The sequence below is a fragment of the Macrotis lagotis genome, chromosome 1 (assembly GCF_037893015.1).
Source record: "Macrotis lagotis isolate mMagLag1 chromosome 1, bilby.v1.9.chrom.fasta, whole genome shotgun sequence".
In the NCBI taxonomy this organism is placed as follows: Eukaryota; Metazoa; Chordata; class Mammalia; order Peramelemorphia; family Peramelidae; genus Macrotis; species Macrotis lagotis.
In genome coordinates, this window is record NC_133658.1 from 60382901 (window position 1) to 60503143 (window position 120243).

Consider the following 120243-nt stretch of genomic DNA (forward strand, 5'->3'; position numbering starts at 1 on the left):
ATAGAATTTGGAATTAGAAACTTAAATAACATGTTAAAAATTGTTTTTTACATGTCATGAGAGGTATAAAATATTACTTAAAATTTAAAAAATGATTACCCCTTATTTAAGGCTCTGTATGAGCTACAGCACATACATGACTTTATTCAATTGAGGCCACTTCTCTTGAAATTTTATACAAGGTCGCCAGTTTGAATTATCAAGCCAAACTAGGCAACTAAAGTCAGATTGGAATTTTTCTCTCTCTTCCCTTGCTTTCTGAGCCACCACTGGCTCCTGGTTTTCTTCTTAGCTTTCTATAACTGTTCCTTCTCTTTCTCCTTCATCCTTTTCCCATCCTATAATGTGTTTGTCCTGCAATAGTACTTCATCAGCTCTTTTGTCTTCCCTCCCTAGGAAGGTACCTAGGGCAACTAGGTAGCTCAGTGTATAACCAACCCTGGAGTCAGAAGGACCTGAGTTCAAATCCCACTTCTGACACTTGATACTTACTAGCTGTGTGACCCTGGGCAAGTCACTTAACCCTGATTGCCTCATATCTCCGGTTGTCCTATTTCATATCTGGGCATTTTACCCAGATGGCTCCAGAGGAGAAAGTGAGACAGGTGACTTAACATAGCACCCCCCTCTCAAATTCAATTCACATGCATGTCCTGGCTTCATCTCTTGATGGAGGGCAAATAACAACAATAGCATCTTCCCTCTCTACACTCACTCTTTGAATAATCTCAACTCCCATGGTTTCAGTGATCTTTTCTATACAGATGACTCCCAGATGTCCCTATCTCCATGTCCCACTTTTCACTGGGTATTCTCGCTGGCACCTCAAAACCTACATGTACCAAACTAAGTTTATATTCCCACAAATCATTTCTCCTCTTATTTCCCATTTTGATTATTCTATTTGTGACACCTCTATTCACCTATTGAGTCAAACAATCTCAATTACCTTTGATTCTTTCTTCTTCCTCTCTTCCTACATCTTGCTGATTAATAAATCCTATTCAATCTACCTTCACAATATTCTTTCATTCAGTTCCTTCTCTTCATTTTATTGAAATTCTACCATCTTAGTAGAAGGTCCTCATTACCAGTCAATTAGCTAGTTATTGAGTGCCTACTATGTGCTGAGACTATGTTAATTGCTAGATTCTGTAGAATCTCCCCTAATCCCCCAGTTATGACTCTTTCTTTTCTTGACCTTTATATAACAATGGGATGGTTTATTCCCACTCTAATGCACTTAACATGTTGTGGTGATTTCTGAGAGGTGCCAAAGCAGACAAAAGGTTCCACCTTGAGCACCCCCTCCCCACTCCATTCAACTTAAAGTCTTGCATTTGGGACATACTAGCTATGGGGCAGTCACTTCAGAGGCCAATAGCTCACACGAATCACTTGGACAAATCATTTAAGTTTTCACTGCCTCCCTGTAACTTTCTAAAACAGGTGTTCTTAATCTGGTAGATTTCAGGGGTCTGGGAACTTGGATGGGGGAAAATAATACATTTTAATTTTTATTAACCTCTTAATTAAAATTTTGCATTTCCTTAAATTATTTTAAAACATCATGCTGAGAAGTTCATAGGCTTCACAAGACTGCCAAAGGGGTCTCTGTATAACTTGCATACAGTTGCTATAAAAGAACAGAATTCTGTGTCAGAAATTATTTTGTACTTTTGAAATCACAGATCCAAACCCCTCCAAAATTTTTTTCTGTATTTTTACATTTTTCTGCTAGACTAAGTTCCACAAAGGCAGGATCTGTGTTCTTTAGCTTTGATAACATTCTTAGCACCCAGGACTGGGCTTTAAGTCTAGTAGGCAAGCATATAATAGGTTGAAGGTGAAAGAAATTTAAAATTGTGCTTTTCTCAAGTTAACTTAAGAATACCAATTACTTTCTTTCTACATTATAGATTCAAGGACATGCTAGTTCTGGAAAGGACCTTAAAACCACTCAGGAAGAACTAAACGCCCAAGGGGTTAGTGGGCAGGTCTACTGATTGTTGCCTATCTGCTGCTCTCTTCTTTTTAAATAATTTTTTTTTCAATCAAACCTATCTTCTCTCTTTCCTACTAACTTAAACATAGAAACAAAATCCCTATTACTAACATATAGTGGTCAAGCAAAACAAATTCCCATATTGGTCATATCCAAATTTTTAAATTATTCTACACTCTAGTCTTTCACCTCTATAACTGGGGGTGGGAAGTATGTTTCATCACAAGTTCTCTGAAATTATAGGGGGTACTACATTGATCAGAGTTCCGAAGTCTTTCAAAGTTGTTTGCATTTACAATATTTACAATATCGTATAAGTTGCATTTACAATATTTACAATATCATATAAGTTATTCTTCTGGTTTTTCTCACTTTACTCTGCATCAGTTCATTCAAATCTCCCTAGATTTCACTGAATCCATTCCTTTTATCATTTCTTACAACCTAGTGCCCTTTCCACTATGTGACCTCATGACTTCATGGTAAAAGGCAGTCATCGTGCGGTTGAAAAAGAACTACTGGTCTTTATTAGTCAGAAGATTCAGGTTCTTGGTCTTGCTACTTACTATGTGTCAATCCTTCAGCCTCAGTTTCCTTCACTGTAAGATTGAGATACAAATCCTTGCTTTGCCTCAGGGCTGTTGCGGGGGAAACCTTCATAAACTCTACATAGTCCCTTTAGAAATTTGAGCTATTGACTGCTCATGAAGGCACTGCCAACTAAACATAGCATTTGAGAAGTCCTGAAGAAGTTCTATAAAAAGACAAAATGTGTGTGGGGGGGCGGGGGGGAGGGTTGCTTCAAGTGCCAAGAAAAAGTAGAAGGAAATGGCTGGCTACCACATGGCTGAAGAGATCAAAAGCTTTGCACCCTAATGCAGTCTCAGCTTGTCATAAGCCTTGTTAAATTGTCTATGCAGCAACTCAGTTTAGATGAGAAGCTGAGACACGGATTGTAAATTGCTCACTGACAATTGTGATAGTTTCTTTGTTCTGGGTCTTTCACAGAAGCAAAGCTGAGTGGGACATTTCATTCCTGTATAATTCAATTTGGTGATGAATTCGGTGCTTTGAGTTATATTTAGCTGATATTACTGCTGTCTAAGGTTCCTGCTTTAAATCATTCACTAATAAGTTTTAATTAAAACCTCCTTGAGGATGCTTGGCATTCTCTAAAACATAACTTTATTTACAGGGTTGTTTCTCTCCCCCCCCACCCACACCCCAATTTCCCAAGAGATATATTAAATGCCATTAAGAAATTAGTTTTTGTATTTTCTATACAGGGAGCAAAAATTATCTCACTCAAACATCTTTGTCAATCTCAATTTATCAGTGGGGAAATTTATGAGTATAAAGGGATCAGATTTCAAAAATAACTATGTAGGGAAAGGAGGAGGAAGAGAGCAAGAGGGAAAGAAAGTAGATGAAAGGAAGAGAAATGAGAAGAAAGGATGGGGAGAGGAAGAAAGAAGGAAGTAAGAGAAGTTAGAGGAAAAAGAAGAAAGGGGTGATGAGAGAGGAAGAAAAGAAAGGAAGAAAGAAAAGAGAAGCAAGATTAGAAGAAAGGGGAGAGAGAGGGCATTGGAAAGAAAATGGGAGGGGGCAAGAGAGGGGAGAAGGAGGGGAAAGAATGAGAAAAGGGGGTCGAACAGAGAGAGAAATAATGGTAGAGGAGAGAGAAAAGTCAAAATGGGAGAGTACATGACCTCCTACTTTCTTTGGGACTTGAGCACTTGGCAACTTTTCACATTCAATTTCCATTTCAAAATCTGTGTGTGGGTGTGGAAACTTCACCTTTTGGTCATGGTCCCAAGCCTTCAGTTATGGCAGCTAACATTAGATGTAGCCCCCTGCTTATAGAACATGACTTCAGTTTTGTTTGCAGATTTTTTTGTTTTGTTTCGAAAACAGTACTTGGAACATGAAATGGGTGCTTATTCCAAAAGGAAGGCACAGAAATTGTCCTAAACATGCCTTATTTGTATTTCATTTTTGTCCTACGTTCAGGGAGTAATCAGATACAACTAAATCAAACATAAAAACTACTCCAGAAGGTAGAGGGCATCTGGTATCCAACAGACTAATGGATAAATCATCTTCAAAAATACACAGGGAATCTATAGTATCTTGGTGTTCAGGAAAGGATTAAGGGGGTAGTGTACAGTAAGAGCTTTCTCCCCTTGAGCTCCTTTTCCTGGGAAGATGTGATTAAAAGGAGTAGAGATGAGGCAGAGGCAAACCCAGGATCATAGATTTCAAGCTAGAAGGATACTTGGAGAGCATTTAGTCTAATTTTCCCCCTGACTTTGTGAGGGAGTAACTGAGCTCCAAAAGCTTTGATGACTTGCCCAGGGTCACAAAGGTAGTAAATAACTGGGATTTGAACCTAGCTTACCCAACATCCATTCCAATATTCTTTTCCACTGTGTTCTGTTACCTCTGATGAAATCTTGGAGTCACAGCAGTTTTCAGGAACAGAGAGATAAAGAGTAAGTGCCCATGATCAGAAAGGCAAGAAGGCAGCAACTATGAATAACAGCCCTCTAATGGAGATGCCAGCCTATAAGCAGTCTATGAAAAGTCCTTCCTAAACCTTAATGCCCCAAATACAAAACACATTGCTTTATATGTGGTCTGACAAAGAGTCAGAAGTCAGTAAATGCTACTAATCAGAACTTGAGTTATTGTTTTGTGGATTGTCTAGACCTAATAAAATGATAGAGAAAATGTTAGTCATGCACATTGATCTCAAAAGTGTGCCACACTTTTCTCAGAGATGCGGTTATTAAACATTTACCAGCATGTCCCTGGTATATGAGACTAAATAGCTGATTCTTATCAAGAGGGAAATGAGGACACAGAGATCCAGATATGACCTCTGTGTAGTAGATCAAAATGTTTTATAAACTTTAACGTACTAGATATGAATGCTGGGTTATTATTCTGAATTGAACCACCTTGAAGGCTGCTGGAAGACTTAAAATATAAAATAGATGAAAGAAAGACCTTATGTTGTGAGGTCACTGACATCTTCATCTTTGCCAACATTTTCTAAACCCCTCCCTTGGATGACCCTGTGCCAGAGATTACAAGATTCTGATAAGTAACACTAATGTACTATGGACATGAAGGCCCTATATTCCTCTAGAGTCTGATGGAGAAATAGTGGGGACATAAGCTGCCTGAGGAAGTCCTTTGGGGGCAAGGGGAAAGGGTGGCTAAGGTCCTAAGAACCTGGATAGAAAACAAAAGTAATTTTTTTTATAACTGGAGGCATCCTAGTCCTGAGTAGAGAAGAATTATATCAATTTCAGTCAGTATTCCAATGCAACCCTCCATGATCCAGCTGCTCCAGAACTGGCCCTTTATCCTAAAGAACAAGGATGCCTTCTGGGAATGACAGATAGCAACAAGGTCACAGGACACCTATGTGATGACAACCAGTCATTCAACAAGCATTTGTTAAAAACTAGCTGCATTCTAGTGTCTGTGTAAAAATCTAGGATTGCAAAGAAAATAAAGAGGAATTTCTGTGCTCTGTTCTCCCTCAAGAAGCTTATATTCTAAAAGTTCCCAAGTCATAAGTACAAAGTACTCACAGGGTGGAGGAAAGACAACCTTAGAGAGGAAGCCTCTAGCATTGAAAATAACTAGGAAAGGCTTCTACAGAAAGCAGGGTTTGACTCAGAAGGTCCACAGACATTAAGCTCCAGGGATATCAGTTAAGAAACAAGGAGATGCCAATCCCACTTCACTCAAGAGCTGGGAAATCAAGCTGTTAGGACCTGCTCCCATGGAATCAGCCCTCTCCTGAATGTCCCTAGAGAGTTGTTAGAGGTGGGCAATTTTATCTGGAGGTTAAGATAGGTGAAGTGAGGGCTGCAAGATGGCACAATAGTGGAAAGAGCGGTGGACCTGGAGTCAGGAAGACTTATCCTCCCAAGTTCAAATCTGGCCTGAAATACTTCCTAGCTGTGTGACCCTGGGCAAGTCACTTCACCCTCAGCTTTTGCCTCAATTTCATCATCTGTCTAATGAGCTAGAGAAAGGTATGACAAACCACTCAGTTTTCTTTGCCAAGAAAACCCCAATTGGGGTCATTATGAGTTGAATATTAGAGAAGTTTACTAATTAAACTAAAGTAAATAGATCCTAAGTACCTGTAGATACATCAAACAGGAGTAGGTCAGTTAAGATTAAACAGAAGGGGTCCTTTGGTGACAAGGACTGGATGCATGGATTTCATCACCCTTTTGGTGTTCCTGTTTACATGTATTCCTTTCTACCTTTAGAAGGGGCCTGCTCTAACTTGTGGATGTCAATCATTTTTGACAATTAATAGGCTCTATCACCTAGAGAGAACAGGCATATAAATTCAAACAACTCTAGATTCTAAATGCAACCAAGAACCATAGAAAAGCAGTTCAGTAACCACAAGAATGAATAAATTGAATAAATCTGTCCATCAATCACTGAATTTGTGAATCAATGAAAAAATGCTTATTAAATAATTAAGAATTTAATATCAATAATTGAATAATATGGTAATCACTAATAAAAAAAATCAAGACTCCCCCACTCTCAAGGAAACAACATACAAAAATAGTTTATAAAAAGGTCCAGAAATTCTATGAGTAAAGTGGTGAGATTGATAACTAGCCTCAGTCCAACATAAGTTGGACAAATGACTATGTGGGAGAATTTCAAGGCTTAAAGGCAGGGCAAATGTTAAGGCCTTGAGGACTGGTGGAACAGTAGACAGAGCTCTGGGCCTGGAGTATATCAGACCCAAGTTCAATTCTAGCCTCAATCTGACTGTGACCCTGGACAAGTCCCTTATCTCTATTTGCCTCAGTTTATTTGTAAAATAGAAGTAATAACAGCATCTACCTCAAAGACCTGTGCTGAGGATCCAATGAGTAATAATTGTAAAGTGCTTAGGACAATGCCTAGTGCATATTAAGACTATACAAATGCTTATTCCCTTTCATTCCATTTAAGAATTGGTGGCAAATTATGTAAATCAAAAATATGCATATGCATGTGAATGAAAGTCAAAAAACTTTCCTAACATGTAATTGGAAAAATAAAATAAAAAAAGAATTGGTGGCAAGACAGATAATTCTGCTGCCAAGAGTCCCCTAACCCTTCCAAGATTTGGACAACCTTAGATAATGAGATTGTGATCTGTATCAATATTAGTGTTCCTACATCAGTGAAATACCATTCCTTGGTACACTAGCATATTCACCTGAGTACCCAGAAACATCATTTAATTTGTCCCCCAGTTACTGAGAAACCTAAAAAAGCCAGTCAGCATTTAGCCTTTGCTAAATTGTCCAAAGGTTCCCTGAGCAATGATTCCCACTGCCTTTTGGTGTCAGAAGGAACAAGCATTATTTACAAAAGAGGTAGAAGAAGAATAATAGGTAAATTTTTTCTCTGTCAAGAATATAGAACTATTAAGCTAGGTTTTTTTTAGGGGTTTTTTGGGGGTTTTTTGCGAGGCAAATGGGGTTAAAGTGGTTTCCCCAAGGCCACACAGCTAGGTAATTATTAAGTGTTTGAGACCAGATTTGAACCCAGGTACTCCTGACTCCAGGGCCGGTGCTTTATCCACTGCGCCACCTAGCCGCACCATTAAGCTAGTTTTAAAAAAAAAAAACTTTTTCCATGGATAAGTCAGAACTTAAATTCAGTCTCTAGAGATCAGATATGGATTGCTCAGGTGAATGGCCAATCTGTCTGATGTAGTAGCAGGAGGTTTATAGGAGACCCAAACAGATCTATGAGAAATACAAAATAGGAAATCAAAAGGATCATTTACATAATGGTTCCTAGACTCTCTGCTCCTATTTTTAGGTCCAGTGAAGTCTAGTTCCTGCCTCCAGGTACACATACAAGAGCACTGAACCCCACCTACACCCTCAATTTAATCCATACATCTTATTTGTATATAGTTTTTTCATGCTGCCTCCCTAGAGCACCTAGTGAATGACAAGTGGTTATTTGCCTTTCTTTGTATCCCAAGGGGCTTAGCACAGTTCTTACACCCACATGGTTGGTGGATTTGACCTGTCCTAGAGTGTATCAAACATGAGAGGAGGAAAACTCTAGTCTATTCTGCTTTGCTCAAAGTAGACCTTTATTGCCTCATCCCGTCTTTAAATAGTTGTGCCTAAGCTCTGAAAACAAGGTCTGCTGCACAGGGATTGCCATGCAAGACCAGGACAGAGGAGGCAGATTGATGTGAAGTGGGAACAAATCTTACTTATTTGGCAGAATACAGTTGGCTAATGTCACTGAGTAACTTGTTTACCCAACAACTATGTGATTAATGGGTACCAAAAGGTTTGGTGGGTACAGGGCAGTGTACAATGGAAGAACTATAGGCTTCAGCTTGATGTCACTAGCCCAGCACAAAAAAAGTAAATCAATTTAAATGACCTCCTAAGAGAACAATCCGTAGTAAATGGGCTAATTAATAGACTTCTAAGTCTTTAATCATTCCTCCTTTTTTTCTGCAACCATGACAATTATTCAGTAACTGAATATTAATTTGAGAAAACACAGACAGATACAGCTAAATCATTTAATATTTTGGAAAAAATCAGCCAAAAAAAATCTTGTGCTCCTGACTTTCACCCCAGCCTACCCCAGCCACTTCATCTCCCACTATCCCAAATATATATCCTTCATTCCAGTGAGGCAAAACTCCATATCTCCCTCTGCCCCAACTTTTATCCTTTCATAATCTCATGTTTATTCAGAGGATATAGAATAGAAGTGTAGGGATTATCCAAGCAAAAGTCCCTCATTTTACAGATGAGAAAACTGAGGTCCAGAAGTTACCTATCCCCAACAAAATGACACAGGTAGCAAAATGAGGATTCTTTTTGAATCCCCTTTCAGAGCTCTCTGCATTTAAATCATGCTGACTATACTTTTCAAGGATCATTGAACTTCAGAATTGATAGGGACCTTATGGACCCTGGTTGAATCCCTGTCCAAGTTCTACACAATTCTCTACAAAAGGGTCATCCTGCCTTCATCTGAAGACCCCAACTGAAGTCCCACTGCTTCTGAAGGCAGCACAATACACTTCTGGATAGCATTGATCATTGAGATGGGTCTCCTCCCATTAAGTCCAAATGGGTCTAACTTTCCTTTCATTTCTCCTGGTTCTGTGCACTAGGGTGAGGAACAAACCTGATCCTCATTCTATGGAACAGTCCTTTAAATGCCTGAAGGTAGCTTTCCTGTTCCCCCAAATCCCTTGGTTTCTTCAGCCAAACAATTAACTCCCCTACATGTTACTTGTGAATCTGAATTTTTCTTTTTTAACCCAAGACTTTCCACTCATCCCTTCATTCCTCTCTGGTTAAGCTTCTGACTCTGTAACTTCTTTCTTCACTAGGATCCTCTGGTCTTCTCCCCTCAGGCCACAGCCCTCTTCCTCTGCCTGTCATCTGAACTTCCATTTTAACAAAGCTCCCAAGTCAACCATGTTTACCTCTCTGGCCTCCATTCCTGACTCTTCAGACATCTTTCCAGCCTACCCCCTCCAATTTTCAGCTTCCTTCTGGTGTCTTCTCCCATTAGAACAGAAACTCCTGAAGGACAGGACCTGTCTTTCTTTTTGTATTTGTATCATAAAGCCAGACACTTAGTAAATGCTTAAGAACTACTTATTGGCTTATAGGCTTTCAGTACCACCTTATTAGAGCCTGTCCAATGTTCTATCTTATCAACCAAGGTCTTTTTTTGATTCCTGACTCTTTCATACACATTATTATACATACACATTAACTATCCTTCCTAGCTTTGGGTCATCTACAGCTTTGATAAGCAGGTCATCTATGTCTTCTTCCAAGTCATTAATATGTCAAATCAAAGAGAAGTTCCTTGAGGAATTCTATTAAAAACCATCCAAAGTTGACATTCAGTTTAAAAAACTGAGTTAAAAAGAGTCTTGTTATTCAACTACTTCACTTGCCTGGTCATTCTTGGTCACTACTAGCACTAGATAAGTCATTCATTCAATCTACTTAACCCTGTTATTTACTACACATCTTCCCCGACCCCACCATCACCTTTCAGCTTATATATCATAAGAGGATTTGCAGAATACTTTGATGAAATGTTGGTAAATTCTATCTACACCATAGGTTCTTAACTTTTTTCATATTGTGGACTCATTTGGCAGCCTGGTGAAGCCTATTAACCCCTTATTAAAATAATACTTTTAATATTTGAAGGAAAGTTAGAAATTATTGAAAACAAAGATATAATTTTTTCCACCCCCCCCATGAATTTTGTCCTTGAATCACTTAGGGGTCCTGAGACCCAGCTTAAGAACTTGCATTAACCTGATCTGCCAATCTAAGAACTTTTTAAAAAGGAAATGAAGCTCTGATTGGCTCCTTTTCTGCACCATCACTTTAAAGGTGAATTTGTTATTATAGATCAGCACTTAACTTTTTTTTTTAGGGTTTGTTTGTTTGTTTTTTTGCAAGGCAATTGGGTTAAGTGGCTTGCCCAAGGCTACACTACTAGGTAATTATTAAGTGGATTGAACTCAGGTACTCCTGACTCCAGGGCTGGTGTTCTATCCACTGCGCCACCTAGCCACCCCTTGCACTTACTTTTTCAACAATTTCAATTTCAATTATATATTAGCTTTTTCTTCTCTTACTTGATTACAAACTCCATAAGGACAGGAACCACGCTAATTCTATACCCTACAAGGTTAGGCATATAGGACAAATTATACAATGTTAGCAATAAAAAGGGTTTTAAAAATCAGAAGATCATAAGGTTTTTAGTTTGAAAGTTTTTAGAGCAATAAAGGAAAGGTAAGAAAGGTTGGGTTTTTGGTTTTAATGTGGTGAAACCAATGGCTAGTCAAGTGAATTGGCTTGTTGGGAGATTCAACTTGCTTCTTTGTCTATATCTTTTTAAATACTAATCCCCTCAACACCAGTATTATCACCTAGAACATTCTGCTTTGCCTGATAGCAGAAGAAATACGAACTGTCCTACCTCCAACTTTTTCTCAAAATTAGAATTTTGGAAAATGAAGTAATTCTAAGCTATCATCAAAAAAAAAATGAGAAGGGGAATAGGAAGGGAAAAACAAAAGAGGACAATTAATAGTCCCCAGTGTTTCCTTCTTACTGATCTCTAATTGAAATCTATTCTGTTTCACAACTAAATGGAGTCTTATCCTGAGATCCCATAGAGTCTGCCCTCAGGATAAAATGAGGGCAAGAGCAGAATGAAATAATTCAGTTATTTGTTTTTAAGCCTCAAACTAAAAAATATCCTGGACACCTGTCTTATTTGTGAGATTCTCTTTAGAGTGTTAAGAGTTTTGTCTGTCTGTGTCCTTTCACGATGAAATGCAGTTAAGTCACTGAATGTATGGAAAACATTCTTTAGCAAACCTAAAACCCAAAACTTGACCACGGCAATGGCAGGGTAAAATAGGGAGAAAGGACACTAGATTGGTAGGTAGAAAACCTGTTTTCATTCCTGCCACATCAAGAAATCTTAAGAGATTCAATCTCCTCATTTTGTAGAGGAGAAACTGGGCCAGAACAGAAATGCAACTTACTCAAGGTCAAAAAGCTAAACAGCAGACAGCAGGAACTAGAATCCTGGCCTTTGGTCTCCAGATACATTATTGTTCCCATCTGAGCCTACTGTCATCTTTTGAGTACAGAAACTAGTTAGTTACTGAATAAAGCCTGACTATGATAGCTGCTAGCTATCTTAACTGAGCTTCAAGTTACTGAGTTTTTTGGCAAAATGGAGATGGTAATTACTGTAGTACGCACCTCACAACATTGAGTTCCAAATGAGACATATATCAAGGGTTTTGCAAACTCTAAAGTGCTACATGAATGTCATTTAGTGTGTATATATATTTGGAGGGAGAGAGGACAGGACAGATTTTAAATTTCCCAAAGGTTAGAATCTCCTCTAATTTCCATTTATGGCCCCCCACTTTCTAAATCTGAATTAAACATCAGACAAACCACATGATTTACTACACCCAAATGCTAGATTGTCTTAATACTTTTCTTCAGCTCTGATAAGTCATCAATCAACAAATGTTTAACATAGAATGTCTCAAGGATTGTGAGAGTACTTGGGATGGGGATGGAACTTTGTGATTCCATTGGTCTGGGGAACTTTCAGGTCAGGAAAACAACCCTTTCCAAGGCAGGTTAACACCTAAAACTGCCTAAATTATGAAGGGGCTAAATGACTCAATCCAAAAGCCAGTGCAGAAACAAGAGCTTGGACTTGGGTCTCCCTGGTTTTAGGCATAGGTCTCTATTTGCAATATATTATACTATCTAAGTGCTGGAAATACAATACAAAAATGAAATAGTCCCTGTCCTTGTGGAGTTTATACTCTACCTTTTTTCTTTGGTTTTGGTTTTTGCAAGGCAATGGGGTTAAGTGACTTGCCCAAGATCATACAGCTAAGTAATTATTAAGTGTCTGAGTCTGCATTTGAACTCAGGTCCTCCTGACTTCAGGGCCAGTGTTCTATCCACTGCCCGAGTTTATATTCTAGAGAGAGAAATAGATATACATACACACACACATGCACCTGAATTTAAATTCAAGGTCAACTGAAAGGCACAAGCAGCTGAGGCAAATAGGAAAGGGAGGTTATACTTAAGCTGAATTTTGTTGAACTGAATCATGGGGATTTAAGGCACCTGCTACTCACATCCTATGGGATGGGGTCATTTTTTTTTCCATCGTGGGTCCCTTTGGCAGCCTGAGGAGGCTTACAGACCCTTTCTTTGAATAATGCTTTCTAAATAAATAAAAGTAAAATTTATATTAAAAAAATAGTTCATATTTTTCTGAACCAAGTTCAGGAACCCCTTAGGGGATGGTATGGAATCAAGTGAAGAACCCCTGCTTAGGATAGTATAAAGAGGACAATAGAATCCTAAAGTTGGAAGAGGCCTCCATTTGTTGCTTAGTGGTGTCTGGCTCTTTAACACATGGACCACATCACACCAATACTGTCCATGTGGTTTTCTTGGCAAAGATTAAGGCAGACAGAGACAAAGTGCCTTGCCCAGGGTCACACAGCTAATGTCTGGATCTTCTGACTCCAGGTCCAGTGCTCTTCCCACCAAGTCATCTAGCTGCCCATAAGAGAGACCCTTAGAGGCTTTCAAATCCAAATCTCCTTTGTCCCCACAGATGAAATTGAGGTCTAGAGAAGAGTGACTTACCTAGGGTCACACATCTAGCCAATGTTTGATTCAGAATTTGAACTCAAGAGTTTTCATCCACAACATTTTTTAAAAGTGCTTACTAAGTGTCAAGTGCTTTGTTAGGGTCTGAAGATACAAAGAAAAAAGTAAAAATTAATTCTTGGTCTCCTGGAGTTTAAATTCTAAAGGGAAAGGCAATCTATACACAAATTCCCTAAGCAAAAAGAGAGTAATAGTCAATAAAAATTAAGTTTCTACTATGCGCCAGCACCAGGGGCAACATCAAGACTGTGCCCACCCTTAAGAAACTCAGTCTGAATAAAGGTCCTGGGAAGATGCAAGATATTAGAGAAGCTTCCTGCAGTGCCTGGGCATCCTTGGAGCCCCTTCAGGACAATGACTTTCTTTGGGGGCTGTGTGAGGAAGGGGTTGCTTGTGATACAGGCATCTGAATGGGTAGGTTGAGGGAGGTGAGCACATCTGAAGTAACAAAATGTGGTGGAGAAAAGGGTCTCAAGCAAAGAAGATATCTTCCTGAGTTCAAATCCAGTCTAATTCACATAGCTGTATGATCCTGAGCAAGTTATTTAGCCCTGCCTGCCTCAATTTCCTCATCTCTCAAATGAGTTGGAGAAGGAAATAACAAGCCATTCCAGTATGTTAGCCAAGGAAACCCCAAATTGGGTCATGGAGAGTCAGATACTGTTGAAATGACTCCACAACAAGGTCTGAAGTCTTAAGTCCAAAGCTTACAAGAGAGAAATGTCCAGACACCAAATGTAGACGGTTTTTACAAAGTTAGTTGTGGACACCAACTTGGCAGGACATAGTGAGGGTTTTTCCAAGGATGGGATGACAAGCAAGGTTTGGAGGCAGCTGTGAGGTTCCTTCCGTGGTGTCCACAATCCATAACCCCTTACCTCATTGATCTAACCTCGGTGGTTGGCAGCCCAGGAGGCCTCTTGAGCTAAATGCCTGAAGGCTACTAGCTGGGAGCTGTCCAGAGTTCTGGACAGACAACTCTCAGCCCCCCACCCTGTGGAAATGTGACCCAACTTTTCAGAGCACTCACTATTCTCCAAACCAGGGACTTTCTCATGGGATCAAAGAGTGAAGGAGGGAGAAGGACAGAGGCAGGATTCAACTGGTTAGAGAATCACTGTCCAGGGAAAATGGCAGACGCCAGGCCAAGGCCTGGAAAGGAGGGGACTGGGGCTTATTCCAGAGGTCTATAAAATGCAGAGGATTGCAATTGGGGCCAGAAGACCTGACTTTGAATCCCTGTCTTCTGTCACTCCCTAGTCACATAAGAGGGTTAGAAAATAATACAAGGTTTACAGAAACACTTAATGAAAAGCCAGATAGAACCACATACTTCTCTAAAGAGAACAATAATATTGCAGTTTTTTATGCTGTATGATTAAACAAATGTTAAGCCCTGAATTTGTGATCCTGGTCCCTGCACAGAATCACTGTCATCATCTGACAGTTGTAAACAGGTCCTGGAGATAACACTGCACAAAGTCATTCCCTTAGTCTGACATTCTTGAGAGTTACTTGGACTTTCATCCAAGACATTTTCCATCTCAAGGTTCTCCAGCTCTGCCTTGGGGTTGGCTAGTATTTTCCAACTAAAATTTGGGAATTCAAAGTTTCCCTCTGACACTGGCTTTCTGAACTTTTTTTCAAGGCTGGTGAATCATCCTCAGGAGGATAGATATTTCAGCAAGAAGCCAAGACAAGGCATTTCACTTCTGAACTTCCACTCCCTCATCTGTAAAATAGGGATAATGTGGCTACATGACCTTCTCGGTCTCACAAGGGTATTATGAGAGTCAACCAGGATTGCAGAGAGAACAAACAATTTATTCAAAACAAATCAAAAACCACAGAGCCTATGACTCAAACATTCCTACCTCCCTCTTCCCTAGACCATGTCCACAACCTGGGCCCTTTCTAATCCCAGCCCCAACACACCCACACCATGGCTTCCCTGTGTGAAGGAGGCCCCAGGGCACAGCCCAGAGGCCTGTGGTCAGTGACAGAACCCACCCACCAGAGGCTTGGAAGGCCAAGAGCCCAAGTCCTGCTGTTCCAGGTAAGAGGTCAACTCCTGACGTGCAGCACGGTAAGTCCCCGCCTGGAAAGAGGAGACAGACAGACATCACAACAGTCCTTGGTCTTCAGGCAGGGCAAGGGTGATGAGGAACAAACAATGGTGTGAGAAAAAACAACATGAACCAGCTAAATCACTGACCTTGGCCACCTCATATGTGTCCAGTGCCAAGAGATCAAATCTTCCTAGGGCTTGGGCCGCTTGGCGGAAAGCATGAAGGAGAGCAGCCTTGCAGAGGCGGGAGGGAGGACCAAGGGAGCCTCTAGGAGGGAAAAAAGAGGCGGTGACCTCCAAGTTGCCCTAAGTTCCACTATAGGGCCCCATTAAATATGCCAACTCCGCTATTGATCTTGATCTACCTTGGTCTCCTCCCAGTCTCCAGCCCCCCATCCACCCTTTTTTCTATCCATGAATCTTCCTCCTCTCCAACACTTGGTCTTACTCTGACCACACACGTCCTGTGTTTGTGTCCACAACTTCCAGACTGGTGTCTCCTAGGCTCCAGTTGAGGCTGAGGCCCTGGCAACTGGAAGGTATAGAGTCCTGGGGAGCCACAGGGGGCCCCAGAAACAGGTGCAGGGGATTGCGAGCATAGGGAGGTGGTAAACCTGGCCTTCCCTCTAGGCAGGGCCGGTCATGGATGACCCGACTCAAAGTTGAGGGGTCATGGCAGGAGTCAGCTGTGGGAAAAAACAAAAGTCTGAGGGGATTGGGGTCATCTCTCTTGCACAAAACATAACCCACCCACCTCTCCAGACTGCCCTCATAAGGTTTAGCTGGGAGGGCCTTTATCAAGATAATCTAGTTCAGTCCCCTCATTGTTAAGATGAGAATACTGAGGCTTCGAGAGGGACAGTGAACTACCTACTCTCACAGAGGTATGTCTTTCCATAACAAATCTAGTGCTGCTTTCTAAGATCTTCCCCCTCTACTACCAACCCCCACAGCTGCACTTCCTCTTCCCTCTACCCCATCCTGGTTCTCTCACCAAGGACGAGACTGGTTGCATACAGTGGGGGCAGAAAATGGGCCAGCAGGCCCCCTCCCAGCCCAAGCACTGCCCATCGAGCCACCTTGTCACTGGCCGACAGTGAGCAAACCCGGGCTGCCCGGAATCCTGGGGCAAGGTAACAGACAGGGCGCAGCTCTCCGTGGGCATGGGCTTGAAGGCGAAGGGAGGGACTGTGGAGAGCGCCCCCTGGGGAAGGGAGGCTAGATTGGGGAGAGAAAGAGGTGAGATCAGGGAGATGACCTGGACCCAAAATAGCTGGTTGTCTTTCTCTTCTCCCCCACCCGCCTTGACCACTACCCCCCCCTCCGTTCAGACCCCCAAAACCAAATGTCCTGCATACTAGATATCATGTGCAGCGCCGGCAGGTGTGTCACTGAGGTACAAATGTAAGAAGATTTTGGGCTTCAAGGCAAGGGGGGGACCAGGGCCTGTTCGAGGGGTCAGCACTGACCGTTCTGCCCCCTCTGGGCCCCCACTAGACACCAGTAGGAGCTGCCGGAACAGGAACCTGGCAAAGATGGAGAAACAACAGATGGGAGGCAGTTGGTGACTAGAGGTCCTCCCCAAGGGCTCAGGACCCAACTGTCCTCTCTCTGTCTCTTACCTGACCAAGGCTCGGCGAGCAATGACCAAGCTGTGAGTGTCATGGAGTCTTCGGCCCATGAACTCAATCCAGCCCCTGTAACCACCTGAACCTGTACCCAGAGCAACCAGCTCATAGGTCTCTCTACAGTTGCCCCTGTCATCTGGGACCTCTGGGGGAAGAAAAGGGGGAGAAGGAGTTAGTGGAAGGAGGTCTGGAAAAGAATCCTGAAGGAAGAAGAGAGGATGTTGGGAGAAAAATGGGAAAGGAGGACTTGAGGGAGATCATGAGATGAGTCCTAAGAGAGAGGAAGGAAAGGAAAACTCAGAGGGCAAGAGATTCTAGGGGTTCCTTGCCCCTCCCTCAGGATGTGGAGGGTCATGGAAGATGGGGGTGGTCAGGGCTGAGGAGAAAAATCTTAGGCTTCCCTACCCCTTTCCAGGATGACAGCTGCTATGCTCCGTTTGCAGCCCCGGTAAGGGGAGTTCTCACCAATCAGGCGGTCAAAGCCAGAGCTCACCACAGCAGCACATCGCTGCTCATGGGTCAGAATGTTCTCTAAAGGAAGGAAAGGAAGAAGAAAGGACCCCGATATTTCTATCCCATCCCCAGTGCTGACTCTATTCCTCTTTCTTCATCCAGGATACTTTAGGTAGAAGAGCCAGGAGAACCTGGGCTGGCTCCTGGGACCAAGCAGAACTAAAAGAACAGCCCAAGACAGGATGGGCTGTCTGGGAAAGGAAGATACCCACCTCACTAGAGCTCTCATTTAGCAAACCATGGGTAATGATGTCACAGAGAAGCCTCCCATTCAGATATAATTACTCTGACTCAAAGCCTGTAATTTGGGGTAAGGAAGAAGGGAGAGGTACCAGGGAAGGCTCACCTGCAGTTAAAGAACAGAGCGGGAAATTGATGGGAGCTTTGGGGGCTGCAAAAGAAAAAAAGAGAATGGTAGAATCTTTCTTTTGGGCTCTGCTCGTCTCCCCACAAAAGAAAGGGAGGCAACTGAGGGGGGTGAGGTTTGAGTTGCCCCTCCCCAACCATAACTGGGAAGGGCAGATGGTCAGCTCTCTTCCCGCAGGCCTTGGCCTCACCTCTCTAGCACCTTGATCAAGAGATACTCTGCTGGCAACCTAACTCCACAGATGTGAAAAGCGACCTCAAACAACAAACTAGAAGACTTAGTCAGAGGAATCCCAAGAGCAGTAAGCAACAGAACACTTCTGATCTCCTGGTATAGTTGTCAGTCTCTCCTTTCCCCACAAAGATGGGAAACAGTTTCCCCTCCCCCCCCAGGGGGATCACCTGGGTTCTCCAGCTGGGTCCTGACCCAGTTGAGAGCAAGGATGGCTGCCTGCCCCTTTGCCTCCTTCTTGCTGCTCCCAGTACCCTCAGGACAGGACACTTCATCCAGCATGGCACAGACAGAGAAGTGGCGGAAGGGGACTAAAGAAAGGAACAGGATTTTAGAATCAGGAAGTCAAGTCTTCACAACCCCATCTGCCCAGAAGACCAGCCCCCTAACTCCCTCCCTAGGGCCCTCAGTCATTTCTGGAAAGAGTTTCTACATGAAAAATCAAAATCACATTTTATTATTTATAGGTTATATGAAAGGACATTAAAGGATCCCCACCCCTTTGGACCAAAAGGAAACAAAAAGGTGGTTACCCCTTTACTTTTCAATTCCTTGCCACCACTATAAATATATTTATACATATTATATATATAATTTTATGCATATGGAGTCTTTGATTTCTTTTGGAGATAATCTAGTAACATCAATGCTTTAAGAGAGAATGCCCCCTTTATAACTTTGGGGGGCATAGTTCCAATCATACTTCCAGAATAGCTGCAGAAATGATGGAATATGAAAATAATATTATTGTGCCATAAAAAATTAAAAAATTTCAGAAAAACCTGTGACAACTTGTATGAGCTGATATTCAAGGAAAGGAAGCAGAATCAGGGGAACAATTCATACAATGACTCCACCACCACCATAAAAATGATTAGCTTTGAAGATTATAAGAACTCTCATTAATCCAAGGACCAAGCGTAACTTCAGAGGGCTTCAGATGATGGAAAAAAGAATCATGGAGGCAGAGAAAGGATGAACTCCATGGAGAATGGACAAACATTTCTGGACAAGGATCAGGTGGCAATGTTTTGCCTGTCTGTGCATATCTGTTATAAGAAGTTGGATTTCCCCCTTTTATCAAGGTAGGGGGAAGGAAGAAAAATTAATTGTTAATAGAAAAAAAGTAAATTTTAACTTTAAAAAAGAGGAAACTAGGGGGCGGCTAGGTGGCACAGAGCACCAGCCCTGGAGTCAGGAGTACCTGAGTTCAAATCCATGCTCAGACACTTAATAATTATCTAGTTGTGTGGCCCTGGGCAAGTCACTTAACCCCATTACCTAGCCAAAAACCTTAAAAAAAAAGAGGAAACGAATATTAAAGAAAATTGGAATAACTTGTTTAATTTCACACATGTGGCAGAGCTGATATTTTACAGAAGAGAATCTCCAAAAGTAGTGAGGAGAGTGATATGCATCTTAGTTCCCATCACATCAACCAGATCACAGCATCCCCAAGGGTCAGAGACTTGTCCTCCTCCAAGCCATCCCAATGCTTAGCATACCCCACCCTACAACTTTACTTACTCTGGACCTCACTCTCCACAAAGTGCAGAGTAATTCCCATGCCCCTTGCATAGCGAGTAAGGAGGCTCAGGGCCTGGCCTGGAGGGGGATTTTTGTGTCCTAGAATCAGCTCCCTCACCACACCAGGAGGATCTGGAAGTGGCCCTAAGAAAAGTAAGAGCAAAGTAAATCATAGACAGTTAAAACTGAAACCTTAAGTGCCCTGAGAGATCATTTAGTCCAGTTTCCTGCTTGATCAGACTAGGAAACAGGTCATGGAAAGCCAAGTGACAGCAAGGGTGTCTGAGTTGGGACCAGAAGTCAGGACTTTTGACTCCAACCTCTATGTTCATTTCGCTACTCATTACCTTCTCTTATACCTAGGGTCTTCACTGACCCTAATAATCTCCTCTCCTCAACTCTCACCTGCCTCCAATGAGGAACAAAAGATGAAAGGACCTCAAAAGTCATCAGGGGACTAGACCTTTTCTTTACAACAAGTAGTCATCATCTACCCTCTTTTTTAAATACTCTCAGTGAGAGAAAACCCACCAGCTTCCAAGGCAGCCTGTTCCATCTTTGAACAGCGCTGGCAAGTCATTCACCTTACATCAAGTCAACGTTTCCCTCTCTACAATTACTCCTAGAATGCCAGTCTACGTCCCTGTGACTCTATTCACCCTGTAACTTTCCAAATTAAACAAGAACATGCTGTTTGGACAATCACAAACACCCAACAAAGGAAGCAAAGAAAGATAAAATGATAAACAAATGGGAAATATAATCAAACAGAAACTAAGATTCAATTTGAAAAAATATTAACTATTATGTATGGGGGAGTGGGAAACTAAACTGGACATTCATCACAGTGACTATAATAGTAACAATACAGGAGAACTATGTGTACAGTATTGCCTCCTTCTTTTAGAAGATAAGCTCCATGAAGAGGACTGTCTTTCCTTTGGTCTTTGGAACTACTTACAAGAATGGTCACAATACAGAGGGTCTATGTTCATGTGTGTTGCCGCCTATTAGGCTATAAGCTCCATGAAAATGAGGACTGTCTTTCCTTTGGACTCTGGAGCCCTAGTCTTGGTATGTAATAAGAGCTTTAAAATGCTTTCTCCCTTATTCAGTGAGCCAAGAAGTCCAATCCTTCTCCCATTCAACTACCTTTATAATAATAATAATAATAATAATAATAATACAATAGCTTGCCTTTACAAAGCATCATTTGGTTTGCAAAGCTCTTTACAAATACTATCTCATTTGAGCCTCCCAATAACTCTGGGAAAGGGGTGCTATTGTCATTTCCCTTCTTACAGATGAGGAAAGTGAGGCAAGCACTTAGCCCAGTGTTCACAGTAAGTGCTTTGGGCAAGTCACTTAACCCCACTGCCTTGCGAAAGAAAGAAAGAAAGAAAGAAAGAAAAGAAAGAAGTCCTGACTATTCCTTCTTCTGAATGCCCCTTGGGACAGTGGGAGGAAACTGAGTCAAGGCTAGATCTCAGCTTCTGTCTGAAGCTCAGGATTTTTTCAATTAAACCTTGCCTGCCCGGCACTATTTCAACAAATATTTAATCTAGTACTCTCAATTTATACTTGATGGAGGAGGGGATAAAGAGGAAGGATATCATAATGGAGGGGAAATCTGGCATCTAATCCCCACCCAGACACCGATAAAACCTATCTAAATGTGAACTTCTTTCAGTATGTCCCAAGTCACATTTGAACTCCGGTCTCCGCTTCTTCGGGGTGCACAGGCCCCCTTCTCTCCCCAAGGCCCCAGCCCCTCGTGGCCCATGGCCCCTACCATCCCCGGCGGCCTCGGGCTCTGCCTCAGGCTGCTGCTGCTCCTCTTCTCTGGGAAGGGCCTCGGCTTGGGAAGGCTGCGTGTCTGCGGGAACCCGGGCCGACGCTTCCAGGGGCCTCCAAGGAATGGGGCCCAGGCTGGGGCCCGGGGCTATCTGCAGCGAGGCGGCCAGGCGGGGCTTCCTGCGGGCGGCCTCGTCCATGATGGGAAGGCGGCTGGGGGGGAGGGGGGGAGGGGAGGGGTGGGGGAGGGGAGAGAGGGGCGGTGGGGGAGGGGAGGGGAGACAAGCGCAGGCCCCGCACTGACGGCGAGGGGCTTTCACAGACGGCCCCCGGCCCAGGCCTCTCTTGCAGCCAGCACCGGGGCCCCGGCCTGGTCCTTATCACTGCTTGTGCTCGAGGACGCCGAGGCGTCGGCCAGGCCCCGCGGCACAAGGCCCGGCCGGGACCCCGAGGGCCCGCCTCCAGCTCGCACGCTTCCCCGCTCCCGGCCTGGGGGTCGGGGTGCGGAGAGGCCTCGGGGGTCGGGGTGCGGGGAGGTCTCGGGGTGCGGGGAGGCCTCGGGGGTCGGCGAGCGTCTCCTCACCTCCTCGGGGCGCGGCTGCTGCACGTGGCGCCCGTTACCCACGTGGGACGCCCGTTACCCACGTGACTTCTCCCCATCCCAGCCCCGCCTTCTTCCGCCGAGTTTAGACCAATAAGAACCTAGATGGCGGTGCCAGCCAATCGGAGAGCCGATCGGTGAGCCAATCAAAGAGCCGATCAGAGATAGCGGGGGTGAGGGGGGCTGATTGGGGCCCTAGAGCCCTCGGGAAGGTGGGGGAGGGGGTCTCCCCACCTGCATGGAATAAAAGGGATCAGTTTTCGTTGTCTAACTCTCCTGGTAGCTCCCTGGTTAAGAACTCTTGGCAGACAGGGCGGCTAGCTGGCACAGCGGATAGAGCATCGGCCCTGGAGTCAGGAGGACCTGAGTTCAAATCCTACCTCAGGCACTTAATAATGACCTAGCTGTGTGGCCTTGGGCAAGCCACTTCACCCCATTTGCCTTGCAAAAAAAAAAACAACCTCTTGGTAGAATGTCCTGCATTTGGCATCCTAAACTGGTATGCAGGCAAGTTTTATTGTTCTCTCTCCCCTCCCCCTCCCCAACCCCCAACCCAGAAGAGGGAAGTAGGCTTAATCCAGAAAGGCTTCTTTGGAAGTGGGCTTGGAAGGATGGAGTTCTCACAGCCCGACCCTCAGTATTGTGATGCAGGCAGGGAAATGAGGTGTATTTGGAAGCAGGACCTAGAATCGGATCTTAGCTTAACATGCATTTATTAAGCTCCTACTGTGTGCCAGCTCCATGGTGAAGTGGATAAAGATCCAGCCATTGAGTCAGGAGGACCTGAGTTGGAATCTGGGCTCAGACAAGGGACAGGTACAAGCTGTGTGACCTTGGGCAAATCACTTAACCCTGATTTTCTCTCCTCTGGGGCCATCTCCAGCCCTCCTGATTCATATCTGCTCATTGGATCTGACTCCAGAGGAGAATATGAGACTGATGACTTAGCACAGCACCCCCTCACTCAAATCCAATTCATGGGCTTGGGACAGCTCCCAGATGATGACATGGTCTTTTTTTGACAACATTTGACAAAGGTCATCATCATTGCAGGATGAGTGGCATTACTCAACACTGGGATGCAAGTACAAAGCACTAAACAATCCCTGTTCCCCAAGATCTTGTATGTTCAATACATTTTATAGCGTGACTGATATGAGCAAAGTCACTTCACCTCCTAGAATATTTCCTAATCCATAATAAAAATAAAATCAATAAGCATTTTTAAGCACTTACATTAGAGCAGGCACTGGGCTAAACTCTGGAGGCACAAAAAGAAAAGGCAAAAAACATTCCCTAATGGAAGTAACAACATTTAAAAATCTGTATGTACGTGATAAAAAGAGGTGGTAGGACTAGATCATTTCCAATGTCCTTTCTGTTCCTAAAACTAGAATGGCAGAGACTCCATCTTCACCTGCCCAATTAAGCCCATTTTGAATATTTTTTACTTCAAGAAACTTCTCCTGATTGATCCCCATTGCAATTGGAATATCACTAAAACTTTTCACCTTTCTAATTCACTTATCATCCAAGGTACAGTCTTATACTATAATTCTCTGTTGGGGTCTTATCCTTAGCCTCGGCCCCAAAGTTACCTGACTGTGACTCTAATCCTATCACCCTGCTAGTGTGCAGAACAAAGGAAATGAGGTTTTGCTGTTTTCTGCCCTCACAGACTACATGGAGAATATTGCCTGAGCCCTACATTTTAGGAAACACATTTAACACACTGAAGAGTGTTCATCATGAGTTAGGGTATATGGAAATATGCCATATGATAAATGAATCATACTTCAATGAAAATCTGCCAGGTCTACCCAGATAGAAATGATTCCTCCATCCACAAGTATTTCTCTCCATTGAAACATTTTTATGCACTTTTCACATTTTAAGCTGTTGGTTATTTTTATTCAAGTTTTACCTTCCCTACAGGATTGTAAACTCCTTAAGAGATAGAAACTAATTATTTCCCATAGCTGACTCCTTAGTCCCTAGTACACTGACATACATAGTAAATACTTAATAAGTGTTTAATTATAATCATTAGGTAGTTGGCAAAACTAGGGATGACAAGAGAGCCAAATGCTTTTTGTTCTGTCCTTTCTAACTCATGATCCCATTGGGATTTTCTTAGCAAAGATTCTGGAGTGGTTTGCCATTTCCTTCACCACCTGAGGAAACTGGGACAAACGGTAAAGTGACTTGCCCAGGATCAAACAGCTAGTAAGTGTCAGAGACCAGATTTTAACTCAGGAAAATGAGTCTTCATGACTCCAGGCTCAGCATGCTACCCATTGGACAACCTTGCTATCTGAGATGAAGTAATGTTATTCTAAGTAACACTGAAAGGAAGAACTAAGAACAATAGAACCTACAGAACCCGCAATATAAGGAAACACTTTCTAAGAGAACTGACTAAAAATGGAATTAGCTGCATAGTTAGATTTCAGGGTCCCCATTATTGAAAATATTCAGGTAGAGGAATGGCAATCATCTGGAACAGGTAGTTCTCAAGGGAGAAAGCCAAGTTACTTAGATAGTCATATGAAATAATGCACAAAATCACTACTAATTAGAGAAATAAAAATCAATGCAATTCCGAGTTTCCACTTTGCATCAGAGTGACTAAAAAAAAGAAAAAGGTAAATGTTAGAGAAGCTCTGGGCAAACAGGTACATTCATGCCGGTGTGATAGCATCACATCACAGTAGGGTCCATTTGAAAAGTTATCATATGACAGGTGGCATAAGAGAAGCCAGATATTTATTATTTGGTAATTCCAAAACTATGCCCACCCACACCTAATTCATTTCCCCTGCTTTCTAAATTCTAGAAAGCACCAAGAGCAGTAAAAAGTTTAACTATCAAGTAGTGTTATCCCCATTCCACCTACCCAGTAGCCAGTGGATAGGTAGAATTTGTACCCTCAATAGGGAGAGGAGGGGCAACTTTTCCTTAGGTTGCAGTCTCCCCCTCTCTGCTAGATAGAGATCCATTAATCAACCCACAGAATTTATTAAGCCTCTATTACATTCTGGGCACTATGCCAGGGTGCTGGAGATACAATATCAATAAATATTTATTAAATATCTACTAGGTGCCAGGCATCATGCTATGCACTGGTAATACAAAAAGAAGCAAAAGAGCTCACAATCTAATGAGGAATTTCCCCTTCTCATTCATGACCAAGCTCCTTCATAGTTGACAATTTCCTTTTTGAAAATGTATTATTAGGGGCAGCTAGGTGGCGTAGTGGATAAAGCACCAGCCCTGGAGTCAGGAGTACCTGGGTTCAAATCCGATCTCAGACACTTACTAATGACCTAGCCATGTGGCCGTGGGCAAGCCACTTAACCCCATTTGCCTTGCAAAAACCTTAAAAAAGATGTATTATTAGTAATTGAAATTCACAGTGAGGTAAACTATAAAGGGTAACCTAGTAAAAATAGTAGAAAAAAACTGCCATAAGATTAATGCTCCTTCTCTCTTCCCCCCCACAACACCACCACTTCTTGAGGACCACTAAAAGTAGCAAGGGGAAAATAAAGGAAGAATCTGCTAAGATCTGGCAAATCCTCTTGAGGAAACAAGGGTGGGACAGAAATTCTAGAATTGGCACTGCCTTATTTCCTTGTAGGTTTTGGTTCTCAGCAAGGTCTCTCTTCTTAGTGCTGAGTCTGATTCCAATGTTGGTTCTGCCTCCATATGGTAGTGTGTGTCTCCATGCTCATCCATCCCTTTGGTTTTCTACAATAGTTCAAGGTCTTTGTGCTTTGCTCTGACCCATCTAGTTGCAATGACAAGGCCAACCAGTCACTTTATTCATGCTTCATGATGAAAATAGAGCTTAATTGTTCCAGAAAATGTATAATTTCATACTTTTCCTATCCTCGATGATCCTTTATTCCATTCACTGCTGGGAAACCTTGAAGATGCCTGTTAAACATATATGTATATAGGTATATGTATTTATAAATGTGGGTGCAGGTATATCTATATCTACATCTCTATATATTGCTTATTCAGTTTACAGAAAGTATTGCTTACAGAAAGTTGATTATTTATTATACTAAATTACGTATTTAACTGAAGGAGCAGCCTGGTATAGTAGTTAGAGTGCTAATTTATAGAGACAGGAAGACTTGGTTGCAAATTCTGCTTCCAACTCTAAGTAACTATGGGAAAGTAATTTAAACTCTCTGATCCCTCACTTTCTTAATCTGTAAAATGGGGTTTCAACAACACTTGAAAAGCATTTATTTAATCAGATAACACATGCCAGACACTGGGTACACAAAAATGAAATAATCTCTACTCTCAAGGGGTTTTATATTCTAATTGGGGTAAAATAATATGTACATAGAAAGCTATATATATAAAGTAATTTGGTGTGGGGAGGAGGTTAGCACAATCTAAGTTAAAGAAGTTTGTTAATAATAGAACTAGTATTCCAGAAGGCACAATAAAAGGGTAGGATAGAAGGGACCCAGACCCTGTAAAGATGGGGCTGCATGGATGGGTACCAACAGACAGAATCAAGGATAATCAGGGAAGGGAGATTCTGCCTGGGCATGGCCACAGCTCAGAATCACAGGGTTTGATGCTACCACATCCTCTGTGAAGGACTAACCAATCTGTTTCTCATAGTAATGGTCATATTGATTCCAGAACAAAGAAAGGAGGGGCTATGAGCTATGCCTGATACTTGTTGATGGATTGAATGATTGAATATTCATTTAGTTTTGAGGATACAGACATAGAAAAGTGAGATAGTCCCTCTTCTCAATGAGCTCCAATTCTTATGGAGGAAGAGCAGATAAAAAGGTTCAGGGATGCTTAGGGTACAGTGACCAGGAAGATGGCAATGCATCTTTTTAAGTATCATTTCCACTGTTTAAGATATCTATGTTTTTGACAATTCCAGAGAGAAAGTAGAGACCAAAGTGCCAGCAGAGACAGCAGATTATTCTTTGAACTCCTTGATATCAAGGACTGTTTTCTGATTTTCTTTATATCCCCAGCACAGTGCCTTGTATTTGGTAGGTGCTTAATAAATGCTGATGCTTGACTTTTTGACAAAGGGGTTTCTACAGGGGCTGTAATTCTGGACTGCTGCTACCCAGTGGGGTTAGAAGCAAGCTTGGTGGGGTGGGGTGCTGTTATTACAAAGGTTCTTGAGCTGAGGGGAGGGAGTGGTGGTCATGGTTTGACCTTCCAGGCAAGTGTGATCTGTTTCTCTCTCAGTGTTGTCACAAGAGAAATTAAGGGAAACTGAGGCAAAGTTCTAAGCACATTCAATTTGATGGTATGGATAGCTATTATCAATAAAAGAGATCTTTAGCTCCTCAGCAAGCCCCAAAACCCTGAATGAGGACTAATAGATTTTTTTTAGGTTTTTTTTTTTGCAGGACAAACGAGATTAAGTGGCTTGCCCAAGGCCACACAGCTAGTTAATTATTAAGTGTCTGAGACCGGATTTGAACCTAGGTACTCCTGACTCCAGGTCAGGTGCTTTATCTACTACACCACCTAGCCACCCCTAATAGATTATTTTTATACACAAAAGGAGGCATATCCATAAACTAGAAGACAGTATCATAGATGAGAAAAACAATACCATGGGTTACAAACTCAGAAGCATCATAGATGTGCAGGATAATATGACTGGTTGCAAATGTGGAATTGCAGGGCTAGCAAAAACCTCTCCTTCCATCTTGTCACTATGGAAAACTCTGTGGTGGTGTCCACCTGCATTGCTAGCTAGTGACAAATGACAACAGATCACACTTTCCTGAAGGATAGTCAGTGTTGTAGAGATAACAAACCAGACTCATTGATAATCCACTTGGATCCTTCAAGAAAGACAGATTTCTTTGACAAAAGAAAAGAACTGTGATTAGCAGGAAAACTGAATTTCTCAACTGAAGTCAGAGACAATGTGTGATTTACAAGAAAGCTGAATTTCCAAACTTAACCATGAGACAATGAAATGGTACTAAGGTGGTTATACAATATGATGCAGAATGAAATAGATTACAGAAATGGAGCCCATATCAATTTGATTTACTCAGGATATAGTACCAAGAGGTGGATGGGTGGGGTGTATTGAAATATCCCCCCTCTTATCCTCAGTCAGCTGTGCTCGAAAGCTCACTCCAAGATGAAGTACAGATTATTTCCTGGCAGTGGATTGAGGAAGTATCTTTGGTTCATGGCCAGTGTGGTTAGGGTAGGAAAGGCTGGGAAGACAAATTACAAGTCCTTGGTTCTACCTGGCGGTCAAAGTAGGAGTATGTACCCCACAGAGGTAGAGGGTTATAACACTCAGATGACATTTTGGAAAGTGTTTTGCAAATTATAAAGTTTTATATAAATGTAAGTTGTTATTGAACCGATAAGAGCAATAAGCAATGTTTTAAGCATTATGACAAGGCAGCTGTGATCCTGCTGGGAAATTCGGAAAGAATTTCCATTCTATGGGGAAAAGACAATATTTACATATATAATAAAATGGGTTTTACCAGCGGCCCTTGTTTCTATTGGGGCCCCTCTCAAATCTGAAAGCATGCATTAGTGCAGATGGGGTTCAGTACCAGGGTTGATGAACCTTCAAAGGGCGGGGGGGTCAGAATCTTCTTGCTTCATTATCACTAGTTTTTTTCCACTGGAGCCCCAGGAAAAAGACTTAAAGATTTAACTCACCTCAAAGAGGTCCAGCAGAAAAGATACTCGGTGTATATGATCCTTAAATAGCAGTAATCATGAAAGCTATAATCACCTAGGGAAGTTGAGAATTCAAATGATGAAACAGTCTTTAAGGACCACTGAAATGACATTGGATGGCAGCTCTACATGTGCATGTCTAAGTGTTCTCTTCTAGTTTCATGTCTTCTGGTAAACCAGGTCAGGGAGGGGTTCTACTGGGGGGGGAATCTTCCCTTGCAATGAAGAAATTCTTCCTGCTGATTTATACATCTAGCCTCAATCTCTCCCTTGAGGTTACAGTCCTAAATCAGTTACCTATTGACTATATCAGACTGGATGTCCCAGATATATCTCAAATATAACTCAAATTCACAACATCCCAAGCTGAACTCATTATTTCCCCACCCTATTCCAAACTTTCCTATTTCTATTGAAGGTACCACTATTCTTTTCTCTTACCCAGGTTCATAACTTCTTCATAATCTTGGACTTCTCACTCCACATATCCAATCTTTTACCAAATTTTATTGTTACTACCCTCCTCACCCCGCATCTCTCAGATTAAATTCTATCACTCTATACATAGTTACTACCCTAAGACAAGTCCTCATCAGCTCTCAGCTAAATGAAATGCAGCAGACTCCCAAGTCGTCTCCCTGATTCTAGCCTCTCTGTGTGAAAAGATCAAAGATAATGTTACTTTGCATTTCCTCTGTATTGATTCTACAATGTTGCCAACTTTTTGCTATATTGAATTTATAATTGTATCTGCATCCATCTTGCTTGAATTAAGCTCAGGAATCTAGGTGAATCTGCACCCACCTATATTAAGGTGAGCTCAGGAATCCAGCTGAGCATAAAGTTAGTTTAGTTTAATAGAAAGGTTGTTACCTCTTATGCTTCTATCCCCTAGGAAACTTAATAGATTTGCTGGTTTTGTCTAGCCCCATAAAATGGTCATCCCCAAAAGATATATCATCAGTCCCTTTTATGTGTAAAGGAAGTTTTTAACACTTCAAGGAGAAGGCAAATGTGCTAGTCAGATCCTTTAATAAAAATTGCAAGATTCAGATAAACCCCATAAAATAATTAACATACTTTAATTGTTAGAGAGAGGCAGGATCTGCCTTGCCTGAATGCTAGCCCACCTTGCTGTGTAACCAAATGAAATTTTTCTGACTTAGTCTTATAACCCTTCTCCTTTTTTCCATCCCCACTAAGACACCCTTTCTTTTGTTATTCATAAAAAGGTCCCTTCCTTCTCTGGGGATTGCTAACTTAGTTGAGGTTGCAGAGGGACCCACTTTGTTAATAGTTATGCAAGTCACTAGCTGTGTGACCCTGGGCAAGTCACATAACCCCAATGCCTTGCAAAAAATAACCCCCAAATAGTTATGCAATTCACTGTTAATAAACTGATCTAGCTCCGAATCAGTTTGTCTTTATTACATTTATGCACCACACCTGCAAATGGTATTATACTTTAGCACAGATTCAATCAGGTGATTCCATTTTTCAATAAACAACTCTACCTCTCCATTACTTCTAAGATAAAATATAAACTTATATATTCCCTTTTTTAGCTTTTAAAACCCTATATACATTTTTTACTTGTCAGAATCATTTCTTTCAGAAATATATAAATACATATACAGTCAATTCATGTGTAAAATTGCTGATGCCACTGGTGTTTTTTAGTACCCTAATAATTTTAAGTGGTTGCTCAAGTTATCCTGAATGATTTTGAAAATAATTTTCTGAATCTGACTCAGTCTTTGCTTAAAATATCAAAAGGGAAGCTTGCAAAAGCTTTTGATAACGTGCATGAAAACAGATCAAGAAATTACATTCAATATTTTTCCACTAAAAAAAACCCAATCCACAACCTATACAATTTGACCTCAACCAAATTTTGCAGTCTCAATAACCATGAATCCCCTTCCCATTTTCTGTGATGCAAATGAATTATCCCTCTCTGAGCTACTCCTCCATGACACTCCCATCTCTATACTTTAGGACTAGCTGTTCTCCAGACCTTCTCACCTCTGCCAAAAAGATACTAGCCAAGTACCACCTTCTATTGGAAGCCTTATCTGATCCCCAGACCCCAAATACAGGTTCTCCTTACCAAACTCATTGGAATACCTGAAAGGAACACAATTAGACAATACTTAGGAGTGGATCTTTTATGTATTGACTATCATAACAAAAAAATGGAAAGAGAAGGGGGAGAGGAATATACATGGAAGGGAGGGAAAAGAAAATTTGAGGAAATTATCATATAGCAAGGGTGCTTAAGTAGACATCTGTGCAAACAAAAAGGAGAGAATACAGAGAGTATTAATTTTATTATTATTAACTTAAATTTCTTTCTTTGAGCTTGTTGATGGAAAACTACATACACACAAAACTCTTCTTTCCATTTTTTCTTTCAGCATTCCCATTTATAAAATCATTTTGAAACTCTCATTCCATCTCTTCCAATAATTCTAAGACATACAAAAAGATATGAATTGATATAAAGCTCAGTAAAAGAAAAGCATTTAGAGAAAATGCAACTACATCTTAAAACCATTTAAAAATTTTAAAAAACAGGGTTTTTTTAATTCACAGATTTGGAGGATATAGAAATTTATTTTTCTTTGTTTTAAACATTGATCATATTATTTTAAAAATGATTTTATATTTGATGATGCTGGTTGTCCTTCATTCTGGAAGACCATTGTGAGGAATATGTGAGTGTATTTGGCTTCCACAAAGAATGTGAAAGGAGATTTTTCATTAACATTGCAAAGACTGGGGTTTGCCTGTATTGGTGCCTATGAGCAGGTATGTGCCTGTAAGACAAAAGACTTAGCCTCAACCTGCTCAAAACCTGAGATGGGATCAGGTCTATCCCACCTAGTTCTAAATTAACCTTCCTTCTCCTTTTCACATGCTCAAGGAGATTACTGTTCCCTCCCCTGTAGGGGGAAATGATATGAGGGTGAATGACTCAATTAGATTGTAACCCCAGCCAATGATTGGCATGAAGGGGGAGGAACAAGCCTTTCAAAATACATATAAGATCTAGCATTTCCAGGATTCAACACCCCTCTCCTCTTGAGAGAGGTGGTGCTTTTGTTAAGATATTTTAATAAAAGCCATTTTTAATCACTCTGGACTAAGTATTTAAGAGCTATTTATAACACCATGATATCAGGAAGTGAACTGGACTTCAGTGAGGAGGGGCTGTGCTAGGTCACTAGTCTCACTTTCTTTTCCAGAGCCATCTGGGTCCAGTGGCCAGATTATGAATCAGGATGGCTGGAGATGGCCTTGGCTACCCTGGATGTGAGATAATCAGGGTTAAGTGACTTTCCCAGAGTCACACAGCTAGGAAATATCTGAAACTAGAATTGGACTCAGGTCTTCCTGCTCCCCAGGTCCAGTGGCTCTATCTAGTGTTCCAGCTAGCTGCTCAGAACACTGAACTTGGAGTTTGGAAACCTTGGACTCAAATTCAGATTCTGACATTCTGTGAAACTATAAGTCAGTCACTTAACCTAAGTCTGTTTTCTCATCTGTAGAGTGGGAAAATCTTCAATATCTATTTCATTGTTTATTTAAAATAACTCTAGACACTACAAAATACCTGAAACTACACCTGTTAAAAAAACAAACCCAGGAACTATATGAACTAAGTTCTGTTGTTAATTTCAAGACTGTATATTGATATGTAAATATATAAAAATGTATATATGTGTATATGCAAAGTACTTTGAGAACTTTAAAGTACCATGCAAAAATAAGGGTGATTATAGTATCAATCACTCCCAGAGTGAGATAACATTTATGAACTGCTTTGCTAGTTGTAGTTATTAATTGGGTAATGGATGAACAAACCATGGTACCTGATTGTGATGAAATAATATTATGCTATCAGAGATGATGAGCAGGCAGACCTCAGAAAAACCTGGAAAGATTTATATGAACTAATACAAAGGGAAATGAACAGAACCAGAATATTGTACACAGTAACTATTAAAATACTGTACTATGGACAACTATGAATACTTCATTATTCTCAGCAATATGATTCAAGACAATCCTAGTGTTAAAAATCATAATAAAGGGGTGGCTAGGTGGCACAGTGGATAGAGCACCGGCCCTGGTGTCACGAGGACCTGAGTTCAAATGTGACCTCGGACACTTAATAATGACTTAGCTGTGTGTCCTTGGGCGAGCCACTTAACCCCATTGCCTTGCAAAAAACTAAAAAAAATATATCATAGTAAGAAAGTTGCTCATAATCACTTTTTTGGGTTTTTTTTTTTTTTGCAAGGCAATGGGGTTAAGTGGCTCGCCCAAGGACACACAGCTAAGTCATTATTAAGTGTCCGAGGTCACATTTGAACTCAGGTCCTCGTGACACCAGGGCCGGTGCTCTATCCACTGTGCCACCTAGCCACCCCTCATAATCACTTTAAAAAAAACAACCTGTGATATTATAACAATGCAGAGCTTTGTGATGTGGAAATTCTTGATACTTAGCTCACTTGCATATACTTGATATAAGGAAAGCAAAACAATAAAGGGGATGGACCTGCTCATTTCAAAGGGGAGGCATTTCCTGAGAGGTAAAAGAAAGGCCCAGGAACTGACAGCATGGTCACAGAATGTCAGAAATGGTTGGGATCTTAGCAATATCTAGCCCAATCTCCTCTTATTGTACAGATGCAGAACCTGGGGCCCAGAGGGGTTAAGCTATTGGTCCAAAGTCAATTTCCTAAGTAAGAAGCCAGGAATCTGTGGGGATATCGCCCTCTGCTGACACAGAGAAAATTCCTCCTCATCTTTCCTCCCTGATGAGCTAAAGGAACCCTTTTGGATCCATTTAGTTATTTGCAAGTTCTGCATCTTGTTTGCTCCATGGACCCCTTGGACAAACTGGTGAATCATGTTTTTAGTTGCATTAAATATGAAAGACATTATATACTGAAATATTATTCCTAATATAATTATATATCATTGCTGTTGTTTGTCTTTCCTTCTTGAAGACCATGATGGGGGCGGCTAGGTGGCACAATGGATAGAGCACCGGCCCTGGAGTCAGGAGTCCCTGAGTTCAAATCCGACCTCGGACACTTAATAATGACCTAGCTGTGTGGCCTTGGGCGAGTCACTCAACCCCATTGCCTTGCAAAAACTAAAATTAAAAAAAAAAAGAAGATGGGGGGGGTGATGCTATAACAAGCATATGGCTCCTCCAGAGCCATCTAGGTCCAGTGGTCAGGTATGGATCAGGATAACTGGAGATGCTCCTGGATGGGAGGCAATCAGGATTAGTTGACTTGTCCAAGATCACACAGCCAGTGAGTGTCTAGTATTCGAATTCAAGTTTGAACTCAGGTCCTCCTGACTGCAGAGTCAGTGCTCTACCCACTGAATAAATATCTACTGAAATAAACAAATAAATACATTTACCTGTGTAAGTTCATGAAACCCCTGAAACCTATCCACGGACCTTTTTCTTTTTAAGGTTTTTGCAAGGCAATGGGGTTAAGTGGCATGCCCAAGGCCACACAGCTAAGTAATTATTAAGTGTCCAAGGCCGGATTTGAACTCAGGTACTCCTGACTCCAGGGCTGGTGTTCTATCCACTGCATCACCTAGCCGCCCCTCCACAGACTTTTTCATCAGAATTGTTGATTGAGTGACTTTATTTTTTTTCAAACTGGAAAAAAAATCACAAATCAAATTTACATAGTGTTTCATGGTCAATAAAATCACTGAAAGTTTCACAAAGAAAACTCCTTAATGCCAGGTACATCTCAGAAATCCCTGAGAACTGTTCTTAGATACTCCCCCTTGACCATTGGGTAAGGATGTTCGGATACATTGGAGGGGATCATTATTGAACACAAGAGCATTTATTAAGTATCTGCTAAGAGCCAGGCACCATACAAGGTGCTGGGAGGGTACAAAGACAAAAATCAAACAGTATTAGTCTTCTTATACAGTTGGTTCAAATACATATATTCACAACTATTCAATCCAAAATACGTATGAATTAAAATGGCTTTGGAAAATTTGACTAGTTTAGGATGAGCTCCTCATTGAGTTGAGGGTGAGTTGTCCACCCATCAAAAGTCTTTTTTATTTCATTTCCAGCAGCTTTGATTTGAGCTCCTGAATGTCTGCTGTGACTAGGATTGAAATTTCAAGGAGCTGAGGCAGAACTGGAGAGGATGCTTACTGTACCATCTTGAGAAAACACCTCTCCACCAGGATTGTCCTCCAAGCAATCACCAAGAATATGGGAGGATGAATGAGTGTGTGTGAATATAAGTGTGTGATACATGACTGGTAAGCTTGAGCTGTGCTCAGAAGCCTGTACACATCAGTAAGTCTGTTTCCCTTAGTGTTGTGCTAGTGTCACATATCAGAATGATGCTCTCTGGACAAGGGGAAATCATAATCCAAATGGGACTCTAGAGAGAAAACTCTCCAAATGCAAGTCCTGTATTTGCAATTGCAAATCTCATTAGAGACAGACCTCACAAAGGAAGAAAATCAGCACAAGTAGAGTGCTAGAGTCTTTCAAAGTCTGCAAAGGTCTAAGGCTAATGGCAGAATGTCTTATGTTCTTTCCAGAAATAACTAATTTTTTGGAACAGCCAATGTGGGAATATATTTTGTCTTACAAATTCATCGCAAAGGTTGAGTTTTTTGGGAGGACACTTTTGGTTGGGGGGGGGGGGGGAGATTGAGTGACTTTAGAGAGGACATGAGCCTTAGGTTAAGAGCCCGGATCTAGCCCGACCCCCTTATTTGACAGAAGAGGAAACTGAGATCCAGAGAGATCAAGTGCTTTGTCCAGGATAGCAATGTGAAGGGAGGAAATCGTGAAGCCTCATCCCTGGTCAGTCAGGCGGCAACTATTAAGTTCCAGCCACTACAGGGCCAGTCATTGGGCTGAGCTGGGGATATGAGAAAGATTAAAGGAAATCCCTGCTTTCCCTGACGGACCGGCTCATTCCATCAGTGCAACAATCAGCGACAATTTGGGACTGTCTGCGATGGAGAATACCAGCTGTATCCAGAGAATTGTGGAGTTTGAACAAAGACCAAAACCTATTGCTGTCAAATTAGAAAAAAAAACCCCTTATAATTATAATGTAATTTTGCTATCTCTTATACTTTATTTTTCTTCCTTAAGGATGTGATTTCTTTCTCATCACATTCAACTTAGTTCAATGTATATCAGGGAAGCGAAGTAAATAAATACTAATAGAGTGCTTTTCTGTGGGGGTGGGGGAGGGAAGCAAGATGGGGGAAATTGCAAAATTCAAAATAAATAAAATCTTTCTTTAAAAAAAAAATCCGTATTTTCAAGAAGTTCACCAAGTGTTGGACGACCTATTTAGGGAGGGGGCGAGGGAGGGGTCGGATTTAATCAGTCAGTGGGTTAATCTCGTGGTCTAGCCCTCCGCCGGCTGCAGGGCCGGAAGCAGGCCTCGCTCTCCCGGAGTCACTTCCGGCCAAGCGGGCGGAGCGCCTGCAGAGTCCGCTGAGGACGCGACAGTGTTTTACGACAGCGTTTTGCGACGGCACCACGACGGGGAGCCGAAGGCGGGGCAACACGTGGGGCGTCTTCTCCAACGCGGCGGTTCCCCCGGGGCCTAGGCGTGAGCCCCGCGGGCCACCGTCGGGGCGGCTGGTCCAAAGGGGGCGGGGCCCCCGGGGCGCCGGGGATAATGGCGGCCCCCAGCTGCGGACGGCGGCCGAGGGGGCCGCCATGTTTGGTCCTGCGCATTGCGAGGACGCCTGCGCGTCAGCTAGGCCGCGTTCGCCCGCGCTGCCGGCGGTAGAGAGCGCGGGAAGAGCTTGCCGCGCCGATGGACTTCCCCGACTGCCTCCCGCCCGCCTTCTTCTTGTCCGGCTCCCCCGGCCTGGACGATGCCCCCGACGTCCACCAGGCCCCCGCGTGGAGTGCCTGCATGGAGCTGCTGAGGCCCCCCGCGCCGCGGGAGCCCACGGTACGGACGGCCCGGCCGGCGGCTCCGGGCCTGGCGCGTGGCCCGGCGCGTGGCCCGGGCTGCCGCCCTCGTGCCAGCCGCCCCGTGCTTTATCAGATGAGGAACCAGGGCCCCGGAGTCCGGAGGACCCGGCTTCAAATCCGGCCTCAGACACTTAACAACGACCTCTCCGCCTTGCAAAAACCTAAAAACTAAAAAAACAATAATAATGCGGCATCTGTGGCACCCACCCCGGGCTCACACCTTCCCCAGAGGGACAGAAAGGGTCTGGATTGTTCGGATTTGGCCCAGTGATGAGTTGGCAGGAGGTGAACAAGGGCCCTCCAACCCGGGCTCTCTCCTCCGTGCCACAGAAAGAAGATGAGACTGGCATGGACCGATGGGCTCTTTCCTTGTCTCCCAGGTTAACCCCCAGCAGGAGGAGGCGTACGTGACAAAGTGGGGGAGATGGAATTCCGACACTCCTGGGCCCTTGCCCTTCCTGCGCCCCGCAGCTGGTGAGGGGCCCCTTCTGCCACAACCTCCCTGCCCGCCGGCCCTTTTTAATGGGCATAGGTCTCGAAGCTCCCTCTCCGGAAGCTTCCTTTAGCAGCCAGCTGAACGGATCACAAGCTAGAATGATCCTCCCCTTCTGGGATTGCATTTTTAGACTTTTATCTACCTTCTTAGGACTTTCTCCTAAACTTCTTATTCTCAGACTCTCCCACACAACGCAGCTCCTTTTACCAAGAACCTTGGACCCCTTCTCCCTAGTCTCTAATCTTTCCTTCAGATTCCTGGGAACCTGAGCCGACCTCCCAAGATCCGTGCTTCCTGGGGAGACTGACGCGTTCAGCCAGGACCAAGGCAAGAGCTAATGTTATAGAACAGGTAAGTGGGCATTGGGGCTTTCAGGGATTACTCTGGGCTCCGATCTTGGTCCTTGCAGTCTGTGGTCACTGTCTTTGTCTCTGTCCCCCTTAGCTCAACCAGTTCCTGTGCCATCATGGGGACATTGCCTTCGGGCCCCTAGGAATGCTGCTGCAGGAGAATTTTAACCTGGGAGAACCAAAGGTAAATTTGGCCACTGGATAACTGATAAAAGTGACCCACCGATGACACAGGAAGGTGATGGCAGTTTGACCAAAGGTAAGAAGTAAGTGATGCTTTCTCTCCAGAAATCCCGCAAGGCTCGGACAGTGATGAATGCAGAATGGTTGTTCCAGGACCTCGGTGGACACCAACCCATGGGGCAAGTGACCCAAGGAGGAAAAATGAGAGCAGGGGTTGTGGACAGAGTTAGTTGAGAAGTCAGACCTGGGTGATTTTCAGATTGCAAAGAAGGGAGAGTTGAGAGGTGAGACTAGAATTTCCTCCACCTGTCTACCAAATTTCTCCCTGATCACCCCCACCATGCTAAGTCAGTGGCTGCATTGGAAGCCCCAGTGGGTTTAAGTCCTAGCTCTGACATTTACAGGTTAGGTGACTAAGCTTTGTTTTCTCATCTGTAAAATGGGGATAATAATCCTTACCCAACTTATCTTAAAATGTTGCTATAAAAGAAAGTGCTTTGTGCTCCTTTCTGTGTTCTGAAAGCAGTGGTCTGGTCTGATTTTTAGTTGGCTCTTTAATCTCCAGGTGCCCCTGGGCCCACTGGAGTACCCGTCAGCGACGGTTCTCCATCCTGGGGGGAACTGTGCTGGGGAAGGAGGTGGAAGGTCTGCTCGGGGGGCTGCTGCATGAGGAGCTGGAGACCCGCTGGAAAAAGCTGCTGGATGAAGCTTCCACAGGCGGGAGTCTCACTTGGGTTCCAGGGACCAGAGCCCACATTGGGCAGCTGGTCTACCCAACTAGTCGAGCCCACGACCAGCTGAGTATCCTTTCCTGCCAGGGAGAAGGAGGGGGTGCGGGGGATTGGGAGAGACTGACCAAACGTGGAATGTTAAATCTATGCTCCAAGGATTTGGGCTGCATTGGGGCTCTATTAAAGTAGCTTACAAGAGATAGTGTCAAAGGTCCTTTCTAGGTCTTCAATTTTAAAACTGCCTTAGCTAGCTGCTCAGACTTCCAGAAGGTAAAACTGTCCTCCACTGGTGAGCCTCAGGTTCTTGGGGACCCAACCTGCATCTTGCTCCGGGGACCAGTCCGGCAGGTGGTGACTCGCACAATCCAGGGGGAAGGTGAGGCATGTAAAACTCTGGCTCTGAGGCCCCATTTTCCACCTTTCAGCCTGCACTCATTGCCAGGCTGCTTCCTGATTTGGCTCCTGTTGCCTTTTGTCCCCTAGTCTTTGGCTAACTCCTACCCTCTCCTCAGCTCTGCTGGCTGTTCGCTCTGATCATCACTGTGCTGTGTGGCAGGTCAGTCGTCAAGGGCATCCCAATCCCCTCCAGGTACTGGAAATGGAGAAAGGAGCCACAGGGATCAGCCTCAGGTAAGGTGGATACCTGAGATATAAAAGGCTCAGGTACCACAGAAAGGAAAGGGGATCCCCATGCTGACATCACTCCCTCCATCCTTGCAGCCCTCATCTTCCTGGAGAGCTGGCGGTGTGCACCCGCTCAGGAGCTGTCTGTCTGTGGAGCCCACAGGATGGGTATGTTGGCCTCTGGGTCAGTCATGACCAGCCTTCCAACCCCTTCACTAAAGGCTTTCCCAGGCCTGGCTGCCATTATCTTCAGACAGATCCATTCCTCCTGTCAGCCAAACAGAGACACATTTTTCTTCTTTCCCTAAGACTGCAGCAAATCCACAAAGACCCCAAGACTCTTGTCTTCAAGGACCCATCTTCATGGCGTTGGGCAGACTTCACTGCCCACCCCCGGATGCTGACGATTGCTGACCGCACTGGAGTCAAACTCACAGATGTTCGGGTATGGACTAAGCTTGGTAATTCTCACTGCCCACGTGAGAAGAAACTTTAGGGTATGTGGGATATCTGTATGGGCTGGCTCTATGGTCCAGAGGTGTGACCTCTCATCTGTTTCTCTAAACTCAGGCTCCCTCAGATTGTGGCAAGCTCCTTTTTCGTGTAGGAGCTGAAGCTTCATGTCAACGAGGGGAGCGAGTCTTATTGGCACAGTACTTGGGGACCTCCAGTCCTCTAAGTCCCACCCTTCATCTCATCTGTACACAGGTGAGTGAAATCTCCCTGCTTGGGGTCCCCATACCCCATTCTACCCACACACCCCATTCTACTACCCATACTCCCTACTCCCTCAGGCAGACACTACTGGGGTCTCAATGACCCTTTTCCCATTCCCCAAAGACCCCAGGCTCTGTACATGCAGAGTGGGTGTACTGCTCACCTGATCTAAGTCATACTACCCCCAGTTCTCTCTCTACCTGCTGGATGAGCGTTTACCTCTTGTGCCAATGCTGAAGTGGAATCACACTCTCATGTCCCTTCCGCTGCTGGGTCAGCTCCTGCCCCCACCCTGTCCTGGAGCACCGCTTCCCTTGATACTAGGAGGCCAGGGGGGCCATCTACGGCTGCTGAATCTCTCAGGTGAGGCCTGGGGCCAAGACCAGCAGGATTTAGGTGACAGTGCTTGGGTTGGGGTCTCCAACTGACTTCCACTTTCCCCAGGAGGGCCCAGTTGCGCTCTCCAGCTGGCAGCACCACCACAGTCACTCCCTTCACTTATGGACTCACTCCCTGGCTTTCCAGTCCTCGAACCACATGGACAGCAGCTGCTGCAGAACCGTCTCAAGGCTCCCCTCACAGGTGTGGTGCTGTTGGAGATGGGAGGGTGAGAGAATGGGGATAAAAATGTCCATGGGATGTTTAGCAGCTGGCAATCTACTGTCTAAAATAAACAACTCAGGACTTGGGTTTTTCTTCACTGGTCTTTCCCCAGGTTTGGCTGCTGTTGTACCACCAAGTTGCCCTAATCCCACCATGCTGCTATTCCAACTCTCAGCTGCCGGAGATGTTTTTTATCAGCGCCTCCGGCTCCAACCAGATGCCAGTGCCAAAAATGCCCACTCTCTCCGAAAGAGTAACTCTTCCACTGACCCGTCTGATGAGCCAAGCCTCGATTCTCATGACCAGACCTCTGCTGCCCCATCTTCGGACACAACTCTTGGTCCCAGTGCTGTTTCCTGGAATCCCCGGGCTGTTGCTTGCTGCCGCCGTTGGTTGAAGACTCTGATGCAGATTCCCCCAACCCCCCCTCTTTGGACACCCCCAACTTTCTCCCAACACCGTCACCATATCCAGTGGGTGAGGGAGGAAGACAAAGGGAAGGTCAGAGAGGGCCTGCAGGCTGCCATGACTGAAGGTCGGCTGCTGCAACAAGGGGACCTAGGCCCACTCCCTCCTTCTGATCCTCCTCCAGCACATGAGCCCTCTAACACATGTCCTGAGGACAAGTTGAATGAACGTTTGGAAGCCTTCTGGGAGGGCAAGGGAGCCAGTTGGTGGAATAACCAGCAAGGTGGGACCCAGAAGCCTAGAAAGCGACCATCGCGGGAGAAGAGGCGAACCCAGCTCTCCAGCTCTTTTTCCTCTGCCAGAACTGACTCTGACTTTGACATCAGCAGCAGTGCTGGGGAGACTCTTAGCCCCCTGTCCAGGATGTCTGAAACTTCTCAATCTCTGGAACTGACCCAGGAACCCTGGGCCCAGAATATACCACAGGAGCGGCGGCAGACAGTTAGAGACTATCTTGCAATCCTCCCTTCTCTAGATTCAGAAAGCTGCTCTACTTCCCAGTCCCAGAATCCTAGCAGCCAGACCCTCCCCAGTTCTCAGCCAGGGAGACGCTCAGGACTGCACTCCCAGAATCCAAGGACTCAGTCTCTCCTTTCCCCTTATCTAGGGGGCTCCCCTGCCTCCTCCTCTCAAAATCCAAACAGCCAGACCCTATTCTCCCCTGACCCTGGGTTAAGCTCTATATTCCAGTCCCAGAATTCAAGCATCCAGATCCCATCCTCTCGGCACACTCCTTCCCTTGCAGGCTCACAGCAACTCAAGAAGAAGCCCCGCATGGGCTTCTGAGGACCTTTGTGGATCATAGGATCCCCTAAAATCCCTGGACCTCAAGGAATTGCAGTTTTTGACTGAAAGGGGAACTAATCCAACATCTTCATTTAGACGAGGAATCTGAGACCCAGAAAGATGTACACAAGTATTAAAGATCAGCACTCAGTGCTACCTCCTTTCTTACCGTGCAGTATTTACAAAGCTCACTCTATATCTGGCTCCACTGTTGGAAAGCTGGAATAGTCTAGTTGTTCAGGAAAGTTTCCATTTCAGTTTGCCTAGAAAAGTCCAAATCTGGCCTATTTGCTTCAATATTAATCATTCTTTAATGGAAGATCACTGGAAGGAGCTCTTTATGCTCTAGGTCTGACACTTTTTTTTTGCTGATTACTGAAACTAGGGTCAGTAATTAAAGCATTTGACCTTGGGTATTTATTTTCAGTGGTCAGAGCCAAATGGGGAGACCTGTAGCCTTGAGCAAAGTCCTAACTTGAGGGAAAATATATGTATTTGAAGGAGAGACTTTGAAGGCTAGTCTAAGGAGTGGTATGAGGAACCATCTTGTAGCTGCTGCCTCTGATTTCTTCACTGGTGTCAATTCAAATTCCAAGCCTTTAAAATTTTAAATTTTCTATTAGCTAACAGCTTGCTAATCTCTTCCTCATTATCTCTAGGCAAATGAATATATCATAGAGACTCAAAACTCTTCACATTCCAACTTTCAGATTTGGGCAGCTAACCCAAGACCATCAATCTCCTTATGTGTCTAACTTGACCTTCTATACTCTTGGACATCACCAAAGGCTGATTAAACAGTTCAGAGTTTTATTGGAGAAAATAAAAGTCTTATATGAATTGTCCCTAAAAAAGAAACCAAAGGAATATAAATTAAAAACTAAATTGTTTTTGTTGTCATGTGGAATGATTTTGCAAAGAACTGGCTGAAAAATCGAAACATAGAAAAAGACACTGGGGGGGGTTGGGGAATGGAGTTTGAGTTTTGGCCTTATTACCCAGTGTCTTCTCCATAAATACCAAATAAATATTTGTTATTTAACATCAGGGCTGATCTTGGTAATATTTTTATATGACTAAATGAAACTACAAAATACATAAAATATCTGATAAATACAACTACATAACCCTATAACAGCATAGGACAAATAATTGGATAGTCCATCATTGGGCCATCCCAGTATAATAAGAGTGCTACTTAGATAATGCAATCCAATCACCTTGAAAAGCTCTTTAATGAAGTACAACAACCTGATGGACAAATTGTGCCATTATCTTGATCAAGAGGTTGGGGACTATGGGCTTTGAATGTTGCCTTTGTGCTACCATTTGGTTTTAAGTTTATCTGAGTGGTGGTGGTGTTCCCCTGTAATGGAGGGGGAGGGGAAAATCTAAGCAGAATGAAAGTATAGGAGAGAGCTAAAGAGCTGGAATCAAATCCAGACCTAGGTAACTGGAATGAATAGTAATCAGACAACCTACTCCAAGAAAAGGAGTAATGGTGGAGGGGGGATTTCTGGAAGAAGAATACTGGGAAATAATGTGTACAAAAAACCCCCCCCAAAATTGAACTGATATAACTTAAAAATGAAACTCAGCAACATACAATTACAACCATAATAATAAACTGAAATATTTTGGAAGGGAGAGGCTCCATCAAAGCTAATAGAAAACACTTGCTAGGAAAATGGCAAACCCATGTGGAAAACTACAGAAAGAATTGGAGATGCTCTGTATGTAAAGTGAGAACTAGTGAATGGGATTCAGTGCAAGCAAGATTAAGATAAGAGCTGGCTACCATTATCTTACTGTGTCTTGGAGCAAGTCAAAACATTTTATTTTACGTCATGTTTCTTTACCTGAACAATGGAGTCCTAGATATTCCAAACTTTTACTCAGCTGATGGGCTCCTCTCTTATTCAGAAATGAGCTTAATAGTAAGAAGAGCATTTATTATAATCAATCTGAGTCTCAGATTCACTTGCTGTGTGACCCTGAGCAAGTCACTTGATCCCATTTACCTTAGTTCCTCATCTGTAACCTAGGGACACCGGAGAATGACAATCCACTCCAGTATCTTTGCCAAGAAAACCCCTAAGGCCCATGCCCATGGGGTCACCTGGAGTGGGACATGACAACAACAAAAGCATTTATTTTACACTTTATGATTCACAATGTGCAATGCATGTATACATGGATGATCTCATTTAATTGTCACAACAACCCTGGGAGGTAGATGCTCTTACTGTTTCCACTATAGCAAGTACTTTGCTGAACCTACTCCCCTAAAGGATGGAAGTGAAAGAGGATGGAGGGAAATGTTTGATAACTTCTGTGATTAATACATCTTATCAGCAATTGGTGCCTTTATAAAAACTGAAAAAGGAAACAAAAACTTAAGTCAATCTCTTCATCAATAGAATGTAAACTCCTTAATATGTTTAACATGATTGTGTACATATAACCTATAACAGATGGCTTCTTGGCTTGGAGGGGGGGGAGGAAAAATTTACAAAAAAAATGAATATTGAAATCATCTACATGCAATTTGGTGGGAAAATGCTATTAAGAGAAAAACAAAAGACTAAGTTCCTTGAGGGCAGGGACTTTTTCACTTTTGTCTTTGAATCCCCCAGTGCCTAGCAGTGGGTTGGTACATGGCAGGTGTTTAATATGTGCTGTTGATAGAGTCAATAACTTCTGGCTTCTAATGATCAATACTCTGTCTTAGTTTTCTTTCTATAGTGATAATGGGGAATTTTGCAACCTAATCAGGTAACAGCTATTCAATCTTCTTTAAAGAAATAAAACTTCAAAAGGGAGAGGAATCATTGTAATAAAAATAATCAAGAAAATTGAATAGTAGTATAGCAAAAAATTAGTTCATAACCATACTTTGTCATATATTACAATAAATTCTAGTTGGATATATTCTATAATTTTATCAATCATAAAGTTGGAAGAAAAAATAAGGAAATAAAAAAGACATTGCCAGAGCTGAGTAGCATTGGCCATGAGGAAGTGGTATCTAAGCTTAACTCCATCCTGGATTTAGAGTTGGAGAAAATTGGGCAGGATAATCATAGTACCTCCATTCCTGGGTGGTTGTGAACCTCAAATGAGATTGTTCCTCCATTCCTCTCCTCTCATTGTGAGTGGTTCAACTAGAGAGGCAGTCAAAGAGATGGTAACAGTTTTGAGAGAAGCTCATGTAGTGCTGCCACCCAGTGAACTGGAACCAGTCAGGCACCAAGAATAGCCCTTACCGGACAGTTAATTTTCACTGCATAGACAAAATGTGTCGTTTTCAAAAATAAAATCATTTTATAATAGGAAAAGTCATGTTTAAAAAGAAGAGATTGGGGGAAAATCACTACATTAAATATATTACAGATTTTGAGCTGGTGGAGAACTGAGAAGTCATTTAGTCCAACCACTTCATGTTATAGATGAGCAAACTGAGACCCATGGAAGTTAAGTGGCTTGCCCAAGTTCACAGGGGGAATAAATGATGAGGGTAAAATCCAAATCCAGTGTTCATTCTACTGTGCTATTCTACATCTCCTGAATCTTGAAATCCAGAATCTAAAAAGTACCTAATTGAAAGTTATAGTAGCATCTATTCCCCCAATGGTAAAACAGTCAAGGAATGTGAAGAGACCATTACTGAATCATTATCCTTCATATTTTCCTGTTGAATTCTTATATATTCTTTTAAATCCAATTCCATGAAGCATAATTATGGAATCTATAAAGTAGAATCTCAGAGGCCATCTAGTACACATGAAAAAGAATCCAGTCTGCTAGATGTGGAGAGTGTTACTCCTAGCCTTTTTTATATTCTTATGGGAGACAATTGGGGTTAAGTAACTTGCCCAGGGTCATACAGCTAGTATTTTAGCAAATTGTTTTTCACTATGGATCTCCTTCATTTGGAGATCCATAGTGAAAAACAATTTGCTGTCTCCTAAGGTGTACTTTTGGATAACTTATTAGATTTTCTAACCCACATTGTTCCTAGTCCTGCTCCCTGAGACCAAGCAGAAAAGGTTTGATTGAATACAGACATGGTTATCCATTATCTTCTTCCTTCCCTCCCACCAAAATCTTCTTTTCCAAATTGAACATCTTCAGTTTCTCTAACCAAATACTCATATGGCATACCCTAAGGTTCTTCATCCATCTAATTGTCCTCCTCTGCATGATGAATAAAACCTATGGAATACAAGGACAAAAAGGGAAAAGTCCCTAAAGGGGACTTTTTATATTATTCTGGGAGACAATTGGGGTTAAGTAACTTGCCCAGGGTCATACAGCTAGTATTACAGATCCAACTGACTTCAGGTCTGGTACTCTGTTCACTGAACCACCCAACTGCCTCCCAAAATATATACAGCATAATTTTAAGAAGAAAGGACTATTAGCAAAGTGATCCTGAAGGGTCTGATGTAGGAGCTGAGCTGTTTGAAGGAAACTTGGGATTTTACTAGACTAGTAGACAGTAAAGAGCCATTGAAGTTTTTTTGAGTTGGAAAATGAGATGGTCAGATTTATGTTCTAGAAGTTTCAATATAGTGGTCATGTAGGTTAGTAGTATCAAACACAAATAGAAACTGCATATTGACTTAGAAAACTGTTGGATCCAGGCCAGTGGATCCAGGTTGGATCCACTCTTGCCCAGTACAGCCCCTTTGATTATCCTTTCCTGAGGATCCTAATCTCCATAGAAACTCCAAACAACTCCCAATCACACCTTGTTGACCCCGAAACAAAACATATTCACCATGGAGACCCAAACAGCTCCCAGGCCCTCTAGAAACCATTCCACCCTACCTCCTATAACCCATACTCTATAAAAAGACTTGCTGTTCCCACTATCCACTGCAGGAGTCTACTTGGAACCCACCCACTGTTCCTTTGCTCAATAAACAGTTTTCCACGTACTTTTATTTATAACACTATCTTCCTTTTTACTGGGGTTCACTTTTTGATCTTTCAAAAGCCTCATATTTATATATTCTCCCCCCCACCCCCCGCCAATACAGAGACTACATTTTAATCTGGTTCTAGCTGCACTCTGGAGTACATCTGGCTGCTCATTAGACACCTCTAGTGTAGGTGAATGCTGAGAGAGGAGAGGGGATTGAAGCTGAAAGGTCAATCTTTTTTTTTTAATAAAGCAGAGATATATTTATTATATGCCCTTGTTCCTCACAGAGGAGCATGGGGTGGAACAGAAGAGTTTATAAAAGCTTTTGAGCCTATAGGAATCTCTAAGCAGATCCAGAGAATGGGAGGCCCAAATCCAGTGGCCAGTGAATTTTTTCTTTCTCTAATTTTTTTAGTTGCTTGCTTAGTTCACTGATTTCCTCTTTCTCATTTTATATCCCCTAATAACTGCCTTGACTGTATCCCATAAGTTTTGGTATATTGTCTCATTATTGTCATTGTCTAGGGTGAAATCATTAATTCTATCTATAATTTGTTGTTTGATCCACTCATTCTTTAAAATGAGGTTATTTTGTTTCCAATTAGTTTTAGGTCTATCTCTCCATGACCCACTTTTGAATGTGATCTTTACTACATTATGGTCTGAGAAGGAAGTATTCACTATTTCTGCTTTTCTGCATTTGATTATGAGGTTTTTAGCCCTAGTACATGGTCAGTTTTTGTGTAGGTGGCCAAGTACTTTGCTTAAACTATCCACTTTCTACAGCATTCCCCTTGTCTACCAGTCTAGAAACCCTATCAAAAAGGAAGTTAATATAGTGACATGACTCAAAAAGTTCCTGCTGACTCTGTGATCCAAACACACTTATGTGGGCAAATATCTGACGATCCCTTTAATTATGTCTTCTAGATTCCAGAAGATTTAGAACTTTGCCAGGAAACTAAGCTGAGTTCACTGATCTTTAGTTAGCAGATTACACCTTTTTTTTGAAAACTGGGACATTTGGTCTTTTCTAGTTCTGTAGTGCCTTTTTCATTTGGCATAATCATTTTCTTTTTAAAATAAATTTATTTTTACATGCATTTATAATTTGTCCCTTCAACTACTCCTCCAACCCCCATTGAACAAGGAAAATAAAAAAGACCCCTCATCATAAATATGAATAATCCAGTAAAACAAATTCAATTGACCATTCCCTCACTTTTCTAGAGAGGTGAGTAGTATATTTCACTTTCAGTCCTCTGGACTCTTGGTATATCAAGATAAGAATTCTAGTCTTTCAAAGTTTCTTTCAAAGATCATTGGAAATGATTAGACTAGGCTTCTATCAGTTTTTCAGTACCCTGGAAATAAGTCATCTGAGTCTGGTACTTTGAACTGGAATCAGAAATTAAGTTCTCCATGTCTTTTATCCTAGGTACCAGCTCCCCATTCATTGGTTTTGTTTTGACTTTTCTGGTACAAAGTTCATTTTTCCTTGTTAGAGAAAACAAACAAAATGAAACTTTATCATTTTTTCTATTATATATACATCATCCCACTCATCCTAAGCAGTGATCATGATCTTTTTAAATTTCTTTTCCATAGCTTAAAAACAAACAAAAAAAAACCTTTTTGTTGTCTGCACCATCTTTCCTCAACAGCCAGCCTCCTCCCACTCTTAGCCTTACTATTCCTTTTAATTATTTTTTATAGAATCATGGACTGGAATTTAACAATTCCTTGAACCACCAACTGCATCACTTGACACAGTGCATTTTTTTTTAGTCTAAAAGGTAAAGAAAATAAAGGAATTTAAACAATTTTATTTCAAAGTGAAATTATAATTTGTATTTGTGTGTCAAGTGGCCTATCTGGTCCTTCTGATGTTAAATGTCCTTTTGGGAAAAGACTGGGTTTTTTTGTCATTGTGTCTGTAGCTTGCAGCACAGCTCCTGGAATGTCATATACTCTTACTAAATGCTTATTGAATAACTAAAGGAATCATATTAGGATTTTGTCATTTATTTGATTCATTCTTCTGGTTGATGTCTTTTATGTAATGGAAAGACAGGGCAATGAGGGCCCGGGTCAGAGAATATCCAGAGGGGCTTCTGGCTGTTGGCAATCCACATATGTGCTTGGGGAACCTGTTTCCGAAAGTATGGGGTGACATTCTAAGAACATGCAGGTATAACTGCCAATTATAGTCTGCTTACTTCATGTTGTAGGAAAAAGGGGAGAAATGCTTTTGATTGACTGAACTAGAACTGCCTTTTGATTTAATTAACTAGACGAATGGAATCTATCTCTTTCCTGGTGGTGATTAAGTGAAGATGTATTCTAAACCCCTGAGTGGAGAGAGACCATCCACCATTATTTCCCTTCCCAAGCTGATTGTGGCCATGAATGGATTGACTGTTGGTTTTTTTGGATGGAACAGACTAATCTTGTGAGTTTTGAAAGGTCAGAAATGAGTTCCATCTCATGGCCATCATCTTCAAATGTGGCAACCTTCAATCAGATCACAATGTTTGCCTTGAGAAGTGAACTTGGTGGGATGAAGGCTTTACAGCAACTACTTTAAATTTGAGTTCACTCTCCAAGTGGTAGGGAGAATGTGAACCAGCCTAGATGTTCTTTTTCCTCTGCATTAACTACAAATTTATGTTACATTATCTCAACTGGGCTGAAAATGCAATATTTTTACAACTCCCTAATTAACACACTATGCCATTCAGCACAGTGGCTTTTCCAAACCTTTTCACCCCTCCTTTAATCTTCCAAACCTCTCTCAACTGAGAACCTTGCCCCATATTTGCTGAAAAAATTGAGGCCATTTTCTGAAAGCTCTCTCTTCTCTTTCTACCATTATCTTCTCCATCTGTCTCACATGAAGATGGGGCTCTTTCTCCTTTTGCCAAGGTAAACCCCTCAACCCAAGTGCTTCCATTCCATCTCCTCTCCTCTGACATTCTCATTATCTTCAGTCTCCCCTGCTATCTGCTGGCTTCTTCCCTACTACTGCCTACTGCCTCTCAGTTCTACAAAAAATATCTCACTTGTCCCATCTGTCTCCACTTTCTATCATCCCATACCTCTCTTCCTTTCTGTGGCCAAACTAACATGAGAAAGCAGTCTACAATTGATAATTTCATTTCCTTTCCTCCTTTCTTAGCTAAGCAAGTCACTTAACCTGTTAACAGGGAGAGTTACTCCAGGCTCTGTCCTGGACCTTCTTCTCTTCTCCCTCTATATTACTTCACTTAGTGATCTCATAAACTCCCGTAGATTATATAATCTCTATGCTGATACTCAAATCTATTTATCCAGCCCTAACTACTCTATAGACACTCTCCAACTAGATGTCCAATAGATACCAACATATCCAAGACAACTTATCTTCCCTCACTCTCCCCCCAAAAAATCCTTCTCTAAAATTTCCCATTATTGTTGAGGGTTCACTATTCTCCCAATCATCCAGACTCACATCTTGAGTGTAATTCTCAACCTCAAGCCCCAAGCCCAATGTTGCCAAAACTTGATTTTACCTTCATACCTCATCTCATTTATGCAACCTCCTTTCTGACACTTCCAACATCTTAGTTCAGGCCCTCATCACCTCATTCCTGGGACTACTGCAATAATCCTTTTAGATTTTTTTCTTCCCCTTCTAGTCCATCCTACATTCATCAGACAAACTGACCTCCCTAAAGCAAAAATCTAGGGTCACTTCCCAACAAATTGGCTATCACTTCCAAGATCAAATAGAAAATTCTGTTTGGTGATCAAAGTCCTTCATAATCTATTTTCTAACTTCTCCAGTTTTCTTATACTTTACATACCCCCCACATACCCTGGTCCAGTGGCACTGGATTCCTCTTTTCTTCTTCTTTTTTTTTTTTTTGGATTCCTCTTTTCTTGCACAACATCCCATTTCTCAGGTCTGGGTCACTCCTCATGCCTGTAATTCTCTCCATGAACAGTTTTCTTCCTAATCACAGTGTTTGGTAAATAGCTTAATACTTATTTTACTGATTGACTTCTGTTCTTGTTATATCTTCTTGGTAAATATTCCTTTGTAAAATTTTATTGATGTTAATTGCCTCCTGGTGATATCAAGAGCTACTTGGCTAAATTGTTAGTGGGGCATTAATAAACTTGTTAAATGATATTGGAATAGCAATCACTGATGAATATTGGAGAGAATATGAGAATTAGAATCCAAAAGGATTAGAAAAACCACCAAACTTTCTGGGCAACCTTAGAACCCTCCTAGCTACAGCCTCCTAGCTACATTTAAAATCCAAGTATGTAGTTGTAGAACCCAGAAGGGGCCTTGGATATCAAGTCCAACCCCTTTGTTTTACAGATGAGACTGAAGCCAGAACTTTAAATGAATCACCCAAAGTGTCACAGGGAGTGGGAGATCCAGGACTATTGCATGGGACTGCCAAAAAGACCACAGTGACCAGAGTAGAAACAGATAGTAGAGTGAATCTTAACTTCAGAAGACATGGATTCAAATCTTGGGTGACTCTGGGCAGATTATATGATCTGTGATGCCTTGCCTAGGGTTTAGGCATTAGTGGAGGGGGGTGGGTGTGAAAATGTCAGAAAATAGAAATACTAGGTTTAGGGTAGGAGTGCAAGGGAGGGATGCCACTTGTATGACATATATCTGTGAATTTTACCTTCTGTAGAGCTCAGCCCCAACTGCCAAAACAGGATGTTGTTGCATCCACATGCTAGAGTGGGCGGAGACCTCAGGATCTCCCAAGTTGGCAGGTGCTGGTCTTCACCTTTATGGGCAGTTTTCACATGAGTCAATGAAGTGTGGGGATAGTTGGGAGGGTTGACCCTAATTAAGGGAGTTTGGTTTCTACTTAAAATCTTTAACTCCTTTCTAGGCTCAACTCAGTCCCCACCCCACAGAAAGCTTTTCCTACTTCCCTGCCCAGTTAGCACTTTCCTCCTCCTCAAATAGATCTTCTCCCAGTAAATATTCTACTTCATCCACTCCAGTAGAATATAAATTGAGGAAACTTTTGGTCTTTGTATTTCCAGTACTTGTATTTCCAGTACTTGTATACAATAATCACTTAATGAGTATTTTAAGGGAAGAAAGACATTGGTTGGTTCTTGAACTTCATTCTCAAAGAGGGCCAAAAATGACATCACTATGTCAGAGACCTACAGTGCATCTGACTGCCTGATCTGACTAATACAAGCTCATGTGAACACCTGGGGTGGATTCTCTAAACTTGGCCATCTCATGTTTTCTTTGAGCTGCCTTCCAATTCTGCCCTCCTCATTGCGTGATGCACCCTCTCCTATGAGGGCACACCATGCTGGGTGGTCCTGTGCCAGTGCCTCTTAGCTGCACAATCAATTCCGAAGTCGAGTTTCCTTGCATTGCTTTTTCTGACCACTTTGTAAGCTCTTTCCCTGTATGACTTCTCCATAAAACAGTCTTTTTGGCAAACATACGTCTGGCATTCTAATAATGTGTCCAGCCCATCTTAGTTGAACTCTCTGAAGTAATGTTGGAATGCCAGGCAGTTTAGCTTGAGAAAGGAATTCAGTGTCTGGAATCTTCTCCTGCCAGAATCTTTCTGAGACAATTGAAATGGAAGCAATTTAATTTCCTGACATGGTACTGGTAGACTGTCCAGGTGTCACAGGCATATAGCAATGAGGTTAGCACAATGACTCTGTGGATCTTGGTGTTCAGTCTGATACCTCTTCTCTCCCATTCTTTTTTTCAGAGGCTCCCAAATACTGAGCTAGCTCTGGCAATTTGAAGGTTAACCCCATTGTCCTTGTGTACCTCCTTGGAAAGGACACTGCCTAGGTAAGTAACTTCTCCATTTGCTGTAATTGATGGTTCCACATGTGGATGGTGTGGTGCTGGCTGATGGAGCACCTGGGTTTTCTTGGTGTTGTTAGACCAAAATTATCACAAGCAGCAGAGAATCAATCCATACTTTATTGTATCTCAGCTTCAGAGGCTACATTGAGGACACAGTCATCTGCAAACAGATCATGAACTAACACTCCCTCTATTTTGGTCTTGACTTGAAGCCTTTTCAAGTTGAAGAATTAGCCATCAGTGTAGTAGTTGACCTTGAGACCATGTTCATCCTCATTTAAGGTGTTTGATAACATGACTGAAAACCATGATGAAAAGAGCAGGCATACAGTCTTTTTTTCACTTCACTGTTGACTGGGAAATCTTGAGAGCATTGTCCACTACCCAGAACCTGGGCAAGCATGCCATCATGAGAATGACACATAATTCTGATGAATTTCTCCAGGTAACCAAATTTGGACAGGCCTGACAGTATCAAAGATCTTGGTCAGCTATACAAATGTATATAGATGTCTATTCTGCTCTTGGCATTTTTCCTGGAATTATTGGGCAGCAAACACTATATTGACTGTTCTTCGATCTTTTTCTGAAGCCATACTGGCTCTCAAGTAGGTGACCATCTTCCAAGTGAAGATCAACCTATCAAAGAGGACTCTGGCAAGAATTCTGATATTGATCTAACTTTATAATATCATTCATGGTTGCTTGGTAATAGCAAAAATATTAAAATTATTGGGTCCAATGATTAGTAAATAACTAAATTGTGACATCAGTCATATCATACTTTGCCATTTAAAAGGATAAATATGAAGAATGCAAATAAATATAGAAATTTTATAGAAAATGATAGCAGGATTGGAACATACCCATTTCTTCCAACTTTATATAAAACCCTAAAGCCAACAATATTTCATATATGATTAGGCACTGAAGATGTTATCTATATTTTGTTAAAATTTGCATTCTATTACCAATTTTCTTTTTTTCCCCCCTTTATTTTTATCAAAAAGATAAATAGTTAAGATTTTAATGTTTGGGAGATTTACTGATAGTTATCTTACACATGCTAGGGGTTTAATAATAGTTGTTGAATACAACTGAACATACTATTAAAGAAGTGTTAAGTTTATAATAAAATAATAAATTGCTTCCAAATTTATAAGCAAATATTAACAGGATAAATTTGCCTTTAATGTATATTTAAAGGGCAGAATTATATATGAAAATAAAGACAGATTCTCAAAATTGAAGTTGAAAATTTTTTATAAAGCTCAAAAGGAAAACATATAGTTATATCATATAGTAAATCAATGTTAACCAGAAAAGAAATCACACGCTATAAATTTGAAAAATACTGTTTTACATACTTTACAAAGGCTAAAAGAATAAGTCAACATTCTAAAAAAGATTAATTCAACTTCAGAAGTCTTGGTACTCTTCCTTATCTAAGACTGCCACATCATTTTTTCCCCTACCCTCATATTATTGATTGGAAATATGTCTCTCTGGATGGTGGAGCAATGTCAAATAATCAGCATATTTTTCACTGGGCAATAAAGACAATTCTTCAAGTAATAACCTCAGAATTCTACAGATTTACATTAACTGCCCTTAAAACTGGCTATACCTGTGGGGAAAATAAATGTTAACTGTCCCACACTGTCTTCTTTGATGTTCAATCTAGCCCAAATTCAATGTCTTCATTGCCTTCCTTGTTCCCATGCACAAGCAAATCTTCGGTGTCTATCAAAAACTGCACCTTATTTTTTGAAGTATCATTTCCTGTTGAAACACAATTCAAAATGCCAGCTTTATTCCTGAAAAATATGATGACATAATTACTGAAATCTGTTTATTCTGTTAAAAGACAAGTTTACATATACAGAGATGTTCAATAATCCGATGATATTCCTAGCTTCTTTAAATTGTTTAACAGTTCACTGTTTAGCAGAAAATTATTTAATATAATCCTGAACTTGATTAATTTATGAATAGCCACAGATTTATTCTTTGGAAAATGTCATGCTGGCTACTTAATTGGGGTTAGAGGGATTATCTTCTATACTTTAATACGCTAATGCTATATCCTATCCATAGGGTCTAGTAGCATTCAAGCTTTTGCCATATTCAACAGATACCATATTTATGTGCTAATAGTTTTTAATGAGCATGCCAATTTTAAAAAATAGTGTGGAAGTCAAACAGGAATCATCTACTCATTTAGCAGCTTTTATCACTCTGCATGGTTTGAATGAATTTTTGGTTCTTTGCTTTATCCGTTGCTGTCCTTCCCAATTCAAGACTGTTTCATGTGTTTATAGAGGATCATCACTAAGTCCAAGTTTAGAATGACAGTCCAAGGCATCGAAAGTGTAAAAAGTTCAAGTTATTTAAAGTTAGTGAAGCCAGGGAAATTTTTCCTTCTATGGTGAGACCAACATGTAGGGCAGATGACAACTCTACCAGAATTTCTGCTATTGGTCTATATTATGTTTTCATCTTCAATGTTTTAATTTATTATAAATGATTATTAAATTTTGAATTTTATTACTAATACTTCATATATTATTTCCTCATTAAATGTGTAATCTTAAAAAGGTTTCTTTTCATTCTTTCATTCTTCAATAGAATTTTATTATATCCAAGGAACCAAGGAGTAATATATTCTCTATAACTAGAGTTCTGTGGTGGACTTAGTCTTGCCCAGCTTCTCAAAGAAGCTTTTTCGATGCTGTGGCTACTTTAATTGGAGAAAGGAATACCAAATCACAGAGATACAACAAAGAGGAAAAGCAGAATTTGAGTAACATCATTCAACTGGTAGATATGATTTGTCTTGGTCAGAGAAAAGACTGTCACTTAGCATTGGGTCTGAGGCTTGTGGCATTAGCTGTGGCATTCTGGGCAAGTTATTCAATTGGAGTCTCAGTTACTTCATTTGTAAAATGGGGTAAGTAAATTCCTACCTCTTTTATTCAAGTTGCTAGGAAGAAGGCATGAGGGAATCCTTAAAGCATTGTTATATAAATTAAGTAACCCCTTGTTATTACTAGATATTAAAATATAAGAATTACTGTCTCCAGAGGGTTCATGACATAATCTCAATCCTAATCCATGTCAAAGCTGGATTAAAGTTACTTTCTATAATTAAATCGGGTTTCAATTTAGAAAAGATGTAAAATATGGCAAACAAAGTCATCTCTTGGATCTGGAGCATAGGGTTCCAAAATAAAACAAACTCTAGATTATATGAGAGCATCAATTTATACCTTAGAGCTGAGAATCTGCCACTTTAAATGGCAGATCACTGAATACTACAGGTCCCAGGACAGATGATAACCTGAGAGTCCCTGGACTCCATACCGGGAAACCTGGCCCAGCTCAAGGGAAAATGATTGGCTTTGAGACCTGCCTCTTCCAGTTTTCAGTCCTCTGAGAATGGCCAGATTTTTCCCTCAGAGACTGTTTACAAAGTTATACCAGTATATTTTCAGTGAAGAAATAGGCTTCTCATGTACCTGGGAAGTTCCACGTTACCTGACAAAGAGGGTGAAGCTGGAGCATCATTCTTATCTACATCAACACGAGTTTGCTGATTTTCCTCATTGCAGTTTGGGGACTCCACTGATTCCTCTGATGGGTTTATACTGATCTCTTGAATCAATGGTTCTGAAGGCTTTGTGTTGTCATTTTTGGTCTCCAAGTTTCTGGTTGATTCTGTTTCAAATATTTCTGTAAGGGGTGTGATGGTCTTCTTTGAGGTATCTTTAGAAATTTTAAATATTGTACTGTCTTTCTCCAGTTCAGGCTCACTGTCATCACTTGTTCCAGAAATTATTTCAATTTTTGGAAAAGAGGTTTTCTATTAAAAGAATAGGAGATACAATGAAAATCTGTCACTTCCCCCTAGGCAGGTGCTGAAATGGATGCCCCAATCCACACTGTCCAAACTCCCACCAGCAAGGAGCCTGGGCCTTCTCCAAGGCCTTCCTCAGCTCCTGCCTCTCCATACCTTGGCACCCCTGAGGCCACTCTCTTCATCCAAGCGTCCCTTCTACATGGAGTCTCTCCTATATCTCCCTGTCCTCCCCAAGAAGGAAAGGAACAGTGTTCTGTTTCTGACTGGCAGAAGCTCGACTTGGCTGTCCAAGACCCTGATGGAGAGACAGGGTCCAGGACTGACCCTAAAGCCTCAGGATCAGTCATGCTCCCAGGCCAGTGTCCACTGACAGGATCCCAGGAAGTGTGCCCCAAGAGAATGTGGGCCAGCCACAGCCACTGGAGGTTCACAAAGGCAAGCTGCCACCAGAGGCCTCAGCACAGGAGAAAATCAACTCCCATCATTGATGACACTTACATTTTCAACTGAATTGTTGAGGAAAGTCTCATCCTCCTCTATATCTTCTAGATCAGGCAGATCCTGAAAGATTAAATTACAAACTATGTCACCAGAGAAGGAGGGGTTAGCAAAAACGTCCTGAGAATTTTGTCAGAGAAACCAATCCCAGAGGAAGCCCACCATGCAAAATGGAGTGGAAAAGGAAGCATCTAATAGTGGCTTCCCTCCCTTCCACCCTCCACTATCTGGAAAGTTGCAGTAAAAATGTGGAATAGTCACAGGATATCAGAGATGGAAGGAGTCCTAGAGATCTAGTCCAGCCCTCCATGTTATATAGGTTAGAATGAGGGCTCAGAGAGGTGAAGCCACAAGCCCAGATCAACAGGACATGTAGTGGTCAAGTTGAGAAGAGAACCTCTCCTCTGATCCAATGCACCACCAGTGCCCTCCGATTATTATTAATATCAGGGAAAGACTGGCTTGGAGAGGAGTTATATTTAACTAGATACTGCAGATTATAAAATAAATATTAATCACCATGGACAACAATTACATACATCAATGAAGAGCTTGTTCTTTGTCTCCAGTTCTAATTCCTCAGTTCCATTTAGTTCTGCCTTCTCTGCAGTTGGGGCTTTTAATGTTGATTCTAAGGAACAGTAAATATTGTATATATATCCTGGAATTAATTTTGTAGGCTGTTTTCTAGTTGATAAACAGAGGAAAACAGGTCCAAGAATAAGATGGACAAAAGAATATAGGCCCCAAATCTAGGATGAAGTGACTGTGGAAAAGGAAATGACACTGAAGTTAGAAAGGGCCACCCACATCATAAGAAACATGGAAAAAGCTGTACAAAAGAGAAAAATTTCAGGCTAGAAGAATGAGACACAAATTTACTATGTGTGACCACCTAGAAGAAGCCGTGAACAAGGATGTACAAAATCTGGATGAGGGTCTGGAGAGATTGCTGCTTTGTGCAGGTCTGGAGAAATTGCTGCTTTGTGCAATGAATGAATTTAAATGTAAAAACTAAAAATGTTCAGTTGGTTGTATTGATGTTTAATATTAATCTCCTAATAAAAATCTTTAAAAAAGGAAAGAGTTCCTCCAAGGGCAGAAGCTACCAAGAATACACTTTCTTTGGATGTAATTAGTGTCCACAGAGTGATTTGGAAGTCTGGTCTTGAGATCATAGTTCTTCTTTGTCAGACCCTAAGAAACAACTTCAGGAACCTTGAAACCAGAGGGATAATGAAAAGCTACTCCCAAGATCAGAGGTAATACTGCAACAGCAGAAAGGTCAGCCTTCACTCTGGCCGGACTGAGCTGCCTCCCAACAGGGCCAGGTCAGGAAGGGCATGGACTGGTCCGGGTGGGGGGGGGGGGGCTGGGGGGAAGAGAGGAGAAGGTTCTTGTGCTTATAGAGGGTGGGGAGGGACAGGAAGTCTTAACAAGGCCAGGGAGTCAAGGAAGGAAAGGGTAGGCATTCTTGAGAGCTAGCTCAGTCCTCCCCAGGTTACTGTTAGCAAGTGGCTGCTCAAAGAAAAACTTTGGATTAGCCTGAGTTTAAGGCATTAAGAATACTTCCCAAGACCAGGTCTGATGACTTGTTGCAGACACCTCTCAGCAGATGTTTATTCTCTAAAGGACTCACAGAGAGTGAGGCATGGCTTGGCTCTCTGCTCATGGGCATCTCTAACTTGATATTATCTTCCTGTCCTGCTCTGGGGTCTGGGAGCTGTGTTTGTCATTTGAAAATCTGGGTCTCACCCCTCACCTTTAATGGTTGCCTTACTTTTCCCTTTTGAATCTTCAGGAAAGACTTCATCCCGAGCCTCAAAACTCTCTTGGACAAACTTCTCTATCTTCTGGTGCTTTTCTTCATTCTCAGAGGTCTGGGGAGGTTCTTCTGTGCCCTCATCTGTGTTCATACTGTCATTGGATGATGACATCTCTTCTACATGAAGTGAGAGAGTGAAGAAGAGGAGGACTTCAGACTTATGTCTATGGAAATGTTAGGAACCAATCAATGGGGACGCTGTCTCGACCATCACCTGGAAGACAGGGAAGCCCACCTAACTATGCCCTGACACCTATGTACTCTTCACTTCCCAACACACTGAGGACTGCCAAGAGGTGCAGTGTTGGGGGGCTAGTGTTGGACATAGAAGAGCTGAGCTGGAGTCGAGTCAGATACTGATCCTGTTTGGCTCAGTTTCCTCTTCTGTACAGTGCAGATCATAGTAGCACCTCCCTTCCGAGGTTGACATGAGACTCAAAGGAGATAATGTGTTTGTAAATCTTTAACTAGTATACACAGGCCAGCTGTGATGGTGAAGATGACCACTATTCTACCAGTCCACCCCAACAGGGTGCATAGTATCCACCAGGCAGGACGGAGCCCCAGCTTGGGGTCTGCCAGTCCTGAAGGTGTGCCCAGAACCCTAACACATAAATGGAAGCAGCATTAAGAAGGATATAAGAGAAGCAGATGAACATCCCTTGCCTTTAAGAGATTCTTGGGAGGTGACCCACACACCCTTGAAGGGGTTAATAGCATCAAATATTAGATAACACAGCAACTGCCAGCTCCTGATTCCCTATGTCCTGGGGAAAGGACTCCCAATACAGAGACCTGAGTGAAGCAGCCTTGGACAGTGGTAGAGTCTTGTTCAATGGGGACTCAGGAAGCCATGAACTCTATGCTTTTGGTTTGAATGGTTGGCGTGGGGACTTCTGAAGCCAACCACAAGCTGCTCTGATGCAGCCAGTGTCAAGACTACCTAGAGTCAAAAAATTCATCACCCTGATGCCAAGCTGATCCAGAATACCCCCCCCCACCATGAAGGAGACACTGCTTGTTATCAGGGCCATCTGGGGAAATCCCCCCAGGCTCCTTCACCTTACTGAGTAGGACCTGCCAGCTCACTCTCTCCTGACACAGCCTTCAAGAATCTAGGGTTATTTCTGTGTCATGAAAAAGTATCCAATAGAAGAGGATGTAAATGGAGAAAGCCAAAATTGTCATAATAATTAAACTTTTAAAAATTGATTTAAAAAATAGTTGAGAGCAATTAAATTAGTATAAAATTGTAAAGACCTAAAATTAATAAAATTTATTTAATTATATGTTGAGTTATTTTCTAGCTCAACATGGGTTATTTTGAAAAATTAATTTTTTTCATAGCCTGAGTCAAATTTTTCTCATTATTTGACCATGTCTTATCTGTCAATCTGAAGATGAACTGAGCTAAGCAGAGGCAACTGCAGAACCTTAGGATAGGGCATATTATGTGAAAGTTATCAGTCAGGGGAAGACAGTGGACTTCATTGGTCTAGGGAATTCCCAGTGTACAAATCTTTCTGCTGATGCATATCACAATTTATCCAAGTTGTACAAGGCAATGAATAATTAAGTGACATGCCCAGGATCACACACCCTTGTGAACTCAGGTCTTCTAGTGGCAGCTGCCAAGCCAAGCTGCCTCTCAAGTTAATATTGAGAAGGATTAATGTGTCCAAATGAGCTCTGTTGGGACTGTTCATCTTTTTTATCAAGATACCTTTTTCTTTCTGTTTCTTTTTCTCCAATGCTCTTTGCCTGATCGTGGCCAATGCTTCAATGCTATCTTCAATCTTCTTCCTTTCTTTGGTTTCCCATTTCCCTTTTTCTTCCCTCTCAGCTTCAGTCCCTCCTATAGCCCAGGCTTCTGCACATGCTCTGTTTAGAAGAGAAAAACACAGAATTCCTCAGAAACACTTAGAAGTGGGGTGTGTATGAGATTTAAAAATCTGCAATTCAAAAGAAAATAAGAGTATATGTTTGGATGATCAAAAGGTTGTTTTTTCTCAATGGAAAACTAGTGAACCTATTTATAAATCCTTTTTTGCCTATGGGGAAAAAAATGGGCTAATGGTTAATTTTCCTTTTAAAAAAGTCACCTGATTCTACATGTCCCTGCAATTTGTTGCTGTGGAGGTAGGCTCTGGAAGTTCTGCCAGGGGTGCCAGCCCAGTGATGGAAAGTGTGTATGTGTCCTAATGCTCTAAATTCATCACTAAAGCAGATTTTCTTAATGAAGTTGGTACAAGTGAATGCATATTTTAAAAAAAAACTCTCTCCAAAATATTCTCCAATTCAAACTCTTCATTCCATTACAATTTTCTCCTCAAGTAAAAATCTAAACTATTGAAGTTTGACCTTATGTCTGACAATCTGAAAAATTAAAATTTACTCTGAGTATTACACTTGAGGTTGTATTTGAATCTCAGGTCTAGTTACACTTAACAATCTATGTGACTAAGCTAAGTAACCTCTCTGAGCCTTGGTTTTCTCATCTGTAAAATAAGGATAAAGTATTCATACTTTTCTTCATAAGGATTGTTTGGTAGATCAAATGAGATATCTGTGAAAGTGATGTGAACTGTCAAGTGAGAGTTGTCTATTAAACTCATCAAAATTATTTTTACCTCTCCTTTGGAAAAACAGGCCTATCATCTAAGTAGGTTAAGGCTTTCAGTCGAATGGTAACAGTTCTTCTGTAGTGTGAAATTTTCCTAATTACTGTGTTTCCCATCAAATTCAGTACACGCTAAAAGCAAAGAAACACAATAAAATTAAGTACTGCAGATAAAATTGCTATTATTAAGATAGTTTCATATTCTGTGCATGAAGAGGTTATGAATTTATAAGATATATCTTCACAAAAAAGTTATGACTTCTCAAATCCTTTATCAGGTAATTTAAGAATCACTTTTTCATTGGAATTCTTCAGATACCTGAATGGCTCTTTTTCTTTGACTATGGTTTGATATTTCGTTCATGAAGTTTTCAAGAATAATGCAAACTGGGGTAGCTAGGCAGCACAGTGGATAGAGCACCAGTTCAAATTTGGCCTCAGACACTTAATTGCCTAATAGCTAGATATATTCATTCTCAAGCATACTTAACCCCATTGCCTTAACAAAAAAAAAATGATGCAAATTATCCTCTAACTAAAAGATTCTTGAGGCTTCTGATGGTACAGTGGATAGAGAGCTGAGCTTGGAGTCAGGAAGACCTGAGTTCAAATTCAGCCTCAGACACTAGTTGGTTGAACTTGCCTCTGAATGTCTCATCTTTCTCTGTAAAATGGGGATAATAATAATAAAGGTACCTCCCTCCCTAGGTTGTTGTAAGGATCAAATGTGACAATAATTATATAGTGTCTGATATAACATTTTCTAGGTCTCAGTTTTCCTGTAAAATTAAGAGTTTATACTAGAATCTAGATCAAAGGTTATGACTAATCTGATCCCCAATTTCAGGGGGACTGTTTGTGAATTTGAATGAGAAATGATACATTTCAATAGAACTGGTTTTCTTTATATTTCATTTTATGCATTAAAAAACAATATTAAGAAGAGAGTTTCAAAGGTTTCAGCAATCTGCCAGAGAGGGTCAGAACACAACAAACAGTTAAGAGTCCCACCCTGGATAATTTATTTCTGATATTGTCCATCTCTAGTGATTAAATTATTTCTTCTACTTCAATCCATTTAATTAGACTCAATCTATGTCTGATTTAATCAGTATTTCCATTCCCAACCAAAATCAACTTTCAAATCAAAAGTACTGCTTGTCAGGGTGGCTAGGTGGCGCAGTGGATACAGCACTGGCCCTGGAGTCAGGAGTACCTGAGTTCAAATCTGGTCTCAGACACTTAATAATTACTTAGCTGTGTGGCCTTGGGCAAGCCACTTAACCCCACTGCCTTGCAAAAAACCCTAAAAAAATAAAAGCACTGATGGTCAAACATAGGAGTCATTGTCTCAAGCATAAAAATGCCTCTTTATCATATTCTGGGGATGTCACTGGTGTATGGAGCTCCAGACTGTGCTCACCCACTTAGCCCTCCAGAGGACAAAAAGAGCAGTTATAATATGGATCAAGTACTTAAGACAGCTCTAGGATCTTCCTGTATTCCTCCGATTTTCACTATTCCTCTTCTGTTTTCGAAGTTCAAGGCAGGTCACCAAATAACAGCTAGATATATACATTTTCAAATATCCTTATGCTTACAATAATTCCTTTCCCTCTTGAGGAACCTTAGAGGTCCACCTCTTGGAATTCTTTCTAGAATAGCCCTGACAATCCAATCTCTTCTTACAGAGCTGCACTATTCTAGAGGGCAGAGTTCATTTCCTGGGGGCAGCTCCAAAAATCATTATGTTTTCCCTTATGTGAAACTGAAATCTGATTCTCCACTGCTTCTATCTTTTGTCCTCTGCAGTCAAGCTGGACATCTAACCCTTTCTCTCATCCTTCCTAATTCTCTTTATCTCCCATTTCAATATCCAGAAAAGGGTGGTCTACAGGGGCCTCACCATTTTGGTGGCCATTCTTTGAATATGATCCAGTTTGTCACAACTCACACACATAAAGCATCTTCCTCACAACAACCTTAAAGGTAGATAATGCAAAAATATCATTGTCCCCATTTTATAGATGAGTAAACTGAGACTCAGAGGGGTTCAAAGTCATGCAATTAATGATGCAAGAGGTTTTTCCTGAATGTTCTTTCTCAAATGTGGTACCCAGAACTGACTATGCAGAAAAGTTAGTGTTATGAAGCTACAGTTCTAGATTCTTAGCAACTTTAAAGAGGAATGACTTTCTTCTTTGAGTTTCCATCCCTAGCACTCAGGAGGTGCCCAGTAAGTCCTGTGGATTGACTGATGGGTAGAATGAATGAAGACTAATTGACGAGGCTTCATTACCAAGTCGGGCATGATCTCCAGGACAATGAGGATATCAGGGTCACTCAGCCTGTTGTTGGAAAGGTCAAGCACACATATACTGCTGCAGTCCTTGAGGTGCTGGATGTCTTCCACAGTCTCCAGAAGATTGTTAGCAATCTGCAGAGTGTTTAGAACTGGGAGGCAAGCTGAAAGAGATAAAAGAGAAGCACTGAAGATTATGGGAAAGGTAAAGGACAAGATGGCAGAGTGATACTTCATCTGTGGTGCTTCTTACAGAGGTTCTCGATGGTCTTGATATAGTTATTACTGAGGTTGAGGGAACTCAGTTTTGTCAAGGGTTCGAGGTTCTCAATCTTATTAATTAAATTTAACTGCAAGTAGAGGCATCGCAATTCTGTCTGCGCCTGTAGGTTCTCAATTTTCCGTATCCCATTACATTCGAGCCAAAGACACCGTAATCCTGTATACTCTTCCAGGTTCTCGATGCAGTCAAAACCTAGAGCAAATGAACACACAGATGAAGCCCAGGAGAGTTGGTCGCAGCTAAGCAAGAATCACCCCAAAGCCTGATGCCACAGCCCACCTGGGTCATGGCCTGACCCAGAGGGTAGGCTCTTCAAGGCCTTCCAGGAGGGGCCTGGCCTTGCCTGGTGTTCCTCCCATCCACACTCACTATCCCCCAGACAATATGGACCAATCTCTGCCCCACAGTTTCCTCTTGGAAGCTTTCCCTATGCCCTTGACCTGTTACACAACACTTAGGAAGAAATTCTTACGTTGATGTTTATGACTCTGCTCCACATTATGAAACAGGGCTGCTTGTGATTCCTCTGGGACTGGGGCTCATTGTTACTCAAGCTCCCTCACCTTTCTACCCAGGGTTGAAAGGTCTGGTGGGATGGTGCCCAAGACCGGTTGGAGGTGAACATGAAGGGGAAATGTGTAGGTACTCTACTAAGCACTATTAAGATACATTACCTCATTTGATCTTTGCAACACCTCTGGGAGGTAAGTGCTATTATTATGCCCATTTTACATCCTTGGAGACTGAGGCAGACTGTGGTTAAGCAACTTGCCCAAGGATACCCAGTCTGAGGCTGAATTTGAACATATCTTCCTGACTCTGGGCCCAGTGCACCATCATATTGTGCCACCTAGTTTGCTCTAAGGCAGCTATCAATTGAGTTTTGCCTAAAGTTGGTTGTAACAGGATGGGCAAAAGATCTCTGCAATTGAGCCTGTTCTGAGTCCGTGATTTTTTTTTATAGGAACCCCTCCAGGACCCAGAGCTGCTAGTGCTTGGGCACTAGCCTTGGCGAGGCTTCTTGCTGGCAATGATCTCAGATGAGCAGCTCCCTGGCTCCAAATGTCAGGCTCCTCATCTGTTGGATAGGGTAGAGTGGGTCAACCCATGGTTCTCTCCTGTCTAAGGCCCAAGCTGGTAAGTTGGGGGGTGTGCCAAGGAAGAGAAGGAACTTGAAGCAGGTAGATGGAAGGGAAGGGGGGGCATGAGCTACTTCAACCTTGTGTGAGGTACCCTGGTGGATACTCAATGATGGGATGACACTGGTCTTTAGGAAGAGTTTATTTCTTGTCTTTAATGAGCAGAGAAGGCGACAAGAAATAATTAGTGAAAATCACAAAAAAAGCATTGTTAATGTTATACTGAATATACTTAGAGACCAGAATGGCTGGTTCAGATAGTGATATAAGAAAAAATAAAATAAAAATGGAGAAGTCTTTGACAAATTTATAAAAGAGGCTGCCTAGAGGAGGAAATCACAATGGATGAGCGTCCCTTGCAGGAGTGGTCAAGGCCATGGAGGGATTGAGTTTGTCCTGGGGAAGGCCTGGTCTGGCTGGAGACCGGTTAAGGAAAGAGAGCCTAGGGTATGGAGAGCAGGATACCAACGCCAAGAGTTTGTCCTGGACACAATGGTCAAGGAGTCAATTTTGAGCATAGTTTTAGGAAGCAGTTGTAGTCTTGTTGTTCTATATGGGAGGGATTCAGGAAGGGAACGACTAGGCTCTGAACAGTAAAGTCAGCAAGTCTTCACAAAAATCTAGGTGAGATATGAGCAAAGCTGAAAGCTCCTAAACTCAAGGGTAGATGAAAGTTCAAGTGTGAAAGGAATGGCTAGGTAGGTAAACAGCTCTTATTGAGCCCACAAGACTAGAACAAAACAAAACCAATCTCTGGAGACTTGCTGAAACAAAATGAGAGCACCGTTGTGGTTTTATTGATATTGTTTTATTGGAAATGGTCTTCCTCAAAAATGTAAAATCCATAGTGACCAGTCCCAAAGTTCAGTGGTATGAGAGTTTCTCCTTAGTGGAGAATGGTCAATGCCCCATGTCTATGCCATCTCTATATGAGGGGCAGGGTGGAGCTGGTGAGGGCCAGAGATAAGAGAACTCAGCTTTCCTCAATCTGCTGATTTTCTTTGAATTTGGGGAACTCTGGATTTCCAAAGAGAAGATGGTTGATAGAAAGCCTACTTTAGATTGCTGAGATGGAGGAAGCTGACATGTGTCCCCAGACTGCAGCAGTAAAGATGTTGTGAATTTTCCTTGGGTTGAGGGAGGTCTGTGTGTGTGTTTGTGTGTATGTATCTCTGTGTGTGCAGGTCTCTATGTGTGTGTGTGTGTGTCTATTTGTGACTGTGTGTGTGTTTGTGTGTGCATGTCTGTATGTTTCTGTGTGCATGTGTACATGTGTGACTGTGTATATGTGTCTGTTTCTGTCTAGGTGTGACTGTGTGTGCATGTGTCTCTGTGTGCATATGTCTCTGTGTGATTGTGTATATGTGTCTATGTGTGTAAGAGTCTGTGTGTGCATGTGTATTTCTTTGCTCATTTTCGTGAGTTTTCACCGTGAAATTTGTGTTTGGTGGAAAAGGATATCAAGCTTTCTGTCCTGCTTCCTGCACCCAATTAGAAGGTAGTTGGATCTCATAAAGTGCATCTTCTAGTCTAGACAGCAGCTTGCCTTTTGGAGAGCAGAACAGCCAAACTTCTGATCTCAATTTCTCCTTCCTTCATTATAGAAACAGCCTTCAGAGTTTTTGTGAGAATCCAATGAGAAATCTATTGAGTTCTGCCTACAGTATCTGCTTCGCACCAGATACTTCATAGATACTTATTCCCTTCCTTTACACATTCTCTCACTGATAGTAATCCTTCAAAATGGGTAGAGCAAGTGTGAGATTTCTATCCCCATAGAAGAAGCTGAGGGTCAGGGAGCACCCCTCACACCAGTGAGGGAAAGGTCAGGACTCAATCTTGGTTTTCTGACTTCCATCCAGCCCTCTTCTTACTTCATCTACCATGAGGCCCACAGGTAAACTTTTGAGCTTCTATCCAAAAACAGGAGCCTTACCTTTGAAGTGTAAATAAAGTGTGTCATTCAATTCTGGAGTCACATACAATTTTTGCTCCTTGCAAAGTTTTCTAAGCAAACTTTTTGTCATTCTGAAATTGATATAAAGTAAATTAAGTGATTTTTAAAAAATCAGTTCTAAAATTTATGTTAAACAATTTGGAACTATCTGAAAAAGTTAAATTGTTCATACCCTTTGACCCTTTACTATTGGGACTACCTCTCAAGGATATTATTGACAGGAAGAAAGGACCTATGCATAACATAAATAGTCATCATCGTGTTTTTAATGACAATTAGAAACAAAATGTGGTCAAACAATTAGGGAGAAAATAAATATATGAATGAAATGAAATATGGGATGACAAATATGAAGGATTTTAAAGAATCTGAGAAATTCAAAGTGAAGATAATGAGGTGAGGAAAGTAGAGCTGGAAGAATGGTAGGTCTCTGTGACTACAACAATGCAAACAATATGGAGTGGCCACAGAATTCCAAACAGTTCCAACAGTTATGTACTGGTCAAACTGCTATTTGAAAAGGTGGATATTGTTTGGACACTGTTAGGAAGTGACTAATGGATCAAAAGAAAAACAATAAAGTTTTTTTAATTTATGTTTTTGCAAGGCAGTGGGGTTAAGTGACTTGCCCAAGGCCACACAGCTAGGTAATTATTAAGTGTCTGAGTCTGCATTTGAACTCAGGTCCTCCTGACTCCAGGGCTTGTGTTCTATCTACTGCATCAATAAAGTTTTTAAAAGAAGAAGGAAATCAGGATGAATAAAAGAAAAAAAAGTCAAGTGATGAGACATGGTCCTAAAGTATTTATACTGAAATAGTTAGGAAGCTTGATGCCTATAAGAACTGTTTTAACTCTTTTCTTTTCAATGTATCCAGCAGAGATTTCAAACACTCCAGTGGCAACTCCTAAGTGCCACCTGAACCATATTAAAAGATAATTGGGGGGTGGAGCCAAGATGGTGACAGGAGAAGAACCTCTCCTAAGTGTTCTCTCCATAATATTTCAAAAATCATAAAATTATGACTTTAACTAAATTTTTGAGACAGAACCCACAGAGAGATCCAGTGAGGCAATTCTCCAGACCAAGTTAACCTGGAAAATAGTGGAAAGGCTCCGCTCCATGGGGTTAGAGGGGCGGCTCACGGCAGCTGGGGCAGTTTCCTGACCTACACCCCAGGGAGCACTGGGCACAACGTGGAAGATCAGCAGGGGCCCTCTGCAAGAGTGAGCGCTTGAAGCCCAGCCCTCAGGACACTCAGCAGCAGTGGCCAAAGCAGTCCAGATCCAGGAAAGGGAAGCAGGCTGAGTGGGTAAGCAGGAGCCCCCAGGCAACTGAGCCTTGAGTGCTCAGCCTACCAAAGGTAGGGGATTGGAGAAAGACTTCCAAGGTCTGTCCTCTGTGCCTGGAACAGGACTCTGGGGCTCTGACTACATTCAGATCCTGATCACAGTCTAGGTCCCTCATAGAACAGCAGCCCCCCCCCATTTCAGCCCCGTGGCAGAGGGGTGCACTTGTGGTTATTAACAGACTAGGAGGAAAGACAGAGCTTCACACACTCAGATCCTTGTGGGGGGGTATGTCCTAGTAATACTCAAAAGCTCAGGAAGCACCCCAAAACCAGGCACAGGCTGGGGAAATGAGTAAACAGAGAAAAAAGAGGGACACCATTGAGAAATACATTGTCGGTGATCCCAATAAGGATCAAAATACTCAATCTGAAGATGAGGAAATACAAGCTTCTGCATCTAAAGACTCCAAGAAAAAATGGAAATTGGGCTCAGGCTATGACAGAGCTCAAAAAAGATTTTGAAAATCAAGGGAGATAGAAGAAAAATTGGGAAAAGAAATGAGAGAGCTGCAGGAAAAACATGAAAAAGTCATCAGCACCTTAGTCAAGGAGATCCAAAAAAATGCTGAGTAACATGTTAAAAACCAGCATAGATCAAATGGATAAAACAGTTCAAAAAGTTATTGAGGAGAAGAATTATTTACAAAGCAGAATTGGCCAGATTGAAAAAGAGATAAGACACAATACTTCAACACCAAAAGAATAAAAAATTAGGAGAAAATGTAAAGCATCTCATTGAAAAAAAACAACTGATCTGGAAAACAGATTCAGGAAAGATAATTTAAAGATTATTGAGATACCTGAAAGTCATGACCAGGAAAAGATCCTTGACCTCATTTTTAAAGAATTCCTACAGGAAAATTGCCCAGATATTCTGGAAACAGAGGGCAAAATAGAAATTGAGAGAATCTACCAACCTCCCCTGGAAAGAGATCCACCTCCCCCCCCCCCCAGGAAAATTATAGCCAAGTTCCAGAACTCCCAAGTCAAAGAGAAAATATTACAAGCAGCCAGAAGGACACAATTCAAATATAGTGGAGCTGCAGTCAGGATCACACAGGATTTAGCAGCAACTACATTAAGGGCTTGTAGGGCTTGGAATATAATATTCTGGAAGGCAAAAGAGCTTGGAATGCAACTGAGAATCAACTACCCAGCAAAACTGAACATCCTCTTCCAGAGGAAAAAATGAACTTTCAATGAACTAGGGGAATTTCAGTTGTTCCTGTTGAAATGACCAGAGCTGAACAGAAAGTTTGACCTTCAAATATTCGACTCAGATGAAGCATAGAGAGTGGAGAAGGGTAAAATATGAAGGACATAATGATGATGAACTACATGTATTCCTGCATAGAAAAATGATACTGATAATACTCATATGAACCTTCTCAGTTAATAGAGAAGATAGAAGGAGCTTTTATAGATGAAGCACAGGAAGAGAGCTGAATTTGAAGATATAATATATTGAAAAAATGGAGTCAATAGTTAAAAGGGAATGTACTAGGAGTAAGAGAAAGGAGAGGTGTGAATAGGCTAAGATATTTCATATAAAAGATTTTTACTTTGCAATAAGCTTTTGCAATGGTATGGAAGCAGGGAAGGCGAAGGGGGTTGAGGAAACTTTCACTCTCATCAGAAATATCTCAGAGAGGAAACAGCATACACACTCAATAGGGTATAGATATCTAGAGAGAAAAAAAGGAAAGAAGAGGGCAGGGCAAAGGGGGATGTGGGTGATAAGAGGAGAGGGTAGATCATAAGAGGGAATAGTCAGATATAACACATTTTCTTTTTTACTTCTTGCAAGGGGCTGGGATTGGATGGCTTGTCCGGGACCACAGGGCCAGGTGGTTGTTGGACCTTAGGGGTGGTATGTGGGCTCAGGGCCTCTTGGCCCCAGGGTTGGTGATCAGTCTGCTGCACCACTCAGCTACCCTACAGCACATTTTAGAAGAGGGACAGAGTAAAAGGAGAGGAAAAAATATAGTATATGCTAGTGGGGAGGTATGAATGGAGGGAGTTGTGATCAGCAATGGAAATGGTGGAAAAATGGAAAAATATGGAAGTAGCTTTTGTGATGGACTTATCATAAAGAATGGGATCCATCCACAACAAAGATGGTGGTGTTGTAACACAGGCTGAAGTACATTTTTTTCCCTCTTTCCTTTACTTTATTGCTCATGGGGGTCTATATCTAATGGAGGAAGGGGGTATTATGTTTACTCTTAAGCAAGAATATTTTAGTAATGCATAAAAAACATCTTTTGTACAAAATGCATTAGACACAAATAAATACATTCTTCTGCTTATTCAAGATAAAAACATTAAATAAATGTTTACTGGATTAAAAAAAGGTAATTGGGATATTTAACAAAATAAATGAAAAATACAATAGAATATCCATAATGTTACTTTGTGTTTTCTAAGTCAATATGGACCCTGGGGATTTGAGTTTGATAGACACTGAGGGAAATGCAATATTTAAAAAAATTTAATGTAATAACTACATAGCATTTTAGAGTTGTTCTGTCTTATCTAAGGAGATAGGAGCTTATTCCATACTACTTTCTTTTATCCTAGCCTTTCCCCAAAAACACCATAACGTTACCTATGAGAATTTTCCTTTTCCTTAGCTTTTTGGAAATAGACATAAGTTTTTGAGTTTTGATCATCATTTTGTGTCTGCTCATTTTGGTGCCATTTTTCCAAAGAATTGTCTGTCAACTTCTCCTTAGGATTAATCTCTGAAAGAAAGAAGAGATTTCTTTGTAATTAATACAAGTAAAATATGATAATTTTATAAAAAGGACTCCAATCATTAACTGAATCTAATATCAGCATTTTAGCCTGTTTGCTATTAATATCAGCAATTCTAACAGAAAAACAAAGAAAAATGTAAACATTTTCTAAATCTGAACAGTAGCTTGTGAGTAAATATTAGTAAATGTTTAATTGAGGGCTCCCCATAAGAAAATGAATGCATGAACACTTTTGAATTTAATCTGCACTATTACAGTTTTCTCTATCATTGCAGATAATCATCAAAACAAATCAAGCCTTGGTTTCTTGCATGGCTGAGGTGTAAAAGCTCACACTGAAGATTTAACCATCAGCTCTCAGGATCTGATTTGCTCTTGTTCCCTCCGAAGTCTGAAGTTTAATCTAGGGTCCAGTTGAATTGAAAGCTATTGTAGTGCAACATCAACTCTAGGGGGTTGGTGACCACCTTTAGGTCTCTATTCCTGGCTATTTGTGGAGAGGTTGACCACCAGGTGATCAATGTTTTTGGCCACAAACATGCATCAAGATGGTCTACTGAGAAGTACCATGGGGACAGAGGGCTAGCTGTGGAGGTGGACACACAGGCCTAGAACCCCAGCTGTTGTCCCAAGCTTCCTGTGTGATACTGACCAGGTCAGAGGAGGAGGGTTGATAAGATGACCTTCTGGGTCTAGTTCTTCATCTAAGACTCTACAGGGTCACATTCTGATGAGAGGATGTTGGGGTTGGCTTCTCAGAAGGGGGGCTGCTACTGGTAAAACCACTCTAAAATCAGGACCCCTAAGCAGAGGGAGGGCTAGGTAAGGGATAATACATATTCATAAAGGGCCTCAAGGAGGGGGAGCCACAGAGAAGGAAAACCTGAGTCCCCACCCTCAGAGTTGCATTTAATGTGAAGGGAAGACAACATGCAACAATCAAGTTCAATGTATTGCTTTGCTTATTCATTCATGCACATCACATATATTTGGGACCCGAAGGAAGCCAGGAAGCAGGATGAGCAGGGTCAGTGTCCTGGGGGGCAGGTTGGGGAGGCTGGTGGGAGTAGCAGCCAGGAGGCCAGTATCACAGTAACTCACTCTGTGGGTGTGTGCATGGTGGAAAGATGGCAGAGTATAGGTAAATTATACAGAGAGCTCTCCTTGTAAAACTCCACAGACCCAGAAAATGCCCCAGATCAAAGATGAAGTAATTCGAGAAACAGTGGCCACGTTGCACCATGCCACAACATGCATTTGCCTTAAAAGACTTTTACAGAGAATTTACACTAGTCAAGAACACTCTCAAGACTTCAGCAAGCTCTCCTGTGTGACACCGACCAGGTCTGAGACCTTTTTCTAGCTCAGGTCTGGTCATAGGTGAGAAAGGAAAGGGAGGAAGGAGGAAGCAGAAGAACACTAGATTAAGGGAGGGATTAGTCCTAAGCAAAGCAAACTCTAAAGAGGTACAAAAATATTAGAGTTCTTTTTTGAAGTATTAAAGAATAGGGAATCTGAGAGAATGCCCCAAAATTGAGAAATAGTTGGGCAAGCTAAAGCGTATAAGACACAATATTATTGCATAATTGGAAATGACAAAGGGAATGATTTCAAAAACACCTGGGAAGATGTGTAGGAACTAATACAGACTGAATTGGGATCAGTGATGAGAACTAGGAAAATAATTTCTGCAAAGATAACAATACCATAAAAATAAACAATTTTGGAAGTGTTAGAAACTCTGAGCAGTATACTGTCTAAACACAATTCCAGTGGATTAATGATGGACCATGTCTACTCCCTTACCTCCTGATGGTAGGGTGCAGAACTCAAGAATAATAATAATAATAATAGTCTTTTTTTGGACATGGTTAAAGTAGAAATTATGTTTCACCAAATATATGTATATGTACATACATGACCATCTCCAGTCATCCTAATCCATATCTGGCCACTGGATCCAGATAGTTTTGGAGGAGAAAGTGAGGCTGGTGACTTAGTACAGCACCGCCCCCCATCCAAGTCTTGTGCTTCTCATGGCATCACCACCCTGATGTTGATGTTTTGAACAAAAGAAAGACAACCCCCCCCCACACACACATACACATACACGTGTTTTCAATTTCAGGGGGTGAGGGGAAAAGAAGGCAGATTTTTACTGACTAAAAAATTTACACAATTTAAAAATAAAAAAGGGTTAGAAAATTATGAGGGGGGCTAGCTAGGTTCTGAAGGACTCTAAAAGCTAAACAGGGTTTTTATACTGGATCCTGGAAGAGACAGGGAATCAATGAAATTTACTGAGTGGGGAGGTAGGGTGACCTGGTCTGGCTTTAGCTTTAGAAAGATCAATTTGCTAACTGAATGGATGAGTTGGGAAAGACAGGGAGAAAAAGCAGCAGCAGGTTATTTCAACTGTCAGCCAATCAATAAGCATTTATTAGTCACCTATTATAAGCTAAACATTGTGTTAAGTACTGTGGCAAAGCCAGCCCTGCCCTCATGCACCAATCATGAACATGCAGGGTGAAGAGGATGCTGAAAGGGCAGGCAGGCCAGGAAAGGCTTCCTGTAGAAATAGGATTTGAGACAGGACTTGAATCCAGGGCCAGAGCTGACAGAGGGGGCTTCTTCTTTATGGTACAGTCAGAAGGCCAGGGCCGATGGATGAAGGTGGACGGGGGCATAGCTTTAAGGTGTCATGGGAGGGTGGCATGGTTGTGCCTCTGCTCTGGTGGCTGCCCAGAGGATGGCATGGAGGAGGAAGAGACTTGTAACACTCTAGAGCTGTACCAGAGTCGTAGCAGTGTCAACGGAGAGGAGGGAACCTTTAGCAGAGATGGGTCAGAGGGTGGGAGAGTGTAAGGAGGACTAACAGCAGAGTGGTGTCCTTGACAGCAATAGCTAAGCTTGGAGAAAGAGAGTTGAGGGGAAAAAGACTAGGTTCAGATATGGACACTCTTGAGTTTCAGATTTTTATTGGCATCTTCCAGTTCCAGGTGCTTGCAAACAATTGGAGACTCCACACTGGAGCTCAGCAGAGACCCTAGGGCAGGAAAGTTATAGATTTGAGTCTCACAGCAGAGAAATGATAGCTAAATCCAGAGGAGCTGATGAGATCAAGTGAGACGGTGCTGGAGAAGAGGAGGGGCAGGGAGCCAAATGAAGGGTTAATAGACAGTGGAACCGGAGTGTGGAGACACCAATTATAGTTGGTCTTCTAAAGGAGCCTATAGAATGATAGTTGGCAGGTTGGTTGTGGTCCACAAGGACATCTCTATGTTGGGCTTAAGTGAGGGGTGTCTGGCTATTTTTGAGGAGTCCAATACAAGCTCCTAAGGCTCTACACAAGTTGGACACAACAGTCTGAATGAATACTCAGGGTGGAGATATCTTTAAATTTGGGCATCTCATGTTTCTTTCGAGCTACTACAATTCTGCTTTGTTCTTAAAGTGTAGAACCTCCTCTGTTGAGGGCACGCCAAGTTGGGTGGTCTTGTGCCAGGGTCTCCCATGCTCACAGTTGAAACATCTCACGTCCCAAAGTTCTTAAGAGGAGTCTTGAGAGTGTTCCTGCCTAATGTAAATTCTCCGTAAAATAGTCTTTTAGGCAAATGCATGTTTGACATCATGCCATGAAGCCAGCTCTCTGGACTTATGGTCCCTGCATTAGAGTTGAATGCTTGGCAGTTGGGCTGCAATCTGGTGTCTTCTCCTGCCAGTTGATCTTCAGAATCTTCCTAAGACAAAGCAATTCAGTCACCTGGCATGGTGCTAGTAGGTTATCCAGGTCTCACAGGTCCTCAGCAATGAGATCAGCACAACAGCTGTTGACCCTCAGGCTTGGTAGGCAACCTAATATCTCTTCTCTCCCACAATTTCTTTCAGGGCTTCCCAAACACTGAGCTTTCTATGGCAATGCCTTGGTCACCCTCATTGACAAAGTGTGCTGCCAAGGTCAGTGAACTTGTCTACAGTTCTCCAAACATCTCCATGTGCTGCAACCAATAGCCCCACATATGGTGCTGGCCAGTGGAGAACCTCTGCTTCCTTCGTGTTTGCTGTCAAGTCAAAATAAGCACAAGCAGCAGAGACTTGATCCATCCTTTGTTGCATCTCAAAAACTGTACTGAGTGCACAATCATCAGTGAACAAAAAGTCATGCCCCACCTCTCCTTCCACATTAGCCTTGGCTTGCAGCTTTTTCAAGTTAAATAATTGATCAGTATGGTAACTGATCTTGATGCCATTTTTATCCTTGTTGAAGTCAGCAGGCAAGGAAGGATCAAGTGAGGGTTTTTTCACGATGGGGAGATATGAACATATTTATAGATAGAATATAAACAGGTAGTTAGGGAGAGATTAAAGGTGAGAAAGTGTAGGTTATAAGTGAGGGCAATCTGCTAGAGGAAACAGCTTGCATAAGAGTAAAGGGGTTTACCTTGGTATGAAATGGGTAAAGGAGAAGATAGTAATAGAAGGCATATAAATGATATGAGGAATTGGTCTCAATTTATTTTTCAATAAAATATAAAGATAAAGTTCTGGGGAAGGAGGAGCCATAGGGTTTGAGCAGGGATGAACAGGTTTGGAAGAGTCACTGTGGAAAATGGGATGAGAAGTTGACAGAATTGCCTAATAGCAGTGAGGGCTCAGTTGAGGCTATGTAACATAAATTTATAGTGGAGTCAGTTTAGAATAGTTTTGTGATTTTTCTCTACCTTCAATTGCAGATGTAGAGGTGCAAGGGTAGATAATTGGAATCATCCAAGGGTGAGCTTGGCAGAGCATAATTGGTGGTAAAAGGGATCCAAGATTCAAGAAAAATGGGCAGTATACAGTTGAACTGGTTTCCAAGAGTCAAGATAGGGAAAGGAGGAGAGGGTGGCTAGTTCAGAGGAGATGGAGTCAGAGAGAATTGAAAGGACAAAGGATTGGAGAGCATGATATAGACAAAAAGGATTTGATAAAGGAAGGCAGAGGGATTAGAGTGGAAAGAAAGGACATCTCATATGAGGGGTTTTATTATTCCTGAACATGTTGGTGCTACACTTTAAGTGGTAACAAAATCAAGGGTATGATCATGTGGCTGAGGTAAGAGTGAAGGAGGTGATCATGGGAAATGAATAGGATGCAGAGCGCTTATGATATAGAGTCAGTATGAAGTTGGGGAGGAGGGAAAAATTGTGGGAGGGGAGAACTCATTGAGGAAAGAAGGGGAGGGACCTGGGAACCTATCAAAATATTCACGAGGATTTTGATAAGGTGGAAGATGTGGATTGTATGAACTTCAAAAGAAAAGAGATGATGGAAGTAGGGGGGGAAGCAGCAGGATCCAGGAATGAGGGAATGAGGGCCAGTACCAAGGTGGTGTCTGTGTCAGAGGGGAGAAGGGGGCATCTTTGAGAGATGTTGCAAAGGTAGAAATGATGGGTCTTGGCAACAGATTGGGCTAACAAGGCGTAAGAGAGTGATGAGTTTAGAGGGACACCGGATCCTACTGGTGACAAGGGAAAGGGGGGCCCCCAACAACAAGAGGGAAGATGGTGGGTGAAAATACCCAGGACTTGGAAAGATACAGTTTCTGAGGAGAGGGTCATAAATCATTCAGGGTGACTTGCCTGGTACTCTGCCTCACGGAGATCCAAAGCTCTAAGGTCACACTGTAAGCTGTGTGAACACTCATGTTCACACTCATGTCTGGCAGTGCTGCGTGTAGTTCTCTATGGGACTGACCTTTGAGATGAGAGGTCACACTCTGAGAATATGACAGGGATGGCAGGCACAGGAATGCTCAGGATCAAGGGAGGGCAGAGGAGAGCCAGAAGCAGGGCACAAGGCAGGATCCGAAGGCCGGAACTTTGGGGGAAGGTCCATGGAGCACCCCTGAAGAGAGACTGCCCTGGTGACTAGTCTACTCTGCCATCCATAACACGATTCTGTGGAGGATCCCTTTGGTTGCCTCATCACTTTCACACACAAGAGGGGGGCAGTAAGTAGTGGACAGAGCCCTGGCCCTGGAGTCGAGGCCCTGAGTTCAAATCCAGCCTCAGACATTTAATAATTCCCTAGCTGTGTGACCCTGGGCAAATCACTTAACCCCACTGCCTTCAAAAAATAACAAAACAAAATGAAAAACCAGAGAGAACTCAAATGGATGGGGAAAGAGGAGGAGGGGAAAATGGACCATGGAGATTAGAAGGTGATACCCAAGAGTGAACTGTATCCATTTGTCAGAAATCAAGGTCTAACATTTGTCCACAGACTCAACATCAAGTCTTAACACAATTACACCTGCATTGTGGAAGCAATCCCAGACAGGCAAAGAGCAGGCCCAGATAGGCAAAGAGCAGGCCTTCTAAGATCCTTACTCTTCCTCTAATCTTCAACCACTCCCTCTCTGCTGGCTTCTTCCTTGCAGCCTATAAACAAGCCCACTTCTCCCCATCCTTAAAAAAAAAAAACAAAACCCAAAACCCTCACTTATTAATCTGACTATCCCTGATGGCCATTATCCTTTCTGTATTTCCATTTTTCTTCTCACTCATTCCTAGACCCCCCCTTCAATCTGGCTTCCAACCTCATCAAGAATGAAATTGTTCTCTCCATAGTTACCAATGATCCTTGAATCACCGAATCTAATGGCCTTTTCCCATTTCCCAACCTCCTTGAGTCTCTGCAGCCTCTGTTGTTACTGATCACTCTCTCCTTGAAAGGTGCTTCTGTTTTTGGGACTCTGCTCTCTCCTGGTTCTCCTGTTATCTCACCAAGCCTTTTCAGTTTCCTTCATTAGATCTACATTTGACTTATGCCAGCTATGGTTGTACCACAGTCATTTGTCTTGGGCCTGCTGTTCTCTATATTATTTTGACTGACATTACTTCCCATATATACAGATGATTCCCAGATAGTCCTAATATCCATCCTGAGCCTCAATCCTAATCATCAGTTTGTCTTTTGGATATTTCAAACTGAATGTCCCTTATGCATCTCAACTTCATTATGTCCAAAGCAGATTATTTCCTTCCTCCCCTCTCCAAACCCTCCTGACTTTCTCATTCCTGCTGAAGGCACCCTCCATTCCCCTGTTTGTCCAGGCTTGTAGTCTTGAAGTCCTCCTCCTCTCTGCATTGTCACTAGCCCCCAATATAGTTTTCTCACATTCACATCTCTCCTATGAATTCCCTTCTCTCCCCTCAAACAGCCACCACCCTAGGGAAAGCCTTCCTCACTCAACTGTCCCTAGTCCACTTGTAGTCAATTGCCAAAGTGAATTTCTTAAACATTTAGTCCAACCATGTTAATCCTCTCCTTCGCCACCCTCTCCCCCCAAAATCCTCCCTCTACCAAATCAACCCCAGTAGCTTCCTCTTACCTCCTGGATCAAGTATAAAAGCCTCTGGCATTTAAAATCCTCCTCAGTCTGGCCCACAAGACTTTTCCAGCCTCTTTCTTGAATGCTAAGCTCCAGCTTCCAAGACCTCCTTTCTCTTCCTCCCACATGAGGCTCCATCTCTGGGCAGAGTCACAGAACAGAAGGAAGGGATGCTTTTCCTGGCTTCCCCAACCCTGCCATCCTGCTAGTGGCCCTATGAGAAGGCTTTCTATTAACACTGGATATCAACTTGTATATACACAATTGTTAGCATGCTACCCCTATCCCCTTCTCCCCATTAGAATGTCATCTTTGTTTCTTTCCAGAACTTAGCCCAGAGTCTGGAACAGTAAATAAGCATTGACTGGTTGCTTGATTATTAGAATCCTTCAAAATGGTCACCTCTACTAAACTCTTCTTGGCAAAAAGATTTCTATGTATAGTACATCAACCTCCATTGATGGTTATTATCTTAGGATGCCACATTATATCTTTTTTTTTTCATTTCACTTTTATTTGCACTCTAATGCCATATTTACTCTCGTGCCATAAGCTTTTGTTTCTTCAGTTTCTTCTGGGATATCTTTTTCTTTTGAGCAACTTCCTCTTCTGGTTTAGGAACAATTTGTTCCTTTTCAGTAAGCATCATCTCAATATGGCAAGGAGAACTCATGCATGGGTTGATTCGGCCATGAGCCCTGTAAGTACGCCGTCTCATTTTGGGAGCCTTGTTAACCTGGATATGCTCAATGACAAGAGAATCCACATCCAAACCCTTTAATTCAGCGTTGCTCTCTGCATTTTTAAGCATATGCAGCAAGAACTCAGCACTCTTTTTTGGCCAACGACCCTGTGTCCAACCCCACTGCTTAGCCTGGGCACACCTGCCAACGCCACCATTATATCGATGAAATGGAACACATTGTTTCTTCAATGTGACATCTTTCAAATACTTGGTAGCTTTTCGGATGTGCATGCCCTTGATAGCTTGAGCTGTTTCACGGGTGTTCTTGAAGTGGACCTGGAGATTTGAACCCCTTGACTTGCATGATTTTGTGGGGTTCTCTGGATCAAGAGAATACCTCATCATTTTAAATGATTACCCAGGACGGCTCAAAGGAAGAGGAAGACATTATATCTTTTTAATGTCCAAATGGTTATGATGTTAAATCTTTAGATAAATTCATTCATAATATGGAGTCTGATCAACTCTCCTTTATGATTAGAAACAGAGAGCACTGTGGTGTGGTGAGTTGATCAATGATGATAGTCATACATGGCTCCCTACTTTCTATAGTCTACTGTTGTTCCTAAAACCCAGTTTCTTGGATTTCCACCCCCACCCCCTTTTGGAATGCGCTTCCTTAGTCCTCTTGGGGCCTTCCACAGGAAGTCTTTCCTTATCCTCCAACCACTAGAGTTCTCTCCTCCTTAATGACAGTGTAGGTTTATTTTGTATTTATCCTATGTGCATCCATCATTTTATGCTGACAGAACATGTCTAGTTTTTGTTATTGCCAGTGAACAATTGTACCAGGCACAAGGACTGGGATATATAGAAGGTGCTCAAGCAGTAATGCTTGTTGATTAAGGGCTCGGGATCAGAATTCTTCAACCTAAGGCTTCATGATGAGCAGGCATACCAATATCTCTCTCAGCAAAGTTATGAAACCACACGTAGAACACAGTATCTGGGAAAGTGGTCAGGTGTCCTTCTACGGGACAGTCTCCAACCTCCTGGAATTGGTGTTTAGTGAGAAGATCTAAATTCTAGTGCAGAGAATGAAGACTGATTATTCTAAGGGAATGCTGCATATTGGGGCTTGGGGAAGGTTTCATGAGTAGTCCATCAGAGAGCAGGGACTTGACTTTGATGCCTAGGTGTCTCCCACAATTGGCAGAGGCCTGGGTCAGAGCAGCGATCAAAGTGTGAGTTGAACACCCTACTCTGAGTTGAGGAAACCTTCACGAAGCACCTTCTCTATTTAGACACTGTGTAGAGCCTCAGGGGGCTCTGACTCTAGGGAGGTAGCTCACAAAGATGTCTCTTCCCAGTGTTTATATTTGTGCATTGGCTTTTTCACAAGATAATTCTATGAAGGAGATCATTTAGGTATGGCTATTTGATTTTGTTTTTTTTACTAAAGGACTGTGACTTGCCTTTTCTCCCAAATTTGGGATGTCAGTGGTTTCCTGGAGCAGCCTGTGCTGGAAGGACTCCCCTCCACAACATCCCTGCTCCACAGTGATCCAGCCTTGGCTATTAGACCTCTGGGGCCCACCACCTGATTTCTTTTGAAGAGGATTTGACTTCTTTTAGGACCTCAGAGAAATTAGACCACACACTCAAAGACTCAGAATCTGAGCTGACAAGCCCGGCAGGTATGTTTCCAGTTTCTGCCGCCTGTCCAGGAAGCCTGCTCCATCAGGACAGTGCTTGTAGGTAGGAATCTGCTTCTGACAACAAACCTAAAATGTGCCACTCCCTCCTCCTGCACTGACACCCTTCAAATAACTGAACACAGCTAATCTCTGAAGAACCAGCAAAAAAGTCATGGATTCATACTCCAAGGACCTGAATTCAAACACTGATACAATTGCTTTCTGTTTGTGTGGTCTTGGACAGGTCACTGTAGCTCCCTGAGCCTCGGTTTCCTCATCTGTACATTGGGAGAGGTAGACTGGAGGTTACAAAAATGAATTTCATGACCAGAGTGATTAAACAGTGAAGGTTTTTTTTTTCAGTCACAGGAATTTGTAGGGCCATGTGCCTACCGAGCCAAAAATGGGTCAAAATCTAATGAATATAGAGGATAATATTGTGATCTCATTGATGTTGCATTTCCCCCACAGACAAACCAATGAAGCAAAATGGGCCCCATCTCTACTTGCTCGTCTCATCTATATCCTTTTTCCACAAAAGCCCACTTAATATGTTCACCACATCCTTTGAATGCTATTATGATTTCAAGAAAACCAATGGAAAACACAAGTAGTCTATCAGTCATCCCTTGTTCTCACTGGGTGACTAGCCTATCTTCCTTAAGGTAGGCTTCAAACTCCAAAGCTGAGGCCCTAAGATCATTAGAAAGGACATGAAGAGTCCTGATGAAGAACATGAAGCCCAGAGAGGTTAATAATTTGTCATATAGGAAGCAAACAGCAATGCCAGTTCTTGTTATTCTAAGCTCCCTATTCTTTCCACTGAACTAAAATGCCTCCTGACATTTTTTACACCAGTAATGTCAAATTCAAATGTTTAGAAACCATAAATTAACACTATGAATGTTGTGTTGTATATTTATTTTGTAAAATATTTCCCACTTAACACTTTTTGTTTGCTTTCTTTTGTTTCTTCAAGGCATTTGCAATGAAGTGACTTGCTAAGGGATCCCTGATTCCATTTCCAGTCAAGAATCCCTCCTCCCAGCCACCTCTCAGGAGGATCAGCCCAGATCTTAGCCCTGTCAGTAAAACCTGAGCCTAGACACTCAGAGTTCCTTTGCCTGAGGTAACTGCTCCCAGCTGCTCCCTTCTTGTGGGCTGCACAAACAGAGCTGCCGGTCCTCTCTATGTCCCAGACTTGATTTTCTGGCTCCATTTTTTTTTTGCTGTCTTGAGTTGTTCTCTCTTCCCCATAAAAGCAGTTGGGCTTTCTGAAGATTATGGGCCCGGGGGGGGGGGGGGTTGGGTTTCTACCAGTGCAGCAAGGAACAATAGAAAGAGTACTGGCATTAATCAGATGAACTGAGGCAAAGACTGGCCTGGCCCTCTGCAATGAAGTTGGGAAAACCTTGGGAAACCCCCTCACTATCTCACCAGACTAGACTTTTCTCATCTTTCTGGTTTGGTCCCAAGAAAAGTATTGGTCTAGAGAATCTTGAAGGTTCCATCCACCTTGGAAATATTATGTGTGTAGCAATCAGGGGGGTTTCCTTCAAGGAAAGTGAGGTTAATTCAGACCATTGGGAAAGAAAAAGTCTACTAGGAGATCTATGAATCAAAAAGATGTTCAAAAGTATGGTTTCATAACAAGGTGTAGGAAAATGTATTCTGTTTTTCAGGATTCCTACATTTTCTTGGTCTTTTTGATTAGAGCAGCACATTAGGTACAGATCATTAGGGAACACAGGAGTAAGAATAACCATTCCTGAGCACTTTAAGGTTCACAAAATAACTTTCCTCAAAACCACCCTGAAGGTAGGGAGCATGAGGATTATTGAGCTCCATTTTGTAGAGATGGAAGGTCATGCTCTAAGAATAAACTAGAGGACATGAATATCCCCCAATGATTCCTAGGTCCTTGGTCCTAGGTTGAGCCTTGGAGCTCTCAGGCCCCAGGCTTTGTTTGGAGGGCAACAGGGAGTGACAGAGTGAAGGCTAGCTTTGGCATCCCAAGACCCTGGGTTTGAGTCCCCACTGTGTTCTCAGCAGCTCTAGCACTCATCTGGGAGCCTCAGTTTCCTCCTCCAGTAGCAGCCACCTCCCCAGCTGGGTGTGTGGAAAGCTGTAGTTCATTTATAAACAAGACCTTACAACAGAATTCACCATTTTCAGCATTTGATGCATGAAGACTCTTGGAATGTAGAATGACAGAAACTTCCCTGGCCATCCTGTCCAAGCCATTCACGACCAAGTCAATCCATACAATGTCAACCGCCTGAGACAACAAAGGTTGTTCAATCTTTGTGGCAGACCTCTTGTGGGAGGAAACCCATTTCCTGTTTGGACACTTGATTGAGAGACAGTTGTTGCCCTTTACAGTCTCCTCTTGACATCTTTCCTAATTCTGACCTGCGGAAGCCAAACAGGACAAATGGGATCCCTTTCACAAGGCAGCTTTTTGAGTATTTGAGGGCAGATCCTTTCTACCTCTCTTCAGTCTTCTCTGCCTTGAGTTTAAGATCCCTCACCCTCATAGCTGCTCTCTCTTTTCTATGGCTTATCAACATCCTTACTATAATGTGGCACCAGAATGGAGCACAATAGTCCAGGGGGCTCTGACCAGGGGCAGCAGTAAGGATCATCACCTCCTGGATGATTCCTGCACACAATACCTCTTTTGATTCAGGCAGGGATAGCATTAATTGTTTTTGGCTGCCATCTCATGCTATGTAAAGTCACATCAAGACCCAGATCTTTTTTTTTTAAGATTTTTGCAAGGTAATGGGGTTAGTGGCTTGCCCAAGGCCACACAGCTAGGTAATTATTAAGTGTCTGAGGCCACATTTGAACTCAGGTACTCCTGACTCCAGGGCTGGTGCTCTATCCACTGCACCACCTAGCTACCCCAAGACCCAGATCTTTTTAAGGCAAATTGTCTAACCAGAGATCCTCTACCTTGTGAGTGAAGTTTTCTAAGCCATCCTACAGAAGTAGGGTATGAATTCTTTATGCAGATGGGATCTACCAGGCACTGAACTCTGTTCCGTTTCCTCTCCAGCCCACTCCAATTCCTGATCCATTTAGAAATCATGATATGGATAATGATTTTATCTCTTCTCTTCCTTTACTGTCTCTTAGAACTGATATTACATAGTGACACTATCAACACATGCCATACTTGTCAGTTTGTAGGATAGGTAGTTGCCACCTCAAATGCAATCTTCCTTTTTCCTTTGCTCTTCAAAAATGTTTTGAAAAAGTCATGCATTCTTGTGGAGAAGATGGTGAAATGTGGATTAGATGATAGAATAGTTAAAGATTAAGAACTGACAGAACAGTCATTACTAGGTTGATGCTAACATTGAGGGCATTCTCCAGTGGAGAGACCCAGGGATGGTACTATGCTTTTCATTATATCAGTGACTTGAATGAAGACATGGATAGTGGATTTGTCAAATATGCAGATGAAGAGATGTCTGGGAACATAGCTAACATACTAGATGACATAATCAAGATCATAAGATACATACAAAGGTCATAACAACCTAACAAATTACAGGAAATGTTCTATACAATGGTTCAAAAAAATCCTACATGAAATTGTAAAGTGAGTGTCCCAAATTAATTAACTTACATATTCTTTAAGTATTGAAATAAGACTAAGCTAATATCACAGTACATCAAAATCTCTTAAAAGCTAGATTCAAATATTCCTACACATAAGCTTGTAGAATGCTAGATCAGCTAGTTAAAATTCCTCATGGTACATGTCAGAAAAGTAATGCTGAAAAGTAATGGATTTCTGTGAAGTGACAGAGCCAGTCAATGACTCCTCTCAGATAATCCTTAAAAACTGAGTTTTGTCTGATGAATAGCAGACTCTTAAAGCCAACCTATCTATCACCGTGTATAGGATGATGACAGATATCTCTCTGTGAGGAAATTTTCTTGTCTCTTCAGCCTAGTCATGTTGGGCACTAGGTGGAGAGGGTGAAAGGCCATGTGGTTTAACTGGTCTCATGTAGGCTCTGTTGAAAACATCAGGCAGTGGAGGCAGAGCCGAGATGGAAAAGGACAAACATGCAGCCATGCTCTCCTACATTTTCCTCCAAACTCCTCTAAAGCAACGCCTCCAATAAAATTATGGAGTGACAAAATCCATAAAAAGATGGGATGAAATAATTTCCCAGGCCAAGACAACTCCAAAGGTTGGCAGGAAGAATCTGTCTCCCAGGGTGCTGCTGAAGCCAAGATGCACAATGCAGGCAACACCTTGGGGTGGCAATGTGGGAGCAAAGCTTGGGGAGCTCAGGCCACAGATAGAGGGGAGCGGAAGACTTGGTTGTGTTTACCACAGGTGGCTTCTGGTTGCTCCCTGGCACTTGTAGCCCCAGGAGAGCAGGGACCTTGGTCAGGATTCCTAGTCAGAGGCATGCTTTTGTTGTCCACAGGGACCTAGAGACCCTGTTTCAATTCCAGGATAGAGGCAAGCACCAGCAGTGGTGGCTGCAGGACAGTGGGAACCTGGTCCCGTTTCCAGGCTAGGAGAATGGTGACCATGATGCTCCCCACTGACAGCTGAGAGAGCTCCAGAACTGGCTGCAACAAGATGGAGTTGAGGCTTAGGACAGTGCCTCACCGTGGGAGCAGAACCCAACTCCAACACAGTTAAAAGTCAAGAAATAGGCTGAAAAAATGAGTGAACAACAAAAAAAGAGTTGATCATAATAATTATTATGGTGACAAGGAAAACACAAATGCAAAAAGAAGACACTAATATCAAGGCGGTTACAAGCAAAGCCTCAAAGAAAAATGTGAATTAGATATTAAGCCAACCAAAAACTCCTGGAAGAGCTCAAAAGAAAAGAATTCTAAAAATAAATTTAGAAAGGTACAGAAAAAAATGGTTTAAGAAATAAGAATGATGCAAGAACTTTTTAGTTATGCTTTTTAGCAAAAAAAGAGAGCCAAGAACTTGGTAAAAGCACCCAAAAATCCCTGAAGAAAATAACACCATTAAAAAAAAACAGAATTAGTCAAATAGTAAAGTGGCACAAAAATCCACTAAAGAGAACTCCTTTAAAAAGTAGAATTGGTCAAATGGAAAAAGCTCACTGAAGAAAATAATTCCATAAAAATTAGAATTAGGCAAGTGGGAAACTAATATTCCATTAAACACCAAGAAACAATAAAACAAAATCAAATGAATGAAAAAATAAATGAAAGTATGAAATATATCACTGGAAAAACAACTGACCTGAAAAATAAACTGAGCAGAGAGATAGTTAAGAATTATTGGATTGGGGGTGGCTAGGTGGCGCAGTGGATAGAGCACTGGCCCTGGAGTCAGGAGTACCTGAGTTCAAATCCAGCCTCAGACACTTATTACCTAGCTGTGTGGCCTTGGGCAAGCCACTTAACCCCCTTGCCTTGCAAAAACTAAAAGAATTATTGGATTATCCTAAGTCATAATCAAGAAAAAAGAGCCTAGATATAATTTCAAGAAATTATCACTTAAAATCGCATTCACATCTTAGATCCAGAGGAAAATTAAAAAATTGAAAGAATCTACTGATGACTTCCTGAGATTCCAAAATGAAAACTCCAAGGAATAGTATAGCCAAAAGCTAGATCTCCAGGGTCAAGGAGAAAATATTACAGGTAGTCAAAAACAATTCAAATATTGAGGTCACAGTCAGGATCACACAGAATTTAGCAACTTTCACATTAATGGATCAAAGGGTTTGATATATAATATTCCAGAAGGCAAAGAAACTAATCAAGAATAACTTATCCAGTGGTGGCTAGGTGGTGCAGTGGATAGAACACCAGCCCTAGAGTCAGGAGTACCTGAGTTCAAATCCGGCCTCAGACACATAATAATTACCTAGCTGTGTGGCCTTGGGCAAGCCACTTAACCTTATTTGCCTTGCAAAAAAAAAAAAAAGAATAACTTATCCAGCAAAACTGAGTATAGTCCTTCAGGGGGAAAAAAATTTAATGAAATAATGGACTTTCAAGTCTTCCAGAGCTGATTAGACAATTTGACTTTCAAATACAAGAGTAAAACAAAAGCATAAAAGGTAAACATGAAACAGAAATCACACTGGAATCAATAAGATTATTTACATTCCTATATGAGAAGATAATAATTGTTAAATCCTTAGGACTTTAACATTATTAGGGCACTTAGAATGAGTATACATAGACAGAGGGCATGGATATGAGTTCACTATGATGGGATGATATAAAAATTAACAGGTAAGAAATAGGAAAAAGAGAAAAAAAAATAGAAAGAATGGTGAAAATTATCTCCCAAAGAAGAGGTGTACACGAAAAAACTTTTACAGTGGAGGGGAAAATGGATGTCGAGTTGGGTTGGTGAGCAACACTTGAATCTTACTTTCAGCAGAACACACTTCAAGAGAGAATAAAATACAAACTTAATTGAATATAGAAATCTATCTTACCCCATAGGGAATAAGCAGAAGAAAGGAATAAGAAAAGAGGGGGGCTGATAGAAGGAAAATTTGATTAAGAGAGGTAGGGGGTCAGAAGCAAATCAGACTCCAGAGGGAGAAAAGTATAAACAGGGAAAAAATAGGACAGAGATAAAAACAGCTGATATTCATAACTGTTAATGGAACTAGAAAGAACTCACCTCTAAAATGGAAGTGGATAGCAGAATGGATTAAAAATCAAAATGCAACATGATGTTGTTTACATGAAAAACACCTCAAACAGAGAGAGAGATACACAAAGAATTGAAATAAGGAGCTGGAGCATGGGGGAGATGGTCAACCTTAATGAACTTGCTCATTCCATCAGTGCAACTATCAGTTGCAATTGTGGGCTGTCTGCAATGGAGAATACCATCTGTGTCCTGAGAAAGAACTGTGGAGTTTGAACAAAGACCAAAGACTATTACCTTTAATTTAAAAAAAAAAAAGTTATCTTATTATGTAATTTTGCTATCTCTTATACTTTATTTTTCTTCCTTAAGGATATGATTTCTCTTTCATCACATTCAATTTAGATCAATGCATACCATGGAAACAATGTAAAGACAGTCTGCCTTCTGTGGGGGTGGGGGAAGGGAAGTGAGATTAGGGGAAGAACTGTAAAATTCAAAATAAATAAAATCTTTGTTAAAAAAAGAAATAAGGGGCTGGAACATAATCTTTTATGCTACGGCTGAGGTAAAAGCAGAAGTAGCAGTCATGCTCTCTAATAAAACAAAAACAATAACAAATCTAATTAAGAGTTATACAGGGAAACTATACTTTGCTAAAAGGTACCATGGGCAATGAAGTAATATTAATATTAAACATAAATTTCCAAAATAGCCTAGCATCCAAATTCTTAAAGGAAAAATTAAATGAGTTATGGGAGGAAATAGTAAAACAATATTAGTGGGGGGCATCAACTTTCCCCTCTCAAAACTAAATGAATCTAATCATAAAATAAGCAAGAAAGAAATTAGAGAGTTGAGTAGAATTTTAGAAACGTTAGATATGATATACCTCTGGAGAAAACTCAATGAGATTAGAAAGGAGTATTTCCTTTTTCTTATTTGTATATGGTAACTTCACAAAAAATTGACCCTATGATAAAGTGATAAAAACTTCACAACCAGACTCAGAAAAACAGAAATATTAAATGCACTGTTTTTAGAATATGATGGTAGTCAAAACAATTCTTAGGGGAAATGTTATATCTATGAAAACTGACATCAATAAAATAGAGAAAAAGCATTTCATTAAATTGGGTGTGCAACTAAAGAAACTAAAGCAAATTTGAAATTTCCAATTAAATAACAAATTGGAAATTCTGAAAATAAAGGAGGGATTAATAAAATTGAAGGGAAGAATATCATCAAACTAATAAAAGGAGCTGATTTATGAAAAAAAACCCAACAAAATAAAATAAACATTAGTTAATGTGATTTTAAAAAAAGAAGAAAATCAAATTACCAGTGACATACACCAGTATCAAAAATGAAGAGTGAATTCACCACCAATGAAAGTGAAAATAAAGCAATTATTAGGAATTATTTTGCCCAGTTTTATGCCAGTACATCTGATCATCTAAGTGAAATAGATGAATATTTACAAAAATATAAATTCTGAATTTTAACAGAGGGAATAGTATATTTATATAATTCTTCTTGGAAAAAGAAACTGAACTCTGCCTAACTCTTTCTATGATGCCAATATGGTGCTGATACCTAAACCAGGAAGTTAAAACAAAAAAAAAGAAAATTATAGACCTCTCTCTCTCTCTCTGATGAATATAGATGCAAAAATCTTAAATAAAATCTTATCAAAAGGATTATAAGAAGTTATCACTAGGATAATACACTGTGACCCAGGAATGCAGGGTTGGTTCAATATTAGGAAAACTTAGTATAATTAATTATATCAATAACAAACCTATCAGAAATCATATGATTATATCAACAGATGCTGAAAAAGTTTTTGACAAAATACAGCACCCATTTCTACTAAAAATACCAGAGAGTGTAGGAATAAATGGATTGTTCCTTAGAATAATAAGCAGTATCTATCTGAAACCATCAAAAAGCATTATATGCAATGGGGATAGGCTAGAGGCATTCCCAATAAGATTGGGGTGAAACAAGGATGCCCATTAATCACCACTACTATTCAATATTGTATTAGAAATGTTAGCTTCAGCTATAAGAGAAGAAAAAGAAACTGAAGGAATAAAAATTGGGAAGGAAGAGACAAAACTCTCACTCTTTGCAGATGACATGATGGTATACCCAGAGAATCCCAAAAAATCATCTAAAAAAAAACTACTAGAAATAATTAGCAACTTTAGTAAAGTCGCAGGATATAAAATAAACTCTCATAAATCCTCAACAGTTCTATATATGACTAACAAGATACAGCAGAAAGAGCTAGAAAGGGAAATCCCATTCAAAGTAGCCTCAGACAATACAAAATACCTAGAAGTCTATCTGCCAAGGCAGACTCAAAAACTTTTTGAAAACTATTACAAAACACTTCTCACACAAATAAAATCAGATTTAATTAACTGGGCAAACATCAACTGCTCATGGATAGGCTGAGGTAATATAATTAAAATGACAATTCTACAAAACTAAACTACCTGTTTAGTGCCCTACCAATCAAAATTCCAAAAAATTACTTTAATGAGTTAGAAAAAGTTGTAAGCAAATTTATATGGAGGAATAAAAAGTCAAGAATTTCTAGGGATTCAATGGGGGAAAAAAAGTACAAAAGAAGGTGGCTTAGCCTTACCAGACCTAAAATTATATTATAAAACATCATCAAAACTGTCTAGTATTGGCTAAGAAATAGAGTGGTGGATCAGTGGAATAGACTAGGTACAATAGCAGGAAATGATTATAGTAATCTGCTGTTTGGTAACCCAAAGAGTCCAGCTACTGGGATAAAAACTCTTTCTTCAATAAAAACTATTGGGAAAAAGTTAGTATGGAAGAAACTTAGATTAGACCAACATTTCACACCTTGTACCAAGATAAGATCAAAATGGATACAGGATCTAGACCAAAAAACCAATATTATAAGCAAACTAGAAGATCAAGGAGTAGTTTACTTGTCAGGTCTATGGAAAGGGAAGCAGTTTACAGCCAAGGAAGAGATGGAGAACATCATTAAAAACAAACTAGATGATTTTGATTACATTAAATTAAAAAGCTTTCGCACAGACAAAATCATTATAACAAGACCAAAAGAAATTTAGTAAATTGGCAAACAATTTTTATAACTAGTATTTCTGACAAAGGGCTCATTTCTAAAATATAGAGAACTGAGTCAACATTTCAAAAAAAAAAAAGCCATTCCCCAATTGACAAATGGTCAAAGACAATTTACAGATGAGGAAATCAAAGCAATCTATAGTCATATGAAAAATTGCTCTAAATCATTACTTGTTAGAGAAATGCAAATTAAAGCATCTCTGAGGTACCACCTCACACCTCTCAGACTGGCCAATATGACCAGAAAGGACAATGATCAATGTTGGAAGGGATGTGGGAAATCTGGGACACTAAAACATTGTTGGTGGAGCTGTGAACTCATCCAGCCTTTCTGGAGAGCAGTTTGGAATTGCACCCAAAGGGCAACAAAAATGTTCATACCCTTTGATCCAGCAATACCACTACGGGGTGGATACCCTGAAGAGATTATGAAAAAGGGTAAAATCATCACTTGTACAAAAATATTCATAGCAGCTCTGTTTGTAGTAGCAAAGAATTGGACATCAAGTGAATGTCCTTCAATTGGGGAATGGCTTAATAAACAGTGGTATATGTATGTCATGGAACACTATTGTTCTATTAGAAACCAGGAGGGATGGGAATTCAGGGAAGCCTGGAGGGATTTGCATGAACTGATGCTGAGTGAGATGAGCAGAACCAGAAAAACACTGTACACCCTAACAGCAACATGGGGGTGATGATCAACCTTGATGGACTTGCTCATTCCATCAGTGCAACAATCAGGGTCAATTTTGGTCTGCCTGCAATGGAGAATACTATCTGTATCCAGAGAAAGAATTGTGGAGTTTAAACAAAGAACAAAGACTATTACCTTTAACTTAGGGGAAAAACCTGTTATTTTATTATTTAATTTTGCTATGTCTTATATGCTTTATTTTTCTTCCTTAAGGATACGATTTCTCTCTCATCACATTCAACTGAGATCAATGTATACCATGGAAACAATATAAAGCCTAAAAGACTGCCTTCTGTGGGGGTGGGGGGAGGGAAGCAAGATTAGGGGAAAAATTGTAAAACTCAAAATAAATAAAATCTTTCTAAAAAAAAAAAGAAAAAGAAATTGAACAAGCCATGAAGGAGCTCACTAAGAAAAATTCCTGGGATCAAATAGATTCATAAATGAATTCTATCCAACATTTAAAGAACCACTAATACCAATGCTATATAAATTGTTTGGAAAAATAGATGGAGTCCTACCAAATTCTCTTTATAACACAATTGTGAAGTTGTAACCAAACCAAAAAGATCAATAACAGAGAAAGAAAACTATACATCAATTTCCCTAATGAATGTTGATGCAAAAATTTTAAATATAATTCTTAGGAGATTACGCCCATATATTATAAAGATCATACACTATGATCAGGTAAAATTTATAACTTCAATTAGAAAAAAACTATCAGCATAACTGACCATGTCAATAACAAAATCAACAGAAATCATATGATTTTCTGAATAAATGCAAAAAAAGACCCCTTTTCATAAAATGTAACACTCTTTCCTATTAAAAATGCTAGAAAGTGAGGGGGCAGAGTCAAAATAGCACTGTAAAGTCAGGGACGTGCCCGAGTTCTCCCTCACACCACTCTGAATACCTTTAAATAATGACTCTTACCAGATTCTAGAGTAGCAGTATCCACAGAAAATCTGAGTGAAACAATTCTCCAGCCCAAGACAACTTGGAAGATTTATGGGAAAGGTTCATGCAGTGCTTGCGATGCAGATAGTGCAGCTGCCCCTGAATGAACTGGCTCCAGCCATCCAGCAACAGCCCATAGGGCAACCTGGGTCTCTAGGGGCTCCTGAGTCCCAGGCAGTAGTGTCAGTTCCAGACCTCTCAGGTCAAGGATGGCCAAGGACAATTGGGAAGCTCAGCAGGAAAACTCTGCTGCACCAATATGAGGGGAGTCCAGCCCAGCACAGGTCTCAGTATACCCAGCCCCAGGAACCAGGAGCAGGCCTGGGGAACCCACTGGCAACTACTTCCAGAGCACTCAGCCCATGGAAAGTAAGGGTTTCTGGGGAGATTGCGGAGGTCCCTTTGCTATCCCTAGAGCAGGACTCTGTTGTTTTGCCCATACTCAGATCCAGGTCTCAGTCTGGGGCCCCATACTGCCATAGCAGAGTAGGGACCTTCTTTGTTGTTACAGGGCAGAGGGGAGTGCTCGTCGTCACTCACAGACCAAAGCATAGGCCAGGAGAGCATCCAGCTTCTCTCATAAGACCTTGGAGGAATTGAGGTCCTGGGGTGTGTGTGTGTGAGTGTGTGTGTGTGTGTCCTTAGAAATAGCTGCAGAAATCCTCAAAAGCTTGGGACAGTGAGTTTTCCACCGAGGAAATTGAGCCCACCTTAACACAGTGTTAAAATCAGTTCATGGATTGGAAATAAGCAAACATCAGAAGCAATAGAATCTCACCATAATTACTTTCATACCATGGAGGAGCAAAACACATACTCAGAAGATGAAAAAGTCAAAGCTTTTGTATCCAAAGTCTCCAAGGAAAATATGAATTGGTCTCAGGCTATTGGAAGAGCTTAAAAAAAGATTTTGAAAAATCAAGGAAGGGAGGTGGAGGAAAAATTGGGAAGAGAAATGATAGTGATGTGGAAAAATCATGAAAACCAATTCAGCAGTCAGAAAATAATATGTTAAAAATGAGTTTAGGTCAAATGGATAAAGTAGTCCAAAAGGTCAATGAGGAGAATGCCTTAAAAAGCAGAACTGACTAGAAAGAAAAGGAGATTAAAAAAAAAAACTCTCTGAAGAAAACAACTCCTTCAAATGTAGAATGGAGCTAAGGGAAGCTGATGAGTTTGTGAGAAATCAAGAGACAATAAAACAAATCCAAAAGAATGAAAAACCAGAAGACAATGTGAAATATCTCATTGGAAAAATAACTGATCTGGAAAACAGATCTAGAAGAGATAATTGAAAAATTATAGGGCTACTTGAAAGTCATGACCAGGAAAAAAAAGCCTAGACTTCATTTTTTAAGAACTTCTCCAGGAAGCAGAGGGTAAAATAGAAATTGAGGGTATCCACTGATCAAATCTTGAAAGAGATCTTCTAAAAAACCTCCCAGGAATATTATGGTCAAATTCCAGAACTCACAAGTCAAAAAGAAAATAATTCAAGTAGCCAGAAAGAAGCAATTCAAATATCATGGAACCACAGTCAGCATTACACAGGATTTGGCAGCATCTACATTAAGGGCTAATAGGGCTTGGAATATGACAGTCTGGAAGCCAAAGAGCTTGACTTACAACTGAGAATCAACTACCCAGAAAAACTGAACATCCTCTTTCAGGGGAAAAGATGGACATTCAATGACATAGGAGACTTTCAAACTTTCTGTTGAAATGACTAGGGCTTAACAGAAAATTTGATATTCAAGTACAGGACTCAGGTGAAGCAACAGAGAGGGTGAACAAGAAGGACCAATTATGAGGGATTTAATGATATTGAACTGTGTGTATTCCTGTATTGGAAGATACTGATAACTGAAATGAAACTTCTCATTTATAATAGCTGTTAGGAGGAGTATATATATATATATATATATATATATATATATGTCACAGGAGAGAACTTAAATATGTAGATTTAATAAATTATAAAGATGAAGTTAATGGACAAAAAAGGAATATATTGGGAGAAAGGGAAAAGAAGGTAGAATGGGTTAAGATCTTTCACATAAAAGAATCAAGGAAAAGCTTTTGCAATGGAATAGAAGGGGGGGAGTTGAGGAGGAATGAGTGAGCCTTCATTCTCACTGAAAATGGTGGAGAGGAAACAACATAGACACTCAAGGGGATGGGAAGGGGAAGAGGGGAAAATTGTGGGAGAGGGTAGAGGGATGCAATACATTTTTGAGGAAGGACACAGTGAAAAGAGAGAGAACAGAATATGGGAGTGGGGAGGAAGAGAATGGAGGGTAATAGGGTGGGCAATAAGAACTGGGGAAAAATATTGAAGCAACTTCTCTGACGGACTTATGATACAGAATGCAATCCATCTCAGAGACGGAGCTGATGGGGTCTGAATATAGACAGAAAGTTCATTTTTGTTTCCTTTTTCTTTATTTTTGTTGAGGTTTCTCTATCTTTGTGGGGGAATTACGTTTACTTTCACAACAAGACTGATGTTCTGGGCTCTCGGGTCTGATCAGTCACAGCTGGAACTGGAACTTGTCTCAGACTCGGTGATGTCATTTTGGCCTTCTGCGACCAGCCAACGCGCGTGGGGGGGAGGGGGCACAAGCCACAGTTTTGATAGGCTCTAGGCCCGAGGATCAAACACAAATGCCAATATTCTCGATTTTAAAACCCTCCGTAAGCTAGGCCTCCTCCCTTCGCAGTGCTTTGCAGGAAGCCTTCGCCAGCCCCTCTGCTGAGGGTTTCTTCCTCCTCTGTTGGCGCGTTGCCTCCCCCATTAGGCCGGGCGCTCCTCGGGGTGCACTTTGGGGGTGCCGGGCAACAGCTTGCTTCTGCTCGCCCCCCCGCGGGCCCCGCCCCCGGCCCGCCCCGCTCACCCTCCTGGCCGGCCCGGCGGTGCTCCGGGGCCTGTCCCGGGTCGTCCTGCGGGGCCTCCCCCGGGTCGTCCTGCGGGGCCTCCCCCGGGTCGTCCTGCGGGGCCTCCCCCGGGTCGTCCTGCGGGCCGCCGGGCTCCGCCGCCTGCTCCTGGCCGGCCAGCCCGGGCTCCGGGTGCATTTTCGGCTCTGCAAACAGGCAGGCGGGGGGGCCGAGTCGCGCCGGCGCCCCCGGGGCAGAGGGCCCCCTCCCCACCTTACGGACGTTCCCCGGGGCTCCCCGGGCCTGCCCGCAGCCCCCCGAGCCCCCCGGCTCGCAGACCTTTCCCTCGGCTCTCGTCCCCCGGCATGGGCTCCGCCGCGCCGCGCTCCGACGCTTCCTCCGTCGCCTAGGCGACCGCCCCGCCCCGCGCCCCAACGGCCCCGCCCCGCCCCGCGCACGCCGGGTCACGTGGGGCGCGGCTGGGCGTGGCGCTGTCCCTGGCCTGGCGGGAGCCGCAGCTGCAGGGGCCTCGCGTCGCAGGTAGGGCCCCCCGCCCCCCATCTCGGCCCCCTCCCCGCCCCCCATCTCGGCCCCCTCCCCCCACCCCCAGTCCAGCCCAGTCCGGTTGCAGCATCCGCCTCCCGGCCCCGGCCCCGCCTGCCGTCACCCCCCTTCCAGCCCCATCCGACCCCGCTCAGGCTCGGCCCCCGGCCCCCCGGATCCTCAGGAGCCCCCCAGGCCTCGCCCCTCAGGAGCGGGCCCTGGCGGCCCCCTCCCAGGGAGCGCCCCCAGCAGCCCCGGGGGGCCCCGGGCCTTCTTCCTTCTGGCCCTGCTGCCCGGCTGAGCGCCCTAATCCTTTGTTCTTAAAGGCTTCGGAGGCTCAGGGCTCCACTTGGGGAGGTGGTGGGCTTCAGCTTTTATTTGCTTAAAAAAACCTCAGATGTTAAATGTTTTATAGTCTGAAAATGGTTTTTAAAGATAAGAAGATGAAAAGGATGCTAATGTGCCAGGGTAACATTTCTTAGATTAAGAATTTGGGAGACCTTGCAAATAAGTTTCAGTGTGATCTCAAATGTTTTGTGGAGGCTTAATGATGACAAAGACCTTGATTTTATGTGGCACCTTTCTCAATTAGATATATTCTTATATATAGTATATATTATCTCATTAACTTTCACAGCATGACTTTTGGATACATAAAAGTACTATAAATATTTTAACTCCCATTTCACAAATAGAAAAGAGAAAGAAAACTAGAGAAATAATGGCTTGCCCCCAAAGTTTCTTAGGTGTCTGCTCTGAGACTAGAATCCAAGTCTCACACCTCTAATCCTGTTATTCTTTCCATTAGCTAAATAGGCCCTTGTTTTTTAATCTTCCCCATTCACTGATATACCAAAATTTGGCAAAGGAAAATGGAGAAGCATCAGTAAGCCAGGATATGCCAAGGACATTTTTTTTTTCAGCATTATAAGTTTATCCTCACACAAAGGTTGGGTGAAATGACCTCATTAGGACTTTGTGGCAATATTCCTCATTGAATAATATTTAAGTTTATTCATAAATATGCTAATATTGACTTGCCTGTCATTTACTGAGAGCACTGTGCTAGATGATAAGGCACAGAAGAAATAACAGACATGGTTTTCTGACCAAAAGCAACTTTTTTATTCTAGTTGGGGAGATGAGGCATTTAAATGTTAAATAAGCATAATACTGCTTAGTTTCTCCTATCAATAATGATTTGGAGCATTTCCCATATGACTATAAATTTTTATTTTTTCATCTGAAACTTCATATTCTTTGACCATTTGCCAATTGGGGAATGACTTGAAATCTTAAATTTGATTCAGTTCAATAAATATTTTAGAAATGAATCCATTATCAGAAACACTAGCTGTGAAAATTGTTTCTCAGCTTTCTGCATTCCTTCTAATCTTGGCTACAGTAGCTTTATTTGTGCAAAACCTTTTTTAATTTAATATGGTCAAAATCATTCATTTTGCAATTTATAATCTCTGTTTTTGTTTCTTCATTTCATATACTTCTCCCCTTCTCCATAGATCCACCAGATTATTTCTTGTTCTCTTAATTGGTCTATGTTATCACCCTTTATGTTTAAATCCTCTTCCCATTTCAACCTTATTTTGGAATAGGGTGTGACATGTGAGTCTATGCCTGGTTTTTGCCATACTCTTCCAGTTTTCCCAGCAGTTTTTGTCAAATAGTTCTTATCCAAGAAGCTAGGATAAATTTTGTCTTTGTGTTTATCAAACAATAGATTACTGTAGTCATTTACTACAGTACTTAGTCTAATCCACTGTATTTTAGGCAGTACTAGGCAGTTTTGAGGACTGTGGCTTTATAATATAGGTTTAGAACTGGTACCACTAGGTCAGCTTCCTATGCATTTTTTTCCCTTTAATTCCCTTGATATTCTTAGCTTTCTGTTCCTCCCAGATGAATTTTGTTACTATTCTAACTTTTTTGGTGGTTTGATTGGTATGGCACTGAATAATTCAATTTGGCTAAAATTTTCATTTTTATTAGCTTGGCCTAACCATGACAATTGGCATTATTCCAGTTGTTTGATCTAATTTTATTTCTGTGAAAAGAATTTTGTAATTGTGTCAAGTAGTTTCTGGGTTTGTCTTGGGAAGTAGTTTCTCATGTATTTTTTGGTTATCTACAATTACTTTAAATGAAATTTCTCTTTCTAGTTTTTGCTTTAGGCTTTACTGGTCATATAGAAATACTGATGATTTATGATAATTTATTTTATACCCTGGCTACTTTGCTCAAGTTGTTAATTGTTTCAAGTAATTTTTAAATTGGTTCTCTAAGTATACCATCATATATGCAGAGTGAAAGTTTTCTTTCTTCTTTGCCTATGTGATGCTTATTTAAAACAAGGAATATGGAATCCCAACTGTTCTATTTATAGGAACTGGTGAGTATGTCACCACTTTTGGGCTTCAGTTTCCTCTGTAAAATGATAGGCTTGGAGTAGAAGGCTTCTAAGACCTCTCAGAGTTCTCTAGACTGTAATCCTATAGGTGACTTCTATAGCTCCTTCCCCTTCTCTAAACTAAATGGTTTTCACAAACAGTATTATACAACTTAGGAACTGAACTGATGAGAGAAGGCTTCATGAAGGATGTGGGGCATAAGGTAGGATCTCTATAGATCAAGAGAATTACTGTGTGGGTAAGTAAGCATTTTAGAAATGGGGGGGAGGGGCAAAGAACCAGAGGGTTAAAGACAAACTGCAGAGATGCTACAAGTTTGTAGATTATCAAATGTTTGCCAGTTTTGAGAAAGGAAGAGAATGTTGTTTTCAAGCTATAGACTTTGATTACTGGGAAAGTTCTAGAGTAGATAATTAAAGAGATTGTTGGATAACATCTAGGAAAAGTATTGGTAATTCCAAAAATGACTTCATCAAGAATAGATCCAGCCAGAAAACCCTCATTGCCTTCAGGATTGCTAAACCAGTTGATGAGAATACTGTGGCTATAAACTAATCTAGATTTTAGCCAAAGTTTTGATAAAGTATGTCATACTATTTTATGGAATACTTAATAATAGAGTCAGATGGATTCAAAACTTATTGGATGACTGTAGGGTAGATATTAGTGGGTTGATTTTAGTCTGGATCTTCAGTGGATCTCCCAGGAATCTCTGTTTTGCCTTTTGCTTTTTGTCATAATTATCAGTGACTTGGATACAAGCATAGAGGGGCATGCTCATTGGAGTTGCTGATGACAAAAAGCTGGGAGGAATAACTAACACATTGGATGTCAAAGTCAGAATCTGAAGAGATCTTGACAGATTAGAACATTAAGCTGAACCTGATTAACTGAAATTAAATAGGGATAAATGTAACATTTTACATTTGGGTGAAAAATTTTCAGCTTCACAAATACAAGATAACAAGAAAAAGTTCTGAAAAATTTAGTGGACTGCAAGCTCAAATAGTCAACCCTGTGCTGAAGAAGACAAACTAATGCAATCTTGAACTACAAGATTTGGCATCCAGGATTAGATCTCATCTGTAGTGAGGTGTTCAGTTCTGGGCACTTCAGTTTAAGGACACTGATAGGCTGTAGGGTATGTAGAGGGGAGCATCCAGGATGGGGATGGGCTCTTAAGTTTATGTCATAGGAAAGGAGAAAATGGGCTTATGAATCTTAGAGAAAGATAGAACCATCAATTCCTTTCCAGATTTCTTCAGTTTAAAAATAGTCATTGTTCTTTTTTCTTTTTGGCCTCTTTGCTATTCATTTTTTTTTTTCATTCCACTGGTATAATAAATTTCTTGAGTGATTCAGGCTTAGATTTGATAGGGAGTAGTATGACTTTACGCAAGTCCATAATCTCTTTCAGCTCTAGTTTCCTTAATGAAGCAAAGAAGCATGAGATGCTGTATGTAAAGCACTTTGGAAATCTTAAATGTTCTCTAGGCCTGCTCTTTGCTCTTGGGAGTACACAAATCACTTATGGTCAAAGGATATGAATAGTTGCATAACTTTTCTCTCATAATTTCAGGTCATAGATCCACTCACAGGACATCAACACTGATTGTTAGTTTGTGTCTCACTGGCTGTCTGAACACATTTTCCACAGAAACATTGTTTCTGTGTTAGTTAAATTCTATAGACAGCCAGGTGATACTGTAGAAGTCAGGAAGATAAGAGTTCAAATTCAACCATGTACTACCCAACTGACCCTGTGCAAATCATTCTGCATTTAATTGTCACTTTTTCCATCAATAAAATGGGAATAGCAATAGCCGCTTCTTAGGGTTATTGAAAATTCTCAGAGTTAAAATGAAATAATGTTTGTTTTTGTTTTGATTTTGGCTCTTTTGTAGGGTAATGGGGTTAAGTGACTTGCCCAAGGTCACACAGCTAGTAAGTATCCAGTGTCTGAGGCAGATGTGAACTCAGGTCTTCCTAACTTCAGGGTTTGTGCCTCTGTCTTCTGTGCCACCTAGTTGCCCCCCAAATAAGGTAATATTTATGAAGTTCTTAGCAAGTCTTAAGAGGTAAAAAAATTCTAACTAATTTTAACTAGTAGTTTTTACTTGCAGTACTATTCTAAGTCAAACAAAAATGACATTTCTCTGGGAAAACATAATTCTAATTCCAAATGACAGTCAAGCCTGTAAACTGAAAACTACTCTTAATAAAATTCTCTGTAGAGCCATTTTATCTGTGAGATTTCACTAAAGACCTACTGATATTGGGGAGAGTAGGGTGAATGATAGTGAAGAGTTCAGTGTAACTCTAAGGTTGTGATGTGTGAAAGGACTGTGGAAGGATACTCATGCCCTCAACAGACATAGGGAAATGAAGAAGAGTTAGATCAAGGGAAAAATAACGAATTCCATGTTGAACCTTCTGTTGACTTTTGAGACCCTCCTCGGCCATTAAGGTATAGAGCTGGAACTCAAGTGCTCCATGAGATTGGGTGTGTAGACTGTGGCAGTCATCTGCAGGGAGATGATCATTGAACCCATGGGAGTGATGAGATAACCAAGGGAGAGAATATAAAAAAAAAAAAGAATAGAAAAGGCCTATAACAGAACCCTGGGATACACTTGTTGTAGACTGATATGGGATAGTCAGATAGAGGTAAAAGGACCCAGAAGAGAATAGTATTAGAGTGTGGGAGGAGGTTGATCAGTTAGCAGTATCAGAAAGTTTAAAGAGAAGTTAAAAAGAATGGAGGACAGTAAAAAATCAACATACAAATGAGGTTGGACTAGATGTTCTCTCTAAGTGTTCTAACCAACTCCTGTTGCATTCTGTCACCAGTTTAAAGCCAAGAGACTCCCACAGCAACCAGACCATCTTTAATATCCCATTTTCTAACATTCAGGCTATGGGATGGAACAATTCTGGTAAAGACAAGTGAGAGAAGGATGCTTTGCCCAGCATTCCCCTCACTTTAATGAACAGAATTGTGCAACTCATGCTACCAATCACTTGGTTGGTCGGTGTGGTCCCCTTCGATATCGAAAGACTAATAATAAGGGCGGCTAGGTGGCGTAGTAGATAAAGCACTGGCCTTGGAGTCAGGAGTACCTGGGTTCAAATCCGGTCTCAGACACTTAATTACCTAGCTGTGTGGCCTTGGGCAAGCCACTTAACCCCATTTGCCTCGCAAAAACCTAAAAAAAAAAAAGAAAAAGAAAAAAGAAAGACTAATAATAGTTGTCACTCTAAATCATATAAACCTATATCTCTTTTCTTTTTTTAAAAAATATTTTATTTATTTTGAGTTTTACAATTTTCCTCCTAATCTTACTCCCTCCCCCACCCCCAACAGAAGGCAATTTGCCAGTCCTTTACATTGTTTCCATTGTATACACTGATCCAAATTGAATGCGATGAGAGAAAAATCATATCCTTAAGGAAGAAAAAGTATAAGAGATAGCAAAATTAAATAAGATAACAGGTTTTTTTTTTTCTAAATTAAAGTTATTAGTCCTTGGTCTTTGTTCAAACTCCACAGTTCTTTCTCTGGATACAGATGTAAACTTTTATCTCTTTTCATATGGTACATTTCAGTGTATATTAAGGATTATTTCTGAAATACTGTTTCAAATGCATTACTTTTTAAATTTTGAGTTATTTTACATAATTCAATTTAGTGAGCATTTCTAAGAGAAACAAAAAATACAGTCTCATGCTGTCAGGTAGATATGAAACAATTAAAGAAAAATGTAAGACAACTATTAGGATATTTTGATGACAAAGTTTTTTTCCATTTCCCTTTTCTTCCCTATATTTTATCTGTGCAGAAATGTTTCAGTTTCAAGAAAAAAGGATTGTCTATTTTATCCTTTGTAATTGCCTCTTATCTCTAATTAAGACTATATCTTTTTGGGAAGGCTAGGTGGAGCACTGGCCTTGGAGTCCAGAGTACTTGAGTCCAGATCCAGCCTCAGACACTTATTACCTGGCTGTGTGGCCTTGGACAAGCCACTTAACCTCATTTGCCTTCCAAAAAACCTTAACAAAAAGACTATATCTTTTCCCCTTTTATTTGTTTGTTTGTTTTCCAGTTACATGCAAAAATAGTTTTCAACATTCATCCTTTTGCTTACTTTTGAGTTCCACATTTTTCCACCCTCTTCCCTTTCTCATCTCCATCCCTCCCCCTCCCTATGGCAGTGAGCAATCATGTATAGGTTATACATGAAAATTTAACATATTTGTATATTAAAGACTATTTCTCTTACCTGTGACTATGAGAGGTAAATGATCTGTTTTCTCTTCCAATTTTTTTATAGTATGATCTTTAATATTAAGTCATGTGTTCATTTAGAATAAGGATGTCCAACCTTTTAGCTTTTCTAGGTTGCATTGCCCAACAAGCACCAGTGAAGAGCCATATATGGAATTCAATACTCATTCATGAATACAATACAACCCACATACAATATTTTCTGGAATGTGGTATAAGATGTTGGTCTAAGCCAATTTCTGATAGACTTTTTTCCAGTTTTTCTGACAATTGTTATCAACTAGGGAGCTTTTCCCTAGATAATTTGTTTTCCATTTAATCTAGCACTAGGTTGTTGAATTCTGTTTTTTTCAATCTTCCTGGTTTAGTTAGTTTCGTTGTCTGTCTCTAGTATTTAACAAGATGGTTTTGATAACTGCTGCTTTATAATAGTTTGAGATTTGGAAGTACTATTTCCCTTATATCCTTCTTTTCAATACTTCCCTTGATATTCTTGATCTTTTGTTTTCCAATTCTGTAAAGGATCCTCTTGATAATTTGATTTGAATAGCATTTGAAGTGTAAATTAATTTTGGTGATATTGTCATTTTTTTATATTAACACAGCTTAACCATGGGCATTGAATATTTCTCCAGCTATTTAGGTTGTTCTTTATTTCTTTAAGGAATGCTTTGTAAATGATTCTATTTAAGTTTTTTGAGTGTTTTGAAATGTTGCTTATGAGATACTTTATAGTTATTAGAAATTGATTTTCTCCTTTTACACTTCTTGTGTTTTGTTTTTATTAAATAGAGATGCTATCATACCCTGCATCATTGCCAAAGTTATTGTCTCAATTATGTCTTTGCTGATTCACTGGGGTTTTCCAAATAAATTATCATATCATCAACAGTCAGGGATTTATTCTTTTAATTTTTCCTCTTATAGCTATATTGTCTTTAGCTATTGCTAATATTTCCAAAACTATATCAAATAAAAAGAGTGTCCTTGGTTCCCTCTGATATTTATTGGAAAAGATTCTAGACATTTCTAAGAGATCAAAGGAAAGGAAAAAGGACCTATTTGTATAGAAATATTTATAGTAGTTCTTTTTGTGGGGCAAAGAACTGGAATCTACCAATTTGAGAATGACTGAATAAGTTGTGGTATATGACTGTGATGGAATATTATTGTGCTGTAAGAAATAAGAGCAGAATGGTTTTAGAAAATCCTGGGAAGATTGGTATGAACTGATACAAAGTGAAGTGAGCTTGACCAGGAGAACATGTTCACAGTATATTTTAAGAATGATCATGATCATTTGTGAAAGACTTAGCCACTCTGATCAAGGTAACACTCCAAGACACTATCAAATGACCCATGATAAAAAATGCTATCCACTTCCAGGGAGCACTAATGAACTCTGAGGGCAGATTGAAGTATACTTTTTTCTCTTTTATTTTTCCTGTTTTTTTTTCCCCCAACATGGCCAATATGAAAATATGTTTTGCATGACTTCACACATGTATATTTGATACATTGCTTGTCTTCTCAAGGTTGAGAAGGGGCAGGAGGGAAAGGGAATTTGAAAATCAAAATTTTTTAAAAGAAATGTTAAGGGGGGCAGCTAGGTGGCATAGTGGATGGAGCACTGGCTTTGGAGTCAGGAGGATCTGAGCTCAAATGTGATCTCAGACACATAATTGCCTAGCTTGGGCAAGTCACTTAATCCCATTGCCTAAAGTTAAAAAAAAAACCATTGAAAAAAATGTTAAGGATAAAAAATGATTTTAATAAAGGAAAATGTTCTAGACTCTTACAGTATCCCCATTACATAGCTTTTGTTGTAGATAAATATATTTTATGATATTAAAGCTTCCTCTATGCCTCTACTTTAGAGTTTTTAACTAGAAGAATATTGTACTTTGGCAAAGGTTTTTTTTCCTATATCTATTGAGAGGATCATGTAGCTTTGGATATTTTGGTTTTTAATATGATTATATTGGTTTTCCTAATGATGGATCATCCTTGTCTTCCTGTTATAAATCCTATTTGATCAGAATAAATTATTTGGGATGATATTGCCTATAGCTTCCTTTCTATAATTTTATCTTTCCCTGGTTAGGTGTTAGGACTATATTTATCTCATAATAGGATTTCTTTCTCAGTTGTTAAGAATAATTTGTGAAGTATGGCTACTAACTGTTCAATTTAGTAGAATTCTATGGCTACTAACTGTTCAATTTAGTAGAATTCTACTGTGAATCTATCAGAACGAGTAGTATTTTTTCTTTGGTAGTTCCTATATAACTACACTTAGTTCTTTTTCCAAGATTGAGTTACTTGATATTTCTATCTGGTCTTCTGATAGTTTGTATATTTTTATATTTTTAAAAGTATCCCTCAGTTTCTTTTCATTCTTAGTTTTGTTAGCATGTAAATTGTATAATAAATACTGGTTATTTTTAATTCTTCTAATTTTGCTGTGATTTCATCTTGTTCATTGGCTACTTTATTGATCTGATTTTCTGTTCTCTTTAATGAGATTAACCAAGAACTTATCCATTTTATTAGTCTTTTCAAAGAACCAACCTTTTAGTTTTATTTAGTAATTCTGTGTTTTTTTGGTTAATTTATGTTCTTTCTAATTTTTAATACCCCTTTTTATGCTTATTTTAGGGTTCTTGTTGATTTTCTAATTTCTTTAAATTTGTATTCAGTTTTCATTAATCTTTTTTTTCCTCCCAATTTTGTTTATCTATGATTATAAGGATATGATTTTCTCCTTGAGGACTGCTTTAGCTGTATCCCAGAAATTTTGGTATGTTGTTTTATAGCTTTATCATTATCATATGTAAACATGGTTAGTAATTGATTCTGTGATTTGATTTTTTAATCCATGCCTGATTTAAGATTTTATTGTTAGATCTCTTTTGGAGATATGTGACTTTTATTTGTAGTCCCTGAACCAATTTCTATTCATGGTCTGTAAAGAATATATTGACTATTTCTGTCCTTTTATATTTGCTTGCAATATCTCTGTGTACTAGTTTATAATCATTTTTTATAAAATTTTCATGCAGTGAAGAGAAATGCATATTTTTTTTGTATTCTAGTTAGAAGCTGCCAATAAATCTTTTAATTCTTGCTTCTCCAAAAATTTCTTCAGTTCTATACTTTTCCTTTTGTTCATTTTTCTGTAAGACTTAGATAAAACTGATAGATGGATTTTGAAATCTTCTATCAATATTGAATTAGTCTTTGTCTTCTTTAAGCTCAGATGTTTCCTTTATGCATTTGATTGCTAAAACAATCTTAAATTTATAAAAGATTTTGGTTCCTTGTCTATGATTTCTTTCTGTATAATGTAATTTCCTTCTTTATCTCTTTTTAGTTTTTGAATATTTTTGCATTGTCTGTTAGCATGGTGACAATGCCTACTTTTTTGGATTCACTTGATGAATGGCAATTCTCTCCCCCCCCAGTTTTATTTTGTATATGTCTTTTTTAAAAAATATACTTTTCCTGTAAGCATTAAATTATAGAATTTTGTTTTCTTAATCTCATCTGTCACACTTTTTCATTTTATTGGATTGTTTAATTCATTTATATTTAAAGTTATAATAGGTTTATGTTTTTTCTATGTCTCTGTAATTATTATTTTTTAAATTAAGATTTCCCCCTCTTGCTGTAAAAACAGTAATATTTTCCTTCACTTTACTTTTATCTTTTTTTAAGGTGGCATGGTTCCCACTGACTTGCTTCTTCACCCCTGATCTCCTCTTCTCCTTTGATACTATTTTCCCTTTAGGGTTTTGTTTATTAGTTTCTTTTCCTCCTGGTTTTATATTTCTTCCTTCTCTCTTTTTCTTCCTTTCCTCCCCTAGTCCTAGTCATTAGCTTTTAAAATTTCACTTTTTATACCCACTTCCAGAGAGGATTTCTCTAATTTCTCTTTCTGTTTTCTTTAGACCCTTATTCTCTGAATCATAGTCTCCGTAATTATTCAGTCTCTTTCTTTTCTCTGTATTTTTCATATAATTTAGGCACTTTCCTTCACTGCCTTGTAGGACTTAATTTCATGAATTTCCCTTTTCTATTCTGCCTCATTTCCAAAATAATGCCAGTTACTATATCAAAGATGCCCCATGGTATAGTTCCCTACCAATAATTTATACCCTTTATGGGTGACCTTTTTTTTTTTTTTAATCTCCTGCATTTGTCTGGAAATCTCCCTCTATGCTCCCCTTTTCCTTCAGGTGCCAATTTTCCCCAGGGGTTCCAACTCCTCCCCTCGCTCCATCCAAGTAGATCTTTTAAAACACCTAATCTTCCAGGCCTAATCCCTTCAGTGTAAGATCCTCATCTCCTTCAATGACCATTTCTCTTTATTTGTGAAGGCCCCTGCCCCCTTCTTTCTTTTGCCCTTTTCAATCTTTCCCTCCTTCTTCTGCCTCACTTCCTTCTGAAACCAGAGAATCACCTTCCCCCACATTACTAGCCCTTTATGAGACTTGGGGGTTTCACTTACTCTTCTCTGGCCCCTTACTATTCCTCACTTTTTAGTGTACACTCTTAGGTTGATGTAGTTCCACAAAAGAAGCATTCACCTGGAGGCAGGGTGTTACTAGGTCCTCTTCATAATACCCTGGCTGCCTCTTCATTATTACCTTTCACTTAGACATTTTTCTGTTGTGACCCTGTTGCTGTTGCTGTGTGCATTTATTTACTTCTGTATTTCTGTTTTTGGAGGTGTTCTAAAGGCAAATAATCTCTTCAGTTCTAATTTCCTTGCTGTAAATGTTTCATATTCTTCTTATTAAACATCCTTCCATTTGTCCTTTTTGGTTAATCTCATATCTGCATGATAGGTTCCCCTGGGCTGCATTCTTAGCTCCATTGCTCTTTGGAATACATTATTCCATTTCCCTTCTCCTTTTTCTATTGGGCACAGGATAGTTTTGCATTATTCAAATACTTCTTCCTTTATGAAATTAAAGGCCTTTTTCCTGATAGCTTAGAACATGTTTCTGAATTGACTTTTGCAACTTTAGGGTTTTTTTTTTTCCTGGATTCAATATGAATTCTTTTAACTGGAATTTCATTTTCTGTGCTCAGAAGTTATGGGCAGTTCTCTTCTGTTATTTTCTTCATTATGGTGTTAAGAATTTTTGTCTTTTCATAGTATTTTAAGATCCCTATGGTCCTTAGGTTGTTCCTATAGAGTACTATTTATTGTTTTTAAGATCTGTATGTTTTGCTTTAAGTGTGAAAATATTTTCTTTTAATTTTGCTGTTTTTTCTTCTCTTCTTCTAGGTTCTTCTTGACTTTATATATTTGCACTCCCAATCTATTGTTCTTTATTTTGTTTCTTTGATGAGACTTGCCATTGTAAATTCCAGTTTTTGTTATTTTTCTTATTATTTTTGCTGTGTAGGACATAAATTCTGCCTCATGCTAGGCACAATGTGATGTTCACTAATTCTACAGAGTCCTTTGTCTTACCTTATTGGATTGTTTTCTTTTGTTTTATAATATTTATTCATAGATGCCAGCATGAGATCTGGGGGCCATATTTCCTTCTGTTGTTACTGTTTATTATCTGTTGATGTTCAAGGTCTTTGAGTTTTCTTGCTGAAATCTTTCATTTTTCCTCATCCTTTTCTTTCCCTTATCACTCATTTCCTGACTTCTGATTTCTTCCCTTCTGGTTGTGATTTCCTCATGAATGGATCCCAAAGCATCTCAGCCTCCTGCACTGTGCAATTTATGGTACATTCGCCTAGGAATCTGCCCCTTTTGGGGGACTGTGCTTTTTTTCCCATGGGCTTGGTAAAGTGCTGCATAGATTCTCTCATGCCCAGTGTCCTTTCCTGGTGGCCTGTCCATTCCCTGGTACCAGCAGTTCATTACTTTGTAGTACTGGGATGTTTAGGTGGCAGCCCTACAGCAGGCTTTTGCTTTTGAAGGGTTGTGGCCAGGTTGGCTGTCAAGGCCCAAACAAACTTCTACATCCTATAGTCTAGGTCTCCATGGCACCGGAAAGATGGAGGGGGAACTGATATGGTAGGAGTGGGTTTTATTGTAAGTCTGGGTCATGTCCTTGAGTTGGCTTTTGTGGTGTGGTAGGTAGAGAAGAGGTGCTAGTTGAGCCCAGGGTCAGTGAGTATCAGAGTTTGAGGAGTTTCTTTTATATATCCTTTTGGATTTTGAGTGTGCTGGATCATTGAAACAGCCAAAGTTGCTTTATCTTTGAAGCGTAATTTTTGTTTTAGTGAGATTTGAGAGGTCAGTGGAGAAAGGAGAGAATACCTAGTCTGCCATCTTGTTTCTCATGTGACACTGTAATGTTTTATCAGAAAATTATTGTTCCATTAGGTGGTAAATTTTAAGTATGCTTTTAATTATGCTTTTCTTGTGAAATAAATTCTTTAGACAACTGGTGAAATATATATTTATTATGGATCATGGGTTTTAAAGCTTGAAGAGATCTTAGAAAGCATCTAGCCTTGCCCTTTCATTTTGCAGATAAAGAAATTTAAGCTTAAAGGAGAGGTTAAGTGATTTGCCTCAAGTCATAAAAATAGACCTTTATCTTTTGGCTCCAAATCTCACTTTTGAATGAGGGATAAGAGTGGAATGAAGACAGTGTTAGATTTTAAATGAAGAGAAAACTAGGGTCCACATTTTTGATTTAAGACTTGGTGACCTTGAACAAATTTGTCAAACCTTTCTGCTGTTTATTCTGTAAAATGGGGTCAGTAACAGTTCTCCACAGCTCTTCTAGGATTCTTTTTTTTTTGGTTTTTGCCAGGCAAATGGGGTTAAATGGCTTGCCCAAGGCCACACAGCTAGGTAATTACTAAGTGTTTGAGACCCCGGATTTGAACCCAGGTACTCCTGACTCCAGGGCTGGTGCTTGCTTTATCCACTGGGCCACCTAGCCACCCCCTTCTAGGATTCTTTTAAGAAAAGTTTTTGGTAAATCTTAAAATGTAATGTAAGTATGTGTTTGTTATTTCCAGAAATAATTAAAAGGAGAATAATTCATTTCATCAAATAAATGATGAAATATTATTTAAAAAATGCATTGGGTTTGTACAATTTTACTAATGAGGGTGGTAGCCACATCCCCCCCCTTCTTGTCAAACTACAGCAAAAAGCCCTTATCCCTTCAGTCACTGTTTTTGGGAGGAGTGCTGCAGTAGGCTTTACTTTTTCAGTCTTAAGTAACTTTTTAAATTATTTTACATCTGAGAAAGCAAAAACATTTTAAAGACTGATTATGAAGCAGTCAGACTCAAAATGAACTGACTACATGGGCTGGTACATCTTGAAAAGTCATTGTACAAAAAAAAAATTAAAATTAAAAAAAAAAGAAAAGTCATTGTACTTTTATGCCAAAGAATCACATTCTCATTTCTCCTGAAGCACAAGATGTCTTTCTAGTTTGAAACACATATGACATTAATTTATTGGACTGACATACTCTTCTTATTGATACCATTTTTTTTTCTTTCTTTTTTCAAGGTTCTGTAAGCCATGGCTGCTGTTGACAGTTTCTACCTCTTATACAGGGAAATTGCCCGGTCTTGCAATTGCTACATGGAAGCTTTAGCTTTGGTCGGAGCCTGGTACACTGCTAGAAAAAGCATCACCATCATATGTGACTTTTACAGCTTGATTAGACTGCATTTCATCCCCAGATTGGTGAGCAGAGCAGATCTTATTAAGCAGTATGGAAGATGGGCAGTTGTCAGTGGTAAGAAATTAAATTCTTAGTACTTTTGTTGTTGTTTTTTGTTTGTTTTTGCAAGGCAGTGGGGTTAAGTGACTTGTCCAAGGTCACACAGTTAAGTAAAATTTGTATTACTTGACTTTCATTTAAAACCCAAGTTACTGTTTAGTATCTAATTTTAAATTAGAGGATTATTTAAATTTGGCATAATGAATAGAGGGCTGGCCTTCAAGTCAAAAACATTTAAGTTCAAGTTCTATTTCTGACTGTTGACTTAATGCCAGGTTGCTTAATCTCTCAAGTTTCTAGAGAATTTTGAAACCAAAAGATGCAGAGAGGTTTCAACCTCATTGGTAAAGGGAGTTTGCTTACCCAGAAGTTCTCTTTAACAGAGGTGTCAAACTAACTCCTAAATGGCCAGAACCAGATTAAAATCTAATTAGGAAATGTTTAACAAAAGAAATTAAAATACACTACAATATAACTAAGTTTGATTTGTGTTTTTTTAAGTCAGTTTGATCTATTTCTATTTGAATTTGATACTTTTGCCTTAAATCAACTAAATCAAGGGTCAAATATTTTTCTTTACCTTATTTAAGAAGGCTATTTTGAACTCATGGGAAAATGCTATTTTAAAAAACGTATATTTACATGCTTATTTTTCTTTTTTGATGTATCTCCTAGAAATCCATTTTTAGAAGAAAAAAAATTTTTAAAGGATTTTAATGGAATAAAAAAGCTTAGAAGCTCAGAGATGACCTTGTCCAGTTCTCTCAAAGGAGAGAACTTACTTAAGGTTTACCCAACTGGTTGCAAAACCAGAATTAGAATAGGATGGGGGGGAGGGAGGAAGGATGTCCTCAGTTCTTGTCTTGTACTCTTTCCCTGATACCTTGCTCCTTTTTACATAATTTCTCCTCTTTTAGCCTAACTCTGAAATGGTTATTGGTTACTGCCTCAGCTTTATGAAATTTTGAGTTTAGAGACTTTCACCTTTTATAGAGACACTTTGTGCAACATAGGAAAGGTCCTTCTTATGCTATACATACTCAAGTATGAATTCCTGAGGTTTTTTTTTATTGAAAACTGTAGAAATATTCAGTGTTACACAATCAGTTTAAATTTTATCAATTTTTATCAATTTTATAATTTTGTCCCAGGTGAGCATTTAACCATCATTTATTGTTCAACTTACTTCTCCATCTTTCTTTATTAGTATGTCATCACTTTATAGTATAATGTGGGTTAAGGCACTTCAGGCCTTAACTTTTTTCTTTGATTCTCTTTGATATCCTTTGATGGTTCCAAGTCAAAATGCTGTACACCACAAGATAAAGATGCTCAGATGCTGTATCACCTTTTCTGTTCTTTAACACAGGTGCCACAGATGGTATTGGAAAAGCCTATGCTGAAGAGTTAGCAAGCCGGGGTCTCAATATTGTCCTTATCAGCCAGAATGAAGAGAAGCTGCACAAGCTTTCCAAAACCTTAGCTGAGACCTACAAAGTTGAAACAGAGATTATAGTTGCGGACTTCTCCAATGGCCGCGGAATTTACTTACTTATTAGAGAAGCGTTACAAGACAGAGACATTGGTATCTTGGTGAATAATGTTGGAGTATTTTATCCCTACCCACAGTATTTTACTCAAGTCTCTGAGGACAAACTGTGGGACATTATCGATGTAAATATTGCAGCTGCCAGTTTGATGGTTCATATAGTATTGCCAGGGATGGTGGCAAGGAGGAAGGGTGCAATTGTGAACATCTCCTCTGGCTCCTGCTGCAAGCCCACGCCCCAGATGACTGCATACTCGGCTTCGAAGGTGATGATTATTGTGGGTTGGGAAGAGAGCTCTAGCATAAAATAATACTGTAATCATTTGATTGGATTGCAGAGCCTTGTTGCTGCCCTTCTGGCTGCAGCTGTGAGTGCTTTAAATACTATTTTTTCTTTTAATGAAGAAGGAGAAATAAAATATTTTCTTTTTTTTTTCCTTCTGTTTAAACAGGCTTACTTAGATCACTTCAGCAGAGCATTGCAATATGAATATGCTTCCAAAGGAATTTTTGTACAAAGTTTAATTCCATTCTCAGTAGCTACAAATGCAAAAACATGCAGTAGCTTTCTACATGGCTGTTCTTGGTTGGTGCCATCACCAAAAGTATATGCACATCATGCAATTGCTACTCTTGGAATCTCAAAAAGGACCACAGGGTACTGGTTTCATTCAATTCAGGTAACAGTTTTGGAACTTTATCTCACCTAAGTCAACATAACCTTAATTTTTAAAAATGATTTCTATAAAAACTTTTTAAAATTTAAATGAAGGCTAATGTTGAGAAGCAGAAAGCTTTGATTTATTCTTATCCTGACTTTCTCAGTGTATTAGGTTGTCACAGAAGTCTCAGTAATATTTGCTGAAAATTAAAATGTATACAAGACCTTAAAGATGAGAAGGGCTTCTTTACAAAAATGCAAATGAAAGCAGAAAACACATCTTAATTTGATTATTAATTTGTAGTGTAGAGGTGCCCTTGTGGTTCTCAAAAACCTGGTTCTCGGGGGGGGGGGGTGTTGAATGCCCTGGCAGGTCCTATAAAGCTGGAAATATTTTGAATATAGCCCAGTGATGGACCAGGTGATTGTCAGTCATTGGGGGAGGGCAGGCAATGGGGTTAAGTGACTTGCCCAAGGACAAAGGGCTAGGCATTAAGTTTCTGAGGTTGAATTTGAATTCAGGACCTCCTAACTTCAGGCTAGTGTTCTATCCACTTTGCCACCTAGCTGCCCCTTGATTGTCAGTTATCTTAAGGAGAATCTACTCATTTCTGCGGAGATTCATTACTAGTTTGTCCACAAGGTGATGAGTTTTAAAGATGCAATGTCTCTTAAGGCCTATCTACAAATTATAAAAGAATTGTCATCTACATCAGGGAAGGGATCTCACATTGATGAAATCTCAGATTCTTGAAATATTGTAATATAATTATAAAAATTGCTAAATATCGTCATTGGCATCTAACTGGTAAATATAATTCATAACTGGTAATGCTTATAGAAGTGGGTACAGAGGCTTACAGGGTCATATGAACAATATAAACCTGCAAAATCTTTCATTATTTCTGAAGACATTTATGCCTAATGATGAAATTGTGCAATATATTGTGACATTTATTTTAAGAGACAGAGAATGAAAAATGACATATTGGAACATTCTTAAAATACTTAGCTCTTTTAATATTTTTGTAAATAGTTGAGAATTTGAATGTTTTACATATTGGGAAAAGAAACATTTATGGCTTTGGATTTCTCTAAATAGTGTACCATGTTCTTAAGGTTCCTTAGGTTAAAGAGGGCACCAAGTTCTTTAACTCTTTCTTTTGTCCCAAATATCTTTACCTTTTATAGTGGATATACTATTCTAAATAGAAGCAAAATTAAAAGTGATATATCAATCATGCTTGCATTTCACTTCTAGGACTTCAGCATTATAATGTGTCAACCTGATCTTGTGAATGCTATATTAGCTGTCTAGGTAAAAGTGGAGAAGTGGTTCTAGCCTGCAAGGTAGATAGAGAATTTGGAAGAATTATTTACCATATCGATGCTGTTGAACTCCTGATATTGGTTTGGAAAGCATTTCTTCTCATACTTAGAAATAGTATTAATTTTATACATTGTAGCTTTTATTTTTTAACCTCTGTGATATTTAATATCTCTGTGAAATTAATTTTTAGCCTCCATCCGTGAGATTTAATAAAAGATGCAGACACATCCTAGGATAGTGTTGATAAACAATTTAATTAACACCTTTCTGAGGGTTATTAGAAAAATTAGGAAATAATGTCACTGTGTATTAGTAGTTGATGTCAAAGCCACACTTTAATTAGGACAAACTGATAGAGCAAGATGGAGAGATTTTTATTTGATTTTGAACTTATATATATTTTCATCTATTTGATTCCACATTTATAGCCATTCTCAAGAAATACCTATAGAAGAAGATATGTGTATTCTGTTTTTCATCAATGAGATACATATTAAGCTTTTTTACTTTTGAAGATTCATGATGTCATGATGTAAATAAGCTCTGTACTTATGCAGTTAGCCACTTCTCTATACCTGTTGTTCTCAAAGGGTGTGCCATGGAAATTTGAAATTTCTATTAATGTAGATAAAGAGAAATTTGATAAATGTTTTTAATATAAATTTTAATTACTATATATACATGCATACATATATACACGATAAGTGTAGTATTTGAAAAATGTCCACAGCTTTCCTATTTTATAGATACAGTAAACTCATAAAATGTGTCAAGTCTTGAACTTTTAAAGAATTCAACAAAAATGATCTCTTATTAATGGGAAATTTTGCATGTTCAAGTCTTCTGACTTTGCATTAGTGGTGTCAGTGTAAACAGTACACCTCATTTCCTCATAGTTCAAAGACAGTATTGGGAGTAGAAATAAATTTGCAAACCACTTCCTTAATTGGTTTAATGGGTTGCTCTTGTCCCCAGAGTCCATCATATAATGGCCAAATATTCAGTGAAGAGTATTTCTGCACTCAGAAACTCTGCATTCATACATCGTCTAATCCCTGACTCAGACCAGAAGCCTTCTCAGCTTCAGATCTGCCATTTTTTATACTTGGTTGGCATATTCTTGACAACTTGGGGTCATCAGTAAACCTTGATGGGGCAACAAAGTAGAATTCTAATGAAGGATTAAACTTTTCAATTAAGTGAAATTCCCCTGATGTTTCAGACTCTAGGAGGCAATGACCCTGGATAACCATCAATATTAAGCAGAGAACTGCAAGACTGAGTCAATATTTTCTGGAAATGCTTTTCTGTTTCACAATATTTTTATGATTAGTATTTGTATTTTGAACTGTTAAGAATTCATGAATATTTTTATTAATTGGTATCTTTAGTGATAATTGCAATTTTGAGGGTTCCAGTATTGTTAGTAACTTTTCCTCCTTTTTTTTTTCTTTTTAGTTTCTTTTTGCACAGTATATGCCAGAATGGCTTTGGGCTTGGGGAGCAAATATTATCAACAATTCATTGCGTCATGAGGCCTTATCCCATAGATTGTGAACCTGGATCTGTCACCTTAGAAAGTCTTGCCAAATTATGTGAACCTGCAGTATTTGGAGCATTGGAAGACCAACACTTCATTTTAATTGTGTATTTGCTCTTAATTTTGCTGGCACCTTATTGTTGCATTATTGATAAAACAGACTTGGGACTTGAAAAGAATATGGGGAAAGCTGCCTGAAGGCTTTGGTGTAGGGTTAATATTGAATATGATGAGAACTGATCTAGGAAGCCTAAAAGTGGGGATTCCTTTTTTTTTTAATGTAAGCTACTAAAAACTTTGTCAGTAAGTCAGTGTTGTGCTATGAACCAAGATGAACTGAAATTGAAATGTACTCACAATTCAATTTGTTGGGTCTTTTCATTTTAAATCTTCTTGTTTTGAGAGTGGTCATGTGTTTCCTTTGAAGAATTGTAATTTTTCTTCTAAAAAATTAACTGGAAAAACTGTGTTTAAAGAACTATTTTGAAGCTAAAATTGCTGGTGTTAGTTGCTGTAGAAATCTAACTACCTATGTGTATTTTATTACATAGATCTTGTAATTTGAATCCCTTTTGAAGAAAATGCTGCTTTTCCATTCAAGAACAAAATTGTATTAGATAAGTTTGAAAGTTGATCATATTTAGAAAATAACTATGAGCAACTTTATAACTAACGGGCAAGTTAATTTTTAAAAGATATATGCAAATTACTTTGATTGGAAGTGTCATGGGATTTAAAAAAAACATTTCTATCCATCACATAAGAAAGCCCTCTCTAGTTTTATGACCCTTCATAGTCTAGCAGTATAAGTTATTCCTTTCTGTTAAGTTCTTACCTACTTAGGAGCTAACACTTTATCAGAGTTGTAAATACATCATGAAGTGTTTCAAGCATTTTTTTTAATTTACATACAATTCTTTTGGATAAAACAATGATTTTCAGTGTGTTGCTTTTTTTTTTGTTATTGAAATCTTGCCCTTTAGAAAGAAAATTATCTCAATTTTCTATGTGATAATCAGTTCCAATAGCAGTTATTGGTATAAACAAAATTGTTTGCTGAGGTAGTTAAAATGTGGAGTAATTATGTATTCTGTATTGTATCTGATAAAATAACAGATTTAGAAGTGTAATCTTAGCTTGTGCAATGAATGTAATGGATAAAATGAACAATTGTGTTGGAGTAAAAATAACTAAACTGCTTAGACAGGGTTAGTCCTGAAATGTCATGTGTGTAAATGTCTTTGGTTTAGATCACAGTATCTTCTTTGAAACTCTCATTGTGAGAACCATCCAGTGATGTCAGAACTGTGAAGTTCTATACAAATGTAAGGTTATTGTTATTTACGTATTGATAATTCTGTATTTAATTTTGTGAATCCAGTGCAGATATACTGAGTATTCATAAGCCTGGTAAAATTATTTAAGAATCATGACTTTTGTGGAATTGTTTTCTCATGAAGATACAATAAACACATGCACACACACACACACACATGCACATATATATGTATAAAAATTACTTTCAAATCATGACTCTTGTGGAATTTCTCATGAAATAATAATGCAGCTATAAGTACACAGAAGTATATATGCATATATAGGCAAAAAAAATCCTTCTCTACAGTGTAATAATTGTTACCAGGAGACATGGGTTCAAGCCTTGCCTCTGACTTACAGTATGAGACTGAATAAATAAACCTTTCAGTGCTCTGTTTCAGAGATGGTGCCAGCCTGCACTCACAGAGATAGATCTTGCTGCCTCTTCATATATATGCATGTATCTCTTCAGAAGAGCTGACTTAGACCATTGCCATGTGATTCTGATATCCTTCTTAATTCTTGCAGTCCAGGTTCCTTGGAAGGTTTCATAGCACTCCCTGGCTCCCTATTCTTAAGTCCTCCCCTGTTCTCCCTCTTACCTCCATGTCTTCTAGTAATTCACCACTTATTACCTATGTGCAGCTTGGGCTTTTTCTGTAGGATCTAGGTGAGGGAAAAAGGGGAGCAAGGTAAGAACTTTTTTCTTAATTACTACAAGCAAAGTTTTTGTATTGGTTTTGTTTTTTTTTATTTACTAACCACTGACCATGTGCCTGTTACTAAATTAGGTGCTGGGGAAACAAAGGCAAAAAGTTTACATTTTATTGGAAAAGAGAATATGCCCACATACAGGGTGTCCCAAAAGTATGTATGTGATTTTAAATTTTAATTGTACAAAACTGTGCTAAGATTTTTGGATCACTGTTTAATTATGTACAAAACAAATACAAGGTAATTTTTGGGATGGGGAGAGGACTCTTAAAAGGAACTGAGGAATAAATACCTTCCAAATAGAGAGGACAGTCTAACAGAAAGGACTGAAGCCATGAAATATATGGCAAGACCAAAAAGAAGGTAGCTCACCTGGACCACAGAATTCATGGAGGAAACAATTCTACATAGACTAGATCCAGTTTTTGAAGAGCATATTATGCTAAACAGTGAAAATTGTATTTGATCCTAGAGATAAAATAGGGAGCCATTGAAGTTTATTGAGAAGAGGAATGACATGGTGGAGAATGGATTAGAAAGGGGGGAGACTGGAAGTAGAGACATAAATTATAAGGTTATTGCAGCTATCCAAGCTAACAATTAAATGAACTTGAACCGGGGTTAAAATCCACAAGATGTGGCAACTGATTGATTATGTGGGGTGAGAGAATAAGAAACTGGGTGTGACTAAAAGAAAGGTAGCTTTGAGAGAAACAAGAGGGGAAAGATTATCAGATATTTTGAGGCCTGAGTGACATTCAACTTGATATAACTACTAATAAGGAAGAGAAATGATGGTTGGCTATATATTATATATGATCTGAGGAAAGGAGAGATAATTGAACTTATGGATATTGATGAGATCAGCAAATGAGTGTAGAGAGAGATGAGAGAGAGCCCTAGGACAAAGCTTTGGGTTTTACAAATCTGGAGGCAGGATGAAGATAATAGTAGCTTGAAAAATAATCAGACAGGAGGAAACCCAAGAGAGGACACTTTTGATAAGGGGGTTGAGCAATGAGAAGCAGATATAAATGTAGACAACTTTAAGAAGTTGGTTAAGGAAAGGCGAAGGGATAAGAAAGGATCAAAAGGCATTTTTAATGATGGTGGAGATCAATCATGTTTATAGGTATCAAGGAATGAATCAATGATAGATATTTAAGTGCCTGTCATGAGTCAAGAACTGCCAGATGCTCAGTATAGAAATACAAATGAAACTATTCCCTCATACCCACCCAGGTTCATGATCTTGGCCTTATCTCCTCTTCTACTCATCCTTGACTTTACCAAAATTTTTAATCCCTTCTCAAGCCTGACTCTTCCTTTCTCTATTCTTTCAATTGAGAACCTTGCCTCATTTCATTTAAAAAAAGACCATATGCCTATCCACCTCCTTTCACATCAACAGATGCCCTCTGCTACTTTTATCCTCTAGTCTACTACTCCCCTTCTTATTAATTTTCAGTCTCATCCTGTTGACTGGCTTCTTTGCTGCCTACAGAAATACAGGTATGTCTCTCCTGTTGTCAGAAAAACATTGACCCATCCCTCTCTGGTAGCCATCATTCCATATCTTTCCTCCCTTTCATGGCTAAACTCCTTGAGAAAAATCATCTAAATTAGTCTGCTTTAGTTTAGTTTTCTTTTTAAAACAAAACAAAAAAACTTGGCTTCTTATTTCAAACTGTCTTTTTTTTTTTTTTTTTTTTGCATGGCAAATGGGATTAATTGGCTTGCCCTAGGCCACACAGCTAGGTAATTATTACGTGTCTGAGAAAGGACTTGAACCCAGGTGCTCCTGACTCCAGGCCAGTGCTTTATCCACTGAGCCACCTAGCCACCCCCAAACTGTCTTTCAAAGTTACTGGTGGTCTCTTAATTTCGAAATCCAATGGCCTTTTCTCAGTTCTCTTCCTATTTGATTTCTCTGTAGCCTTTAACACTTGTTAATCACCCTTGATATTTTTTTCTAAGTTTTCAGGACACTGCTTTTGCCTTGGTTCTCCTGTCTGACTGCTCCTTCTGCTTCTGTCTCCTTTGTTGGATCTTTAATCAAAGTTTTGCCCAATAACTATGGGAGACCCCCAATGGTATCTTCATTTTTATCCTCTATACAATTTTGTTTGGTAATTTCATCCATCACCTTCCATAGATTTAATGATTCTTCTGAATAAAGGCTGTTCCATAGTGTTCTGATTGGTCTTCCTGCTTCTTTTCTTTCAGTACATTCTCCACTCATCTATCAAACTTTTGTTTCTAAAGCATAGGTATGTCTGTGACAAACACCTAATCCCTCCCAACCTCAGTGATCTCTGATATGTTCAAGAACAAATAGAAAATCCTCCATTTGGCTTTTTTTTTTTTTAGATTTTTCAAGGCAATGGGGTTAAGTGGCTTGCCCAAGGCCACATGGCTAGGTAATTATTAAGTGTCTGAGGTTGGATTTGAACCCAGGTACTCCTGACTCCAAGGCCGGTGCTCTGTTCACTGCGCCTAGCCACACCTCCATTTGGCTTTTAAAGTCCATCTTATATCATCTCTTTCCCCCTTATCTTTAATCCAGTGACACTGGCCTCCTTTCTCTTCCTCCCACAAGAAGCGTTCTCGCTCTCTCTCGCCTCTGTGCATGTTCACTGGCTGTTCCCTGTTTAGAATGTTCTCCCTCCTCATCTCCATCTCCTGTCTACCTTCAGGCCTAGGTCAAATTCTTCCTTCTGTAAGAAGTCTTTCCTGATCCTTCATTCTAGTATATTCCCTCTGAGATAATTTCCTGTTTTTATCTCATGTGCGGGGCAACTAGATGGCAGAGTGGATAGAGTACGGGCCTTGGTTTCAGGAGGACAGGAGTTGGAATCCAGCCTCAGATACTTGCCACTTACTAGCTATGTGACCTTGGACCAAGTTCCTTAACTCTGCCCCACATCCAGGGCCATCTTCAGTCATCCTGATTCA

The 120243-nt window shown here is 40.5% G+C and overlaps 4 protein-coding genes across 7 annotated transcripts; 2 read left to right on the plus strand and 2 right to left on the minus strand.

Moving 5' to 3' along the window:
- Positions 1–15108: 15108 nt before the first annotated feature.
- On the minus strand, positions 15109–22101 carry ADAD2 (adenosine deaminase domain containing 2). 2 transcript variants are annotated; one of them, XM_074201970.1, is made up of 12 exons: positions 22011–22101; positions 21426–21607; positions 19634–19777; positions 18277–18417; positions 17855–17899; positions 17401–17526; positions 16990–17140; positions 16726–16893; positions 16362–16585; positions 15816–16053; positions 15515–15635; positions 15109–15397 (listed from the first exon to the last, which is right to left on the minus strand). In XM_074201970.1, the coding sequence occupies exons 1-12, from the start codon at positions 22085–22087 to the stop codon at positions 15293–15295; spliced, it is 1722 nt and encodes a 573-aa protein (XP_074058071.1). In that variant the 5' UTR covers positions 22088–22101; the 3' UTR covers positions 15109–15292. The 2 variants fall into 2 exon arrangements, with proteins under 2 accessions (XP_074058071.1, XP_074058073.1); XM_074201972.1 differs by lacking the exon at positions 22011–22101 and having other exon boundaries at positions 21426–21802.
- Positions 22102–36482: 14381 nt separating this feature from the next.
- Positions 36483–42780, plus strand: TAF1C (TATA-box binding protein associated factor, RNA polymerase I subunit C). Its single transcript, XM_074201977.1, has 14 exons — positions 36483–36757; positions 37161–37254; positions 37530–37627; positions 37721–37810; positions 37915–37988; positions 38375–38610; positions 38800–38916; positions 39053–39170; positions 39261–39332; positions 39474–39609; positions 39735–39872; positions 40070–40244; positions 40326–40463; positions 40597–42780. Exons 1-14 carry the CDS (start codon positions 36617–36619, stop codon positions 41736–41738), a joined length of 2769 nt encoding a protein of 922 aa, XP_074058078.1. The 5' UTR covers positions 36483–36616; the 3' UTR covers positions 41739–42780.
- Positions 42781–53785: 11005 nt separating this feature from the next.
- Positions 53786–95661, minus strand: DNAAF1 (dynein axonemal assembly factor 1). 3 transcript variants are annotated; one of them, XM_074201981.1, is made up of 13 exons: positions 95536–95661; positions 95217–95402; positions 70983–71118; positions 67003–67094; positions 63898–64119; positions 63642–63808; positions 61353–61474; positions 60446–60603; positions 58678–58839; positions 57437–57528; positions 56898–56960; positions 56078–56402; positions 53786–54322 (listed from the first exon to the last, which is right to left on the minus strand). In XM_074201981.1, the coding sequence occupies exons 1-13, from the start codon at positions 95561–95563 to the stop codon at positions 54216–54218; spliced, it is 1860 nt and encodes a 619-aa protein (XP_074058082.1). In that variant the 5' UTR covers positions 95564–95661; the 3' UTR covers positions 53786–54215. The 3 variants fall into 3 exon arrangements, with proteins under 3 accessions (XP_074058082.1, XP_074058081.1, XP_074058085.1); XM_074201980.1 differs by having other exon boundaries at positions 58660–58839; positions 95536–95660; XM_074201984.1 differs by lacking the exon at positions 95217–95402 and having other exon boundaries at positions 58660–58839; positions 95536–95657.
- Positions 95647–119972, plus strand: HSDL1 (hydroxysteroid dehydrogenase like 1). The gene is made up of 5 exons (XM_074201987.1): positions 95647–95736; positions 109961–110192; positions 111547–111992; positions 112179–112406; positions 115176–119972. Exons 2-5 carry the CDS (start codon positions 109973–109975, stop codon positions 115272–115274), a joined length of 993 nt encoding a protein of 330 aa, XP_074058088.1. The 5' UTR covers positions 95647–95736; positions 109961–109972; the 3' UTR covers positions 115275–119972.
- The last annotated feature ends 271 nt before the right edge of the window (positions 119973–120243 follow it).

Bases quoted from the DNA above. Each gene is read 5' to 3' on its own strand.
- HSDL1 (XM_074201987.1), top strand. From the start codon at position 109,973: ATGGCTGCTGTTGACAGTTTCTACCTCTTATACAGGGAAATTGCCCGG. The intron at 111,993-112,178 runs GTGATGATTATT...CTGTTTAAACAG, and splicing joins CTGCATACTCGGCTTCGAAG to GCTTACTTAGATCACTTCAG. The intron at 112,407-115,175 runs GTAACAGTTTTG...TTTTCTTTTTAG, and splicing joins ACTGGTTTCATTCAATTCAG to TTTCTTTTTGCACAGTATAT.
- ADAD2 (XM_074201970.1), bottom strand. From the start codon at position 22,087: ATGGGGAGAAGTCACGTGGGTAACGGGCGTCCCACGTGGGTAACGGGC. The intron at 17,900-18,276 runs GTGATCCCCCTG...TTTCTTTTGCAG, and splicing joins GACCCAGCTGGAGAACCCAG to CCCCCAAAGCTCCCATCAAT. The intron at 15,398-15,514 runs GTCAGTGATTTA...TCCTCTTTCCAG, and splicing joins ACACATATGAGGTGGCCAAG to GCGGGGACTTACCGTGCTGC.
- DNAAF1 (XM_074201980.1), bottom strand. From the start codon at position 95,563: ATGCCGGGGGACGAGAGCCGAGGGAAAG. The intron at 56,403-56,897 runs GTAAGTGTCATC...TTCTTTTAATAG, and splicing joins TCAACAATTCAGTTGAAAAT to AAAACCTCTTTTCCAAAAAT. The intron at 54,323-56,077 runs GTAACGTGGAAC...GTGTTTCAACAG, and splicing joins AGCTTCACCCTCTTTGTCAG to GAAATGATACTTCAAAAAAT.
- TAF1C (XM_074201977.1), top strand. From the start codon at position 36,617: ATGGACTTCCCCGACTGCCTCCCGCCCGCCTTCTTCTTGTCCGGCTCC. The intron at 37,628-37,720 runs GTAAGTGGGCAT...TGTCCCCCTTAG, and splicing joins GAGCTAATGTTATAGAACAG to CTCAACCAGTTCCTGTGCCA. The intron at 38,917-39,052 runs GTGAGGCATGTA...CCCTCTCCTCAG, and splicing joins TCGCACAATCCAGGGGGAAG to CTCTGCTGGCTGTTCGCTCT.